Raw genomic sequence first — 144,179 nt, forward strand, 5'->3', positions numbered from 1 at the left:
CAGGTTGGGTTGGGCCTTGAGCTACCTGGTCTAGTGAAAGGTGTCCCTGCCCTTGGCAGGGGGTTGGAACCAGATCATCTTTAAGGTCCCTTCCAACCCAAACTCTTCTATGATTAGCTATGGAAATAGAGGGGGGGTTTTTCTATCTTAGTGGTTGGTCCCATGTGCTCTTCTTCATATTAACTTTTAGGCAACATTTTCATTTATCAATACAGCTTCATTTAGAAACCCACATAAGATAATGATTAAAATCCCATTTGCTATGTGTTTATGAGCTTAGTGATTGTGAGAAATGTTATATTATCCATATAACATTTTTCATTAGCTGCATGATACTACAGGTCTTGTTTTGCATCAATCGTATCAAGCCAAAATCTATGATTTATGATCAGTAAATTTCTTGACTGTAGTGGGATTTTTGCTCAGTTTAAGACCTTCAGAATTTGGTCTATAGTTTTCTCTGTACTAAGAGAACTTGATCATGTTTTCATGAAATAAATCTAGTATTCTTTTCTATTGGTTTCTCCCTTCCAGGATCTCATTTCCTCTAAGACATCTGGCATGTAAAATTGGCTGACAGGAATGTTGCCTGGTGCATGAGCCTTGGAATGTTAGCACTCTGAAGCTCAGTGCCATATCATGAGTGTGTTTTTCATAATGTTGGGAAGGATAAGTTTCCAGTTTATTCTTGTGCACAGACTCAGGATTTTTCTTTTAACAGTGCCTTCACCAGTTGTTATATGTAGGAGCTAAACCTGTAGCTGGTAAGGTACAGAAAGCCACTATGTGTTCGGGTAACCAGTCTCAAAACAAGACATCAAAGCTGAAAGTCTTGATTTCCTCTCTGAATTGAATGCCATGAATACATTCACAATGATTGTAGCTGTTTTTCCCCAACTTGTGTTTTCACTTATCTGTTACAAGTTTGATGGACTGTAAAAATATTTGCTTTACAGAATAGTCATGCTCTATGTCTTTCTAGTAAAACAAACAAAACCAAACACCAGTCAACCTGAAATCATTCTTTGGTTCCACTAATATGAGAGGTTTCAACTGATCATACTTTATTTTGGATGAGGCTCTTAGGCAGGCTTATAGCTGAACTATTTTTAGTTTTTTAATATAAGGGATGTATAATTGAAATATTCCGAGCTGCTGTCATCTACTGCACATAACATATGAGTGGTATTACTCCATTAGTCAGAATTGCAGCACATTTGAACTGTCATACACTCAGCTATACTGAAGTCAGGGAGCTGCAGCTTCTCAGAACCTTCTTAAGGTTCTGTGTCTGTCGTATTAAATCATCAGGTGAGTGCCAAATTCACTGAAGCTCGCTGAATATAGTGAGGCTAAAATTGCTGCAAGAAGTTAGAGAAGTAAAGCTAAGGAGCAAACAGGGGTAGTGTGAGGTAGAAGAGGAATAAAAAGGCAGGGCTGAAAGCAAGCAAGCAAGCAAAAAAGAATTTGTTAAAATCAAGGGGCAGAGAAACCAGTGTGTGCTGCTGAAGCTTCCTTAGAGATAGCCTGGTCAGTCATCCCAGGCAAACGTTCCCTGTGCTTCAGTTGCTCAGGCTGTTTCCTCCTTGGTGCTACTGCTCCTCTTTCTTGCTCAGAGCAGGCTGAGGCTTTCTCATTTGTAGGTTTCCTCTCGGTATGTTTGATTTTTCCTTTCCTGTCTGGTTTCCCCTAATTCTGTGTTATGCAAAAATTTTCACTTTTGGATGCTTTGTATCTGTGGAATTCCAAGGGGAGAAATCAATTTTTTTTTTTCCTAATCAACAAAAAATATAACAGTGAAATACCCTACTAACTGTAAATATCTTCACACTGACACTCTAATAAGTGTGTATAAACTCCTAGGATTTCCATTGTTATGGAGGTAGGGAACTCGCCTTGATTTTTGTGTTACTGAAAGATAGAAAGTCACCAAAACCATGCATTTTCAAGAATTTTTTTTATTTTAGAGAGCCAAACATTTTTCATGCCTTGCATAGCCCTGAGTCTCTGCTGAGAATTTCCTCCAGAGACAGAACCTAAAATAATACAGCCATAGAAAGGATACTGTATGAATCTGAAATCTCTGCCTGCTTCAAATTTCAGCTATTGGTTTTGCACAAAGGAAATATTTTCTTGTTTTTCAGATGTAAAATAAAACTTTCTGTGTCACATACATGTAGAGTTAATATTTTTTAAAAATTTGTAGGCAGATTATTTCTAATTTCCGGTAAATTACATAGCTTCTCATAACGCTGTGTTCATAAAGGAATTTAAAATTTATACTAAAAGCAGGTTTAAACATCTTCCTTGAAGAATTAAAAAAAAAGTGCAGAATCTGAATTTTGAACTCAAGTTTATGCATATCTGTAATATTCTGCTAAGTGTTTAATAGTGCTTCTGTGCTGTATAGATTCATTGATATCACTTGCCTGTCAGACAATGCAGTTAATGGAAGGCATCTTTTTATGTGTTTCATTTACTCTGACCTCTCTTTCCAAGACTGAAAGAACCCAAGCTTTTCATGTTTTCTTGTATGTCATGTTTCCCAGATCAGTGGTCAGTTTTGCATCCCTTTGGTACTTTCCATTTGATGCAATTTATGGACTTTGATGCAAAAACTGAGTACAGCATTCCAGTGGAAGCCTCAATGCTTCTGAAATTCCATCTTCTATTCTTCCTTCCCTAGTTTTGAATATGCATTTTACTCTGAATTGGCTCCACTGGAAATGAAATAAATAGTTAAGTAAATTTAGTTTGCTAAAGATGAAGAATTCTTCTCCTTGTTTAATGGAATTTATGTGCAAAACATGAGAGCCATTTTCATTTTTTTCTTCCCTGTGGTGTTTTTGTATTAGGATGAGTGAAATTTATTACATGGGGGTTGTAATTTTGAATCTATAGCATGATGTTACACGAGCGATAAGTTGCTATATGGGAAGCCTTGTCACGATTTCTCAGTCCTGGATTTTGGTCTAATAGGCAATGCATTAATATTTAAAATACCTCATCATATCCATGGCAGAATAAGTTTATGATACTTTCAGAGGACATTTTTTTTCTACTGTTTTAAGAGCAAGGCCTGAAAATGAAAATTTTCAGGAGTTACAAGTAGTTGTGGAGGATGAGTGCAAATGCACAGTGGAGAAAGATAGAAATTTCTTGGAAATTCCTCTCTTACTTTTTTTCCTATTGTGAATCAAGCAGATGCTAAGCTAAAGTTGGAAGCTAAAGTTAGTGGAAATCAGAAATCACTTGCTCAGTGCTTCATGATGTCTAAAATGCTACAGAGATAGATGTGTATTTGTTTATATAGATAACCAAATTAATCGTTTTACCCCAAAGCTGTAACTGTGTCAGCTGACATTCTTTTTTCAAGTTTCTGCCCTGGATGAAGTCCTCTGCATGCTCTAGAACAATGAAATGAGAAGTTTGAGACAAATGTCTCCACCTCAAAATGCTGCTTTGCCAACATGTAAACTGCACACTTGATCTTCTATAGCAAAATATTTTTTTAAAGGACAAGTTTAAATTCTTGAAATAATATGTAGTGTATTTTCCAAATATAAGTTTGAGACAGCCATCTGAAAATTTGGACTATAACTTCTTAGTTATAAATTTGATCTTCAGATCTTGAATTTAAGGTGAGATGAATGGCCTTAAAATGAAAGAGGGTGGATTTAGATTAGATTTTAGGAAGAAGTACTGTACTGTGAGGGTGGTGAGGCACAAGCACAGGTTGCCCAAAGAAGCTGTGGATGCCCCATCCTTGAAAGCGTTCAAGGCCAGGCTGGGTGGGGCTTTGAGCAACCTGGTCTAATGGAAGGTGTCCCTGCCCATGGCAGGGGGGTTGGGACCAGATGGTTTCTAAGGTCCTTCCAACCCAAGCCATTTCATGATTCTGTGAATGTTTCTCTTCAATCTATAATGATATGCTTCCATGCTCTTTCTGCTTTCTTCTTGACCCAGTATGTAAACAGAGATGTCATTACTAAGCCTTTAAAATAAGCAAAATCTTGGTCCTCTTCTGAGAAGAGAGCATGACAAATAATTATGTGAATTTAGTGTATTGACTTTTCCATATTCAAAACCTGCCCAAATCTCATTTGATTAAGCATAAAAACCCTCTGTGAATTCCATTAGGAATATTCATGTATATTCACATTTTCATTGTCTCCATTTGGTTTTGATAAGTCATTTTTAAATTGCATGTTAGTCTTTCCTCTTATATGAATAAAGTTTTATTCTCCAGAGACCGAAGGAATTGTATTCACAATAGGATTTTATTTAAGCATTCTCTTTTTCAATTGAACTTGAAAACTTTAATCAGCTGGTAAATTAGAGTGTACTTGTTACAGCTTGCTTGTCTGAAGATCTTGCTTCCCTTATACAAGATTCTTATAATCTTACTGACCAGATGGTCAGAAGAGGGATCTCTGTTAGCAATTTAATAAGTATTGGTTTATTTTCTTGAATGGTCTCAGGTTTTTTGTCTCTTTTGAAGATTTTGCCATTTTGACAGCATAGTCTCTGTTGTGCAGCCCTACTGACAAAGAAAGAGTTGAGAAATATGTAGCCATTGCTGATTTCTCTTAATTCAGTATTACCTGATTACTTTCATGATTTAAGTTCCTGTTTTGATCCTATCTCGACATAGATTTCTCAAATGACTATTAGAGAGAGACAAAATCCCCTTACCATTTCTTTGTAGCTGAATTTCTATCTATGTTTTTTGAGGAGACCAATGAGACTGTTTTGACAGAAGAATAATAAAAAGAAACCTGTTATGGATAGCTATATAGTTCAGATTTCAATTGAAACTGGTGCATGGTAAGTGTTTACAATGGTTGTAGAAAACTGGATGTGTTTTTGTTTACAGGCCTGTTCAGAAGGACTTGGTGATACCCGAGGATGGTACTGTGTGGTGTTTTCAGTGAGATTTCTAGGCTTATGTCAGGATAGCAGCTTACTGTCACCTTCTGAATTTGCAGTCTGGTAGATTCCAGTGGCTGAGACTTTCATACTTTTAGGATGTTATAGGTGAGATAAATGTATTCCATATATGTATATACGCACACGCGTCTGAGATGCTTATCTAACACTATGTTCAAATGGATACAATAGCTTTATTTTTCTTTGAAGTTACTCTGAAAAGCCTGGGCTGACTTTATGTAAGTGTTTTAGTACACAGATAATTTCTTCAGCAAACAAAGGCAGCAATCTTAAAGACACAAGCAACAAATTATAAAGATAGATAATCTCCTTGTAACTGGACAGACATTGTAAAAATGTCAAAGGCCTTTACAGCACTTCCTCCTGGTTTCAGTACCTTTCTCATCAGGTCTATCCTACACTTGGTGCTCTATTTCCCAAATTGGGAATAGTAGAATGGCTGCAGCAAAATATTTGTTTTTAACAGTGAATATAAAACCAGTCTTGGAATTCTTGAGTGCTGCTCTTGGTTTTGTTATTAATTATCTGGTTTTTAGCAAATTAGCTAGAATTTGGTCTTTCCCTTTTGTCTGATGCAAAATGAAGATAATTTTGCTTCATTTTCTTTTGAAAAAACACTGTGATAAGTTCCAGAAGTAGAAAGAATTATTCCTCCATGATCTCATAATGTAATTATCTGTACTAGTTACTGTCAACTTTTTTTTTATGTTCAAATTATATGGCATATCACCTTGATAATGTGTTCAGGCTTAAGTAATCTGAGGTGCCATATGACACATTTTTAAACTGAGCATCTTAGAAGGGCTTTTATCATAGAGTATTTTGTATTTACTGTTATGTTTTAGCTTTTACATTTTTACCATTTGGCCTTTCAGTTTCCTGAAGCTTTTTAGGTTAAAATTTTTCAGGTTTATTCTCTTCCTGAGCAGCATCTGTAATGGTATGAACATTCTGAAATTGGGCAAATAATAGACATTTCTGCATAAGGGGGCAAACTGGATAGGAAAGAATCCTCTGTATTATTATAAATTATCGAGGATTCTTTTCAGCCAAATATTGAACAAAATTTTTTAGAATGGAGGAGACATTCCAAATAAAAATTGCATTTGTTTGTTCCAATGTTTGCACTGATAGATTGATAACCCTTTTCAAATCATATATTGCACATTAAGTCAGCTTTTTGTGCAGCTGGAGAATCTCTCATCTGCACAAGCATGTGCTGCATACATCTAATGATTCTTGGTCTTTCTGGTGCTTGGAGAGTTTAAGAAACTAATGTAACAAGTCAGGAAAAAATCACAAGATACTGGAAAAGCACTGTGGTGTCATGGGTTAAATTCTGATTTTTTTAATCAAGGTCCCAGGGACAATTTACCTGTATCTGACACTATTGTGCTGAGTGATATTGGGGAGTTATTCCATCCAATCCATAACAAAATGAAAACTGTATGATTCATTTCTCACATATGGGAATGTAAGAGGCATAATGAAGGAGGTTTTATTAAATATTATTTGGAAATTTTCAGCTTTAAGTAAATAAATTACTGTGTTTATTTGTTGCTGGGAAGCTTGAAGAAATAGTAAGCATTGCAAAGAGAAAGACAAAGTTTCTTGCTCATGGCCTAGATTTAATCTCACACGGAAGGCATATAGTGTAGAAAATGTTTTCTGAGAGATTCTCTGGATGTATAATTATTAGAACATGAGGGATGGGATGTTTAGCGCTGATATTTTTTTGTACGAAGAAACTTGTTCACGCAGAATGCAACAGTTGAAAAAGAAGCAGAGAGTAAAAAAGAAAGTGCTTCCAGTACTGATGAATGCTAAAGATAATGCCAGCAAGGATAGTTTCAGAACAAGATACGTAATAAATGGCGTTTTCTGAAGCAATATTTGTCAAGGTACTGGAAAATTACTTGCAGATGAAAATTCAAACACACGTTTACAGAGTGTTCTTTTCATGCAGTCTACAGCTTCCTCACGAGGGGAAGAGGAGGAGCAGACGCTGTTCTCTTCTCTCTGGTGACAGGGCCCAAGGGAACTCCATGAAATTGTGCCAGGGGAGGCTTAGGCTGGATATCAGGAAAAGGTTTATCACCCAGAGGGTGGTAGGGCACTGGAACAGGCTCCCCAGGGGAGTGGTCATCAGAGTTCAAAAAGCTTTTGGACAATGCTGTCAGACTCGTGATGTGATTCTTGGTGTTTTCCTGTGCCGGGTCAGGAGCTGAACTTTGATGACCCTTCCAATTCAGAATATTATATGGTTCTATATTGTATTAGCTTCATGTGATTATAGAGACACTTTCTAGGAAGCTGACTTCAACAAATGGTGGGGGCAGCTCCCCAATCAACCACGTTACCTGAAATGTAAAAATCCACTTGCATAAGTTAAACAGAGGCTGTAAGGAAATTAAAAATCTGTGTGTTTCTAGGAGTCAGTGAATAACCTTACTCTTTGAGAATCCTCTTTCGAAAATGAAAGAGAATATGTGGATTTGGGTTTGGTTTTTTTTCTTGTTTTTGCATTGGACAAGGGAATAGAAGAAAGAAAAGGAACAGAGAAAAGTTAAGAGAGCATAAATGGAAAGTAGCCAAGGAAAATCTAGTTAAAGGATTTGTACTCGGGCAGGGAAAAAACTTTGAGCTATATGAAATATAGGAAGCCTGAAGTTTATAATTTGTAATTTATCTGAAAGGCATATAGTAATTTAAAATCCTTAAATGAAATACAGTTTAAATGTACCACATATTGAATATTGTTGAAGAATGGCTGTGAAGGAAGAAAAAAGAGAGAAATTAAAAAAGAATAAAACTCATTGCAAAGCCTTCTGTTGAAGTAGCACAACAAATACACAAAAATTACAATAATACATCTATACTAATAGACTTTTATTACAGGGAAAAATACTTCTGGAGTAAGAATTTTAGCAATTCTATCAATATCACTTTTATTATTGGGAAAGATTCTTAAAAGGAACCTACTTATGGTATATATTTATGTACCGATTAAAATACATTACTGAGTCTTGGCCAAAGACTTGGATGACATTTTTATCCTGGTAATTCTGTTACTGCACTGGAGCTTAGAATAAGTAAGTTTAAAGAACCAGTCTGTTTCCTTTTAGGAAGGAAATAGAAATGCAGAAAGACTAAAAGAGAAATCATTCAAACCAGAGATTTTCTTTATTTAGTACCCAGGAGAATTCCAGTCTATCTCAAAATAGAATGGTTAGAAAGAGGGTTGACTTTATCCTCAAAATTAAAGAAGTATTCAGAGCCAGACTTGCTGGCCACTGGCATTCTACAGGGTACAAAAATACAAGCTGTGAACTGATATAAATGAAAACCCTAGGTGTCAGTGGTTACTGCTGAGGGCAGTAGAAGTGTCCACATTTGAACGTGAGATCAAAGTTTGTAGGATGATGGTGAAATTACTTGACTCACGGGAGGCCCTGGATAGGGTTAGCATGCTGCAAGTTCAGCCATTAAATTATCTTGATTTTGAGATTAGAAACAGTATGGATGGCAAAATAGGTAGAGCAAAAAGGGATATTAAATATAGGAAGACATGTTTGAATATTAACTGGTACAGTGGTTCTGGTTGGCATAGCAGAGAATATGTAATATTGGAATGAAGATTAAAAGATGGATAAAAAAAGATAAATGCTGTTTAAACAAAAGAAGAACAGTGGGAAATGTGTTTGATAGATTTATTTGCAGAAAAGGCTACTTTAAGTGTTTTGTCTGAAGTCAATTGCTCATTTATTGATTACTAAAACAACAACAGAATGTGCTTAAAACAGTACAGGATTGTTTTCAGCATGTTAAATTACCAAGAAATTTACTGACTGATTTGTCTCTAGGAGTTATGTGTACAAAAAAATATTTGAAGCTGGGAAGTACCAACAATGATAACAATATCCAGATGAAGATCTGCAGGAAAGGCAATGATATAAAGCATTATTTGAAAAGGAAGGATTTGAAGAATGTGAAATGAAGAAAATCTCCCCCTTGCACAATATGTGAATACCAATTCTGCAGGCAGGTAGTTTTAATAAAAACCATTTGAATTCAAGCACAGGTAAGAGACTGATTCTCTGTAATTTGAATTAGAATAAAAATGATGCATGCGACTGAAACTTAAATAATTTGAAAGAATTAAGGAAAATTATATCTGGAATACTAAAGCCTAGACAAAAACTGAAAAAAAATTGGCAGCTTCTCTGTGGTCTGTTAATGGTAGAAATAACTGGTTTTCCCTGCTCCATCTGCTTTTGAACCCAAAATATCTTCAAGTGATTACAGTTGTGTTATGTGCCATGAGATGCTGAGGGCATGCTTAATGCTGTAGCACTGGGCACCCCAAAAATTCTGGCATTGTGGCTTTGCATCCTTCTCCCCCAAATTTTAAGCTAATTGTGGTATGTGTAGAATTAATGGGAAATGTGGTTTCATTCCATGTTCAGCCTGATGGCTTTCAAATCTTTATCTCCTAGCATGCCCAAATCAGTAGACTTATCAGCTTTTTTTTGTCGCAAGGACTGGAAAGATATTTGCCATTTTCCTTATTGCATCGGGTCACCATGTAACAGGAATAGGTGGTATATGGAACAGAAGGAAAAGGCAAACAAAAAGAAGGAAAACATTACTTAGTGGAGAGAGCACATACTGAGAAGCAAGTCCTGGAGAACTTGGAGTCTGGTACAGAGACAGTGCATTTTAATTGAAATGGTTGTTTTATTAAAGATTAAGTCCAAGCACGCCCCAACCAAACAAAACCAGCCCAGTGGTAATCTGAAAATCCTGCTTTAATCTTTGTTTTATCTCAGTTTGACTAACACTTCTCTTCCTGGTCTGTTCAATTTCTTCTCAGCCTTTTGGTTGTCAAAATACAGAGATGACAAATGACTTCTTTGCAGAAAGCCGGCAGAAAATCTGTGTAGGGCTGGTGCATCACGCAACATGTGCGAACCGTGGAGAATGTTAATGGCTCTGTCACCCTCTCAGTTGGGAAAACACTTGTCAGAGGTAACTCCTTTTCACAGAGATGAATCACTGGCTTAAAACCACCACTAATCGACTTCATATTTTTACTTATTGTATCTCTTGTATACACTTCTTAGATAAAGTTGTAAGAGCCAAAATTTAGGCAATAATGTGAGAATAAAGGGTATTTTTAGCCAAGTGTAAAGCAGTATGAAAACATAGGACAAAACCACACATAGCTTAATGAAGTTGTACATGTATAAAAAAATTAGTTTAATTCTTTATATTCAGTGTAAACTTTGCACTAATAAAATAAAGTCTTCCATGACGTTATTAACTGCTGGTGTTGATAGTCCTAATTTTTACTAAGCTTGCACAAGTCCTGCTGGTCTTCATGTAGCAGTGGATTTCTAGACTGATTTTTCTCTTTAGTTGTGATCCAAAAACTGTTTCAAGTTAGGGCAGTAAATAAGATGATTTTCAAGTAAGTCAATATCCAGCTTTGGTTAATATGCAGCAACTCTTAGATCAAAATTCCTATAACTTAAATTCTCTGCATCTGACGAAGTACACAATTGAAGAAAGAGGCTGAACACAGAAGTTTTATATTTTCTGAACCGCTAGTAATTTCTTATACGTTCCCTCAATCCCTGTGGATTGAGGGAATGTATATTTATGAATGTATGAATAAGAAAAATCTTATTTTGCTTGAGTTAGCATAGCTTACCATCCAGTCATATTTAATAACAGGTTGTTGATGTAAGATTAAAAACTTGTGGTAATGCAATATGTATTATTAACAACCTTAAAAAACTGTGATTAAGATTACAAATTAATGAATTTTTAAACTTTTCCTTGTCTACATTGCCAAACTCACAATTTGTGATCTCTATTAATTGCACCTCCTCATGAGAATGTAAGAATGAAAATTTGTTGAATATTGTTGAGTGATTATTTTTAAACCAAAGTCTCCCTAAATTGCTCAAGTATTACAATAAGACAGTGTGGGTTTAAGCATTATTGCCTGTAAATATTTAAATATAGAGAATTTTGTATGAAGAATACTAATTCAGGGATTGTGCACTTAGAGATTGTGCATTTAGAATCTATAATGTCTACTATGGCAGTAAGATAAAAACACAAGAAGTCAGAGTAAAGATAATATGGGGTAACCAATCCAGGAGATTGTTTCGCTCTTTAAAATCAGTATCTAGGGAAAAATACTAGAACAAGGCAGCATGTAGTGAAGCTCCTACCCTCCATTGATTCACAATTCAGGGTCTTCCTGGGCCAGAGGCATTTTTTAGTCTGTTTTTGCAGTGGTAAGGCTGTCCTCAGGCCTTCCAGGACCGAAGTACACTGGCAGAGAGGAACATTTCCCACAACTAAAGCAGATGGAATTATGAAGCACTTCAGCCAAATGGAGATACACAAGCATTTGGGACAACGTGAGATACAGAGGAGGGAGGTAAGGGAGCTGCACAGTGCTGTCGTGAGGCTGTTCTCTATCATATTAGAAAGATTAAGGAAAGTGTGTGAGTTTAGTGACTGGAAAAGGCAAATACTGCACCCACCCAAGAGGGCCATGATCTGTGGAGGTGCAAGTTGGCCTGGAAAATTATAGAAAAATATCTTCCTGAAAGCTGTTTTGAAGCACATGAAGGACAAGTTGACAACTGGGAACAGTCTGCATAGATTTACCCTCATCATGCCTGATCAGTCTGATTGCCTTAATATCACCAATAAACTTTGTGTCCACCCCTTCTCCTGCTCATTTAGGGAGAGGCTGAACAGTGGGGGTGCTGGAACAGACTGCAGCAAGATTTCACATATGGTGCCACTCCACCTATTTACTGGCCATTCTTGCTGATGTCTCTCTTATGCTTTTCAATCAGCAGTGTGCAGGTATGAAGAACTTGCCTCTTTTCATGACAGTTTAGTGTTTTAAAGAACTTTGGATGAGGGTCCTAATCTACAAACATTTAGAAAATACAAGATCACCCTGATCTTCCTTGACTAAGTTCTTGTTCTTTTTTTTTTCCAAAGAACTCCCAATAGATTTCTGAGGCTTAACTTCACAACAACCATCTTCCTTTTCCTGCAGGAACCATATTTATCATGTAGTATTTATTCACCTACCCACAGATTCTGTTCTTGAGAACAGAAGGATAGAGAGACAAGGCACAGTATTTTGTACTTCCTTAAATGTCCCTTGGATATTTTTTAAATAGTCTATATCCACTGGCTACCACTTAGTTCTGTTGAGGCAAGGAACTTTTGAGAGACCTCTGTATGCCAGAGTTCAGTCATGTTCCTCTGTGCGTGAACACAGTTAGTTCCTGGTAATTCACTTCTATCCATTTTATCCATAGGTTCCCTAATTTCATCTGCTGACACTTCCTTTCATCAAGGCTCTTGAGCCACTTTCCATGCCAGTTCTATTTTAGGATGAATGAAGCCTGCTCATCCTGCTAAGGTATGTCCTGATTTTGGTGTATTCTGAGAAAATTGAAATGTGCATGCCAGGGAAGAAAAAGGAAGAATGCAAATTGCTGCAAAATCTGCATGGATGATGAATTTTCAACGCATTTTTTATTAACCATAATCCTTTATTAGACCTCACAGAGGTGTAAACTATACATACAAATACATTAGAAAGATACCCTCTTAACAGTAATGCTTCACATTTTGGACCTGATACCAAGAGGGTTGCAAACATTTCAGTACATTCTACAAACCAAAGGGTGCATTAGCCTTTATGTATACAGAGTGACAAAGCCCTTTACTGAAATCAAAGTAGATAAAAGTGAAAATCAGTCAACTACCTCTTCCAACCTTTACCTACCATAAATGCATATAAAAGCCTTTAAAAGCATGAATACACTATTATTTATGGAGCAAAGTTTACTGTTCTAGACAGCTCATAGAGAGAGGGGAAGAGAATGGTCAAGATGGCATTACATGAACTGCAAACTAGCAAAACTTCTTGAATTTTTTTTATATTTGTACATATCAAGAGCTCCGTTTTTTTGATTTATTGGTTGTTACTAGAAAAGCTTGTAAGTGCTAAATGGGGAGAATAGCGCAACAAAGACATTGTTGAGGTATTTGGGGGATTCTGCAACACAATGATGTTACATACACAGTATGAAATATTATTTGTCATCAAGTAGTGACACTGTATTATGAGTAAGCACAAGAAAATAAAAAAGAAAGAATAAATCCAGTTAGAACTCTAATAGATATTTAAATGGTTTCTAGTAAATGAGCACTTAACACTTGTCACTGTTTGATTATAATGACTTGAAATGTTAATAGTAGGATTATTCAGTAGTGAAATCAGAAATTCATGTATCCACATTCATGCTTTGCATCATGGGAACCCCAGTTTTAGTCAAGATACCAACTGAGGTCCAACACTGAAGAAAGGGAGGACAGTTACTCCTTATGGAAAGGCTGTCCTGAAAACCAAGAGCTATAAATCTCTTCATTGAGCATTCTGGGTGGCTTTGCAGTAATTTGGAAGAAAAGAAAGCTTATACACAATTTGATTATCAGCAGCAGGTGGTGCTGCTTCTTCTACTTTCATTTTGTTTCCTGAAATCCTTAGTCTTGATAAACATGTTTAATATTCAACCCAAAGACTCCAAGGATTAAGAAACTGTGAAACAGAATCATTGCATTCTGATAAAAGCAACGTGAGGTGTCAGACTACAGGTGAAACTGTTCAGAGCAATATGAAGTACCAGTGTGCTTTCAGTGGAGTGTTTTATGACTCATGTCTGATGAGACTTAGTTTAACCAGGCAACTATTATTGTTATACACTTTTGACAATTATTTTTTCACCTTGCACAGGATTTCTATAGAATTCGGTTGGACTAGTTCCTTAGAAATGGTAATAAATGAAAAGGTATGATTTATATACTGTATCATGCACTGTCACTTGCATGTACTTTATTATATTCAAACTTGTCTCTAGGTGGAAATAATGAAGAGAACCATAATTCTTTTGCAGTATTTGTATCAATTTCATTTGAAATTCTAATGTAAAAAAATAGGATAGAATTCATCACTGTGCACAAAATAAGGACATTTTACCTCTTTATTGATAACACTTTAGTCTGTTGGTTTTGGATCCTTTGTCTCTTTGATCATTGTTAAAGTGAGGGTTTTTTCACACCGTAAGTCAGGTTAATGCCAGTATACCAGGAAGAGTGGAACATTCATTTGATTTTTAAATTTATGAAGTTAAATACTACAAAATATGAGTTTCATTTAATCAGTTGTATATATAGTTATCTGGCTAAACCTTTTTCTGTAAAATGAGTACATGAAGCACGATCCTATTTGTCATGATAGAGTCCTTTCTGTTCTGCAGGTATTTTGTTGCTGCTTTAGAGGAATGGAATTATACTAATGAATGGAAAATACAATAAAATGCAATGCCTTTGATTTAGTTAAAGAATGGTGGGAAAAGTTAATCTTTCAACGGTATTTGTTTTGTTTCTTAAGAACCTCAATAAAGTTTGAATATGTAGATATTTTAGGTGGGTGTATGTTAAATACTTGTGGGAAAGAATGTTTAGCAGCAAAAGTATCACATTGGTGCTTTTTATGACTTTTGTGAGCCAAGCTGGCAAAATAAAAAGTTACTGAAGAACACAAAAAGTCAAGAATTACTATAAATAATTTGGGATATAGGAATTTGCTAAGCCTTTTCCACTTCTGATGTAGTTAAGGGTGCTGTAGAGAGGGATAAATGATTCTTACAAAAAACATAAATGAAAAATTAATAGTTGAGGTGATAACAGAGGTTTTCATTCTGCTCTGTTTATATTACCCAATATTCTTACTTTGAAGAGATGCTTACACCTAAAAATATCACACTTAATAGAAATTTTATGGAGAAAAATGAAATAAAAGATAAAATTTTAATAAAGGTTTTCATAATATGGACCTCAGAGTTAGTATTTTTTTATCTGTATCTAAACAGACAGATATATTTGCCTGATGACAATGAAGAGGTGTCGTATGGTTTAAATATCTGGTCTTTAGGTAGGAAAAACAAAGACAGGATCTAAACTGTGACATCCATGTTACACAATGTTCTTCTAAAATTAGATTCCAGTTGGATTACTGAATATAACCCATAAAACTTGAAGAGAAAAAAGCAAGCATTTCAAATTTTACTTGACAGCAAAAAGAAAAGCATAATATACACGTGCACACACACATGCACATAGACATGCACACACTGTAACACTGCCTATATATACACATATATACATACATGTGTCTATATATGTGTATATATACACACATACACCCTTTCTGCAAACTAGTATAAGATTTCCTAATGTAAGCATCAGGGAGATCCTGCTCATTTTGGTCTCTGCTACAATGATATCTCTATGCTGTGTGACATGTAATCAAATTTCAAACATTCCCATAACACCTTTGGTGTAAAAAAAAAAGATTTCTATATATCAGATACTGTGTGTTTGGGCATTTATAGTCCAGTAGAATATTCCAATGCTGTCAGAAGCAAACTGTCTAGTGTAGGAGTAGAATGGGTAAAAACTTTGTGTTCAAATCTTTTTTTCCTTCTTTCAAGACAAATTTAATCTAGTTGCTTTACTGAATGCTGCTTCCACACATGAATTGGATAATTAGTAATCTCATTAAGAAAAATTCTTTATTTTATGTGGATTGTACCCAAGAGAAAAAAATCACTCAAAAGCCTCATCTCCTCATCCTTACCCCTCACCCCTGGAATCAAAACAAAGTGAATCAAAGCAAAACAACCCTCCCAAACAAATAGACAAACAACAAAATTATGTTGCAATAGTGTTTTAACTAGATTTTCTGGGCGGAGGAATAAATGTTGGTTTTTGATTAGAAGTTGGGTGTTTGGAAGACTTATTTCCACTGACCAGTATCCTAAAAAGAGGGACCAGTATAAGCAGACCCCCCAAATAAATTATTACTATTCCTTTTCAGACTAAAAATAAAACGTTTTAAATATATTGATTCATCAGAACAACATAAGTATTCTATCTGGCCTATAGGTTCCAAGAATCTCTTTTTGGGCTTAACTTAGCATAATTTCAAAACAAAAAAAATGAAATGTGAAATTTTGCACATAAGGATGTTCATAGTGACCACATAAAGTAATAATAATAAAAAAAAATTCACAGACTGTTAGCCATATATTTCAACTTTTTCTCACAATTTGAAACTGGTGAGAATTGAAAAACCATCAATTTCCTGTAAGGAATATTTTTTGCCATTCCTTGTTAAATTGCATCTTTTGCGAATTTTAAGAACATTAAGTTTTGGATTATGTGCCATGAGTGAGAAAGTAATTGGGTAAAACTATAAAAATGGGTGCTCAGTGAAAATCTCAATCATATCATGCCACTTACCAAGACAAACTCTACACTGATTTCAGGCTAGAGTGTGGTTTAAAAATCTCTGTTATGATACAGGACTCACATATCTGAAAGGCTTTCAGTCATATCCATTGTTCCCTGACTTCTAACAATTTTCTTCATCTGAATTTCTGGCTTGGAGTAAAGGTTCAGAATTTCATTTAAAGTCTATGTTTTGTGGCATTTTGACTCTTATTCCTGCCCCGTCTGCATTGATATAAGATTACTTTGCTGTTTTCCGAGTGACAAAAAGTTGAAAAGTTATGGCTAGTTTTACTTCTATTTTAATAACCATACCTATGTAATTGTCATTTTCATACATTAAAAAAATATTTATGCTTTCTTTAATATTTTAGTCAAGTACTTTCTTAAACAAAACAATAGCACCACTTTGGCATTGCTGGCCAAATCAATAACAGGTAAAGCAAATATGCAAACACACTTTTCCGATCTTGTCATATCACATCTTGCTTGTTGAATGGAGAGCCAAGAAGACACAGTGCTTGGCCTAAAGTCTTCATTAATCAGCTTTAATCATTGATACTGAGAGAACAAGGAGCTCATGGGGCAGCTGAGTGTGGCTCCTGGATGTGTATGGAATTCACTTCTGTAAAGAGAGCCTACCACTAATTCACCCTTTAATCTTACCAAATGAATCGACACTGTAATCTGCCCTGGGGAAAAAGGAGGCCTATTTTAATCTATCTACCAGGACTGGATGCCATATCCCAGGGTTTGATTTTTCTTGTCTCTCTTGGCTGAATGGTGCAAATGAGCTCATACAAGTCTGTCACAGAAATGGAAGTGTGGGTTTCTGACCACATTTTGAGCAGAATAAAGAATTTATTGATTTTCCATTAAAACTCTTAATGACTAATTATGTTTACTATGGAGATGAGACTTAAATTTTGCTACCTTGATGACAGAGAGGTACTAACTTCAGTGGGTTTAGATCTGCAGTGCTTTTTGGATTGACTGAAAATGAAGCTTAATTAACTTTTTTACTTATGCATTTCAGTGACATTCTGTGTAATAATTGGAATTTTAAGTCTATTCTAGAAAGCAAAAATCTACGATCTTTGTCATGTGACTTACACAATAGGGAAGGATGGGAAATGGGTTTTTCTTTACCATTTAACTGATTGATGAGAATCAATGGCATCCAGTGGGAGCCCTGTTCCTAAATATCTGGAGTGCTTTTAAAAATCCAGCTGAACCTTTCAATTTCTCTAATTAGAAGTTTTTCAAAACTGACTGCTTTGTGCTTTTGGGAGGGAGATGCTTTGGCTCACGCTTCAACTTCTTTAAGTAGAGGATTTATTGAGATTATTAAGCTAATGCAGCCCTTTATCTTTCACACTAACTGGTTTATCATGTGCTCCTTGCCATATTACTGGAGATTTCTTATGCCTCTGTGGGGCTGGAGCTACTTTCCATTTTTTGACACTATTTATTCTCTAGTAAAGCAAAGTGTTGCCTTTGAAGTTCACAGCTATTCATTATTTTAGTTGCTTTCAAGAATTGTTTTAATTTGTTTAGACAGTTGTCAAATTGTGATAAATATTGCTGTCTCTGAGTGACATTTTCTCATTATGGTTTCTCAACAGGAGAAATATGGTGGCATGAATGTGAGTGTGTGAATCCCAAGACCAAAAATTTGAATTAATTTACAGGAATGAATGCAAAATGATGTATAGTTATTCAGTTAAGTTAACAGTGCATCAGTAAAAAAGTTATCTACAAAGAAACTTGCTGCCACAGATATTTGCAAATTGCTTTTTACACTCACACCGTTCTTCCCTCTTCCCCTTAGAACTTCAGAAGGGATAGGGGACAGAAAGGGTCATGGGGCATGAAATGGAAATATATATCATGTCTGTGACATCAAAATAATGGCTTATTCTTAGATTGCATTGCAGCCATTCTTAGAATTCTTACAGCTATTAAAGTAAAAGTCCTTCCCTCTCCATCCCCCCTGCCAATAAAAGGCCTGTAGGAGCTGTGACAGATATCAGAACTGCTAACTCCGTTTATTGATTTGGTGGTAAATAATTTAGGTTAGTTTCCACATGTGTTTCTCTTTACTTTCTTCCTTTTTCAACATAACTATCTCAGTCAGTGAGAGCTGTGACATATTCTTTTTATTCATTTACTGTTCTACTTTTACATTGCTATGGCAGCTTATCGTGCATAGACATCCATCTCACAGAAAGCAGAGGGTTTAAAGAGTTGCATAGGAATACATTGCACTTGTTAAAAATACAAACCGCAAATTTTCTATGGGAATAAGAAAGGAACTACAATAATTTGTTAGACTTTTATGACCTTTCCTTCTTGTTTCACAAGGGACTATTGGGGAGCTGTACATAGGCAGTCTGGAGAGAACTTTCTCTTGTGTTTAAGCCAATAGTTACCGACTCCCTTGGTTGCAGTAGAAAGTAAGGCAGATTTGAGCTGCCCTTAAAAGGAGATACTTTCTTTATATATCTAATCTACCACCTCCCTAACTGCTCCCTTCATACACTATTCTCCAGTCCCCCTTTGGAGCTGACCAAGCTGTGCTTCATGCCTTGCCTGAGCTTACCCCATGCAGAATAGTGAGGGCAAAAATGTGAATGGGATGACGTTGGAGTTCTTGGACGGGGTGGAACAGTGCATTCTCCTTTGCCTTCCCTTCTCTCACAGACAAGTTTAATGCTCACCTTGGGACACTGCTGGCTGCTTATCCCCCTTTGCTGCATGGCCAACATACACTGAGCTGATTTACAAAAATTCAGCAGAGGACACAGTGTCATTCAAGGTAGAGCCAGTGCAGGGCCTGTCAAAGTTGTGTAGCAGAGGTTATCTGGGATTCTCTGTCTCCCACAAGAACACATGAATGGCAGCTGTAAGTAAGGGAATAAGGAAGTTAATCTCTCCTCAAGGACTTATTCTACACTAGTAATTTGGTGATTAGGTTAGCTTTTCTGATGCAACAGCCCAACTAACAGTCAGGTAAGCTACATCTGATTGTGGGAAGAATTGAAATGGAGGGGAATTGAGCACCCCTTTATGACTGAAGAGAATGCTGATATTTCGGGAGGATTTAGGTCCTGGTGGACTACCCTTTGAAGCCACTTGAGGGCTGTTTTTCAGATTGTCTTCACTGGCCCTAGTTATCTATGAGTTTGTGTACCACATAATCAGATGTCTAAACACCACCCTTCAAACATCTAAAAGGAAGCAAGTATGTGAATTTTCTTAGCTCACTGTAAAGATGGTAAAGTTATTTTTATGTTGAAATCTGAAGCCATTTTAGTTGATTTAAGCTGAATATTTTTGAAAGTATTTTGTTATTTAATCTTTGGCTTGGTCTTTCCATATTTGCTTTTACCTATTACTGTTTGGCCAGACCCTTTCATGTAACAAACTATAAAATAGCACCGTTGTACTATAAAACAGATTTTTACATACTGTTTGATATATGTGTATTACTGATATGCTAAATTTTACATATGGCATTATATGGAGGAAGAAAGAAGTTACCTATACTGTTGCAAAATAATTACCTGGAAGAATCATTACTGGTTCGAGAGCCTATGTATGCTTTAACTGCTTTTAAAAATCTTTTGTCTCACAAATTGCAAAAAAAATATGCATGTTTGCAAGAGAAGGAAGAATAAAACTGTCTTAAAACAAATGCATCTATAACCCATATTTTGTCGAAATGCCACAGATGGAATTAATGGATATTTAAAACTGTATATGTTACCTTACTGCTGCTGTTACTGGGAATGTCAAACTGTGCAAATATGAAGGGGTAGACAAACAATGTTTTCAGACACTGTAAAACAAACAGCCTGTTGCTTGTAAAGAAGTGCAAATAAAAAAACCACCACTTAGACAAGGCTGATGAATGACTCCAGCAGCCAGTGTTCATAGGTTAATTTAGTGCAATTGGATCCATCAAAGGCCCATAAATTTGTAGGCTTTTGAGGGGCACAGGACTTTAAGAGTTTTTGCGCAGGACATTTAAAATAGGTTAACAAACAGCATATATCAACCACAGATTTTTTTATCTCTGGGCTGCTTAAAATGTTCTGTTCTCTAAAGACTTAATATTGGAATGTTTAGTTGTGTTGTTCACTGGGAGAATGCCCATTGGTTGAATTTGCATCAAGCTTTTTAAAACAAAGGTTTTTTTTAAGTCTTCCAATGTTTAACAAATAATTTATTTACAGCAAAGTATCCTGCAGATGGCACATTCATTCTTCATTCTTGTGGATGGCATGTTCTTACATTCTGTAGTTTCTGTTTCCTGTGTTCCCTCTACTTGTATTCTTCAAATGCACTTCCTGAAAGTTTAGAAAGAAAAATTTATTACAGATAGGTTTAAATACTTTATATGCTCACAAAACTTATAATAGTGGGAAAACAGTTGTCCAGAGTGCTGGAACTGTTAGACAATTGTATTTTAATCAGTAATTCTGTTATCTACAGAGAAGTTAACTATGCAGAACTTCTGTATCCAAAGTTCACTGTTCTCCTAGATGTAAACACTTCAACTGTTGTCGTTCTTGATCTTGCCAGAGGAGATATCTGCACACTGGAACCTAGATGGGCTTAAGGATATGGTAGGTACCAAAGATTTCCTTTCTTTCCCAAAGACATTTACAAAAGCAGGATGTATAGGGGCCAGGGAACTTTAGAGTTGTAACTGCAGGATTTGTGGAATCTCTTGGGCTTTGGTACCAGGTGTTTTCAAAATTGCTCTGCTAACTATGTATTGCATAAATGGCATATTGGATGTGTTGGATTTTGTTGGATAAGGCCTTGAGGAGGAAAAAAATTGTGGGTTCTCTGTAGGAGCTGCAGCCATATAATTTGTTTTCTCAAAGCAGACAATGTGATATGCTAAGCAAATCAAGAGAACTTTGGAATGAATAATGCCCTCAGTTCCCTGTCATTCCATGCACAGGCCAGTCTTCAGCAGCAGTGATGGGGGTGGTATATACATTTCAATTTGATTTCCTTGTTTATCGCACTAGTAAATATTAGCCAGGCCCAAGACTTTGCATATTCTGTATCAGACTAAAGGCAGAATTGTGTTTATAATCCTCCATATTTATAATCCTTATTGGAAGTCAAATTCTTAGTTAAGTGAAATTATACGGGGTTTTTTCAAGAAAAGCCAAAAATAATAAAAAAGAAAATCTCTGTGACAGATGAAGCCATGTGTATACAGCTCTACCACTGCACTAGTTGTTATTTAAGCCCTAAAATTTAAAAGTAGTAACATTTTCTTGCTTCTAATGTAGAGAAATAAAATGGAAGCTAGTTTGATGCATTAGTTTTCTGGGGGTTTTTAGTGATTTCCCATAGAAAATACTATTCTGTATAAAACCTTTCCATTTCCCTTCAGTATCTATTAAATATAAAATAAATCAGAAACTTTCAAAGGATCACAAAACTATAGCTCACATAGAGCTTATTAATTTTCACTGGATCTGAACTGGCTTCTGAGGGATATGAGTGGAGTTACTGTTCTAAGTATATACAACAAAAATTAGGCAGTACTCGTAATTGTTAAATTAATTATACCACCACCAAGTATAAAACACTGAGCCAAACTAGGATTTATCATCATTGATGAGCCAAAGTTGTCAACAGCAAAATAGTCATAATGAAGAAAAGTTTTTGTTAGGAATCTGCCATTATAGACTAGATTAATCATCTAGTCACTATTCCTGTGAACAGTTCAGAAGGATACTGGCTTCTCCTCATTCAGTTTTGCTAATATTGCTGTAGTATAGCATCAATCAAATACAGAATCAGAAATGTCAACAGAATTCTGCTTATCCTTAAATTAAAATATGTGTTTTGCTTTTCACCGCCTGTTTCTCTTCCAGCTTTTCCAAAACTACTTCTGCTGTCTTTACTTCTTCCTAAGTTATACGTTGGTTTTCACCCTGAAGAGCTCATCCTGGGTAAACCCCATAAACTGTCACTGATTTTCATTAAAATCATCATTGCAGCATTTCACAGGAGTCTGCCAACACTAAGGATCCTGCCTTATTCTACAGATGGTCATATTGGTTACAGTGAGCTAAGAAAACAGGAATTTCTTTACTCATCTGCCCAGTTTTTTCTTTCTACACAGCAACAAAACAAAATATTCTCTTCAGTGCTGACCCTAGGTGCTCTTCCTTGAAGAGAGTTTACCAGCATATAGGAAAAGCTATATGCTACATTTCATCTGCCAAAAGTCATATATTCTTAAGGACTACAAACTCTTGATCCATAAAATGGACAGTGAGAGCCTTATAATGAAACAACAGACATTTTGCATTGCAGTGACTTTCAAAGTATATTTAGATTGAAAATTAACTGTGTGTTTCCCAAATGAAAATATAAATTCTCTCCACTACTGCTGTTGGCTGACTTTAAAAGGGATTTACCACCCAAATAAAGCAGATACTAAGATGCAGGATGGTTTGGCTTACAGCTTTTAATACTGCCATGAAGGTGGAAAAAGAGCTGTCATGCTACAGACTAGCTTTGAAATTGAGAGAAGATGGCAGGTTGCTTTTAGAACACTTCCTTCTCCAGAATCAGCATTTTGATGAATAACTACCAGTAAGTGTACTGGTAGTAGCATGCATTCCAGAAAATGCTTTGACCCCCATAACACATTTTTTTCAAGTATGCATTGCTGAGACCACTGGGAGAAAAAACCCTAAAACCAAAAACCAGGTGTGAGTGCCTGAATTAGGTCCTCAGACCTGCATTTGTACTTGTATAGAAAAGTTTGCTTTATTTCTTAAGTCTTTGAGAAGAAGGTAACTAGAAATAAAATTGCTCTGAGCTGATATTCAGACCCAGACAAAGATGATCATAATTTTAAGATGAGAGATGCAAAATGTGAGCTATATATAAGTCAGCTCAAGAAGAGGGAAGCAGACTTGTAGCCCATCACCTTCAGCATGGATCTATGGAGATAAGGCATCATTAACAATAGGATAACAACTGCCTTGGTGATGGTAATGGTCATTTGGCTGAGCTGGAAAGGCATTGGGAAGCATGCAGCAGCATTCTCATCCTGTTAGGGCAGACATTCAAACCTCGTATTGGCATTACAAGTTCCCTTAATTTACTGGTAATAAATGGAAATTCTAATGTTTGTAGTAACAGGCATGATACCTTTGCTATGAACTCTCTGGGGTCTCTTTGAAAGCTTTCTAGTTCTGTGGGCAGTGTGATCACTAACATAAAAACAGGGCTGCAAAGTAAGCAGTGGGAGAAAATTCTCTGAAAAGGCCAAGTCCTTCTATCTGTTACACCTAAAAGTTTATTCATTGGCTTGGTAATGTGGCAGGGCTTCAAGAGAAATTAAGAGTGGTGCCATAGTGCATATTTTGGCCTGTAAATGTATCTGTGAGTTGATACTGAGCCAATTACAAAAGTCTTAGAAAAATTAATGAGAAATAATGCAATACTTTTTCTGTTTTCTTAATGGCATTTTCTTAAACTAAAAATACTAATATCTTTTCCCTTTCTCTCTTAGTCCCACTCAGTGTTATTTGAATTTTGAAGATTAGAAAAATCTGGAAAGTATTTTTGAGAGAATCCACTTCCTAATCATACTTTGTTAGTATATATATTTATGCATATTTTTCACATATGAGGCCTAAAGAAGAATAAGGACTGAAAATCTGAGGAAGAGCAAAATTATAGCTAGATATGCACCTCTTTTGCCATTTTGCTCGGGTTGCAAGGGGATGGCACTATGTTCATGAGCAAATTTAGATTGGATGGCAGGAAAACTTTTTTCACAGAAAACATTGCCAAGCACTGAAACAGGCTGCCTAAGGAAGTTGTGGAGTCATTACCCCTGGAGTTATGTAAAATATATGTAGATGTGGCAGTTATGGACAGGGTTTACTAGTGGACTTGGCAGCGCTGAGTTAATGGCTGAACTCAATATTCTTAGAGTTCTTTTCCAGCCTAAATGGTTGTATGATTCTTTTTTTACTGGATTTTAAAATCAGCCTTACCAGCCTTCACATTCAGTAGTAATTTTCAAGGTACCTTGAAAACCGATAAGAATTTCGACGTTATTTCTGTGACACTGCTTCATTTGAAAAGGTCACAGTCTTCTCTCATGTGTACAGTTGTGGAAATTGCTCAGTTGTTTCCTTTGGTAGGGCAGTGTTTTTCAAAGGTGCTACTCAGTAGTTTTCCAAATTGCTGTTTAAGTTTAGTTCACTTCAGGGTAATTGACTAAACTTTTAGCATTTTTCAGAAGAGGAAGAAACAAATCAAAGAAAAGCTAGATGGTACCGTGACAATGAAGACAAGACTTTAACTCCCCTTTTTGCTCTTGTTTTGCACTTTAAAACTCTAAATATAGTCTAAAACTAGGAGAAACTATTGCTTTGCTTTCCAGCAGAAATACTGAAACCGTAAAGAAGAGAAGATCCCTACTCCATTGGACTAAGATCTACCAAATTGTGCCTAGCAGGAACAATCTGCCCAAGGAACTGAGGAAATAGACCACTTAAGCACTAGAAACTCTCTAAAAAGAAACAAAACCCCAAATACTGGATTTGTAATTTAAAATTTAAAAAGATTACAGGGAGATGCTAAACAAAGGCTCTATCAGATGTATGAAATGAATAAGGAGCTGATTCTCTATGAAATCTGAGAGGAACTGTACAACATCTTATATATTGTACCTATATATCCTACCTTAGAGCCAAATAAGAAAATTTTGAAGAGGTCATATATATATTCATTTTCTATGAGTAAGATATAGGTCTCATATATAACATATGATATTGAGAGAGAAACAAATTGTTTAACTGAAAATTTATTTAAATTAAGCATATCTATTTTTTTAGTTAAAATCAGGGGCATATCAACAGTATGAACTAGCAAAATACATTTATCTTGGGAGAGTCTGTCCAAAAAAGTTTGAACGTAGTTGCCTTCCTTAATGGTGGCATGTACAACTGACTGCAAAAAGGAAAGAGAAAAGAAATTAAATGAGAATATGTACCAGTTTTTCCTAATGAATTCACCTTCTGTTCCCTCCACAGTATTTTCCTTTTATCTATCATATATCTGAATAATAATTTCTCCTACCCCTTCTCTCTTTTTGTTTCCTTATTCTAATTTTCTCCATCTGCAGATAAAAAAGAAAATTTGTTTGTATTTCCCATCAGATTTGTTATTTTATTGCCAAGCTCCTATCGAGAAGAATTTATGGTTTCTTTTGTTCAACATGCTCCTTTTTGCATACAGTTTCTTTGAAGGTGTTTTTTTCTTTCATAATAATTTGTCTCTAATTCCATTTTCTCAAAATTCCATCCTTTATTTGTGATGCACATTGGTTCCTTCAGTTTTACAATATTTTATATCTTCCCAACCTCTTGATCTAAGTCCTTCTCTTTTTTTTTTTTTTTTTCCCCTAGTGCTCTTCATTGTCCCTTTACTGCCCCTTTCACCTCCTGATTCTTCCCCTTTTTAATTTCTGGGATGATTTCTTCAGCAGCCAGGCTCTCTCAATTACTCAATTACATACTCCATCTATTTTATCTTTTTACCAGTACCCCTCCTGAGTGCTACCTCCCCTGATGCTGCAGAAAGATACAAGGTCTTTCCTGTCTGTAAAAAACAGTGCTCTCCTGCCTATGTTTAGAACTGGGAAAAGGATGGCTGCCTAAAGATGACATCATTCCTTAGTCCTCCAAGGAAAGTGATGTGGAGATCCATCAAAGACCTGGCAGGTATCTTGTCTCCTTTACATGAATGTTTTATCCATTGCCTTAGCAACAAGCATGGGAAGGAGCACACAGATTCCTGGCCAAGCTCTTTTCTTGTTTTCCAGCAAGCCTTAGGTTTATGTGTGCCCAGATAGGAATAAACCTAAGGTTTAACAAGAGTTTCTTGCTTACAGTTGAGCTCTACCTGAAGAAGTCTTCACTTGCTGCCCTGTGTGCCCTTTGAGCTAAAGGGCCGAGGCGACTCTTCCCAGGAAGGATCATGCAGACACTGATTTTTGGAAAACTCTTGAGGAAGAGGGGAAAGGATTCCATTCTATGGATTGACTTACGGTAAAGAATGGATGCTGGAATGATTACAATAGTTCTTTTCATAAAGTTGATATTAAGGATTTTAATATACGGCACTGGTTTCCTGACTTCCTATGAAATCTTAGGTTCCATGTCTTGTAAGCAAAAATTTTCAGATAACTGCAGGAGTGGTGCCAATATGTGTAGGACAGACAAGGTCAACAGCAATAAAATAAATCACAGGAGACTTACAGCAGAAGACAGATAATATGTAAAACAGATGTTCAGACCTCAAACAAGAGGGACAGTTGGACATGAGCTTAATTGTAGCCTAGTCCAAGATGGGTTTTCTGAACTATAGGCTCTGTTGATACATATATATACAGTATATCTGGTATCAGAGGAGCAAAAATCTGGATACTCAGAACTCTGCAACTATGTAAATAATACCAATCAACATTGGAAGTGCTTGGAGAACATACATATTAAACTTCAAATAGTAAAAATGGAGTATGCAATGATTGCAGCGACTATCCATTTAATTTAGTTTTGATAAATAAAAAAAAAGGCAAACATAATGAAGGAAAAGAAGTTTTGTTCATTTAAGTGTAAAATGAATAGCAGAATGGCTGATTTCCCTCTTGAGCACTCACTCTACCTCTCCCTAAAAGTGGAGGATGAGTGAAGAGATTCTGGATAAATGAGTTGTTAATCATTCAGTGTTTAGTTTCTCTTTTGAAAGAAGTCTTAGGTGATACTTATGATTGGATGATGCGGGTACTTGTCACTTACTACCCTGTGGAAGGATAAAACCTCGTAACTACTAGCTTAGCAATTCCATGTTTTATTCAGTGTTCTAAGAAATGAAACGGAACACACCACTTCCTACTTATTTTCCACCTTGGAAACTAATTTCCAAAGTTCCACTAGATCTAGTAGGCAGAAAACATCAATAGTTTTCTATGTTGCCAGCCTTGATAGAATTTTCCTCCCCTAAAATACGTTGGGGTTTTTTGGTTGGGTTTTGTTTTTGTTGGTTTGGTTTGGTTGTTTGTTGGCCGCTGTGAATTTTTCCCAGCCTGGCCTACCTTTTGTGCTTTTGGCATGTCGGTGTGGCGCTGAGCACGTACGGACCGTGCGGATTTAGGTGGCTTTATTGGAGCACAATACATCTCCAGCCTCCTCAGGTCACAACTCTGGAAGCAGCATTCATCCACTATTCCCTTGTGGTGTAGGCGTCTGCTGCTGGATCCATACCCTGTGGGCTTACCTATTCAAAACACAAAGGGAAAGGTTTTATGTTAGAAAGAAAATGCAAAGATCTCAGGTCATATTATGAAGCTGTATTATGTTAACCAAATCACCACTGACCGTTGCAGAGCCTGCCTGTGTGTATCTATTCTAAGACCCTGTTCTCAGATACACCTTTGAAAGATATTCCTGGAAATGGACAGCTTTGATCTCTGCCTCTGGGTGGTTGCTATTTAAGCATTTGAGCAAATCTATGCCTTCTTAGAAAAGTATTATTAAAGTATTTTCTTGAACTGCCTGAGCCTCGAAAATGGAGAGGGAGGAAGCTGAAATCTGACATTCAGAAACCTTACAAAGGAAGTTTGTCATTTAGCTTTTGTATGAAAACTGATTGTTGAGGCACCTGAGGTAGCTGGTGTGTAAAGACCATAGATCATGACTGTGCTGTAGATAAGTATTTCCTAAGAAAAAAGGCTACACCGAGGTACTGTGTGAAGTCAGAGTGTGCTCCAAAGGGGAAATAAATACTGTGTACCACTGCACAGGCTGTAAGGTCTGCAAGCTCAAAAGTGCGAAGCAGGAATCAAAATAACAAAGTAACCAATGAAATATGAAGGTTGATGGAAGAGATAAAAGCAGAAGATTTTTATATTCTATAGATTTGCAGAAGATAAGAAATGGGACTGACACAGCATGGCTTTCCTGTGCTTTGCATTTGCACCAGCCATCTGTGGCTACTACTTAATTGGCAAATATTTTGCATTTTTCACTCAGCTCCAGTAGAGGCCAACATTTTCATTCATACAACTCTTACACACTTACATTTTTGTCTTTTTCCCCCGTGGTTTATGATTTCCTTAGTAACTGCTGAATTCTCTGCTATCATACGCAGAGATTAAAGGCCCATTATTTCCTGGGATTTTTTGTACACAACCCAGTCAGATGTGCAGTTGCCCTGTTATGACTAACGAGAAATGAAGGAACGGTAAATTCACAAAAAATAAGTAGTTGCTTACTTAATATATCTACTTTAAAATTCTGGTAGAATTTGATTTCAGACAGTAAAATTCTGAAAAGATTAAGTGTTTTGTTTTGACAATTTCAGCATTAAATGTTTCCATTTACAGAATGATCCACATTGGTTAAGAACTGAAAAATACGGAAAAAAAAGACAAGTGTGCCAAGAGCCAAAAAATGAAGTAACTCAATTCAGTCATCTCTACCAATTTCTTTTCTTGCATTTTTTTTTTCTCCTTCTCAGTTATATCACTGAGACCAAAAATCTGTTATTCACAGAGTTTGGCAGGAGTGTATGTTTTAAGAATTACTCAAGTTAGATAAAGGATAAGGATATCAAAAAAAGAGGAATATTCAGTTTCTCTTTGGAAAATTAATGCCCCCAATGCTTATACAGCAAAGTCTAGATTGATATCCATATGTTTTTCCTGCAGTGGTCAATTTGAAAAGACAGCATTATATTTTACTGTTCCCTGTGATTAAAATATCTATCCACTGATGAAGAGCCCTTGAGGCCTTAGAACATCAGTAAATGAAAAGACCTCTAGTGGTACAGTACATCTCACATTTTAGCCAGCAATTCAGCCAGCTAAGAACTAACTCTCCCTATGCTTTGTAAACCCAGAAAGCAGGTTTTTAAAATGTCATCTTTTTTTTTTTTTCCCCCCAGGGACTATAAATTAAACAAAAAGAAAAACATGCTTACTTAGTATATTGCAATCCACTGGAGGCCTCTACATTGTGCACTGCCTGCTAAGTTATTTGTTTCATAAGACTAAACAGAACAGCAAGCCAGGAGTAGATTACAGTAATATTTTGGTTTGTCTCTGTGTGTTGTTTTATGTGTATCACTGAAAAGTATTCTAAATACTAAGATGTGCAGTTGGCTTGGTTTTTTTTTCTCCCAGACTATTTTCTCTCACTGAGTTATAATCTGAAATACAAGCTTTTCCCTGGAGATTTTTCCTAAAATCTGTTAATCTGGTTGTTTTAGCCTAAACTTTTAAAATTTAGCCCCCATGATAAAGTGTGGAGTGTCATTACTTTGCAGTATACCCACAGCTGTGCCACATTTTGTCTCGCTCCCATTTAAAGCACAGAAAGGCAAATTGTGTTCCTGGATATGCAGGTGTAACCCTTCCTAAAAGATGCATCCAAACTATAGGTACAAGAATTGATGAGTTAAGCTTCCCTTTCTTTTACCAATCTGTCAATTTTTCATAAGCAAGCATACCCTAAAAGCTTCTGTTCGAGTTATTTTACCCTACAGTGTCCAAATTTAACCATTTATAAAGTTGATAAAATACCTTTACTAACCTATGTCTGCTGCCTGCTTTATTTAGTCATCAGTAGCAACATTCTTCCTCACTATCATGGGCATAAATAGTTAATACAAATCCTGAATCCTGGAATCTTTCTGGTGAAAATCTCAGAGTACTCCAAAATCATTTTTAGTGTAACCAGACAAAAGACATCTATGTTTTATTTTTCTTTCTGACAAAATAATAATTTTATGAAGGATTACATAATGTCTAAAAGCTCTTCAAAAGGCCTGTATGGTACATGTAATAAGATGGGAATGGAATCTCTATCACATCAGTAATGGTATCAGCTATGAAGTGTGACATTAATTTATTTGTAGGCCTAAATATTCGTGCATTACATGGCATAGTAAATGCTCATCCTTTATATAAAGATAACATTAGTATTGAGAAGTCAGAATTTTTTTTTCAAGAAATGTTTTCCCAAGGCTTTTGAAAGAGCTAAGCAATCAAGTATACTTAAGATTTGTGTGATGTAGAAAATGATATTGCCTAAAGTGCTGTACAACAGAGAGAGCAAATTAACAGAAAAAAATATTCCTTTTCAGTAATCATGATCCACAATCGTGATTGAGAAGTATCTGATGACTAAAGTAATTTTAAAGCAATGGATTTTAAGTTGCTTCTGACCTCTGAAGTGCTGCAGTGTACAAATATGCTATCACAGAGAAAGATGAGATAAAGAATTACAAGGAGATAGCACCACTTCTACAGATGTTAATCACTATTTGGCCCATCTGTTCTGGCAGGACTGCAGGATCAGATGGTCCCAGTTCATCAAGTTACCAAAGTATGCACTTAGCTCTAGGCAAATGTTCAAGCTCCTCTGTGGTGTGTTGGACTAAATTGCATATTAAACAGTGAGCACATGCCTGAGTGCTCTCCTACATAGGAACTGATATAACTAAGCACTTAAGTTAATTTCTGGACAAAAATCCATATTGGTAAATAAATGGCTGCTGGTTCTGCATTTTTAATATAACTTCTCCTTCTTAATTTAAAAAAAAATATTATTGCCTTCAGTATGGACTACACCTTCTGTGTCACTATACTGGGAACACAGATAGTTCTTTCTCATCTTTCTGACATAATTTGTGTGCTGCCTTCCTGCTGTTATCAGAAGTTCCTTTTATTTACTCAACCATCAAAGTGCTGCCTGTGGACATACAACAGTCCTAGGTGTTCCTTTTTGCTGATATACACTGATTTCCTTGGAGGTTTCTTTCCTCTTTTGTCAGTTGCTAGCTCAAAAGAATTTCATATCATGTAGGTCAAAGTTTATTTAATAGAATATTTGGCTCTTATTTAATCTACTTTATCAAATCTGAGCATGTTTCTTTCGGTGTGCGACAAGCAGCTACAAAGTCTAGTCACACTGTTCTGAAGTGCTCTGAAAGCAGGCCAAGGTATAGGATTCCAATAGTTAAACAGCTGGCTTCTGCACTAACAGCACTTCCCTTTAAATGATGCAAAGTCAGTGGAGTAATGCAGCAGGACTTGTTTACACTTACTTTCTCTGTTCCTCCTCATCTCTCCAAAATACCCTACTGCTGCTGCCACTGCTTCTGCTCTACCAGTGGTTTCAATGTGAGAAGCACTGGGTGTAGGTGGACTACAGAAGTTTCAAATGTCAAGTTATCTAGGCATTCTGGGTAGAATCATAATCTACTGTTGTAGTAGTAAAATTAGAAATAACATGAGAACTAGCCCAGGATAAATGCAAAGCTTGTCTACTCTAAGACTCTAGGAAAGAACTGGGGTTATGTGTCCTGGAAATTTTATGTGACTATTTGTATTTGCTCTTGTGTCTCTTTTAACCAAGCAGTAGAACTTGAGAGTGCCATGTAGACTGTAATTCAGAAATACATCATAAATCTGAAAAACAGCGGATTTAATCCTAATCTAGCATTAGAGTCAATCTTCAGGTGCAACTGCAGCTTTTAAAGTATGGTGGAAGGCCATTGACCTATTAGAGTGCTATAGTCTTGTAGTGAGAAACCCCAAATGTTTCCATCAAAACATCGGGGTAAGGTACAATTTGGAAGCATTGATAGCAGCTTACAGTATTGGGATGTATTGGGGCATCCTGTAAGGCAGCAGGTCAGTCAGACAGGATTTTCCTGTGGCCTGAACAACAGGCTGAGAGTTTGTGGTGCTGCACCACAACACAGTACTTGAACAAGCACGTCCTGTGTGCTAGATCCAGACTGGGAACTGCTGGTTGGAGAGGTTTTGAGTTGCATGTGCTGTCTGCCTTATGGTGGCACAGAAGGCTAAGGGTGCTGAGTTTGAGATTCATCTTGCTCATCCCTGGTCTCTGAAAATTAGGGATCTGGTTTAAGATAGTGAAGTCAACAGGTAGGTGTGTATGGAGAGTGAATTATTCCTGTATTGAATGCTTCGCTTAAAATTAAATTTATTCTTGTCCTCTGAAAGAAATGGTCTTTCATCAACTACAGATAAAGCTAATTGATCTGGTCTTAGCATATATGCAGAGCCTCTTCTAGGAGATGGAACTCAAGGAAAATGAATTAAATTAAAAATTATTTGTCCTAAATCACAGAATTTATGCAACTGGTGGAGTAAAAGCTAATCTCTTTCATTTCCAATTTAACAATTAAATATAATGATAAATTGTTCTAAAGAACAGTCCAGCCAGTGTATTGTTTAATTTTGTATCTCTGTGCCTCTTTGACTACATTCTGTATGTTAGTCTAGTATTTCTGTCTATATTTGCATCATAAATGCCTGTATATGCAAAATAAGAGACTGTTGATATCACTTTTCATCTCCTTGTAATCTTGAACAAATGGATTAGTGTTATATTGGTAATACTTCTTGAGGGTGCTCTGGAATTTCTCATCTGTATTTGAAAAATTATGAGTCAATGTTCAATCAGCAGGAAATGCCTGGGTTTTGATATTTCTATGAAGTGTTAAAACAAACAAACAAGCAAATAAACAAACAAGCAAATAACAAATCTTGGGGGTTGTTGTAAAGTCCCTTACCAGAAATACCTCAAGGTTTAAATGTGCAAAGCAGGCAATCTGATTTTCATGTAAATAAGTTGCATGCATTTGAAGTGACAATATTTAATGTTTAGTTTCCATTTTCCTTCAATGTTTTGTTAATGCAAGAAAAATTATTATGCTTAGACTGATTTTTGTTTGTATTCATCAAAATGAGCATATATTAGCATTTATAAATGCTCAATGAATGGATGCCCTAGCTCTGAAATCTAATTTAATATGCATGAGAGTAGATGATAAGCTTTATCAGTATGCCCAAGTAAAATCTTTATGAAAGCATATGCATTTGTTAATATTGTGATATTGCACTACAGCTACTGCTTTGTGGAATACTAGATTGTATTAACTACTGAGTCCAAAGAAAGAAGATGTTTGCTCTTTGCTCTGAAATCCTAGGCAAGTAAGACTGGGAAAACATGGACACTCAGTATTGATCTAGAAGAGGAATCTGTCATAACTTCAGAGTGTTTTGCCTGAATAAGTGAGATTTATAAATTTCACCTTTTGAAAAAAATTATAACTCCTTGATGTTTCAAATGCAGAGTAAAATAACTATTTCACTTCTCTAGTCAGTGAGACAAGTGTAGCTTTATTCCAGATGTGTTAATTTGTAATTTGTATGTCTATGTTTACTTAGTCTGTCACATAGTTAAATAATTTTTTTTTCTTCTAGAAATATCCCTTCAGAAACTTTTTTTTTTCCTTCATTGTGTATAGAATTGGGACGAAATTCTTCTCTTCTCCTAAACTTATTTCCAAAGTACAGCACTTGTAACAATTTCCTCTCACATACAGGAGTGCTGTTCTCTGTCCTTGTTATGGAATAGCTGCTTTGGAGGCCATCTAATGTGCTAAGAATACGATAGAGCCATTATGCTTCACACAGTGATTCCCAAGTCATTTGCAATGTGTGAGGAGAAGGAGGTGTAGTTTTGAGTGTTGTACTGGGATATGAAGCAGGAATTTCAGAGTTTAGATACTTTTGAGGGGGAAAAAAAATGGAAAAAGAATGGGAAACAATATAATGTCTTATTTTACACCAATTCAGTGCTCTGGAGGCTGAAAACCTTGCCGACCTAGCACAATTTACAAGCCTGCGTTAGATTCCAGGGCTGGAAAGTGCCAGATGCTGCCAAAAATATATATACTTTGGCAAGGGAAATGCTTTGCTGAAGAGAAATTCACTATTGCAAGAATAACCAGGTTGATCAGGGTTTAGGACAAGATAATTAGAAGCCAGTAGGTCATTGTTACATTTGAATATTGCCCCTTGTAGTGCATTGAGGAGGGCAATGATAACACAGATATACAACCATAATGAAAATACATTCTCTCCCCTTCCTGCATATGCTCTCACAGGAAATAATTACTGCTTAACCTTGCGTGTGGTGGAAGTAGGAACAGTCTGATAGAAACTTTCATATCCTTCTTATCCCAAGCCAGTGTAAAACTGCATTTTATTTGGATTACCAAATTGATAACAATGAAACCCTATAACTGGGTGAAATTGTAACATCGCTGAAGTCACTGGTAAATCTTTTAGTGCAGTCAGGATTGTCTTGATGAATCAGATGCCAGAAGTTACTTATATATAACCTGATCCAAGGTCTACTAAAATCAATGGAAAGATTTCTACTGTCCTTAGTAGGCTTTTCAACATGCTGGTATTGAACACTTGCTTTTTCTTCCAACCTTGCTGTTCAATAAGTAAATACTGTCTTGGTGGCATCTAAAGAGATTGCAGGGAATGGGTGTGATGAGATTCCTTGAAGGAGGTGAGAAGAAGAGGATACTGATGTACAGTGTGAAGCAGAATGACTGATATGTGATTAGTGCCACTGACCACATAACAAGTAGTGCATTGCTTTGTACTTTGTAATCAGAATTTTTAGCTTTAGAAAAGTTACTCTTAGCTGTTCTCTGAGACATGAAAGCAAATAGCAAATGACAAGCATGGTGCTCTTGCATTTTGGCATCATCATCTGATTAGAGGCAGAAGGTGGGAATGGCTGTTCCAAGGCTCATCTAATACCTTTTCCATTGTCCAGGAGTGCATACATTACGATTTTAATTTTTATTTATACAGAATATATATATCCTCTTTACAGGAGAATAAATAGGTGGGCACAGGCCAATGTCACCTAACAGAGAAGTAGACTATTTTCATTCCCTTATTAGAAACAAGTGCTGGTTTGGCAGCAGCTGAACATGGGCCAGCAGTGGGCCTAGGTGGCCAAGAAGGCCAATGGCATCCTGGCTTGTATCAGAAGTAGTGTGGCCAGCAGGACCAGGGCAGTGATGGTCCCTCTGTTCTTGGTTCTAGTGAGGTCATCACACTTTGAGTGCTGTGTTCAGTTCAGGGCTGCTCACTACAAGAAAGACATTGAGGGGCTAGAGTGTGTCCAGAGAAGGGCAACGGAGCTGATGAAGGGTCTGGAGGAGCTGAGGGAGCTGGGAATATTTAGCCTGGAGAACAGGAGGCTCAGAGGAGACCTTGTGACTCTCTACAACCACCTGAAATGAGGTTGTGGTGAGATAAGGGTTGGTTGGTTTTTACTTCTTCCAAGTGGTTGGAAAAGGGGAAACAGCCTCAAGTGCCAAGGGAGGTTCAGGCTGAACAGCAGGAAAAATTTCTTCACTAAAAGGGTGGTTAAGCATTGGAACAGGCTGGTCAGGGGAGCAGTGGAGTCACCACCCCTGGAAGTGTTCAAAAAACATGTAGGCACTTTGTGATATGGTTTAGTGGGCAAGGTGGTATTCAGTCAAAGGCTGAACTCGATGATCTTGGAGGTCTTTTTCAACCTTAATGATTCTATAAGTGTGGCAATTAAAGAACGAGTAGGAGGGGGAAAGAAGGTAAGGCCAGTAAGAGCCTGGCTCACTCCTCACTGACACCATTAACTTTAGTGGATTTGCTCTATTGTGCTCTAAGCTCTGTCTAGTAAGATCTCACATCATTGCCAAGGGCTCTGCCAGGGAAAAGCATCCAACCACGTACATTGATGCAGCTATAGGGCATCAGGAACAAACAATATTCAGTTTTGTACCTATGAAGTCTTGAATCTTCTTTAGGCTTCCAGTTATTGAACTTTTCTGTACAAGTCAGAATGACATTAGTTACTTCAAAAGTTACTTAAGCATGGTAAGATGACTTAATGCTTTTGGTGACAGTCCAGCATGTAGTTTTCTTACAGCCAACACTTTGAATGTGAATCATTTCCCAGAAAAAATATTTTTTATTGTCTGCTACTTTTGCCATATTGGGATGCTTTTACTTGTGGAAGTAGATTGCAAGATTGACTTGCAAGATTCCTGATTATAAAGTACAAATTAACCACTACATTCAGAACAGAAATTAAGGCAGAAAGATTAAGAGACAGATTCTTTTTTCTTCTCTGATGCTAAACAGTACTGTATCCTAAATTACAAGAGGTCTCTGCAGAGAAAGATAAGAACTTAATTTAAGTAATATTTATGGAATCGAACTATCAATTATTTGCACAGGAGAAGGCTGTGTCAGCTCCGGGTACTGAACCTACATCAACATAAGCACCAGGCCAATGCTTTAACTATATACCTGTCTTTCTTTAACCTTACTTTGGAGTCAGTAGGGCATGCAAAAATATAATCTTGAAATGAAGCATTCATTTGAGGTCATGATGCTCCTGGTTAAATTTGTCAAAGGAGATAAAAGAAAAGTGAAACTTTCCAGAGGAGTGCATCGTCATTAGGGAGTGAGGATGAGGTCATTGGGATGAGAAAGGGACAGTGCATTGTGGCTGGAAACAAAACCAGAACTAAACCTAGCTAAAATATAGTGGTGTTTGATTCATCTTTCGCTCACAATGATTTTCTACCAGTTGTAGCTCCATCCTTTAGCGATTTAATTTTGCAGTAGGAGCTAGGAGAATCAGTTCTAGTGCCAGGAACATAAAGAAGTCAGTGCTGAATAACAAATGAATCTACACTTGCTCTCCTTGTCCTTCCAGCTCACCTTGTTATTGCTGAAGAAATGCAGGGGGATTGTAAGGGAACACTGTTATAGTGCAGGGAGAAATTAGTTCCACTATAACACTTTAAATACCAAAACTAGAGTTTCTGTAGGATGCTTGAAAGTGGAAGTGCTTGTGGGAAGTAAAGCTGTTTTATGAAACAAGGAGGACACAGTCCATCTTTTATGGGGCTGACAATGCCCTCTGCAGTCACGGTGTTTAAAAGGGAATGTAGTTTCTGAAAAGATTTTTTTTTTCAGTTCTCACTTGCTAAGTTTCAGTGGCCTTTTCAGGGAAGTTGAAAGATTTTTAAAGTTCATGTCTGTTAAAAGAGAAGTTTTTCTAAGTAACCAGAATTATTCCTTTCTTTTATTATTTATTTTCCAACTTGTTTAAGTTTGATTAATTATCAAAACCTTTGCATCAGTTAAAGATGTTTTTCAATGGCTTCTCCTATTTTGCAATCCTGCTATCCTTTTATTTCACTACGCTTCTTCTCTGGGTTATATGGGAATACTATAAACTTTAAAAAGGCTGTGGCAATGTTGAGGTTGACCTGGCCTTTATATTTTAGGTACTCACTGACTTTTTTTGAGCCACCACACCCACAATTATATAAGCAAGTGAATCCAGTTCAGCAGAAAAGCAGTAGGATGAGTAAGTATTCTTACAATGGTGTAGAGTTTTTATTTTTCTTATAGGTGCCATAATGTGTAAGCTTAATGATGACTCTGTAAAACCTAGCTGTTAGATGCACTTTGTCTGCAAAATCATTCTTTCCAGTGCTGGGCCAGTGTTTTTCACATCATGTCATCCACTTCATCAGTCTGAGCCTACCCCTGCTCAGGATCTATGGTGGTTATAAAAAAAAAAAAAAAGAGAAAGGAGTATTGTGGAAAAAATACTTGTCTTAGGCATCACTGGCCAGTGGAGGGCTTACATGGTATCAGAACAAATGCGAAAATAGAACCAAGTAATTCCTATGAAATGCATTTCTAAAGAATCTCTTTTATTCCCTTGTTGGTTATTAAAGATCACAGCCTTTTTGAATTCTCAGGTCTTCAACACCTATAATTCATTTTTTATTCCTTTGCATGCTAATAAATCTCAAAGCCTGGAGGACTTTGAATAAATCTTTTGATCATCTGAAAGCCTAGATTCTGAGTTTTGTGTTGGACATAGGCATCAGTATGAATATCTTTGTTGTGAGTCTTTAGATACTTAGTTCTGTAGTTACAAGTTAGCTGTATTTGAAATTTAGAATCCAGTATTCAAATTAAGGGTCAAGGTGTACAAAGGAAAATTACATTCAGGCATACCCTGTTGGTACCCAGAATTTGACTTAATAAGATCATAAATATTTTTAAATAACTATCCTTAAGTAGTTAATTGTAGTTAATCCTACAATTGGATCTAGTACTGTTGTACATAAACTGAATCAAATAGGATGGAAAACAACACTTCCACACAACAAAACCACCTAAGCACCAAAATCCTTGTAATTTTTCATCTTCACTTCTTCTGATTTGATACAGCTAAAGGAGTGGGCGAATGTCCAGGTAGGGCTAAATAATTTTCAGATATTTTAGATGTGCAGCTGAAGAGTTTTTCGTTTAATAACATATCCAAATTAACTTTATCGTTATCCACTCAAATGTCATTGAGAAAATTTAAAAAAGAATACTTGCAACTGCCTGCACTATTAGTATTTATACAGTTTTAGTGTGGATGTAGATGCCAACAGTACAATATTTCTTTCTCTTAGGTCTTTTGTAGCAAAACCTTCTAGAGTTCTTCCCATTGGGAGTGATTTTTTGGATAAAATACGACCATTGCTCTCACTGAAACTTTGGGCAAAATGTATCCCAAATTAAATTGAATTTTTTGTGGTTTGGGAAAGTTGGATTAATTTTTTCCCTTGTTTTTTCTTTTAAATTCCTCTAAACTCCTCATTGCTTGCCAGAAAAGGAGGTGCCAGAATAACCCAAGGAGGCTGTGCAGCCTCTCCAGAAGTGAGAAGTTCAGTAAGTTTAGTGAGAGTGGCTGTTCACTCATTTTCCCCATTAGTGAAATTTAGAAAAGTTTCATGTCTGCATCCAGGATAAAATCCTAAATGAAAGTACAATGAAGTCACTTTCACAACTCTTCTTGTCTAAAACAGGTCTGAGTTTTCACTTCTTTTTTTCTAAATGACTACCTAAACTGCATCTCTTGTGATTTGGCTTAATTATTTGCAATTTCTCATCATCTGTTAGTTGCTTATGCCTCTCATGTGTTCCTTCTTGACTTCTTCCGATACCACTTCATAACTTTTCTAATGAATTTCCTAAACTCATTCCAGCATTCTAGGTGTTCTTTGTTTATCCCTCTAGCAGTTAGACAGCAGGGCATCAAATACATTGCTACCAATTTAAACTTCATAGTTGTTTTGACTTTCCATTCAGCATCATAAAACTGCTATGCAATCAACTGTGATCACTCTAAAGACAAAACCCACGAAAAATAAACTATTGCGTATGGTTTTCTCTATGCAACTTCAGAACAGTGTTGCTTTAAACCAGATAAATTTAATGTATGTCTCATTTAGAATTGGTGACAATAAAATAAACAACATCCTTGCTATTTTGTTTTCTAATCTTAGTGATACAAAGCATAAACTAAAAGGTTTTTATGCAGAAATAGTTGTGTGTTATGGACCTGTGTGGGATTGAATATGTTTCTTGATTTGTCTGTCTCCCTCTACTTGCATGGCTGGGATCTTTTGCCATACTACCACTTGCAAGCAGATCTGAGCACTGGAATTTCCTGGGTATGGTTTTATTATAGTGCAAACTGGCTGTGTCTCTGGAAGATTGGAATGATTCTGTGATAACTGATAAATTTTATCCTAGTGTACATAAGGTTTAAAAAAAGGCTTTCTGTCCTTTAAACGGTTTGTATCAATTGTTCTTAAGGTCATGGTCTATTGAAAAATTTAAACAAAATATTCATCTGACAAGGGCTGCAGTTTATTTCTACCTTATTCTCAGGGTTTTGGATCTTTTTTTCAATTAAGACTGTCTTTATGGTCAGTCATACATTAGCCCTGAAATCACATTATGACATACATATTTGTTTGTTTGTTTGAGCTCAGGGTTGAGACCCAGGGGCTTTGTAGTTGTTGAATCTCCTGGGCAGTGTACGCTGTTGAAATGCCTGGAAACTGACAGGGACATTCTTTGCAGTCATTGTTTTCCTGTGTTATTTGTGTGCAAATTATGGGCTGTATGTCCATTTCTTATTCACACTAGAGGGCTCCTTCACACTTGCTTAGCAATGTGGCAGCACCTACAAGTTAGAACAGTGGAAACATGCTGCAGTGCAAGGCTTTGCCTGCATTTCAGGACATAATAGGGTCCTGCGTCCTCCCTTCACAGAAATTGCTTCTGCATATTGTAGCACTGTCACCTCATGAGCAGTGTCAGAATGGCCTGTGATAATTTTCTCTCCTTCTTACCACATTATGTGGGAAGAACAGAAACACTACAGGACTATTTCTGAACAAAGAGAAGATTTTCTCCCTGTTCACCTTAAATGTACTCATGAGAATAATAAATGTCATAATCAAGCCAGCTGATAAACTGGAAATCTTACCTTGAATGTTTCCTAAAATTAGGTAAGATTGTTGAAGATTATTGAAAATCATGTGGACTTGTCTTTCTGCCTTTGTGGCAGAAGTGGCTGAGATGATCTAATTTCAGTAGTGAGGACCAGTGTTTTTACAAGTTGAAGAAAATGCTTATGCTAACTGAATGTTGCAGTAGTCTTTCCTGCCAGTACTTGTGTCTTGGACTACAGTAGCTCAGATAATGGAAAAGAACTAGAAAATTAGAAGAAAGATTAACTGTTGGAACAAGGCACCCCCATGTGATAACTACTCTTGACCTTTTTTTTAGACTAGAATTTCAGATAATTTTGGCTTGTAAATACAGCTCTGAAATTTGAAAACTAAGTTGGTAGAGAAGATGTGTAAATCAGGAAGCAAAACACTTCTCAAATATCTGTGTTGTTATCTGTTATGTTCTCTTTTTCACAATATTAATACTTTTCTTAATTGTCTATACAGAAATTTCTTAGTATTAATCAGATTGGGCTTTCTTAATGTCTAATTTAAATGAAGTATTATGGCAGAAAACCCTGAAATTTACTGACAAAGTAGCTGTGTGCTATAGTTCAGTAACCTTTTAATTTTCTAAAATAACTGAATTCTCTTCAGTGTGAGAGGCTGCGTAGTAAACAGCATCCACTCAAGTAACAATATTGGAAACTGTTCCCAAAACAACTGAGTTATGTTGATATTTTAAAACATTGCTACTGTTTTCCACAGCTTCGGCACTTAAGCTCTACCCTGCTCTTTGTCAGCTTCATGCTTGGGAAATGTCACTGGAGTGACAGCTGGTGGAGTGAAGGCAAAGAGCGGAGAAGAAGGACTGAAAAAGGCAAAGAGTGGAGACAAAGCACTGAAAAAAATGCTTGGAACACATTCCTGTGTTGTAGGGAGAAAGGACGCCAGAAATAAAGAAACCAGTGCATGGCTTTTAATATGCACAACGTGTTCCATCCTATGTAAAAGCCTGTTCAGGGCTGGTTGCATTTAAACGTCCATGCACGATGGGCAGCGTATTTGTCAGGACTCCTTGCCACTCTTCAATAATGCAGCAACAAGGAAGATTATCTTTCTCCTACTCCAGGATGACGTCACTGCACTGATAAGAAGGACTTAGAAAAGGTTTATGTTCTTAGCACTAGATTTAAAGAATATAATGCTCCTTTTAATATAGTAATTTCTAGCTCTCCTAATTTTCAGTGTTGATCTTGCAAGATCATTAGGAAATTCAGAAATCATTTCTCTGGTTTGAGAGGAAAAGAGTGGGGTGATCTAAGGATAAATAAGCTTTCTGCTGTAGAGTTCCTCTACCACTGTATCACATCTGGAAAGTATCCACAAGGTCTTTTCAAAGTGATATGCTGTAAAATTGCTAAAAATGCAGTCTTTAAAAATTCAAAATATTGTTAAGTTTTTAGTGTTGAAGTAGGTAGTAGTTATTGAGTACTTGATTTTTTTCCTAATAGAGCAGACATTTTAAATTTATTATTTCACATTTTAAACTTTCACATTAGACACCATACTGGATCAAGAGAAAGTATCGGTGACAGGACACTTGTTCTTTCCTTATCAGAAGAAAACAGATATTATTGTACCATATCCTGCATCTTGCTCAGATTCATTTTGACTCATTTCCTCAGAGAAATTGCTGAAAACTCTCTAGAGTTCTTCATGGACAATTCATTCATTATTGTCTCATTGCCCTGGCACAATCATATTAAGTTGTATTTAGTGGATGTAGAAGAAGAAAGAAGAAGAGTAGCTCTTCTGGATGGGCTATGTGGCATCTGCTATAGCTCAAACTGGAATCAGTGGGGGGCAGCCCAATTCCTAAAGAACAATTCATCCTGACTTATTGCACAAAGTGCATATAAGTGTTTGAGATTTAAATACTTCTGCAAAACCAAACTAAATATCCTGCAACACTATCATCAATTGATACACAACAGAACACAAAGTTTTGGTAATCATACATATAAACTCTGATTATTTGGCATGGTAGTATTGTCACTAATTGTTGGAGCAGGTAATGACACCTAATCTTCATATTGCCTGACATTTCCTAATATTAATCTTTGTCTTAACACCGTTATAACTTAACCAAACATTGATTGTCTGGGTTTCAGGTTTTATGGATTGTGTGTATTCTATAGGTTCTGGAGGTGTTTTGTTCTCTTCTTGTAGAGGAGTTGCAAAGAAAAAGGTGCAACTAAAACCATTGAGTCATTTCTGACAGTAAGATTGGAAGCTATATGGTTTTGCCCCTGTTAAAATGTACCCCTCTTCCCTGAAGTGTTAGCCTGTTTTACTGAATAACCTTTGTGCTTCCATCACGTGAAGGTGGAATTCGGGGAAGAGGCAAAAAGGAATCATGGTTTGGGTTGGAAGGGACCTTAAAGATCATCTTGTTCCAACCCTGCTGGAGATTATTTCGGTTCAGATACTTTTCTTGTTATACTCCCCTCATGATAATTTCAAAGAGTTGTCATCTAGCAACTTTCCTGCTGTTTAGAGTGGCTGCTGTCATTTGTTACTGCTGCCATAGGTGAACCTGCTGTCTGATATTGACATTTCCCCATCTGAACATTGACATGAGGTTTCTCTTAAAAACATTTTTTCTTGGAATTTACTGATATTGAAGTTAAACAAGGTGTGGCTGCTTTGTGGTCAGGTGGGTTGGAGTGGGTGTTTCTGGAGAGATGCTTCAGAGTCTGCACTAACCAGGACTGCAAAATCGATATTTATGTACCTGTCCACTGACATGTAATGGCTACTATGCAGGGCAGTCACTGCCCAACCCAGATCTGATTAAGAAAAATGTGACAAGGTTGCATGTGCTGAGCGTTTGTGAGAGAACTGTCCTTGAAACCTGGTTCAAACATGATTCACCCTCAAAGGAGTCAAAGTCCTAGTTCAGGTAAGGTAGCTGCCAAACACAGAACTTTGTTAGCAACTTTTAAAGGCTCCTCTGTCTTAAATTATATTTTCTTCTGATTCATCGTTTTCACCTCTCTCTAGATGAGGTTTTTCTGCCTTTCTTGTAACACCTTTCTGTTACTGCTAATTCTCACCTTCTTCGCTCCTTGATGCAGTTCTGTTGTATAACGAATGCTTTTAAAAGAAGTATACTAGAGTATTGACTCCTTTAAATTCTTGATGGATATCTCAAAGCTCAGACTAAGACCTTTTTTTTCTATTGTTTTTGCATTAAGAATACTGGAAACTTTTGACCAGAGTTTCTATTAAATTTGAAAGAGTGAAACTTTTCTCAACTGACTTTTCCAAGTCAAAAGTACTTAACAATTCTGAAAAATAATGCCTTCACAGCTCATCAGCACAGTATTGACCCAGAACTGACAGATATCCTAACTACAGGGAAGTCACTGACTTTGGAAAATTAACCTCATGGGAATATTGATAGAAATGAGACTAGGAAAAGAGCATGCAAGGCAAGTGTGCTCTTCTCTGAGGTAGTTCTTTTGATTTATTGGCAGAATGTTGTGGAAAATAAAAGAAATTGCTTACTAGGCTCTACCACTTTATTGAGAGGATGCAAAGGAAGTGTGAAAAGTGGAATGTGTGGGGAATTAGAGTGAGAGCACAGTATTTTGTTGCTGGCAGATGTGTGCTAGGCTTCACCATTTTACTGGGGTGGTATAATTCAGTTGTTATGACACATCCAGGAAGAAAAACAGAAAACACGAGCTGGAGGCTTGGAGAAAATTAAATGATGATGACTCAGAACTTATACCCCAAAGTAAAATGAAGATTGAAACACTGCATCAATTTGTTTAGCAGAGAAATCTGATGCAAACATGAAAAAATGAGCTTCCTTAAAGTTATTCAGGCTTTGCACTGATCTTCAGATGAAGAGGGTAATATTAGAAAGGTAGTGTCAAGGTGAAAGGCAAGGATGATTACAGATAAACTGCAAATTGAGCTTATGTTTTTGCTGTAATTTTATTTTCAAAGTATTTTTTTTGTTCATTGTGCAGTCGGCCCTACATCTGCTTCTGCTGAAAACCAAGGAAAAGTGTTTCATTGCCTAAAAGTGTTATTGTTTGACTTGTTTGGCTGGGAGAATATGTCTCAAGTAACCTATGAACTCTGTGCCGTATTCCTGCAGTAAGCAGAGGGCCTGCTGGGGTGATCTACTTAACTTGCCATTAAGTTTTATGTAAACTGTTATAACATTGTTTAAAAACAGTTTGCAGGATTCTCTGCAGTAATATGGCATATATTAACTTCTAGACTGAAAGTAGTAGCCAATTTGTATCCCTTATGTAAACAGATCTATTTTTTTGTATTTACTGAACTGTCTTCCTAAGTTTGATAGACTATTACCTATAATTTATCAGCAGTACTGCAATGTGACATTTTGCTTAAAACTTTAACCCTTGCAGTATTTGGGTTATATGTGGATGAGCTTCTAAAAAGTAGTATTTTGTTGGATCTGAATTGCTATCTGAATCAGAGGATTTCAAAAGCAGTTTTAAAAGGTGAATAAACATCATTGCCTCATTTTCACACATGGTGAAAGTAAGACAAATACAGATAAAATTAGTTGGTTCAAGGTTATGTAAACCAGTTAGTCCCATAGCCAGAAATAGTCCTAGCCCTCCCACCTGCTTACTCTTTATCTGTTGTCTATCTAAAGAAACACTTTGTCTGTCCTCTGAAATACAGAAGATGGGAGGTGGTTTACACCAATTAGGCTTCTCATATTAGAAAGTCTAATTTCTGGACTCTTGGAAAGCACAGAAAGGGACTGCGCTAGTCCTAATTGCATACTGCTGGGCCCCTACATTTCAACATCTCATAATTTTTTTCATGGTTGCAAAATTTATAATTAAATGTTCTGTACGTATGAGAAATTGGCTAGCAACAATATCATCTTATGCAGCATATCAACCAAGTGACTGTGGGTTTGATACTGTAAGTAATCTGTGTCCAGAAGTCTTGTGCACTTTAGGTAACATTTATAATTGCCTGGTGCTGAGAGGCAAGATGATGGTCTTGTTACTTGTTACCAGAGAAATTCAGGTATTTTTACCTTTGCCAAAGAAGCTGTAATACTGTCTACCCTAGAGGATGATGTTGCATGGAGCATATCATCCCTTATCTTCTGAAAGCATAGCCTCAAAACTCACTGAACACAGGGCAGCCTAAGGGCCACAGTGAGCTTTTATTTCATATTTTTATGCATCGTAAAGACAGTGCTAGTGTTCTCCTTGATGGATTATCAGGAGGGCAAAGGCTACATTACACCACTGCTGCTGACTGTGGTCACAGAAAGGCACAATCAGACTGACATTAGCTCCTCTGGCTTACAGCTCCAACCTGCTGATATTCCAAAAGGACGGATAATAGGTAACACTACCTACTCCACACCACGTGTCACCTGAGGCAAAGGGTGCGTGTCATTCCCTTCACTAGTACCTGGCAATGCTGAGCTCTGTTTATCACCAGCCACTTGGCAACAAGAACTATTCTTGGTTAGGGCTTTGCTGGTGTCCTGCAGAGCAGATACTCTGGAATTTCTGCAGCTCACAAGAACGAGGCAATTTCTGTTGTTCCAGTGAAAGGAGGAATAGGCTAATGATTCTCTGGAAGGGCACGCAGGGTTGAAAAAAAGGAGAGGAGGATTACATTCCCAGTTTCTGTTACAAGTTATTCACCACTGCTTGTAGTTGTTGGGCTGAACCTATATTAAGTTCAGTTGGGTTGATAGCTGCATCATTTACTCAGCAATTCGGGTGTGCTATGGGTTTTTTTTATTGACTGCATATATTTTGGCACATTTTAGTCTGTTTGTAATGTAAAAGCCCAAGCAAGTGTATTGCTGTCCATTAAAATGATCACGATTAGCTCTCTTACTAGACTATAGCATTGTGAGTTAGATTGGTAATGAAACCTGTTCTTACTGTGTCTGTTGTCTGAATCCAAACTTCCAGTGTTAACACTGGCTTAACAAGCTTTACATTTTCTGTTTCCTTTATTAAAAAAAAAAAATACAAAGAGCTCATATTTCAAAATAAATCTCCTGAACTGTACTTTATTTAACAGCTGACACAGCTGAGATTTTAAGCAGCTGAATGCACATATAATGCATTTTAAGAAGTGACATTGCTATGGTTATGAGTTACACAACAATATGATGTCAGCCCTCTGATTGGTGCCATGGTATTTAGCAATGCCACTTGGACAGGAAAGTTCACACACAGAAGCCTGTCCAACAGTTCTAAGAATTTTATATCTTTTGAAGTATTCAATATATTTCTTTATGTGTTGAAGCACTGGCCTTCCAAAACCCTTGTTTTCATTTTCCAGCAATCTCAGTGAACTTGGGGTCATTGGATTGTTTGCTTTCTCACTGGCTGCACTGAAATCAAGCAGCCATCAGCTAAATTACTATAGCTTGAATGTATCTAAAAAGAATTCAAAGCAGTCCTTTAAAACAGCATTGTGACTGTGCTTTTAACTTAGCATGAAGATATAATATAAACTTAAGAGGTGGAGGCAGTTCAAAGGAAAGGTGGATTTTTAGTATTGGCTCAAAATAAGAAATGCTGGGACTTTCAGATTTCAGCTGCATGCTTCAGTTTTCTGTGATTGTAGTTGTTTCAGCAAGAAAACAATCTACTTTTGATACAAATTTAGTTTTAGTTTTCCAAGCCATCTCTCCATCTCCTGAGACTATAGGGAAACACCAAAATGAAAACTTTTGCAAGATATTATCAATCTATACTGGCATTTTTTCAATGATAACTTATCAATTCCTTTGGAAAAAAAAAAGACAAATTGAGGCCAGTTAAGACAGTCTTGACCAAAAAAATCATATTTATCTGTTTAGGTTACTCAGAACCACCAGTTTTCCAAGTGTTGTGTACAACATAGTGATGCAGAATGGAAAAAGGAGGAAGGAAACCAGGTGACGTACAAAGTGGCTTTTTATTGCAAACAAGGTTTGGTGTGTGAAAAACACTGAATTTTTATGGTGACTGTTGAGAAATGCACTGGTGGTCTCTGCTAAACACTCACATCATAAAATCACTTGAATGCATTTTCATCCAGTTAGTAGTTTCAACTGACTACCCATGTGGATAAGCCTAATTCATGTCACTACAGAGGACAGGAAATTGCTGAAGGTTTAGAAGGCAGGTCTGAGGTGGCACTGTGCCAGGAGGGCCAGTGGTATCCTGGAGTACCTTGGGAAGAGTGTGGCCAGCAGGTGAGGGAGCAGATCCTCCCCCTCTACTCAGCCCTGGGGAGGCACATCTGAAGTGCTGTGTCCAGTTCTGGGCCCCTCAGCACAAGAGAGACAAGGAGCTGCTGGAGAGGGTGCAGTGGAAGGTGACAAAGATGATGCAGGGTCTGGAGCGCCTCTCTTATGAGAGACTGCGGGAGCTGGGTCTGTTTAGTCTAGAGACGACTGAGAGGGGATCTCATTAATGCTTATAAATACCTCAGAGGTGGGTGCCAAGAGAATGGTGCCAGGCTCCTTTTGGTGGTACCCGGTGACAGGATGAGATGCAAAGGCCATGAACTGAAACACCAGAAGTTTCACCTCAACATGAGGAAGAACTTTTTTCCATTGAGGGTGTGAGAGCACTGGAGCAGGTCGTGGAATCTCCCTCTTTGGAGATGTTCCAAACCCACCTGGACTCGTTCCTGTGTCACCTGCTCTAGGTGACCTTGACTTGGCAGGGGGCTTGGACTACATGATTTCCAGAGGTCCCTTCCAACCCTAACAATTCTGTGGTTCTGTGAACTCTGAGAAGTGTTAATGCAACTACAGTACTTGATGAACCTTTAGTGAACAGATTTAGGGGTTTTCTGTACCACCTTTCGTGGGGTCCTTCATTAGCTGAAAAGGAAATTAATTATTTTATGTTCTCTCTTAATGGTTTCTAACATGTTCATCTAAAATTAGATCTCTTGACCAAGACATTTCAATAATTTAAAACTTTAATTGTTTTTGCACTGAATTTGATTTATCACCAGCCACTTGGCAGCAAACATTGTTCTCGGTCAGAGCTTTGCTGCTGTCCTGCCCAGGAGGTGCTCTGGAATTTCTGCAGCTCACATGAATGAGGCAATTTCTGTCACTCCCATGAAAGTAGAAAGAAGCTAATGATCCCTTGGAAAGGTGTTTAGATTTGAATAAAAACAGAGGAGGATTAAATTGCTTTTGTTTCCAGCTCTTTTGGCAAAAGTGCTTTGTTAGTTCAGGTAGAGAGGGTATATGCTGAAGCTGCTTTTGAGGAAGGGGGACACTTGCAGCTGCATGCTTTGGAGATGGTTTTGTCTTTATCCTTCATTGTTCCCTGTATAAAGGGAAGGTACTACATCACTGTATCACTAGGTTAAATTCATTGACATTTGTATTCTATTTTGAACGTGCGAAGTTCTAGCAGAAATATAAAAATTATTTTGGGAAGTAAAAGTTCTTGCCACCTCCAGTTGGATATGCAATCACTAGGGCAAAAAAACTCACAAATGTGCAGAGGAATAGATGATTTCCTGGGATATTGTAGCGTATAATGTATTTGTCTGAAGGCTGCAATTGAATACTTCTATGACGAGCACTTTAGAGGAGTTTATGAAGAAAATATTAATTCTTATTGTCTGCAGTGTTTGGATCTTGGAAGTCAATAAGGCATGAGACCACCCATTACATAATGAAGACACTGGTTTTTCTCCTTCTCCTAGGAAGTGTGTATTCTGCGTAACTATGGATACAGTTTAGTCATTTAGTGATGGACTGTGTATCACAGCATAAAATTCATTGGCCTGTGACCAAAATTAAGGCTAGTATTCCCTGATTTTAAGGAATTCCTAAAGACACATCTTCAGTCACTGGTTCTTTCATTAAACTCTTCTGTTTGCATTGCAGCATGCTTAAAAGTGGGTTTAATTTACATATTCCTGTATTAGTCACTGTTACACAAATAATACTTTCTAATAAAACATATTCCTTATATTACAATGTATTTTGAATGATTGCAGTAAATGTAGGTGCTGTCAGATCGTCTCATTGCGGGGGAGACAAGGTCTAAGTCACAAGTATGTGAAACTCCTAAATAAGACATCCTAAAGAAGTTTATGAGAATTTAAATTAAACTTTCCTGGTTAGAAGACAAAGAAAATGATAAGATATGCATTGTCTCCAACTTTCTACAGTGATTATAATTTTTCTTATGTTTGATTTTCGTCCAGTATTGTTTGTGGTGCATGTTTAGACTTTGGCGTCTTGCAAGTGAGGTTAGTAGAAAGGTAGCATTTACTGTACTTATTAACCACTGTCTGTTCCAGAATGCCTCTTAGAATATTTATTCAAATTCAGCCATCATTATTTTTAGCTCGCTTGGGAAATTATTAGCTTTCATCTGATGCCTCACATACTTATGCTAGAAATAAGAAGATTTCATACTAAGCGTATTAGTGTGTTTAATGTCAGAGAGGAAGCCAAGTCATTATGCCAATTCTTATTTTGAAGAGCTTTTAATAGTGATAGCTTTTTGACAAGTAGTCAATAAGGTCCATAAGCAAAATTTAGACAAGTAGCTAAGGACCCTGACTTGTATTTCCAAAGATGCTGAGGCAACTAAAAACACAGGCATATGCCTAGAAGGATTAGAAAAACAAAACAAAACAACCTGCTTAGGATCACCTATCATTGATTTTAGCAGAAATTAGATACATGACTGCTTTTGAAAAATCTCTCGAGTGTCCATCTACCTCTTTAATGCCTAAAAACCATTGAAAATCTGACTCATATGCCTTTAGGAGCTTCAAAGGTCCCACTAGGTATTCATGAGACTCATGCTGATTTTTGAGAATAGAGTAACACTTTTCATAAGTTAGTTTTCAATCTTTTAGATGTAGCCATCTACTTGCCACAAAATCAAGAATAATTTAGATACTTTAGCAAACAGCTGAAGTATGAACTTCAACAAATTAGAGAGAGGAGCAACCCCCAACTGCGCGAAGTTTAGCAAGGGTAAGTGCTGGACTCTGTACCTGGGGTGGGGCAGCCCTGGTCATGTGTACAGACTGGGGAACAACGGGCTGGAGAGCAGAAAGGGCCCTGGGGGTCCCAGTCAATGGCAAGTTGAACATGAGCCAGCAGTGCCCTGGCAGCCAGGAGGGCCAGGCGTGTCCTGCGGGGCATCAGGCACAGCCTCGCCAGCTGGGCAAGGGAGGGGATTGTCCCCTCTGCTCTGCACTGGGGCGGCCTCACCTCCAGTGCTGGGGGCAGTTTTGGGTGCCACCATATAAAACAGATATTAAGCTGTTAGAGAGTGTCCACAGGAGGCCAGGGGGATGGTGAAGGACCTTGAGGGGAAGCTGTGTGAGGAGCAGCTGAGAGCTCTTGGTTTGTTTAGCATGGAGGAGGGGAGACTGAGAGGAGACCTCATACCAGCCTACAACTTGTGAGGGGAAGAGGAGGAGCAGACCCTCATCTCTGTGGTGACAGGACTTGAGGAAACAACATGAAGCTGAGTAAGGGGAGGTTTAAGTTGGATATTAGGGAAAGGTTCTTCACCCAGTGCGTGACTGGGCACTGGAACCCTCTCCCCAGAGAAGTGGTCACAGCACCAAGCCTGACAGAGTTCAAGAAGTATTTGGACAATGCTCTCAGGCACATGGTGTAATTCTTGGAGTGTCCTCTGCAGCATCAGGAGTTGGATTCCATAATCCTAGTGGGTTTGTTCCAGCTCGGCATGGTCTATGATTCTATGAAGAACTTTAAAATTACACTCCAAACCTTTCAGGTTGGTTTGAATATTGTTAAAAATGAGGAGTTTTTTGATGTGCTTATACCCTTTTCAAATCAGGAACAAATAGTATCTATTGATTGCTCAAAAGAGCCTTTATTTGCTGTATTTATACACAGAAAGAAAAATATCAGAAGTTCAGCTGGTAGTTCTTAGGAAAAACAGGTGACTAGTAAGAAAGCAATGGGAATCCAGTCAAGGGAAAATATTTGTGGTGTAATGATACTTATGGCCAAAAGACCTAGGAAAATCAATGATCGATGTTTTCTTTAGTGACCATAGCACAGAGAACTCATGAAATAGAATTCCTCAGACTAGCTCCCGCTATCCTCAATGAACTGAGCTAAAGCCATTTGAAGTTAACAGATAACCCTGAGTGAGTATCCGTGAACTCATAATTATGGATTATGAAGAAACTCTTGGACAGGGCCAGCCTGGATTATTAACATTACTGTTTTCTCCTTCTCTGGCATCAGCTTTGTCCCTTCTTTATTATACTACATATCAGATTTTCCTTAACATTTTCTCTTTGCCACATGAAAATGTAGAGATACACCTTAAAAATATTACATCCTAAAATAAAAAATAAACAAGGCACTTCCACCTGTTTCTTAATTCAAATATAATAATTTTGCATTCAAAATCTGTTGCAGGTTATTTGATCCTTCATGGGGCAGGGAAAGCCTTATTTATTAAAAAAGTTTTGTTCTTTTTTCACAGATCTGAATTTCATCTGTTTCATATCAGAGTATTAATTTCTATTTGAAAAGAGCAGCAGAGAGTAAGAGTATCACCACTTATGAATTCTGCTCATTTTATTAGTCTTCATGTTAGTGATAACAGGAAATAGTTGTATTTTATTGCATCAAGTCCTACTGCTTTCAAAAACTAAAAGAAAATGAGTAGGAAAGAAAGATTAAGGTAGTTGACTTAATGCCAGTAGAGCTGCAGTTGTAGAATTTCATTCTGTTTTTTGCAAAAATAAAGACACGGGTGAAATTCTGCAAAATATCTTCCTTTTTTTTTTTTTTTTTTTAAAGAACAGATTTTCTTGACCGTTCCACTTTTTAAATGTTTGTATCTTGGAATAGCTATATTAAATCTACTGTATGTAATTCCTGAAATAGTGGTGGAACTCCTTAAGTGTATGAAAATAATTTTCGTGTCTCATATGAGATCCTTTATGTCTTTTAAATGCAGAAGCAAATATACAACTGTGAAGTGAGAGCCTCTTTTCTACCCCATTTTCCTCAAGCCAAATCAACTGGGAATAGTACAGTGCACAAGACTAAGAGCACCTTGAAGTAAGCTAAATTATATAAATATTTATTCATAGAAAATATAAATAATTCTTTCTTGGTTTTAGTGGTGGTTTTTACTCTGCTTCAAAACAATATAGTTACTGAAAAAGGATTATCAATGTCTGAACTACCTAAAGGACAGTTCCTATTGCCATAGATGGTTTGGAAATTTTAACTGCTGTGATTACTGTTCCCTGCGAAGGGATCACTTTAGAGAAGATCATGAAATACAAATGTCTTTGAAGTGGTTCTGTGCTTTTCTATATGCCTTGGATGAAGAGGGGTACTGAAGTGAGGAAGGTACAGATGCTTTGTGGTGTTGTTTCAACTCACTGAATGGTTTGCAGCCTCAGGTGGGATTCTTTCTTAACTCAGATTACTGCTTTTATAGGTGAGCTCATTAGGTCAGCAGTAGCTATTTTTTAAATCTTTCAATTCATAGAATAGTTTGGGTTGAAGGAGACCTTTAAAGACCACCTAATCCAACTCCCTTCAATGAGCAAGAACATCTTCAACTAGATCAGATTCCAACCTGACTTGGAATGTTTTATTGCCTGAGTATCTCAAAACTGTGCTTGAGTGTCATTCTGTGTCCTTTCTCCATGATGATGCCATTATAGAAGGCACAGCACTCCAACAGCGAAAATCCTTCTTTAATGACATCTGATATTTAGCTGTCACTATAGGTTATAAGTATTATTATTGTCTCAATTTCTTAGAAAACTGCTGGGAGATGAATATTCATAGAAATAGAAATGATCTTGTGTGAACAGCAGTGTAAAAAACTGCTTCATTACTTATGCACCTTATTTCGCAGGAATAAAATATGGAGTTTCACTTGTTATGACATGTAAGCGTATATTCTATCTATTATATCAAGAAAGAAAAGATAGATAAGCTTTTCCCTTGTACTTTTACTGTGTCAAACTGCAGTGCTTTCTCCAACAAGATTCACACTTAGACTAAAGCCTGGGAGTTTTTAAGAGCCAAAGGAGAAGCTCGAACTGGTGTTACCTGCATAAGGTACTTTCTGGGTCTTTGCTTAACTGTATCATACCATAGCAGCTAAAATAAGTTTGGATTTACTTTGATCTAAAATGTGATCTGTATGAGTGCATCCTTACCTCTACATGGAAGTTCATAGTGTGGTTTTAAACAGATTAATTCCACCAAAATTTAGGCTTTTAATGGAGGGTCCTTACTCAACTGACTTAACAAGCATAAGGATACAATTGCCACAGCTTCCCTGCTTAATTTAATGGAGAAGGAAAAGTATGTCCTAGGGAAAATTTATAAATTAATGAGAGCTCTGAAAGTTTTTTAGTATTCTCACTGACTGCAGGATGAGTTTGAGTAGACTCCTAACTCAGAATCCTCATTTAAGTGCCCAAAAGTAGATGGACTGAATCTGAACCAGAATCTCCTTAGTTCAGGTCACACTCTCTTCAGTGTTTATCATTCAGCAAATTCATTCTGTATGTGGATAAATGAAAATGATGTATGTCTAGAAAGGTCTGAATTTAAAAGTCTTTTGTCTGAAAAGACATGAAAGGAACAATACAGTCAATAACATAAAATACAAATGAGAGCCTCTTGAGTACATCTATCCTTCCTCTATATGAATTGTGGAGGTATAATAACATCAACTGTTCTTTCTATACCTCTATCCTCTCTTGAAAAAAAAAACAAAAAACCACAACCAAAAAAATATCATAAGTAACGCTTTCGTATTACTGAATTGCAAAATATAAGTAGGATTGTAATGCAAATTGTTTCAACTAGTGCCTCTGTTTTCATTCAGCACCCATTAATTTAGAGTAAAATGCCAAAACAATTAGAAAAAAACACAGAAGTGTTCTAAAAGCAAATATATATGGGATTTTTGCATTTAATCTTAGCTATATATTTCAGAAATAAACATGGCTTTTATTCAGGACATGTATTTGCCAATAATACATTTGATTAAACTAGGAAAATTAGACATACTATCAGTAGCTTGGTCCCAAATTACACAAGAAGAAATTAGATACATTTTCAGTAGCTTGCTCTCAAATTTCTACAGTCTATGAGTCACCAGATTCTTCCTGCCAAACTAAATATGTCTGTGAAAGGCTGGAAACTTTAATGGAAAGAAACATAAAACTTGGAATATGTAGGAAAAAATAAGTTTTTTTCATGGAAGACCTGTTGACTAGTAATTCAGGAATTTAGGGGATGTAGAAACAAATTGTTACAACAATATTATTATTTGTTCACAGAAGTTTCAAGGTAAGAAACGTATTCAAGTTAAACCTGCTATGTTAACCTAAAATAGATAGACTCATTAGCTTTCATGTAATCTGAAGTAATCAATGAAGACTTACAATAAGAAGCTGTAAGACTTTCATGATAAGAGTAGAAGCTCATATCCAGTAATTTTGATGGGGCTGAGTTAAAAGAAACCTTCAGGATAGTTAATGCAAGTCTGAAAAAAGTATCCCTCTTGTAAATTGGACTTATTATACATGGTCTGGAACAGCCATCAAACATAATTAGGAACGTACTAATTTTTTCAGATCCACAAGCAGAATGACATCTTCCCTACGATATTCCCCACACCACTTAGCCTTTTTATACCTTTGCATAAACCATACAGTTTAAAACTTTCTTTAGAATACAGACTTGTGAAATACAGAGTTTCTGTGCATAATTTAAGATTTTATCCATTGCCTTAGAAGGATATGGCTGTTAATGAACCTTCTTTTGAAGTCAAACCAATTTTCAGTAGTATTTGTTTTACTTAGAATCTGCTGTTTATAGGATTTGGGGGTATTAAGTGTTTACTTTTTTGGAGATAGAAATAGTATTCCTAGAATATTTATTTTCAGAAAGAAAACACTTCACTGAGCTGGTTTGAATCAGAATGGTCTGAGCCAGCCCCTTCCTTTTTCTGCATACTCAGCCTTGTGCAAATTTCTACCCAACACACAAAGAAACAAACAATATAAACAAATAGCTCTGTTTAAAGAACGTCGTATAATTTCAGGTTTGTGTGAGTCATAATTTCCCAAAGGAAGTGCTTTAATAGGACACTCTTTCCCTACTTCCATACTTTTATGGGCACATAAGGAAGCAGAAGGGCCTGCTGTCTGGATGCATCCTCTTACTCTAGAAGAGTTATACTACATAAATGGAAGACTGGGATCACAGCTGAATTTCAAAATAAGATGGGAAATATTTAAATATACTCTCAGGGGGAAAAAAAGGGCCCTAGAAAGTGTCTTTGATAAAAGGAAGCTATTCCAGTTTTCGCTAGTGAAGGATTTAACATGAGGTAAACAAATGCATTCTGCTCTGCCTTGTAAGACTAACGACACTGAAAACATAAAATATCTCTGCATATGGGATTCAATCAGAAAACAGAGCAAGTATATCATACTTGAGTTGGAGTTTGTAGGAATTTAAGTAACTTTCCACAAGCTGGAGTCATCTACTGGTATGCCCCTCCAAAGACTCTGGATGTGTTAAAATTCTTGTTTGCAGAACCTCATTTATTGAGGCAAACATGAAATATGCCTGTCATTTCTTAAAAGTTAGACCCAGTACTTGGGCTTTATCTTTCATAATGGTTTTGCACTAAATGCACCACATAGAAACTATGAATTAATGGCTTTTCTTCCTCTTGACGTTGAAGTTCCTGTGGTTATTACCAGAGATAAATTTAGCATAAATTCTTCAATAAGTATACATTTGTGGTATTTCTTTTGTCTTGCTTTCTAGACAGAGAAATTACTTAACTGTTGGTTATCCCTTGCATTTGTTGTCATATTTTTGAACAATTAAGCTTGTGTCACAGGGAAATACTGACATTAGGGTATGGTTTAATAAACAAGTCCAGATCCATCCTTTTTTAACAATGCTCTGAGATGAAAATGGCTTTAAGTCTTTATTTTATTTTCAGTGATGTGAAAGGGTTTGAAACATGCATAAGTGCTGGAGTGCTGAATAAGCCCTAGAGAAACAGCTCTATGAACTTCTGCCTTTGAATGAGCACTCTGTACGGAATGCCCTTCATGCACAGGTAGTAAATACAAAAGGTTTTCATTAGCAGAGCGTGTGGTTCTGCAGACTGAATCATTCGCTTTGTGGCTCCTGCCGCTGTTGATCAAGAATCGCAAGCGCTTTATTGATACCAGAACAAACAAAGAGGTCCATATGCAAAGGTTTTGGCCAATTGCATAAAGCATGTGCCAGAGCTGAAGTCAGTGAAGGGTTTTTCTTGGTATTTAAGATTCAGTGGAAAAGTAAAAGGGGCAGCTATGCCAAGAATTAATGTTGATCTTGCCAAGCGCTTCTTTGAGTGACTTTATCCAACATGAGACTAAACAATGTATTAAATACACATATAGCAGTTAGGGAATCAAATGTCAAGTAACAGCTTTCTGTTATTTGAGACCAAATTTGAAGCTTGGTCTAGTGCATAAAAAAAAGTAAACATCATAAAAAGCATTAACATCTCTAATATCTACCAGCTAACAAGGACGTATATAAATTGAACTTCTGGAGAAAATGTACTTATTTGGTTTTGGTCGTAGGCACTTTTTTCAAAGACGTTTCTTGTAGAAATTTTGATCAATGATTTGTTTCCAGTCACTTCATTAAAATTATCATCACTACTGCAGTCTCTCTTAAGGAAAAGGTTGAACAATTATAAAATCCTTGGTGACCTGAGAAACTAGCTGGAGAGGAGACCTGTTTGCAGGGACTAAATTTAGTATATATCAGAGTCTAAATCCTCCTAGACTCACTCTGCAATCCATGGAGAAAGAAAAACCTCTCTCTTTCTGTTATTAAGAAGATTAGCCTCACTAAACTAAGGTTAGCCTTTATGAACACTCCTTACCCTTTCTTAATGTGGTAAAAATTGAGAAAATTCTTTCAAAGACTGGCTTATTTTCAGAGAACTTCCTCAATGTTTACTACCAGGGGCAACAAAGCACACATCTAACTTGTGTCAGCTGTTTGACTGGACAGTGATATCATTCCAGAAGTCAGAGCTGTTCTCTTTCTTACAGGGATACGTCAGTAGCTGTGCCTATAGTTTTGGTTCCCTGAGCACTGACCCTGCAGACCTGGCTAAAGCACATCTGAGCTCCTTTCCAGGTTAGCTTTCCTGTAAGAAGGAACCTAGGGACAGACAGAGGAATACACTCAAATCTTCCATAGATACAGTATTTGGACATGAATGGGGCACATAGCCAGACCAAGGAACTTAAAAACACTCTCAGATCTTGCTGTGTGAACACAGCCAAGATGACCAGCGTTTGTTTGCAAAGATTTGCAAGACTGTCAGTGACACCAGAGTCTGTGTGTGTCCGTGGCAGCTTTTCAGCATGCCTCTGCTGGGCTTCTAACATTAACATTCCTTTCAATCAGGGATGCAGAGAGGAGCTAATGACTCATAGCTCCTACAGGTATGGAGTACTTAAAGAACTGAGTGCCATGCCATCTCTTGTAATTATGCTGATAGGTTTGACAGGCCTAGAAACTTTAATAACATCTTAAAAGCAGACTTCCTGAAGTAAACAAGAAGCTCTTAACTAGGGGGAAATGGAAGAAGCAAAACGTAATTGCCTCTTGCTATGCTGCTTGTTTCCTCTTTTCTAAGGCAGCAATTCCTCCACATATACCTTAGTTCGACAAAGCAATGAGATCTCATGACAGCTCTCATTACCCAGAATTATGTTCAGGGGCTTATCCTGATTTTCTGATGATTATAAACTAATAGTCTTACATTGTGCACAGCTGGGGATTTTCCCAAGAACAACACATAATTTTGATTGTCTTAGTGGACAAAAAAATGTAGTAAAAATCTGCAGTAACTCTCCACAAAGCAGTTGACACAGGGAACATTAAGCTGGATATCAGAAAAGCCCATCTTTTATGGGATTCACTGCTTTACACATGGAAGCATGTGCTAGATCATTCTCCATTCTCTGAAAAATATCAGAGGAACTCCAGTGTCTCAGGTACCTAAATTCAGCTCTTTCTTTTTTATGCATGTGATGGTTCAGAAGATTCACATGAGACTAAAGCAGTGTTTATATCAGGAAAAAAGTTGGAGTTTTAATTCATGAAGTTGATTGCCATGATTTCAAATAAGTATTGCCATCTAACTTTGGCTTTAGAAATTAGAAGACTGAAAATGTCTAAGGAAATAAGAAATCTGTTTCTTTATTGACACTCATGTATTGTTATCCAGACTGCTATGTATTTATTGTAAAAGGAAAAGGCATCTTTTCAAAGGAGAAGAAACTAGATAAAAAAGAATACAGCATTTTCTCCTTAGAACAAGCTACCTGATCTTTCCTTTCTCATGGTAGTAGTAGTCCTCAGAAAACAGCATGAGCAAGAATGAATGATTTTCCAGCAAAGTAAAAATTTATGAAAAATGATCTTTTTTTTTTTACTAATCTACAAAATAAATTCCTGTGATAAGACTAGACTATTTCAAGGAAAATTTCCCCCCTCTTTGGCTATCACTTCTGTAAGTTTTCTGTAATTTCCCCTTTCAGTTTTTCCAATGTTCTCTGCTCTCAGCATTGTTTGGTAATAAGTGTACCATGGTAGACCTCTCTAGACATTAAAGCTCGAGTGAATGTTGAAGCCATCCCACTTTGTTTTGAGAGTGAAGAAATATTAAGAAAAGCTGTGTTTAAGTGTAGGCGCTTGTGTAGCTGTGGCCAGGTTCTCTGTCACCTTCTCCTAATAAAACCTAGCACACATGAGGGGTAGAAGTTCTCCTAGAGGGTGTCCCTACAAAAAAGGTCACAACAATCTGCTTTTCTCCGGTAAATCACGGGAGACAAAAAGCTGTCTGAGGAGTAGCCAGTGCTGGTTGGAGTTAAATGTGACCAAGGAGAAACATAGATGCTCAGTTTGGGGATTTGTGCTGTGTTTTCCCCTAAAAAACTTAGAAAAATGCTGCTTTTCAGTCTATCTTAAGACAAAAGAGAGTGGTAGAAACCACATTTGACTTCCTCTTGAAGTCAATACTTTGTGTGTGGTAATAAGCAGCTGGGGCATCTCCTCAGAAGCTGTAAAGAGTTTCCTTTTATAGCTAGAAAGCTGGGCAGAGTAGACTATATAAAGGAGATTTTTGTCTTCCAGTCCTAGCCATAGATATAGCCTTGTGGTTAGGAAGCACAGAGTTTCAACAGAAAGTAACACAATTATTTCTATCTTCACTTCCACCCACAACTCCCAAGGAATAGTCAGAAGCTTTGACCTTGACTCTGAACCAGGAATTCCACCTCAGCCAAAAGGTATTCTTTATATTTGGAGTCCCTAGTGAAATACAGAATGATGGAAGAAAAAAAAAAAAAAATTCACAGCTATTTCCTGTGCAAGTTAAAGGCAAACACTACCATTGATTATACTTTATTTAAAGGAACCATAGTATGAGAATAGAAGGCTTAAAATACTACTTTTATTGACATACTCTTTACAACAAAAGAAAAATTTCACTGGGTTTTTTACCTCTGCAAATGATGTGGCATTCTTAAAAAGTCCCAAGAAATCGAGCAACATTTTTAACTTCTAATAGTATGCTACATTCTGTACTACGTTTGATATGGGGATCTCAATTTGTTTTCCCAGTGTTACTGGGCTTACTTTTCCCTGATTTTGTGTTTTAGATTGAACTCGAGCAAATAAGAGGGAGAAGGTTAAAACGGATTAAATTTCTTCCTCATAAATAAGAGGTAGTCAGGTAGAGTACAGGCATTACTTAGCATCCAAGGGGCCACAGACATATCAGCTTCATAAAATTCCTATTGAATGATGCAACTGTAGTCTATTGATTACAACTGTGCAAGACTTCCCTAAAACAGGGTGGTCATTCATGAATAAAACCTTTTCCATATAAAACAAGGTCGACATTTATGGTGTCGTTACATTATTTCAAGTGAAAACTCAGAATGTCAGAAAACAACAAAGACTAGAGAGAAAGTCTAAAACTGACAGCAGATAAAAGTCAAGATTGCAAAGGTAAAATGTAATGATCTCCTTTGAAATGTTGGAAGCCCATCCTGGTATTTTAAATTAAGGATGACCTATCTTAGGGTAGAGATTTAAAACAGATTGTGTAACCTTAGAATAACTGAGATTGAAACCAAAGAGAGTTATTGCTAATGATTAGCATTTCACATGACCTCTTACCTTGAGGATCACAAAGTACACATCACAGTAGGTCTGACTGCTCGGCAGTAACCGCTACTCTCGTGGAAAGCAAGCACGAGAGGTCTCTGAACTAGCAGCAAACATTTTGCTGGGAGAGAAACACCTGAGATACATACACAGTAAAAAAAAATTGCTCTGCTGTTCTAAGGATGTATTGTCTCATCTTTCTCTGGTGCAGAAACAGGAGGGGGAGATGATAGTCTTTCAATTCACTCCAGCAATAAAATATTTGTAGGAAACTCAATAGCCCCTAACTCCACTGCTAATAAATGCAACAGACTTTGGTGTACAAATGAACACCTGATGAGCTGGTAGAAAAATGTAAATACCTGTACGAGAGATTCCAGTAGTTTTAGTATTGTGTTTAGCACCAGAATACTAAGCTAAACAGCACCCTGGAGTAAGTGCTTATCAACAATAGCTGAGGTGTTTAATACAGAAAAGAAGGGTTCTTCTCTGAATAGTGGATTACTTTACATATATGAAACTAAGGTTTCAAAAGTGAACTTTAACAGAACGTGCCAAGAAGATAGTGAAAACCTCTACAATTTATACACTGAGGAAATTAGGATTTTCTGTAATTTAGAAGTGCAAGAATCTGAATTTCTGTTTTTATTGCAAGCAAAGAGAAAATATTGAAAGCAATGACTTCATGAATAGAAATAAATAGGAATAGGGTGGGTATGATCAGAAAACCAAAAATGCTAGCTTAGAAGAGAAGACTCTTCAGCCACAAAGGAATATTGAGAATATCAGAGAAACACATATTGTTAGTAAAAGTAAATGCTAGCTTCAGAGGCTATGAGAGCACAAATTCTATCATGTTTTGAAAAATTATAATAATGAATGTATTCAGAATGAATATATTCCTAGCTAAAAGTTTCATTAACTTTGTTGTTTAAATAGCAAATAGCTGGAAATCAGAAATAGATTTCTATTACTTAAAAGCTGAGTATTTCTTGATCCCCACTATTGCAGAGTTAATTTTATCTGCTGCCTGTACTGGTGTTAGTCTTTATTATCTCACCATGCATGAATTTTCCTCCACCTGTATTTAACTGATGAAGCATGTGGATACTTGGATATGGTAACTTTCTGCTTGCTGCTTTCCAGCTCTTCTTTTTTTTCAAACCAGATGTTGAAGCTTAGTGTGTTTTTAATATGATACAGTGTGTACTTAAAGTGTTTACTAGTAGTCTGACATAACAGGTACATGTAGTTCTGCCTCATGAATGGCTTGGGTTTAGTGTGTGCTTTCATTAATTTAATTTCAGTGACAGGTCAGTGGAAAGCAGTAATAAAGCAGGTGGAATAGCAGCAGCTGGAAAGTGGTGAAAAACAATAACAAGCCTGAGAACGAAAATTTTTCAGAAACTCAGAGAGGTTGAACACAGGCACAACTTTATTCTTTACTGAGGCTTCATGGCGACTGAAGGCTTGAGCATCTTCCAGGTACAGGATACCAGTCCTAGTTGGCAGCCTCGATGATTATAGCTAAGCTCCTTTAGAGCAGTTGCAGACTCCAATGGATTACATGAAAGCTTTTAGCAGTTAAATGAAAGAAAGGGATGACTTACTGAAGTAAAAGCCTCTGTCTCCACACACGAACTGAAGAGCATCAACCAGCTCAGCACCACAGAGTGTTTCCGGGCCAGCAGCAACAGAACTGGTTAAGGTAAGCAAACACAGGCCAAGGTAGAAGAAATGGATGTAGGACACAGTGTGCATCTTCACCTGCCAAGGAAGCAAAAGCAGTGTCAGAATTTCCCCAAGGAGTCTTAAAGAAAATGGCTCCTGAACCCTTGTGAATGAAAATGAATATGTACTGTGATTTCTTGGACAAATAACATGGTATCAGGAAATGTCTCACCATGATTTTGCAACTGCCTACACATTCTAGTCCATGCATTTTGCAAACTGATAATTTATTCTGGTGAATAGTCACAATCACATCTAGTTAGGGAACCCTGTAGTAACTATGGCTTGTATTTGCTTTTGCAAAAGGGGGATGTGGAAGAGTGGAATAGACAGACAAAGGGAAACCTGGAATAATAGGAATAAGGAACACAACCTTGAATTGGTTTTTCTCAGACCAGATAAGCTAAGAGGGAATATGCCAGGTGCCTGCAAATGTACTGTGGGAAATGGGAGTGGCATATGATGGAGAAGAGCTATTTAAACTAAAGCCAACATTGTCACAAGAATAAACAGCTCTAAACTTGCTGGGAGGAAATTTGGTCCAATAGGAAAAGAGCTCATAATTAGTACTCCACAATTCTCCAACTGCTTTAAAAAGGAAAATACCAGGACAACCCAAAAATGTTGCAAGGTTCAATTCGCCAAAGTTACAAAAGTTGATGTGGGATCTTCTGTAGCAGCTGTAGCAGAGGATCACATTCAGTGACTCTTACAGTCCCCTGTTACTAGCAGACAAACATTTGGAAACATTTGAGAAATCAACAGTAGCATGAGTGGGACCATTAAAGATTTGAAGTTTTACTTGTTGCAAGAAGCTATACTTCACTGATCTTCATTATACGCTCTTAGGCAGCTGTGGCCATACACAGAGGTGATAATTCTTCTCTCATTTACATTTGGTTACAAACTATCTTTTTCTTGTACTTATGATTGAAGAAAGGCCAGTTCTCAATGGGTGTAAAATTGCACCAATCCATTTATCCACTTCTTTTCTATCACTTTACATCCACCTACTTTCTTACCCAACATGCAAAGAAGATACCTTTTTCTTTTAATACTAGGAAAAGCTATGTATGTACAGTAGCAGGACACTGAGTGATGTGCTTAATGCATATTCTGAACTTATTTAGATCACTTGCCAAAAAGGATAGTTTTGTAAGGTGTAAATCTGCAGTTACTTTCATTCCATTCTCTTTCAAGGTTAACATTAGCATTGCAGTCAGATAAGAAGTTACAAATCTGTCTTCCACATACAGTTAGACTTGGCTTAAAACTGCTGTGTGTTAGCAGTCTAGTGCAAAGTAATTGGAGTAAAATAATTAATCTTCCCTAAAGTTTATTTCAGGGTTTCAGGGACCATTTAATCTTTAATATTTCTTCACTGAACTTTTGAAAAAAGATGAAATTATTTATTTTCTGATCAATTGGGATCTGATCCAGTGGGGTATTGAGCCTTTTTTAGTCAATAATTTTTAAGAATTCTTATTTTCTTGGCAAGAGATCTTAGTGCCTTGCTGGATGAGCCCCTTATTTCCACTGTGAAAATAATGAATAATTTTAAGTCCCATGATATATCATCAAGAAAGAAAGAATAATTATTTTCCCATTCACAAGTGTCTTTAACCAACTTTGCCATGCAAAACCCAACAAGATTGAACGCGTGGACATGACTTTAATGGCAGATGGAAAAAGATCAGATTATGAATGAATGACGATAACATGAGGAACTACTTCCTGTAATGATTCCCTATCTTAACAACAGTTTCTTTTTTCCTTTGCCATATTTTTGAATTTATAAGATAAATGTGATGCACCTGCAGTTTAAGATGGTTCCCAGTTCTGAGGAGGTAAAGCAGAAAGCTGTTTAGCACACTGCCTCAGAAAGCTGAAAGACATTACAAATACAAGAACATTATGTATTTAACAATTTGTTCTCGTATAACATTTGGTCCAGAAATAAACATAAATTTTAGACATTTAACAATTTTTTATTTTTCAAGACTTCTCAGCTGGCTTGCATTTTCAGATAAATATCAGCACTGAACTACGACAAAACAGATTATCTACTGTTTTTCCTTTAGTGGAAGCCAAAAAAGGCTACACAGTATAAACCACAGAGAATTTCTAACTTTATCTCCAAATTTAACAACAGACAAGAACTTTCAAACAAGTAAAAACTTTGCAGAAAAGAAAACAGGCTCACATGGTTCTAGGGTTCAATCAATTACTTGATAAATTAAGTACTGTTTCATAAAAGTAAATTCCAAAACATAGTTTAAAACTTTAACTTTACTTCATCATTTTAATTAAACACAACATTAATTGATTCAATATGCTTGTGATAAAATCAAAGTACCCCATTATATCTGAGGGGAATATTCTTAAGAAAATACAGAGTTGTAATCCAATATTGCTTCAGGTTCTGTACAATCAAACAGAGTACTTACATTATCCCCAATTTGACTGGAAAGTTGAGAGCTTAAAAGAAAACGCATTGGCATGTGGGTGGGGTTTATCGAAGCATCTAATTACATTAGGAAATTGAATACAGGTTCAAGATGAGCCTGGTTAAGCACTTCTTTTAGTTGCATAGAATGACTGACCATATTTTCACAGCTGGAATTTCCTCTTTTTTTAGTAAACTAGCCAGCTTTTGCTACATTCCTCTTTTAGTAGTCCAGAAGAGTAGCACCACAAAAGAATGTTATATATGAACACACTGCATCTCATTTACTTCTTAATTCTTCTATGTAAGTCCCCTTCATTTAACAAACTATCACTTGACACAAGTTGTGCATAAGAATTCTTCAGATGCTTGGTCATTTTTGTAACATGTAAGAACATCTGCAATAATTATAAGTATCTTGAAGGGGGCAACATTTTTTTGGAGAGTATATGCTACAGCAAGAAATCAAGAGCTGTATATTCAAAATTACATTTTATTCCAGAGGGGTTGGGCCTGGTTATCAAGCCATAGTAGAAATGTGTAATTATTATGAAATATCAGTATTCACTAGTAATTATTATATAAATAAAGCATATATACTCTAGAGCGGATCAAGGTTTAAATACTGTTAACTTTGAGTAAAGAATCTGGGCTACATGCTAACCTAAATCAATATGTTCCATTGATTCCAAGGAAGCTTGGCAGGATGCACAGCTGAGGAACTAGCACATTACTTTTATGTCTCTTAGTGCCTTGCTCAATACTTTAAAAAAACAAACCTTCATCTTTCAAGTATATTGGAAAGGATGCCCATTTATACATTAAGGGAATGATTTCATCCCTTGCAATTACAGACCTGTAATTAGGTCATTAAGGAATGAGATAAGTGTGTTTTAAGTGTAAGACCCTCTAAAAAAAATAATTAGGCCCTAAACAATTAAAATACGATAATTCTTTCAATGACATAAATGTCCTTGCAAAATATTAAAGAAAAGAAGTTCTTGAAGGATATAAATTTGCAGATAATGGAAAGTTGGACTGGAGCCAATTGACAGAAACAGAGGTCAATGCACCTACTGAAGTCAAATTTACCTTAAGACAGTTTATATTACTGTGCAGAAATTATAGGGTCATAACATCAAACTTCACATTCAAACTTTCCTGAAACAGCCCTCCCTAGAAGGGAAAACTTGGAGATGAACATGTAAGGGAATTTCCATTTTCTTTATGTACAATTGCTTAAGCTGTACAAATATGCAAGGTCAGCAAGAGTCGCAGCTGGTTTCTAATGTAGAAAACAAACTGAACTTCTCATTTACTTTTAATTTATGAAAGCAAAAACCAAGTAAATGCTACGATGCTGCCAGAAAATTGCTGCAGTGACAACATCCCTTAAAAGTTTCCTTGAGAAAGCATGAACATTTTCTCTATAATTGTGTATAATAAAACTGCAGAAACTTAACATGTGAATATTACCTTTTTTCCTATAAAACCCTGCACCTGCAGAAAATAGCTAAAAGTTCTTGTTTTCAGAAGCATTCATTAACAATATAGACAATGATGTAATTGGACCTTTTAATAATGACATAACTGAAATATTACAAAGTTCTCTGAATAGAAGTGAAATTTAAGACATGTATTTGCAATAGTTTACCCTTACAGTTATCTATGTAATTGCAATATTACATACAGCCATTTTCCAGATCACATAAAAGTGCATGTTCAGCAATTTATAAATAATTCTCAGTTTTAAAATAATGTTATTAAAAAGTGCACAATACTCTTCAAGCCAGAAGCAGACAATACACAGCAAAATAAAACTAAAAAATTATTTGAAATAGTAATAAAGGTTTACCTTCAAGAAATCACACAAGCAGCACTTAACTAATTGTGTTGAAAGACTGTTGATTTTTTCCATTGCTTCTTAAAAGTGCAAAGTCTGGAAATGAATTTGTTAGCAGTAATGATGAGAAAAAAGAAATCCAGAGAGATGTGAGATGTTGAGAGCAATGTCACATTTCAATATTGAGGACTTTATTCCATTGCGCAGGCTCTATCTGCTCTGATTTTAGCAGTGACAGTGAGATTTAGCAAACAGAAGAGGGATTTAGAGAAAATCCTCACATTTATCTACATTACACAGACACTGTAGACAGGAAACAGCTGGGGGAGCATTTGCCTCTCTCTCTCTCCCTCTTCTGGCAAAGTTACCGAGTAAGGACTTTTTTGGGCATGGTGACAAATAACATCATACCTTTGCATTTTAAAACTAGAGCACAGAAGCATATTTTTTTCCCTTTAAAAGAATGTGAATTAGTGACTGCGGGGTTAGCAGACAAAAAGAGCTTGTGCTGCCATGAAAAATAAGAAAATGTATTCTGGTTAACTTTCAGGTAGCTATGTGTGCATTTGTATTTATGTGTGTGCGTCTGCATTTCCAATATATAAAAACTTACATATGGGCAATATTTGTACATGTGCATACCTTTGTACATGCAGATTTTATTTATGCATAGAAACATAGGTATTTTATTTATATAGTACAGAAAGGCAGGCAGGCAGTTATCTACTTTTCTCTTAATGTGTCTTTACATTATTAAACTTGGCACGCCTATATGCTGAGTAACAATTAAAACCTCCAACTCTCTGTGCGATTAACCCTAAAATAGCAGTTTGTAATTTGCTAAAAACCCCAGAATTGTTGAGAACTGCTTGTAAATAGGGCAAAATAGCTTTGTGATCTTTCAACAACCACACAGGAGAAATCATGTAATTTCCTAGAACTTACAGTACTATGAATACAGTAACACCAGTAGCCCAGTTTGGGGGAGCTTCCATGACGTTTATCTTAAATCTGCTGCTGTAATTATAAAGTGATTACCCCCTCTCCTCCACCCCCCCCCCCCTTTTTTTAGTAGTAATCTTAAAATTTCTCTTGATAGCAATTTAAATGACACTGGGAAAGAGAGAATTCAACTTATTAGTTCTGCAATACCTAACTTCTGCCTTTTTATTTTTCCTCAATTATGAGTATATTATAAATAACACCAGCTGGCCAGCAACATGCTCTCACGGGTTATGATGTCATTCAAATCCCTCAACTGTGTTAGTGGCTTGCAATGTGCTCCAAGCCAGCTGTTTTTCTATTTATAATGTATGCTTGCATTTCAATACTTAGCTATTGAGAATAAAGTTGTAATATTGTTTTATAGATACAGTTTATACTTGTTACCCTTTGGGTTTGGAAGATGGCATTCAAAAGTGGAGGACTAAACAAGACTGCAGCTCCAGAGACCAAACACATATCACAAACAGTGCATGATTTCCATAAAAGCTGTTTGAGAACATTGCATTTTGTCCCTGTCCGCTTCCACTAAGTGAGAGTTGCATGCTGAGGTGCTAGCTGTACTTTATTATTGAAAATAACAATTGAGATCATGTTGGCCCAGATCTGTTCTCAGTTTTCAGATCCACCTTGAACTATAGGGTGCTTGCCAGGCAGAAAGGACACATTTAGTTATTTGCATCCTCTATGAATGGCTAATACTCTGCTTTGTGCAATTTTAAACAGTGTATGGTTAGCTAAGCTGATTAGTCTTTGGAAGGGATTTCTTCTAATGTAACACAACGGCAGAAGCACAGGGGGCTTTGAGGTAAGTTTGCTTAGTACAGGTAATACTAATATTTCAAGTATTCTAATACACATTTGTACTGCAGGTGCTGTATTTTAATATTCTGGTCTGGTTTATTCTTCCCTCTGCATTTCAGAGGTCACAGAATGGTGGCACCATTCTGCGCATGGCTTGATGAAGCCTGCTGCCACTCGTAGCACATGCATCACTTATTCCACTAGCCTTAGAGAAGAATGTGGGAAGACAAATTAGCAAAGCTCTGATAATCTTTATCTTTTTTTTTTTTTTTGCTTTTACAGTACTCCAGATGGGTGCACATACTTCTGCCTTTTTCTTCCTAAATAAGAGAAGGAATACACTCATTCATAACAGCCCTGCTGCCTGAGCATCAAACGCTCTTCTCACTCCTCACTGCTTGCTTTCTCCTCGGTTTCACCAGGCCTCTCTTGGTCATGAGGGCAGCACTGAGCAAAAGATTCCACTTTGGGCTGTCAGGTTAATCAGAGAATCATAGGGTCTCTAAACAACTGGTAATTCTGGTTCTTTCCACAAAGCCACTCTCAACGCCTTTCCTCAATGCACCTGACCAGCCTCAGGTTCTGTTGCACTTCATTTCTCTCTTCTGGTTCTTGTTTTAAAGTGGTGTTGTGAAAAGGCAGGAAAACAAGAGATTCAAGAAAGGTTTCCATTAGTGATTTTTAGGCTTATTGCAGTGCTTATCTTTACTAAGAAGTTATTCCGTTTTTTTTTAACAGAAAATTAAAAATCACTCTGATCATCCTCCGATCGTCAGATCCCTCACCTGGGGATCACTACTTTCCTGAATATAGCTTCTACGCTGGTGGCAATATTCTAGTCAGTATAGCAGTCAGTTAACTACTGGAGATTGGTTCATTTCTCCCCTGTTAAATATAACAACTTTTTAAACTACTGAAAATAAAGTACTGTATGACTGCACACTTATGCAGTTGCATACATTCCCTTGAATAAAATACACCTGTAAACTCCAGAGTTTATGGTATTCTTCAAAGTACTGAAAAAGTTGTCCAGGTCAGAAAAAGTTATCTAACTGGTATGTGTATAGCTATTATATATTAAAAAGCAATAGCATATATATCCTTCTTTGGCTTCTTAAGTATAACCTTCAGTACTATAGTAGCCACAAAGATAAATGAAATGTGTGAGAGATGCAATCAGGTATTTAGGAATTTATGTGTCCTGATCCTCATCTTTTTTACTTTAATTCTCCCATGATTTCACTAACATGCTCTAATGCTATAGAGCTCACGTATCAGTTTTTCCAGGGATAACTCTGTTTTATAGATGATAAAAAATATACAAATAAGCAATTATCCTAATTAATATATTGTCCCTACTTAAATCCTTTCTTAAAAGGTAGGAACATTGCCACAATGCCTGAAAAAGCCTGAACCAGCTTGCTTTTGTCTTACATTCCTCTGTGTTAGATCACTCTTACCTATATGCAATTATTTGTAGCTGTTTAGATTTTTTACCCTGAGATTACAGGTTTTCTGATAGACAACGAAGATAGAACCACTGTAATAGATATCACCAAGAGGGTGATAGGGCAGACAGCAAGGTTTAGGAGAGGATGGAAGAAGACAATAAACACAGTAGCTGGCAAACAGCTGTTCTTCATTATATAAAATAGCAGAGACAAGTTTGTCTTTGGAGGAAAAGATGAAGGGGAGTATTTTATTAATATGGAATTCTGTGTTGAAGTTAGTGATTAGTCAAGTATATGGTGGAGAATTCTTTTCATCAAGTTAAAAGTTGGGAAGTCAAGAAAAAGAATTTTGCTAATTGATTTGCGCTAAAGAACGTTTTTAAAAAAAACCCCTCAAATACCTTTTGTAATGGTGACCTAAGAAGCATCATCACTAGATGAAATGAAAATAAAAAATTTGATGGGAAGCATGAGGGCATGAAATCTGAGCTGTCATTACACTGTCAGTATTGAAGAGACACCATGGAGAGAGCAGTGCCATGAAAAACAGTTTTTCATTTGGGCAAAACAGGGAGAGTGCAAGCTTCATGATTAAGTTTTAGAGAGGATCACATAAACTGAAATCCTTTGTATTTGCTGATCAAGAAAAGAATGAGTGTTTCAAAGCAGGTTGGATGTGTGAGAAACTCAGTCCACAATTATGACTTATAGGTGGCAGTGGTAGAAAAATCAATGTTAGTAACAGCTCAAAAGTAATCCATGGACTTGTAAACTGAAGGTGTATGGTGAGAATGCTGTGATGAAAAAAATAAAATTATTTCATCACTTTAATGTGTAGCATAAATTAAAGTAGCTACTGTTTTGAATATCTTTACATTAACATGGGGTTTTCTCTGGTTTTAGAAACAAATGTGCTGAGATACAAAATGTGTGATAATACAAAGCCAGATATTGATCTTATGTTCCTACACAAGTGAAATATGCATCAACTATTGGATATAATTGTTCACAATTTGAACAATTCATTTTTTTTAAATTATAATATATTAAGGAAATTACGCATTAATTGACATGAGATGAGCTATAGCTATGACTAAAACAAAAATACAACATATGAAAAGTAATATAAACAAAACTGAAAAGTTCAAACAAAATGTGTTTCAACATTTTTGAAAGCATTTTTTTAGGGTTTTTTTTTTTGATTTCTGCTTTGTGGGAAATTTTGAAATAGTTTGCTCTGATTCAGAATAATCAAAATACCAGCATTTTCCATTAAACTGGAAATTCCCAGTTTTAGCTGTTTGTAGTCTTGCTCTCACTTTCCCAATATTAAGCCCTGAATAGGTCATCTTTGCTCAAAAAAGTTGCTTACTTTCTTATTCCTAAAAGCAGCACAAAGTCAGAGTTAGTAAAGAAAGAAATTTAGGAGCTATGACTGCATAAACTCTATCCTTGCATGCATAGAAAGAAAGTAAAATAAGTGGGAATTGGGATGGGCAACTGCTAACATACATGTGTATGAAGGGTGATTTCCTTGAGTCATTTAAGTGCCTCTATCATAGGAAGAAAAATGCATGACCTTAGATATTCCCTTAATTTCCTAGACTGTTTCTTCCACATTTGTGTGAAATGTAGAGCCATATTAATTTTTTTCCTGAGTCATCATTAGCGTCAAGGCAAAATCTGTGCTCACAGATTTTTACAAAAAAGGGTCTAGCACATACGTTTAATGGTATTTTGCTTTTTCTGTAAGTTAGACACTGGAATGCCAATGCCCATGTGTGACTTTTTTTTTTATATATTTTTTTTATTTGCTGACTTAGGAAAAACCATAACGAGAACTGAATACTGTAAATTTTATGACAAGCAGGTTGTGTATGTCCGTACAAAGCAAACAATGCAAGTACATGATAAAAATACCTATCTCTTTTATCTTGGCCTGAAGAGTATTTGCATAAGTTAGAGGCTTCAGAAACTACTCCTTATTGTACTTATAAGCAAACTCTCTTTGGAGATGAAATAAGATGTCTCTAAAAAAACCAGAACATCTGCTTCATCCATTTTTAGTTTATTTAATTTACAATTACTCTGGTTCTTACTGTATGTCTTTGGACAATTTCTTCTGGGTTCATTTCTCTTCACTCTCAGGATTTACTACTCAGAAGGGGCTTATCCCATTAAATTTATACAGTGTTCTGTGGACTGAAGCCAATATGTTCTGCACCTTCAGATGCTAACCTCCCTCACTGACATTTTTCTGTATTATTTCTTCAAATAGAAGTTACAGATAAATCAATCCCCTCTAGTTTGGCTCATTGATACAATGATACTCTGGTTTATTTTGAACAAGACATTAAAAGCTAATGGAAAAAAAATTAACCTAAAGCCATAAACAACCTCATCTCATTATGATTCTTAGATTTTGGTCAACTATGCTTTCATTAAGAAACTGCTGAATAATTTAAGTACTAAAAAGAACCCACAGAATGCGAAAGTTGTTCCAAAAAAAAAGCTATATTGACTCTAATTCGTGAGTTCTTCTCTGATTACAGACTTGACTGTGTCATTTTAAGCTCAGACTTCAATCTATACTGTAGCAGTAGGATATAGGAACCATCTCCTCAAGTGTCGCTTTGAACAGAATTGTCTGATCAAATGACCAATTCTGATTTCCTTTCCCTATTTTTGTCTTAAAATATGAAGTATGTTGAACTATAGGAGAATTTTCTTAACTTATGTATGGATTTTGTGGTTCTGAGCAATATCTGCTTAGTAAGCTTGATGTATTTTACACCCTTTATTTTTATCTGCTTTGCTTTGATAATGTTATTTTGCCATTGGATGTGGTTTTAGGTTTTTCTGGAAGGTGGTGGCAGCTTAGGCCATTGAGACTGATTTTGGAAACCTGTGGTTCTGGGTTTCAGGGCATCCTGTATGTGAATGAATTAAAACAAACAAAAATGCACCTTTGGTCTCTAACAGATCTTAAATATGGTTTCATTGAACTTGACTCTTATTATAGTTTCTACCTTTGAATTTCTTGAGCCACTTGAGTAATTTCTCCAATCAGTTCCATGTTTTCCTGTCTGTGAGGAAGGAATAATAGTTACTTTAGGTACTTTGAGACTCATAGAGAGAAAGCAGAGCAAGCCATATTATGTATTTTTTGGAAAATGTTATCATGGCTGAAAGAACACCTCTGTATATTTATAGGAAGTGACAAGCTAGTATGTTAGCCCTGCACATATTATGTCTCTGTCATCTTCCAAATGTGTTAAGCACAGCTGGAAGAATTCCCAAACAGATGCTTCCTTTTACTTGTTTTCTTATTTTTTTTCTATTGCACCATTCACAAGTGTTCTTGTCAAAGACCTACTTCACAAAACTTTTTCTGGAATGATTGTTGCACGATACAAGTACAATCAGGTACGATAAAAGTTTATGCTTCGTTACTTTGCTGCTTAAAAAAAGCAAGGCTGTTATTTAAACTTGGGTAAGTGAGGAGTAACATCTCTAAAAACAGTCAGATGTAACTGGAAAGGGAACTGCATCCCATGAAGTGGCAGACACCAATGCCTAGCTGATGTATTAGTTGAGATGTAAGGGAACAATTTAATAACTTAGTCCTTAGTCTAAATAGGGACACATGACTGGTTAATAGAATAAGGTCCTGATTCTGCAGACTCATTAGCATGACATTTTTTCCAGTCTTTGAACCTGCCTATGAATTGAGCCATGCCCCTGTCCAGAAAAAAAGCCCCTTTCTGGCAAGGAGGTTACTGGCTGGGGTGGTTTTCAGTGGTAATGAGCACCTGCAGTGCTGACTGGACTTCTTTTGGTGCTAATAGGTGGTAACTACCCCTTAAGATTGGCAAGCTCATTTTGAATCCTATGTATGCTTTCTGTGATCGTTCAACCTCTTTTCCTTCAGTGCTATGTGAAATTTTAAATTAAAAAAAATCCAACCAAAACAACAAAGTAAGAAATAATTAATATGAAAGGTTTTGTTATATGAAAAAGAAAGAAGTAAGAAAGTAAGAAAACATGTTTTAACTTCTTTAAAGAGGGGCAAGTATCATGGGCTAGAAGTTTTAATGATGAAGAGAAATCTTTAGCTATTTTGTTTTATTGTTTGGAATTTTAGCAAGAGATTGAGAAGGAGAACATATTTACTTCATGTTCTCTGTTATCTGTTTAAACAGGACTTTCCTGTTTCTATGTCTACTTTACAGCTATCATTTTCAGTTTCCTAAATCTTTATTTTTCTTGCTTTTTTTTGTTATATAGGATATTTCCTACATCAAAGAGTATTACTGCTTCTTTAAAAGAATGTTTCTATTTTAAAGCTTTCTTTTTTATGGGCAACAGGATCAGCATTATTGTAAAGAACAAAATACTGGGGCAGTTTTGAGCTCATCATACATCATCAATATTTCAAAACACTCTAAGATTTGAAAAGCATAGCAGGTTGTGTAGCAAATTTTACCACTGGAGCAAAAATCTTTGCTTAGTATTTGATTTTAAAGGTTTCTCATTCTTTGTAACTTTCTATTTCCATTCTTTTTCCTTTTGACACAAAAGAAAGAGTACATACTAGCACAGTATCTACCTATATTTTGCAATGCTGGATTTATTTGGGATTTTTTTTTTGATACTTTTCTGTCTTTTGGTGAATGATTCATATTTTAGCATAACTTTTTTCATGTGCCTATAGTCATTGTAGTGGACATGTATGGGACGAGGTCATTCAGAAACACAAGTCTGAGCCAGATCACGTTTCCACTAATAAGGCAGAGCAGAATTCAGCGTTGGTGTGGTTTTGTGCTGGTTGCAGAAGGAGGCATGGAATTTCATTTTTCATAACGTTATAGGGGTGAAAGCAATTGTTATATGAGCTGGCATAAAGACTGCAGGTACAGAATTAACCTGTCAAAACTCCAGCAAATTTCAACAGGCACACTGAGTTTTGTTTGAAGCTTTGTGTCATGTACACCTGGAATATTTTTATCTAATATCAGAAGCCCTAAAATTCAGTACTAATAATTGAACCGTGGACTCTAGCAATATTGGAACATATTGGCTTAGAATCAGTTGGTGTTTTAAAATTCTAAAATTATCTTTGATTCTCTTTATAGAAGATTACAGTAATCCGATAAGTGCATTAACTTCCTTTATTCTAATATTTACTGATAATTTTTATCATTTTCTTCTGCTCTTATTCTAGAAACATTTTTTTACATGGAATAAAAAAATATGCCAAGTGCTTTTCTGTCTACTTTTTGTTGTGATAGATATATATGATTCTGTTCATATTGAAATACATGTAAACTTATTGTTCAGTTCATTACTGGAAAAACATTTGTCTATTTTGCCAGTATTTCTTCCATCATAAGAATCCAAAATACTGCTACTGCATAAAAATAGCATCTCTTTAAATTAAATAATGGGATTTTATGGTAAAAAATCAAGCACAGGATATGAAAAGAATAAGATACAGTTGCACCTAAACCCTTTCATCAGCCCCCACTGTGCATTCGGTTTCTTTCCTGAATGAAAATTGAGTATTTTTTGGGAAATACTCTATGGCTATGTAACTACAGATTAATAAAAGGATGGACTCAGGGCTACCTGAGTGAGCACATATTTGGCATCTCCAAGACCACTTTCCAGGCTTGCAAAACACCCATCTGAATAGCAATTATATCCTTTCTTGGGCTGTGACCATGGAACTCACTCTTTTTCTTCATACTTTACTCCTCTTGCCACAAAAGTGGTATCTCATGTCTATTTAGTAAAATTGTTATTGCTTCTCTGTGGATGCACACGGCATGTCGTACCCAAAGACTGGAAAACCATCCTGTATTGTTGTGTTCAGTGCCATGCTTACCAGCAATGTTTTTTGGGGCTGTGCCTACACTTCACTGGGGAGACAACCCAGGCACCACCTTTCTTTGGAAATCACAGCTGAGAAGGTCTCACAGTGTACTCAGGTCTTGACTCGAGGCTCAAGATGCGCATCTCAGCTGGGGAACTCAGAAGTCCATCTCAGTTTCGCTGTCCATATATAGTCACAGGAGCCTCACTGGCTAAAGATTGCCTGGGAAACAGCCTCCTATAATTTTTATGTGTCTCAGTCTTCCTGGAGGCAACCATTTCATGACCTTGCACATCAAAAAATCTGATGTGATCCAGAGGCATTGTGTACTAATTACTTGTATTTGCTAACTACTACTGGGTTTTCTTGGCTGTCAGGTGAGCTGAGAAGTCTAGAGCAATCTTCATTCCAAACACATGAAATGCTTTCATAGCTCAGCAAGCACATGGCCTTTGGCCATCTCACTACTCTATATGACAAATTAACCAGGGTGTTCTCATTGTATAGCTGGGAAGCTCTGTCAAAGGGATTTGTCTGCTAAAAAAAAATGGCTTAACCAACACTTTTATTCTCCCTAAAGGTGTGAAGACATACACTGATGCCAAAAGCAGGTGTTAATGACAGGTACTAGGTCCCCATTATCCTTGTAGTTGCAGATGGTTGTTTTTTAGTTTCCTTCCTGTCTTGCACTGGTACATCATCCTGTGCATAGTGAAAAAGGGCCTGTTGTGTTCCACTTGGGCTTTATACAGGGAGATATTTTTACCATTCTGACATAATCAAATCAAACGAAGTCTGTATTTGATTTTTTTGATCATGTGTGCCTCTTTTTAAGAGACATTGTTTGAATAACAGGTGAAACAGAATGGTTTGACAAAAAGAAAAAAATTTTCTCTTCCATCCAAAGTGGTTGCTGGCTTCCTTACTACCTACAGAACTGTTAACATGTTTACATGTCAACTTAAATACTGTTCAGTGTTACATGGCTAGTGAAATCTGTCCTCAAAACAACTGCTTGGACTGGTAAGTAATCTTAATATTAATGAAAATATTTTCGGAATCATGTCTTACAATACAGTATTTTAAATATGCATTATGTGTACATGTCTGGCTTGAGTTGATTGTGTGTTATAAGAACCAGCTGAAGTTCATGATGTAACCATGTTAACACTTTTTAATAGCTTTTTGAGAACACAACACAATTGTGTTAATGATAATCAGTTAAAGATTCTATTTGTTCCAGATGTTACTTTTCCAGGCAAAAAAAAAGAAAAAAAAATTTTCTTCCATATCCCTGCTTAATATCAAGTAGTCAGAAAAGTCCTAATGTGAACTTAATCTCTTTCTTTAGATAACATACTACTGAGCCATAGCTTGAATTGGATATGTGGATACAATTGTGAAAGAAACATAGATGCCTAGAAAAGCTTTTTTTTTTTTCTGGCATGGTTCTTTAGTTCCCAGTGGCCTAAAGTCCCACACCACAAAATCACTATAATTGGCATGGCTGGCAACTACTTCTCTCATTGTCAAACAGATCTTTTACAGTAAATTTGTAGGAACTCTGAAATTGAGCTAATACCAGAAGTATCAAAAGAGAAAAAAGAAAGCAAACCACACACAGATTCAAGTATACCATTTAATGACTGAATTTTGATAAACTGTACTATTAAGTGACCTATATTAACAAAAAAAGAAGCATTTACTTACTAGTTGCTTACATTTCGAAGGGTCATCCAAGACAAACTTGGCATTTAAAGCCTCATCGATAAGAAGGGTACATTTTACTAGACTTATAATGAATGGACATTTCCAGACTTGTTACTAATGTTAAATAAAGATTGATCTTAAAGAATATATCTTCAGGAAAGAAAAGACTCTGGAACTTTAGAGGTAGGGAAACATTATGCATGTAAATCTGTGCTGCAGTTGTAGCTGGAAAATATCCTCAGTCATTACAGTGGACTGGAAGAAATACCTTTTCTAGGACTTTTCATTCCTGCATAAAATAGGAATAGGTATGATGGCCCAGAAACTCTCCTGCACTAGGACAAAGAAAGGAAGGAAGTTAATTGTGGGTTCTAGATTCCTACACTTATGCACTTCTCTGCATTGCTCCAGAGGATCTCCCCTGTAAAGATATCTCTGGCAGAGAACATATACAAGACCACATGAGATGACCACATGAGATGACCACATGACTTCCAGCCGTGTCATTCACGTTCACAGGATGTCCTTGGCATACAGTCACCTCTTGTAAGGATACTTTCTCCTTTCTTTGTTCTATGCCATGAACACTCTGTGACCCATCACTCTGCTTTTCATAAATGAACCTTCTCACTGCTGCCCTTCAGCATTGCTGTTGGCCTTTCTGTGACTGTGTGTTACTGCTCGTGACTAACAATGTTGAAGAAGAGTGAGGAAGGAAGCAGGAGGCTCCAAGGAAAGAGCTGACCCTGCTGCCCAGAAGGAAAGCAGGATTATTCTGCCCTGGCACTAGCCATTCTGGGCATGCTTTGTCAGTATCCCTACCCAATGAGGTGACTAAAAGGAATTTAGCTATCCAGGTGCCACGTATCTGCTGAGATTTCCTCTAATTTAGTCAAAGCACAAAGGCACTGCCTATGAAGCAGGTGGACTGGCAGTGTGGAGAGTGCTATAGTGATCACTCAGGACTCTAAAGCTCTTCAAAATGCCTATGGGGAGAGCATGGATTGTCACTGTTTATATGAATACAGTGAAGACCTTGACCTTGGTGGATGCTGCTCTTGCAAGGTAAGGGAAATATACCATCTGTATCAACATATATTGGGCATTAGGCCAAAATAATAGTCTCTTTGCAAACAGCAAAACCATTTCTTTTGGTCAAGTGCAAAAGTCACTTCTGTTTCGCAGTTTCACTTCTGTTTTACAGTTTAAGATGATTTTTATTACCTTACGTGGGGAAAAGAGTTGTAAAATGTAGTAAAATCTGAAAGACAGGCCTTTTTTTCTCAATTGTTAAACACAAACACTCTTCCCCAAAAGGCACAAAATTATTTTTGCCAATACAGACAGAATCTATATAAAAAGGCTACCCATATTAATCACAGTCAGAATAAGCACTGACTTTTTTTAGAAGCACTATAATATGTTTATGCCCTTGATGGGCTGCCTTATTTTGATGTTTTTATAGTGTTAGAAAATTTTTCAGTTCAGGGAAAACCAGAAAATTTAAGTACCAGTCATGCAGTGATGAAGTGGTTTTTTTCCAAATTATTTAAGAAAAAAGCATCCCCTAACAGCCATATGTTTGTGAAAGAACAATGGGCAAAGAGTGAGTGCCACTAACCTTCTCTGTCATGCAGACTGTTGAATTCTCCACTGAGTGTTCATTAAAAAATGTCTGTTATCACATTTTCTGCATGTGACTGTGAACAGAATGTTCTGTGGCCATGTAGACAGGAGAGATGTTCCACTGTGCCCTCATGACTGTAGCCCTGCGTATCTGCTTCACTGAATTTGCCCTCTCAGGGAATGATGTACTCCACTTCCTCTTGCTTGTCCCAGATATCATGGTCACACCTTGTCCCCAAAGGAAAAAAATGCTTGCCAATGAGTTTGGTCTGTTCAGCAGGGTTTTGGAAAGGACATGCCTTACATAGAGCTACAGGGGTTAAGAAGTCTGATACAAGATTGGGGCAGGATGGGCTGTGCTGTGTTAGGCGTGATGTTTTGGAATACTGGGGTGGGCTGGCAGGAATCCGGATCATCTAAGCTGTGTAAGGAATTCAGAGCATGCTGGAGGAGAGCTCTCTTAAGGTTTATTTCTTGACATTAAAACTGCAATGCTCTCAGTTTCGCATAAAGGAGATGTGAAGTGCTAGACAATGTGGGCAGTCAGAGAATCTGGTCTTGAGTGTGTTGCTGAAACTGTAACAAGGCAAACTGTAACTGCAGCACAGCAGTTGACTTGACTTGTTCTGGCCATAGCCCTGGCATGGATGTTTTAACATGTGCCAAGCTGATTATAGTCTGCAGGAGACTATGTGCCAGCTGAGAATTGCTGGAAGGCAGGCCAACATCAAAACAGTTAGAGGGTAAACTGCTTGTTGACTTTGTGAGTGACTTCTGGGAAGAGGGGCAGCCTCTGGCAGCCTCTGAAATTGCTGAGAATGGAAGGAAGTAGTGTCCTCTCAGAAATGCAGCTTAGGGTGGTTATGAGAAAAAATAACCCTTGTGCTTCTTTGAGACAAGAGTTGTGGGAAAGATAAAGTGAGTACATGGGCTTAGTGTGGGGGAAGGGAATGAAGAAACTTGCTGGGTTTGTTAGGAAATTGGTTAGTTTTGCCTTGTTTGCTCCAGCTCAGTCTGGAGGATTGGGACCCTCTATCAGCTGGTGAAATCAGGAGAGTTTGGTCCTTGTTTGCCACAAAAGCCAAAAAGAGAATGTCTATAAGTACAACCTTTTAATAAAAATGGGCACACATCATGCAGATACCATTGCACTTTACTCTTTCTGCTGGTAGTAGATTGACCAACACCCCTCAGTTTACCCTTGCCAGTTTTCTTAATAGGGACTGAAATTCCTAAGTCATAGCTGTATTTCTTGGCTTTGATCTGTGCTTAAAATCATTGCAGATGGAGCCGGAGTGGATAGGTAAACTTGTGGCACTTAAAGCCAGGCACTTATTAATGATAAATTGTATTTAGTTCATTAAATCAATCTCTCTGAGCATTTTTTTCTTCTGCCCTCAATTCCCTGTATCACTACAACCAAAGGGAGTTGTAGTGTCTGCATGTTTTTAAAATAAACAGAAAAATCCTTGATGGTGCTGGACTAGATGTTCCTGATAACATGTTGCCAACAGAAAAGTTCTCATCCTTGAAGAAAGTTTTTCAAGTGGTCATGACACTCTCAATCGCGTAAGCCTCTCTTCAGAACAGACATTCGGTGCCCTCAAATGACTCTTCAGACTTGGCTCAGAAACAGGCTGACACAAAAGGGGCTAATTAACACACACATTTTCATGTGGAGGAATCTGGTTTCCAAACAGATTTTTACCAGTAATATAGCTGACAAGCTGAATCTGCTAGGACTGTTTCTTCCGTCCAATTTGAATGAAAATGGGAACAAGGGATAGGAGAAAGAGACATTTCATTCCACTGACAGTACAGACACGACGAATTCCTTTGAGCCCAACTTCTGTCATGTTATATTTCTTCTTAAATGGAGCAATGCACAAAATATAAGAGGCAACAAATTAAAATACAGATAAATGTTGTATGTGCCATGTACATATCTACAGAAAATGTGGGTATGAACATTTCAGGAGCATGTATGCATTTATGGAGAAGAAAGAGAACAGGGCTAAAAAAGTGGTTCTACGTTATAGCACTGACACATTATAAACTCCATTTTTCACTTCTGCTATAGACTTCAGATCCTGTAAGTCTCTTATAATGGTTGCAGCAGTACAGCCCTCCTCTGCACAAAATATTTTAAGACTGTCTGTGTGTCTGTCCAGACAATTGTAAACAGGACTTTGAGGCAAAACAGTGCAATTAGTAGAACCCAAAATTCAAACACTTCCTCTGCTCTCTCACACGCCCCCAGCACCAGTTAGGAGAACTCATCTTTAATGCGCAGGGCCTTGGGCTCTCCTACTTACTGTCATATTCTCTCTGTTCTACCTAGATTGTTTCTGAACCAATTATTATTTTTACTGTCTCCTTTATGGGAAATTATACATATACCTCTCTCCCACCACACCAACAACTACCAAGTGTTGATAGCTAATTGCTCCAGACTAATCCACTGCCTGCACCCCTGTATCTGGCAGGGTATTGTAGTGGCTTCTAGTAAAGGGCTCTGGAGATAAGAACAGATTTTCACATGTTTTGGTGAAACTCACAGGGAGTCCATTGTAACACTGTGCCCTTTGGATTAAGATTAAAGAAATTACTTTTTGTCAGTTTATCAAAGGAAAATTAAAGTTCCTTAGACATCAGTTACATTGAATCTGAGCCTATAATCATACTGACAAGAAAAGATAGAGAATTTGAGCTAAAGAATGTGTTCATAGCCTTAATGTTGGATGGTTGGTATTTAACTCTGTGTAAACTACTGGTTTTTACCAGGAAGAGTTTTAACTCACCAGAGTTATGTACTTCTGTATCATCTCAGTTTAAAGTATTCTACGCCATATCACTCTATACATTTATTCCATGTGGTAGACTGGATCACTCCAAAGACTATTAGATAAAATTCTGGAAATGCTTCATTCACAAACCTGTTTGGCTTGCATCCAGCAAAACAAGGAACTCGAGCAGAAGTTTAGGGGGAAAAAAAGTTGTGGTTCTCAATGACACTGCCTGGGCAGTCTTTATTCCACGTGAAACTCTATTTGCAGTACTACCACATATTAATATACTGAAAGCTGTTATAAATGGGTGCTGGACCAACTCCCAGAAAAACCTTTAGGAAATGCTTAATGAAAAAAAGTGTTGAACTTGAGGCTTATCTTTGAAAAAGTAAGAAAATGCTAAGTGGAAATCATATGTAAACAGAAGGTGATCTGGTTAATACATGAACTACTATGCAGTTATTTCAGATTACAGGCTTTTCTACATCTGACCAATAGAAAAATGTACAAACAAGTTGTAATTCCAGAAAGAAAGCCTCCTGGACAAACAGCTGGGGGTAATTACGAGACCGTGACCAAGCCATCAACAGTGTAGGTGTTACTTTCAGTTCAGAGCCAAAGGGAAAAGGAGGCAGTTAAAAAGTGCCCTGGGGAGGAGTAGGATGGAGCTGTAAATACAATAACAAAGAGGGGCCACCTTAAAAAATAGTAGTAGCAGTACAGAGCATACAAGGAATAAAAAATATACATGTTAAAAAGAAAAACAGAGTTTTAGAAGCAGAAAAGTGCAGAAATAGCTTAGGAGTTGTCCAAAGAAAAGCTAAATTAGATGTTACATGCCTCCCCCCCACCCCCCAAAACCTAAATAAAATATGTATCTAATTTTTCTTCAACTCTTCCTAGAGTGGGTTTGGGACACTTTTTTTATCTGTTGTCCTATAGTTTTCTTTTTTCTCCTTCTGTATATTTTGCAGTGCACCACAAGTTTTGTGATTCCCCTGTGTTACGTGCTACTCTTCACTTTTATTAATGTGCACTTTCTTGGATTGTCTGCCTCCTTTAGCATTAATTCTCCTTTCCACTGCTATTTACTAACTCTACCATATTGAGGATTTGGGACAATGAAATTTAGGTGGAATGAGGCATACAAGAGACTTTTCTTAAGAAAGCTTTGCTTCTAATTAAACAATTTTTTTTTTTTTGCTGTGAGGGATGTCCAGTCATTGAATGCCATGGGTGGTAACTTCTGCCATATAGCATGAATACATATTCACTGGAAGTCTAACATTGTTGACAGGTACAGTCATCTACTTGACATTTATCCTGGCCTTTACTCAACAGAACAGTGTTAAATTCAGTACTGCTAGATAGTTGAGAGAACTGGAATTGTCAGTTCTGCAGTGATGTAAGATGCGGAAAGAGATTTATCAGCGTTGATCCAGAAAGAGTAATTTTTCTTTCTGAACCCTTAAAAATGTAAGCAAGACTGACCAGTTCCAGGCCCTGGAGGAACTATGAGATGAAACTCAGTGTCTCATTCAGAGCCAAGGAAAATAATTATGAGAGAAGGTCAATATGCATTCATACAAAAAATGGGTAATGAGAATCAAAGAGGCTAAGTCCTGTCACTAAGTCTCATCTGAAACACCTGGTGCAAGCAGATCTGTAGCTCCCTAGTTTTGTTACAACTTGATTAAAGTACAGCTGAATTTTGGTTGATTTTGAATGATAGATTTTCTGCTATGTGTTCTACCTTCAAACTAGTCATTTTTTTTTTCCATTTCATAAATTGCCTGTTCAGATTTTGTGACTTGCTTCTTGCCTTTGGACCTACTGGTTAATGCTCTGAAATTCTGGTTTATAATTTGATTGACACTAGGAGACATCAGGTACACTGTGTGTAGGTTTTGAGCATTTTTTAGCCTAAGTTCTTGAAGAAGCGCCGAACAAACACCAGAAAATCTTTTGACAAAAAAATCTTGAAGGCTGTTAAAAGAAAATATTGAGCTACAGAGAACAAAAAAATAAAAATATGCAACTTTAGCTTGTTATGTTGGTGTGGACTGAGCATGTATTCCACTGTTTGGGAGGTGTCAAGTTGAGCATGCTGTCTTAACCACAGCCCTTTATAGTGGCTGAGGTCTAAACTTGACCCAAGTGCATGTTTAGCCAGATGTCACTTGCGATTACAGGAATTTGGACTGACTTTCAGCTAAACCACAAACCTGGATGAATGAGTGTTGTTCCAGATGCATTATCTCATAATCCTAAAGAAAATAACATCTCAGATGAAAGGACTATAGAACTTTCCTTTGTATGAGCTTTGAAAGCTAAGGCTAATCCTGAGATCATTGAAAAGGTTTAACCTACCACTCTATGAAATTTTAGCCAAACAGAACTTAAGAGCTTTAATACTTTTAGAATCCCCTCAAATTAGTAAAAGAATATTCAAAATTAATTGAACTGGAAACAGAGATCTTGAAACTTATGACAATTTCTCACTTTAAAACATCTTAATACATTTTTAAGTGTTAGCTTACATTGTGTTAGTAACATCTCGATCAAGTATGGAATATGCTTAATTGTAGGGAACCCTTTACATATACTGTTATCCAGAAAGATCCCAGGGATAGTATAATCCAATAACCATAGAATCTTTTAGGTTGGAAAAGATTTTTAAGATCGAGTCCAACCATTAACCCACTATCAAGTCAAAATTTATTGACATAAAGACCTGTTGTATTGAATATCTGGAGAAAAAGGAACTGGAAGAAAGACAGTGAATGTTTTCGGGAGTTCCAATCAATAAATAGCTGCTGTACATTTCTAATGATATATATGTGTCTATATATATGATTAATATTGTCACTCTCAATCTTACTCTTCTGTGCTTCAGGAGACACTCCAGGTTTCTAGTCTAGCTCCTGACTTTTAGCTTAAGACCTTATATGAAATCTTCTCCCTCACAAAATATTCCAGGAGACACAAAAATAGGCAGGGCTTTCAGAGAGACATGTAAGACCTATATGTTCAGTGCACAGCTGAAGGTCAGCTATAGTTAATACTATGCTATTAACCTGGATTTCAAGTCAGGTTATGGTGTGTTACCATGCTGTCTTCTATTAGCTGAACTATTGCAAATCTAAGTGGGTCTTCTTAGCCTGTAGCATGAGCACAAATGAGTCTCAGTTTTAGTTGTTTTCGTTGCAGACTGATCTAAGTCACAGTAATTTCCCGTTGTTTCTGGCAGAGTGAACTGGCAAACAAAGATCATGTGTTGTACAATAATTTGTCAAGCAACTTAATGGTGTGTCTGAGTCTTTATTGAGAGCTATCTGAGATATTGTAAAAGAAGTATGCCTGGTAAAACTTACAGAGCAAGCTGATTTATATGCAGATGCAATAATTAACAAAAGCAGGCCCATTTTCTTAATGGTGGGGCAATTTATTGGATTGCTGGAATAAGAGAATTAAAACAGGGAGAATAACATGTATCTCCCTAAAAGACTATGAGTATCATTGGTTGATTTCTTTGGTGTGACCAGAGTGGTTACTAGTTTTTGAACTCCAGTTGCAGAAGCAGCCAGAAAATGAATGGATATAGAAGTATGTGAAACAGTGGCATGGGCTATACATACACAAATTGGAAATCAGTTATGCTGAAAATGTTACTGTTAATCTCTTCGAAAAAATATTTGGGTTTGCTCACAGTACATATACCTTTGAGATGTATGTATTAAGCTAATGATGAAGGATTAGGTACTAAATTAGGTGGCTAATTCATACATGCTTGTGTCAGAAAAAAGATATTCTCTTAGCTGGAATTTGGCACCTTGTTAGAGATAATTTAGAGTGTATGAGTGTATCTTTTTGATGCCAAACAGAAATCTCCAGTAATGGCCAGCACTGTCATAATGAGCATCACAGATTTGAGTAACTATTCCTTCCAAATATACCTTTCGTAAGAGAAGTGAGAATCTGCTAACATGATATTCAATTATTTCCCTTCCTTTTTAAAATTTAACTTTTAGTGGCCAAGTAGGTCTCTTCTCATTGACTGTTTACATAACTTATTCTTTCCCACCATGGACAATTTAGGATAAATAACAACTATTCACTGAAATAAACTTCATTCCACTTTTGTTTCATGATTTGTTTTAACTCAGGTGATGCTCTTATCATCTTGGGAAGAATAGGAAGAAGCAGCAATTACTGGATTTGCTAAGAAGAGCTAGTGCAAAAATCACCTGAAGTAGATTTAAATTCTGTACCTGTGCAACATAAATCAGAAAACAAAGCTGACAGACAATTCAAGGGTTTTTTCCCACATATACATATAAATTAGCTACAAGATTGCTTTGATGCTGTTTTCTAAATGTGGTGAAACACTGCTGAGGAAATAATCATTTAAGAGTGCTGAGGCAGTCATCCAATGTCATTGCAAGGCTGCTCTAAAAAAAATCTTTGAAAAGTCATGGCAGTTGGGCAAAATTCTCAAGGACTGACAGACAGCAAAGACACTCCTGTTTTCAAGAAGCATGAAAAAAAAAAAAGGAGCTGATATTGTTTATTTTGACTTTTACAAGGCTTTCAACACTCTCCTATAACATCTGCATAGGCAAACTGATGAAGTTTGGATGACATAGTGAGGTGGATTGAAGACTGGCTGAACTGCTGGGATCAAAGGCAAGCAGCATGAAGTTGCACTGGAGAGTAGTCATGATTTGTGGGCTCCAAGACTGGGATTGTGGAGCTGATTACTGTTTAGCATCTTTGCGTATGATCTAGATACAGGGGTGGAGTGCACACACAGCAAGTGTGTGGATGATGCAAAATTAGAATGATTAGCACACTAAATGGTTGTGCTGCCTTTTAGAGAGACCTTGACAGGCTGGAGACATGAGTCAACAGAAATCTCATGATTTCTAACAAAGGGAAATGTAAAGTCCTGTACCTGTGAAGCTTCATGGTTTAGAAATGGTATTCTCCAACTTAATTCTTCCCACTGAAACCACTCCAAGATACGTACGTCTTGTTTGCTCCTGGGAGTGGGCTGGAGAGGAGAATTCTAGGCACAAAAGGTGAAGATCATGGGTTGAGGTAAGAACAATTTACTGTAAGCAGCAATGGCATTAGTAAACAAAGAGTAACAGCAACAATGTTAATGGCAGAGGGGAGAAGAAAAGAAAATGTTATTGCTCACTGCGACATCACCATAGACAATTCCAGATGGCTCCTGCTGCCATGCTCCCCCCACCGCTCCCTCTGGCTCTAACACGCCTACCCCCATAGCTCCCTCTGTCATGCTTTGACATGTCCTTTTTGTCACTGCAAAAATTCAACCCTGTCCTGGCCAGAACCAGAACAAAGGAATAACCCCCTTTGCCAACACAGGCTGGAGACCAACCAGCTGGAAATCAGCTTTCCAGAAAAGGCTTTTGTACCCTGAGGATTCTGGTGGACAAGTGGACCATGGGCTAAGATTGTGACCTTGTGGCAAAGAAAGCCTGCCAAGATCTGGGCTGTATTAGCCAAATAATTGCCAGAGGATGGAGGGACGTCACCCTTTCCCTTTTTGCACTCCATTCCTGGACTACCCTATATTCAAAAAGGATATTGTTGTACTGGAGTGATGCCATTAAAGGGCATGAAGATGATTTAGGGACTGGAGCATCTGACATGTGGATGAGAGACAGAGATCTAGACTTGTTAAACCTAGAGAAGTTTTAGAGGGATCTTGTCAAAGTGGAAAGAGGGAGAAGGAGCAAGAAAGAAGTTGGATTCTTCTCACTGATATCCTATTAAAAGATAGGAAGCAATGGAAACAAACTGAAACACAATATATTTAGATAAAACATAAGAGAAAGGTTTTCAGAGTGAGTGTGTTCAAAGGCTGGAAGAAGTTGCCTACAGAGATTGCAGAGTCTCTGTTCTCAGAGACATTCAAACCCCACATGGACATAGTACCTAACGAGGAGCTTTAGTTGACCCTACTCAAACCAAAAAAGGGGGGGGGTGCATAAGGGGAGAACAGCTGATATTTTTAGGGGACTGATAAACCATCATTTAAGATGGAATCATTGGGACTGGAATGACTTTCAAGAACTACACTTTCCATGCACTGTTTACAAACTGTGAAATCTAGAATGTTGGCATAAAAACTGTCAAGACTTACATGACTGAAACAGTCAGAAAATCTATCTGATTAGGCAAAATGTTGTTTTGTGAACCACAGTGCACAAGAATTTAACCTCGAACTTTTTCCTGAGGTTGTGACAAATTGGTTGTGTACACAGGTAGCAGAGAAGTATGGTCAGGGCAGTTCTTTGGAAGAAGCCCATTTAGTTTCCACTTCTAGCCCGTGAGAAAGTTTTGACAGTTGTCTTGTTTACAGGAAACAATATGCAGGACATGCAAAGCAAAAGTCTGAAACTGTTGACCATTCTTCAGTTTTCATGAGACTACATTCCTACAGAAAAAGTAGATCACGTATATTGACTTATTAATAAGTTGGAGAATATTTTGTCTCTTAATAAATAAGACTTCTGCTAAAGTAACAACTCCCATTCTCTGTGAAATACTTACAGTGTATCTCAGAAATTAAGAAGAGCTGCATTTCTAGTTCTCAGTATTAACTTATTTGGGATAACATATTTTTTTCTTGTATGGAGACGAATAGCTGGGTAAAGCATACTATTATTACTAATTTGGCTCAAGTCACAATTATGATGTTCAAAACTAGACAGTACTTCTACAAATATCTTGCTTTCTTTTGCTGTCTGAAGTTTTATATATTTTAACTTTCATCAGTAAATGTGTCACTCATCCAGAAGCTTTATCCAAAAGTCATAGTTGGCACACACTCCATTACACCAAATAATACTAAATAATGAAGAAGAATGGAGACTGATTATTAATGCAAAATGGCTTGAATAAGCAAATGAATAGAATGACAAAAATAGATTAAATAATTGAGTCTCAGAAAGGATGTTAAAATGTATGTCTTACATAAATCAAAAATGAAGTGTGTACGACACAGAATGAGTCACCCTGTGAATAAGAGGAAGATGAATTCAAATGTTATTTGCCAGTAGTAATAGATGGTACCACTCTGGTTCTGCCAATCTGCTAAATAATAAAGATGGACCTAATACAGGAAGTCAGTAGGAGTTTTGCTTGGCTACGGACTGTAGCATAGAGCACTAGGAAAATAATGAATTTAAATACTAAATATCTGTTGTGTTGGCCTACATTCTAATCCGGTCTCTAGTGAGTTAACTAGCTAAATGTTTATTAGCATCACTGAGAACAAGGAAGGACCCCTCTCCTCTGGTACCAATTAATTTATTTGTTACATGAAAAGTAAAATTTAAAGTAATCTGCAAATAGTCTATAAAATGTTAATTTTGATCAAAATAGTAAAATCTTTACCAGACTTTTTTTGTAATGTCCATCAGTGAAGGACAAGGTAGAAATGCTGTTCATTTTAGAGTCAGTAGAAATCTAAATTTTTATCATATGTCAGAGTAGACATGAAAGAAATGGCAAACCTATAAGACAAGAAATTTTAAGAATTAGCATTCAGATAATATCACATTAATCAAATCTGAATTATATAAATAGATACTACTACATTACTAGCATTGAACATTTCATTATTGGATTAGAAAATGAAAGTTTAATACCAAATGGCATTTCCATATGAATTTTTGACTATGCATAAAATACCACAAATGAAGTTTGAAAGTTGCTATTGTTTTTAGCCATGTCCAGATTGGATCAGTTTTTGAAAGTCTCCTTCTTTGCTCTACATATTAGGCTGAAAAAAACCAGGACAATGACTTCAATTTTATTGCTCTTACTAATCTGAGATCTCAAGTTTTAGTTTGTCACTGCTAAAGGGAAAATAAAAGAAGAAATAGTGGCGTCGTTTTAGTGCACTAAGAGTAGAAAAAAAAGTAGAGAAGTAGAAAGAGGCTAGAGAGACAGAGGGGAAATAAACTTGGCAAAAAAAAGTCTTGAAGTGCAGGAAGGTCAGAACAGGAGAGAAAGCTTGGAGGAGACAGATGTGCTTGGGAACAAAAAGGGTAAATGCAATTTCTGGAGTAGAGCGAAGCCTTGGACTCATTAAAGCAGAGCAAAACAATCAAGAAGGAGACTTTGGGGAGCAAAGAGAGCAATCACACCTTGGAAGGAAAAAGAGAAAGAAACTGGGAAGTGGGCCTGAAAGAGGAGAGCAGGGGAGAATTGAGAAATGAGGTTTTGGGAGAAGAGATAGGGCTTTGTTAGGATGGAGTTAAGCAAAAAATATTGCTAAAGGCTCCAGCTCTCTGAAATGTCAGCCAAGGTGGCTGTCTGTAAATCTCCGGGTTTATTTATTTGTATTGCCACAATATATAAAGGAATTTATTTAGTTAGTGAAATGCATTTTTTTTGCATTCTGCAGAGCCTATTCTCCCTTTAGTGTACATGCTAATGGGAGATTGTTGCATATATCGATGGGAGAACAGATGTCTCTGAGTAGTTTTCCATTGGCAATTTTTTCTTGCTATTTAGAATTTTTAAGAATATGTGAACTTTTGGAAAAGTTTGCATAGAATGTGCCTAATTCATGCAGGCTAGAAACTCAGAAATTTGTACTTAATTGTGAAATACAGAGGGCTGACAAACGGCTAGATGATATAACCCTGAATCACTTAATCACTAACATGGTTAGGTTGTCAATGTTGTTATTCCACCAGAAAGTGCTCCCCTGCATGAAAAGCAGTTGTACACTGTATTCCAAAGACTATCTTGGACAGTGAATTAAGCAGTCTGGGTGATTAATGGATTTGGTGAATGCTGGAATGGATTAATCAGTCCTTGATTATGGTGTTCCAAGAAGTAAAGAAGTTATGAAAAAAAGACATGAGTTCTGTTAATGGTATAGTTCTTCCATTTAAGTATATGAAGTTTCATAGAATTTGTCCAATTATACAATCAGATGTGACACATTAGGAAAAGAGTCTGCTTCCTTTGCTCATAACAATTAGTATGTCACTTTTCAGGTGGGATACCTGAAGGCAGCAGAAGGCCTTGAAAAGTAACATACTGTTCTTCACATAAAGAGTAGGTAAGGAGTTTAAAAGCTTCTTTCAATATTTTGCTTTTTTTTTTTCCACTATATATCAGCACAATGCTTTGAAAAGTTTCCTTCCTTGTTTAATCTGATTGTTGTCTTTACAACACTGAGCGGCAAACTGAGTTAAACCAAAGCAACCTAAACCCCATTGAATTTGCAGTGTCTCATCTACTAATGCCCACATTTTGTCACAGGTTTCATAATTAGTTAAGTATATAAGAATGTGTTTGTACCTGTTGGCAAACCTATAGCTGATCTGTGAAGACAAAAATAAGGAATACAAAATGTTTTCACAACAACTACCAAAAATACTACTTTTCTTCTACTATGATGCGACATTTGTTTTATTTTGGACTAGGATATTAAGAAACAAATATTAAACACTTCTTGTACTTAGAAAACACACCTTGTCTGGGATCCTGATGATTTAAATCTGTTCAGTTTAGTAAAAACATACATAAATATGTATACATAAAGTTCTTTTCCTTGTTGAGTGTTACAGTGACACACGCATGCATAAATTAGTCTGAAAAAAAGAAGTCGGATGGGTTGCACAAATTCTTTTAGGTCGTTGTGATGTGGGTAGAGAGGACAAACCATTCCCAAAAACTAGAAGGATATGGGTTCTCTGCCATGTCACTGAGGGGAGGAAAGGACAGACTTAGATATATTAGATGCAGGAATTGTCGGGTTCCATGTGTTGAACCAGCTGCCATGAACAGAGTGGTTTCTGGCATCTGGTCTGAATCATCTGCTGGTGGCTGGTACATGGACCCATAATCATCATATCAGAAAGAGGGAAACTGTCTGGATTCCATTTGAATGCTGACTGTTACAAAGGGTCTTTGTTTTTAGCAGGGATTGCAACCCAGGATGAATAGAATTCTGAACTATTCATTTAAATCTTGGCTGCAGGAAAGATTATTTTCCTTATTTTGACTAGTCTAGAAAAGGCTGATACAATCCTTGGTTTGAGTTTTGTCATTTTGGGGTACCCATCTCAAAACCAGGCTGAGCAGCTTTTGTCATGATATGAGTGACTGATGCACAAAAGAGGCTGGTATCCCAAGACTTGCCTTTCAACTGACCTCTGTGAGACTGCATCCACAGCCTCCCATAGGGATCTGAGTGACTACTAGACCCCCAACAGGTCAGAGAATTCTGCCAACTTGCATCAAGTTTACATTAAAACAAGAAAGGAAAAATAAATTTTCAAACCTTTCAAATGGAGAAACATTTTGTGAATTAAGATTTATTACTTGGTTTCATAATCTGTTACTTGACAGCAGCTGGCTATACAAAGTGTGGAGTCTATTGGATTAGTTTATATAACAGATGGTTCTGTTTTCAAATTTATTCCAAATGTTCAGATGCTTTAGTAAATTAATATTTCCCATCTGATAATAGCTCATGGATTCAGCTTTAATCTTCGGTCTTTCAAAAAAAAAAAAAAAAAAAAGAATTAAAAAAGACCACTGGGAATCATTGACACTCAATTTGAAAATGATAGCCTGGGGAGTGACAGGACTGGGGCAAAATGCATAAGAAATGGCAGCAAGAGTACTGTACTGAGGTTTAAACTAAAATCACAGTGTATTCAGTGTCAGAGTGTATTTCTCAAAATATTTTTATTGGAAGATTTCAAGACCTGTTTCATGTCTTAGACAGTTGTGTGTGTTTTTTGCACTATCCGTAAGTTCCACTTATATAAAAATCAGTCTTGAAAGAGCATAAATAAAGCAATACCAGGACAATAAATTCCTTTAGCTTTATGAAAGTTCTGTAAAGTTAGTGAGATTATCATTGTAGTGCAACACCCTATTGCGGTATAAGAATTATAATGAATGGCTCATCCCTTATATTTTTTGATCCATTGGAAGAAAAAGAAAAAAGAAATCCAAGACAGCTTCTAAACACCTGCAGGCAGTACAGTGTTGTCTGTTTCTTACTCAGTAGACATATGGAGATGTTCTATGTCTGCATGTCAACCCTATATCAACTTTCAACAATTTTCTTTCTTTGTCTAAACTGACATCTAAAAAAAAACTTACTAAAGGATGTGAGGAAAATAGGAACTGCAAACAGTGAAGCTGCTGTTTCAACATAAATTTGCTCTCTGTATATAGACGTGATGTGATACCTGTTTATATTACATAGCACTTTTAATGAGGTAGCCCACTTTTCTACAGAATTCCAGCCTCATTAATGACTATGACAAATGGTGCTCATTGTAGATTGGTCTTTATTTGGCAGTTCTTCATAGTCTCATTTTTCAATATATTACCATATAAATTATTTATCATGTGCCATCTAAACCATGTCCTCAATATAGAAATTTTACTGTGTACAGAAATATTTCTACTGAGCCCTTGCATTAGTGCCAATGGATTAGTTCAAAAAGAATATGTGACTGCAGACAGGATTTCAGAACCCTAGAGTTATGTGCCCAAGCTCCACGTGTGATGTAAAGGGAGAGCAAAGACATTTCACAGGGCTATGTGGATTAACTCTCAGGTTGAATAGACTGCTGTCCAGGGATGACACATAGAGGATGTCTGAGAAGGAAAAATGCTCTTAAAGTCTTTCCACTGTGAAAACTTAAGTCTTGCACTTCGGACAAAAATCTATCCCTCATCCTTGGTGAAGTATTTAAGTTCCTGCTTTCAATAAAGAGCAGGAAGCATTATTATTTCAGAATTTGACTAGAGGAGGAGGCAGCAAAGGATTTGAGGGTACTCTTACTGTGATATTGGTTGTGCAACAGTTTACTGGTTAAGCATTCTCTTGACATTTTAGAAATCCAAGTTTCATTATTTTCTGTCTCACTCTGATAGAGGAATAAAAAGTGTGCTCAACAGCCATTGCACTGTGCACTAAAGCAAGTTCCACTCAATAAGGCAAGAAGGAAGACCAGGTGTACCAATATTTCTTAGTTTAATGGCTAGAGCATGCACTTGAGAATGAAGGAAGAAAGGAGTGAGCATCTGCTACCCAAAATAGGGAATATCTATTTTGCTGCTTTTTCCTAATATGGAGTCCTTAAAAAAATATGAAAACCTACAATGGAGTGCAGGGCTTTCGGATCCAGTCCTGCTGTTGCCTGGAGCCTAAAGCTTGTCCAGAAAGTTTATGAACATCATCCTTTCATGTTGTGGCAGAGTTTCAAAAGCAACCAGTGTTCTACCCTCCCTTCCTTGCATTCCCCAAAGCCTATTGTGTGGAAGCTTTGAGTATGACTCACCTCAGAAGAAAGGGGAAATTGAGACTGCACCTCCTACATCCCCAAGAATTGCCCTATTGACTAGACTGTTGCCTAACAGGAGGCACCACCTTCTTGGTCAGTTAGGTTTTAACAGAAATCAGTGGGAGTAAGCTTCTTAATAGATATAGATGGGAGTTTTTAGAGCCAAATCAGGCCAAGGAAAGCATATTAGATTGAAATAGGCCCTATTTACAGTGACATACCTCTCAGAGAATGAGAAGTAGAATTTTAGGCACATGTTAAAATGTGAGGTTATTGAGACTCTTACAGAGATGAGGTAATTCCAAGACTGGGTTGAAACAGACATAGGTGTTAGAGGAGCTCAGAATGTTTTTATCTTAGTGATAGTCCTGTCCAGTAGGGACTATTTTTATCACAGAACTATGACAGACTATAGATAAAACAGTGAAAGAGCATAAAGTGGCCAGGCTGACAGTTTAGCTGACATTATAAGAACAGTGTAAGTGAAGAGTAGAGCTCATCCTGAGGCCTCTTTGGTCTCAGTGATCTCAGTTACAGGAGTAAGAGCTCAGTGCACTTGCTGCACAACAAACTAGGAGCAACCATGTTGTCCACTTCAGAAAATTTCAGATCCTTTGACTTCCCCAGCAGGACTAAGAGCTACAATAGGAGCTGAGACAGAATCAATTTACCCTAGGGAAGCTTTAACTACTCTAGCCTTGACATCCTTCTGCCTCCTGCATGTTTCAGTCTCAGTGTTAGGTTTTATGGCAAAACTCAGGTAGCTCTCCTCATTCAACAGACAGCCTTGAGTACCATGCACTGAATAAGGCCTGGCTTCATTTAGAAGAACTACATCGCCATGGACTCTGATTGTATCTATGTATGCGTGAGGGAGGCACATCACAGCTTCCTAAAGCAGTTTGCAGTGCAGTAACACAGGAACAAAAATCAGACCGAAGGAACACGGACCATTCAATCCCGCGATGTATGGCAGATCCTCATGTGGGTCATCAGTGGGTCTGGGCTCCTGATTTGTAACATGGCTGTTTAGCACTTGAGCTGACAAAGTAATTTGTAGTAGCAGAAGACTTTTATCTTCCACTAGGGGGGAATGGATACACATACTTTGCTGGTGAGTTAACAAATCTTTGCTAGCCCATGAACAAATTATGAGACTTGGGGGTAGTAGGTTAACTGGTCTTAAGGCAAGGATTAAGAAAGTCATAGTCTGAAAATAGAAACACACCCCAAGAATGATGCCTTGTCTCCTTTTATCTGTCTGTGTTTCTGTGAGCTTTTGGAAATGCTTAGGTCAAACTTTTTTTCTTTGACTGAGAGGGGGGAAAAAAATGAAAAAGTAGGACTTTAAGGAGAACACCATGTATTGCAAGATGCACAGTAAAAGTGTATGGATAGCTGAAAAAGATAATTTTTTGGTGACTGAAAGCTGAGTTGTCAGTTCAAAAACCCTCAGCTTCCTGCGCACCATAGACAGCAGTTCCTGTGCTACTCACAGTGGCTCAAAGCTCTCTCAGTTCATTCACCACAGTCAATAGCACCTGACCTGACAAACCATCCCAGCTGTTTCTACATCCAGTTACTGAGAAGCAAAGGTGACATGACCTGACATTTAGTCAGAGATCTTTCCAAAATCCAAAATAGTGACGTTAAGATCCCAGTTCTTGGATCTTTGGTTTCTGAAGTTGGGAGAGCTTTTGAGTTTGGGTCTCAGTCAGGCCCTCACTCCTGTGATGTGCCAAGGGCCCCTGGCTTCCCAACAGCCTTATATATGGATGCTCTTCTGACTGTGTCAGCTTGGGCCTCAGTAGTAATTGAGCTCTCAGCTTTTAATTTCCCTATGCCTGTTCATTCTTCTATTAATGCCAGTTGTCCACCCTTTCCCACCCTCGTGGGAATGAATTTTCATTCACTGTGGGCCTCTCCAGTTCCCACTGTAGTCAACGAGTGCTTTGCCATTGACTTCCATGAGAACAAGATCTGGCCTTTCCTATTTTTTTTCTCTCTTCTCCACCCACAGCTGTTGTCCATCTATTCTTATGCGGTTTCTCTAGGCTTTTTGTTTTGTAATTCTGTGTCCAATATTATAAACTTCATAATTTTTTTCTAATATTTCTCTGGCCTCTTTATGTGCTGTAATCTGAACCCTTTGCTCTAAACCTCCCTAACTTTTCACACACCCATTCCCTTGTCCCACTTTCATTTTGTTTCTTTTCCAGCTTTTGGCTTTCCTATTTTAACCTCTCTGACTGACACAGGAAACAGAAAAATAAACGAAAGTACTAAGACTTTCACACAGTAGCTGAATGAGGTGGTGGTTTGAATTCATCAAAGGGTATTCGTTTTTCAAATTTTAATAGTCTGGGTAGGAATCTTGTTCATTATTAATCTGTGTTAGAATTGTAATGAAACACTGTGGTGGTGGTAATTAAATTTCAAGACAGATGCTTCATAAATAAAGAAGCATTTCATAAATATCAAATTATGCCACTATCTTAACATGTGCAGGTTCTCTGTCATCACAGAAATGTGATAATTATCTCTGGATATTCATTACAATTTAAGAATGGATAAAGAATAGAAAATGTAGGCATGAAGGAGGGAAATACCTGTAGCATTGAGGCTGTACCTTAGCTCTTTTGTATGTGAGTTTTAGAGGGGTTTGCATTTTTAATTCAGTGCTCATTTCAGCAGGGAAAATTAGTATGTAGTTAAGTAGTACCTGTCTTCAACAGTACATTTAACTGTATGTTTCACTAACTGCTGAATAGCACTTTTCCTTGCAACGGGCTCTCCCTTTGAACACTACTCTGCTCCCACTGGTGCTTTCATAGATATGGTCAACTTGAAAACTTATTTTGTTGGGTTTTAAAATCTCTTGAAGTGAGACTGACAGGCCTGTAGTTTCCAAGGTCTGCCTTCTTGGCCTTCTTGAAAACTGGGACAACATTTGCCAACTTCCAGTGAGCTGGGACCTCTTTGGATTCCCAAGACCTCTCAAAAACCATTGAGAGAGGTTTTACAATTACTAAAGTGTTGCAGTGAGGTCCATTTTGTGAACTGGAGAGAAGTTTCAGTTACGCATCACCCGCACACAAGATTCCTCTAGCATATTTGCATATAAATATAGCAGTAGATTCATCCTTGTATCGTATCCATGTTAATATTTTGTGTGTGCAGAGGTGTGCTTCATTGTATAATTCCAAATCATGTGGCAAAATCCAGTCAACACCTTTGTGGATTTAAATGCAAATCAAGTAGTTCTGGCATTTAATTTTTATTAATCACAAAGTACTCTAAACTTTCTCAGAGCCTGATCTTTTCATCCTAAGCTTGTTTGATCTTCATCCAAGTAACCAGCATGATTCAGTATTCTCCCAGGATATAATATTATAGTTTGCAAAGTGATTGTTAAATGCATTAATAATTTCAATGGGATCATTAATAACATCTCTTGTCAGCGACCTAGCTCGGATAATAACTTTCTTGTGACTTGCATAAAGTAAATTTTTTTTCTGGGGGGAAGGGTATTCTTTTTCAGAGGTTTCGAGATGTCTTTCAGTTGTTTTCCAGTGGCTGAAATAGCTTTTAACTGTGGTATGTCTTGAGGTTTATGCACTCATTTCTAAGAAAATGTGATAATTGGTTAACCAATCATTCCTCTGTAGTTGTCCTGATTGCTTAACCTAACAAATCCACAAATATTTTCTGTAAATAACGGTAATTATATGTATTTTTCATAATAATGTCTTATTAATACAAAAGAATTTAAGGTAGCAAATGTCTATTGACAGAAGTCATGTTAATGTACTAAAATAGTATGGGAAAGACTTATCTTGCGGACTGAAAATTAATTTGGCAGAATTTCAGTTTATAAGACCAATGTATCATCATTGCTAATATTTTCATATCAAGATAGTCACAGGGCTGCAAAGGGTAGCTCTCTGGCTGTTGGCATATTGTTGAGAACCCTAAAATGCAATGTAACTTGGAGAGAGACAGTGATCATCTTTGCCTCCCTGTTTACCCCTGTCAGACTGATAGATTGCTGTCTGGCAACATTCATCTTGCAGATCACCATATCCTCCTTGAATGACAACAATCTATCCCTGTGCATCTCTACATTCCCTATATTGCTGTCCCCTCTCTACTGTGTGTGGAATAAAGCAAGTCCAACTACTTGCTGGCCACAGTTCAAGCAAGAATCACTCTTCCTTCTTTATCTACCTTGCTATGATGTGTAACAATGGAGTCAAGGGCCAAGGTGTCATCCTTTATCAAAGGAAATAAGTTCATACAAAAAAATTCAGTTGTGGAAACAATATATCCTGCTAAAACAATGAGAGGGAAATCCCTGCCAAATGTTGACATAACTCACTAGCAACCAGTTCTGTAAGAAGTTGCCTCTGTGCATTGTCTAATGTGAGCAAGCCAGATTTCACTGTCTTAGGAAAATGAAAAAGTCTAAGGTATGTCTGCTTGTAACTGTCCTTCACTGAAACATATTCTGGTTACTCTTCTCTGCTTCTATTTGATACATCAGTGTTGTACAGCTGAAGAACAAGATTTATTATGTATTATCAGCAGCAGTCACATCTTTGTGTTTTTTGCACATGCATTGAAATGGCAGGATGGGGTCCATACCTGTAGACTACAATGGTTACTATGGTTTGTGTTCTTTGCATAGTGAATGAAGTATATTTACAGGTGCAAGACAATTAATTTACTGTCCCATCCCTGGCAGTGTTCAAGGCCAGGCTGGATGGAGCTGTGAGCAACCTGGTCTAGTGAAAATTGTCCCTGCCCACGGCAGGAGTTTGGAACTAGATCATTTATCTTGTTGGTTGGGCTTCCAACCCAAACCATTCTATAGTTCCATGATTCTATAATTCTATGTATTCTTTCTAAGCCTAGAAATTTTAAATAACATTTTTCAGAAGCATATTGTTATAACTGTACTTTTGGAAGTACAATTTTATCTTGGCTCTCCTGTTCTTCAGTCCATTCCCTAGGTCAAATTAGAGTCACCCGTAAGAATCTTCATCTAAAGTCAGCAACCAGTAGGTGCAACTGAGTGGGTTGTCCCAGCTGGGAAATGCAGGCATTCCCACAATGACTGTGTCATTGTGTGCACTGGCATAAGCATCACTCTTGGAACTTTGCCTTGTTGTGCTTACCCTCTTCCCTTACCTTTCGCAGAAAAAAAAAGTTCACCATTTAGTGGCTGCTTTACTTTTCTGCATCATTTCACCGAAGCAGTGCCTAAAACAAAATGGGGGTACACAATTAGCTGGAGACAGTATTTTCCAGCAAACCCCAGCTCAGACAATCATTAGTAGAGTGGAAAGAAGGATATTCAATCTGGCCTTGTTTTACACGGTCCCTATAGGCGTTATTTATTATCAAGGTACTAAACAAGATGCTAATCAAGCATTGTAGCTTCTTTTCTGTGAAGTTTTGTATCCTGTAGCTTTAATTCTTCTTTGCATGCAGGAAAACTGGGTAAGTATTTATCTCTTCTATTCAGGTGAGAGGCTGAAACTTATGTTGTTAGTATTACAGAATCATAGAAATTAAAGATGGAAAAATTTTATTAGATCATCTACAGTAGTAGTTCATCATCTTGCCAATACAAGCATTTTACTATAGAACAATGACTCCTTGCCCAAAGCCGCAGAGAGAATCAGTGTCAGAGCCAGGATTAAAACTTAAGGAGTTTTTGGCTCCCTGTCCTCTCCTCAGACAGCGAGAGCATACTGGAGAAAAGCTAGATTGTCCAAACATTAACAAAAACCAGCAGGGATGATTTGATTAATTCAGATTGGTTGCTAAAAAGCCTGTAGTGTTTTTGATTAGCTCTTGGGCCCTCATCAGGCTTAGAGGGGTGTGTGTGGTAAATTTCCTTTTACCAGTATGTTACCGACAAGATCCTGAAGTGATATGTATTCTTGAGAAACCTGCAATTAAAACACTTCTTCAAGCAAATCCCTATGAATATATGGATCAGCATCTTTATGTTAAATAGGTCAGACTTAATCCTATAAGCTCTTAAAGACAGGGGCTATGTTTTCAATGTGTCCATACAGTGCCTTATTGGACACTCTGAAAAGTATTGTGATATGTATAAATAATAATATATATTTATTTACTGGACAGGAGAGCTAAAGTTAGAAGTTGTTTCTGAGGGGTAGCTTCACTTGTTCATAAGAAACTGCACCATGAAAATTCTATATGCTTAATGTGCCGGGCTAAACAAAATACCAGTTGTTCTGCATCCCATACATGTTTGCAAGGATGAGTAGTACATGGGAGGTACTTAATATTGTTATTATTACTGCATAGAACTCAGTGTATATATTTTTATAGATGCTCATGTAGCATCTACAGAAAGAACACTCAAAAAGTCAATATTTGCTGCACAGCTTGGTTTTCACTTCCACACCAGAATTTTCTCACACATGTTTCTACAATAGAAGTACTATTATTGGTACTGGAAAAAGTGCCTACTATTACAGATTTCAGATGTATCTCATTAAAAGGTCTTGTTTTCAGTAGCTAAACTTTAACTATGTAAGGAAACTTTTCATTTATATGTATCCACCTCAGATAGGATTTTTTTGAGAAAATTTCTAAGAAAGTGAGAAGAAAAAATGCAACTATTTTAGTGAGATCTGAATCCCTGTGTTTAGTAACAGGAATATAAAATTTGTCAAAAGGGGATCTTTATCTTAGATGTCTGCTTTCTTTCTGTTTCGAACAAAGTTTTCAGCATATTCTGAGATGTTCTGGAAGCAATTTTTCTTCTCTCAACTTTTCCCACTTAAAAATGAAGTTTTCCACTGGTCTGATTCTGTTTGCTCTTGAACACCAAGGTTTTTGCCTCTTCAGCGCTCTTTTGGTCCTTTCCCCATTGTCAGATGACTTCTCAGACACTAAAAAGTGACACTCAGTGTTGAGTTTTACGTTGCATTTTAGCAGGAATCTGAGAATGAGTGGTTACATGCTGTGGCAATGCAGAAGATAATGAGAATTAACTCTGCGTGCAGCTAAGGTTGTGCTTTCACAATCACTTGAAGATGATCTAAGTAGATGCTTCTGCCAAAAGTGGTGACCTCACCTATCCCCAGACAATGGTGGCATATTCCTGCTTCTTGACTTTGAGAGAACTAATCCAGATGAGGACTACTAATTTTCAGCTGAATTAGTTTCCTAACACTATCCATGAAGATGGTAGCACAGAAGTAGGGGTAAGATTGCTTACCTCTGGCAGGGACAGGAAACGCTAGCTCATACAGGCAGCAGCTGGAATTGTCTTTATTTAGTACTAGCAGTCATCCTCCTCACCTATCTGTTGATGGTATACAATCTTTAAATTCAGGCAGCACTCTGGCAGTATAGAGATTAGTTAATGAGTCATGGTTGGTAAATGTCAACAACTTTTGAATATGCTACTGGAGATACTTATCTGCTACTTAAAAATTATTAGGGATATATGTAGGGATTTTGTTTTATGCCTGTACTTCCTTTACTGTGTTACAGACCACCTGAGTTGCACATTTAATTTGGCTGTGGAGGATGGAATTCATTTTACTTTAAATGTCTGTAATGTAAAATTTGAAACTGACCTGACCACCTAGGCTCCCTTTAATCATCAATGAAATGTTATTGGGACCTCTTTCAGTAATCTGTCATTAGGATTAATCATGCTCTAGAAATGCTTACCTTGCTCTTTTGAGTAAATAAAAAAAATTAATTCTCTGCAGATGAGTAGTCACATGACAACATATACATGGTTACATGAAATGAAGCCAATCAAAAAGCCTAACCTGGTAAACCCAAGGACTGGTTAGGCAAGGAGAACGAAAAGATAAGGCTTCCTTATGGGAGTATCCATGCTAGCATTTGTGCCCATCATCTGAGTCTTACCAGTGCAACACTGCTGTCCCCTTCAGATCTTCTGGCTTACTTGTAGGTGTAGTGTCCAGGTTGAGGGTAATTAGATATAAAGAATAAATTCTTCACTAGGAGTGTATTGGAACACTGCAACACATTGCTTAGAGGAGCTGTGGGTGCCCCATCCCTGGAAGCGTTCAAGGTCAAGTTGGAGTGATCTAGTGGAAGGTGTCCCTGCCCATGACAGAAGTTTGGAACTAGATCATCTTTAAGATCCCTTCCAACCCAAAGAATTCTGTGATTCTGTGAGATTTGGCCGGAGCAACTGGAATTGTTTGGCAAATTCATGATGCAGCTGGGAATAAATGGGGCTGAACGCAGAACAACCAGTAAGAACAATCAACTACCAACTCACTTCTTCTAAACCGTAGTAGTCTGTGCCGTACAGCAGAGTGTATCAGCCCCATTCATGACTTGTGCGTATCAGAATAGTGCAATGTGATGGGTGTTGCCATTTCTCTACTTCTTTGTTTTAAAAATATAGGTATTGATTCAAAGTCAAGCACTGGACAGTGAGAATTACCACTAAGTTCATCCCTAAAGGATCATCATCTATGCTACATTTTCTGTGAAAGATCTCAGATGGGAATTTACACTGTTCCTGTTCAAGGTTAGCATATTTCCCTGAATTTCAAGGATGATCTTAAAAAAAATAAAACTTTAGGATTAAATCTTGCTTGCAAAATATAACTCATTTTCTAAAACCTTTGTAAATATTTTTGTTTGTTTTTAAACTAAATCTGATGAATGCCACTGTGTACAGTAGTATTTTGTTTGGTGTTATGAATCAGAGATCTAGCTACACAATGAAAATTAGACAGATTTTAAGTATTTGTCAAATTGAGGCCAAAGCAAGTAAAGTTAACATACCATTCAATTAAATTATATTTTAAATATAAACAGTAGATACATGTTAATTTAAATTGAGTAATATGTAAGAAATAAACAGCTCACTTTCCAGCTGGGCATTTACAGCCTTTGGCAGGTAACTAACAGTAGCTTCAGAGCAATTTAAGTAGTCAGGTTAAGTGCTATGCATGGGAGCATGAGGTGTGAGAAGAGCTTCAGCATGTGAGAACGGGGGATCATCCCAATGAAAAGCACATATGTGCATTTCATATCCTGTGAATTCTCTGGCTCCAGTTGGAGATCATGCCATTGTTTCTAAATAGCTCTGATATTCCCCCCTGTGTCAGTGCAAAGCATTGTTAAAGTTTAATACTACTTCTGTGCTGTTCAGTTTTTTAGTTTTCTTGGCACACTCAGCTGAGGAAGAGGAATGCTCAGGGCTAAAAATGAATAACTTAATTACTGGGCAAAATTCTGAGTCCCTCAACTGAGCAGAACTCCCACTAATTTGAGAAGAACTTTTGTTCAATTGACTGCATAACTTAAATCATTGTCCCATGTTAACCTCTGGTATCTTAGTTAGTCTCATTGCAAGATGCACAGGGAAAACATCTTAATCCCGAGGAGCTGAGTCTAAAAATGTATCACTAAAAACCCTCTTCTAAAACAGTTGTTATGTTCTAGATTCACTTTGATTTAATATACTCAGCTGCTGGTGATGCAGGGTACCTCTTCCACACTAGCCAAAGCTTTGGTTTTGAGTTATACTGCTGCATCCTGGGAGAGCAAGAGTAAAATTTTGGACTGTTTTTCAGTAAAAAAAAAATCTATTTGGAAATTACTTGCTTGTTCTTGCAAGATGATTGCTTTTACTAATGCAGCTAACTGCCTCAAATTCACTGTAATTTCAGATGAGCAAGCCACTGGGAAACTTTGTTGTGTTGCACTCAAGGATGGTTGCATTTCACAGATGGATAAAACAGGGGGTCCTCCCTCCTGTTCTGTTTATGACAGTCAGCAATATGTTCTGTAATATTTCTGGAAGAAAGAAATAGTGCTGCAAGAAATGTGGCTTAAAAGACTGTTTTTAAAGGCTTCTAGTCTGGCTGCATGCATGGTTGCTTTGTTCTCAAAGCAAAAGCACCTTATGTGAGAACTATTACTAACATTTTTATTGCTTAAGGAATTTGCTATGAAAAGAATGTAAAGGAGAAAACTAGCCAGCTCCTTGACAGTTGTCAGCTTTTGTGACAGTAAGGGTAAGACTTTCAGAAGTCCTCAAATTTACTTTACACCATGCATTTTCAGAAGCAAAAATAGCATTACATTTGATGGAATTTAGATCAGAATGAAAAAAAAAATCATTTGAAATTGCAGAGAAATAGAAAACTTCAGCTTGTATTGTCATCTGTTGGTCTCACATTCTGACATTTATGGGAATATTTCCATTCTGTTTTTCATGTCTTGTGACCGATGTTATCACATTCTTATTCTAAATCTTGTCTTAATAACCTTAGTCTTAAGGCCCTTTTGATTGATTTAGGAAAAACAGTTTAAGCCATTTGTTTTTCATTCAATGACTTAAAGTGGTGAATGATTTCACCATAACACTTCTAAGTTATTTGTTATTATCTTGATAATCCAAAACATGCACCTTATTTTTGTTCTCAATTTGTCAAGTTTCAACTTCCAGTTATTGGTTCTTGATATTTATCTTCTTTAATTAAAAAAAACCCAACAAAACTACTACCAAAAGTATTCTTATTTAATCACTAATAAGCTATTATCAGGTCATCTAGTTATCCTTGGACAAATTGACTAGACTGAGCTGTTCTGTTCTGTCATTCTATGACTAATTTTCCACACTATGATTCATTCTTACTTTGCTTTCCTGAGCCCTGCACAATTTTTTAACATCTTTGTTTTAAGTCTGGACATCAAGAACTACACACACTATCCTAGTAGTGGCCTCACTGGTGAGAATCACATGTGAAAATCACTACAAAATGCATTATTCAACTCCTATTGCCACAGGGGCCAGATAGTACCTAGCTACCACGATAGATATAAAAGCTGTAATAACATTCCATCCCAACCTTTTCTTTGGTTTTGGTTCCTGTGGTTCTATGCACTCACCATGCCCATTTAGCTTTGAGTTTTGGTTGTTCCAAAACTGTAAAGTGAAACTCATCTCAGCCCACAGTTCTTCCCTTTCTGCCCCCTGAATTTTGTGCTGAAACTATGCAAAAATGTGCATTTTTGTTATTTTTATTTAAACAGCAAAAATAGTTTGGCTCAACTGTGCAGAAAACTGGGTCATGGCTTGTTTAAAATATTTGCAGCCCTTTCAAGGAACATTGGTTATACTTAGGGCTTGTAAAGAACTCTGAATTTAACGGTTTTAGGTGGCAGGTGAGAACATTGTCCTGAGTTAAATGACTTTGATTTTAATGTTTCAGAACATGCTGTTGTGAGATAACTCCTGTTCATTTTCTTACAGTGAGCTAGTGATTGAAGTTAAAATATTTTTGTGTTCAGAAGCCAAGCGTCACATTGAATTTAAATTAAGTTTACTGAATATGAAACTCTCTCCATAAGGAATTAAACTCAGGTCTGTTTTCCAATAACACCTGTGCTCATGATTTCATGAAAACAGTGCCTTGTACAAACTGGGCTCAGCATGGTTAGGCTGAGGGCTCACAGAAAAGTCACATTAGTTTAACAAGGCATCATGCACCAGCAGAGCAACAGTTACAGCATGGAGGATGTCCTCAGCTCAAAGCAAATATAAGGTCATCCAACAAGAATGTTCAGGCACATGGTTGAATTACAGAAGCTTTTTTAAGTCTTGGTAGCTGAATCTATGTGTCCTCTCAGACAGTCGGTCATAAATTAATAAAACCTAGCTTAAGTCTCAAGGAAAAAGTAGGAGAAAGGTTATATTGCCTTGCACACGAAGGAGAGTAGCTAACAAGACAAACATAAAATGTCATAGAATTTCCATTAGTTATATGGTAACATGGTTGTCTATATGATGTAATGTATAACAGTAATGCAGATTGCTTTAAAAAAGTGTATCTCTTGTGGTATGTGTTTAATATTATGAAACTGCTGGTAAATGGACTCCAACTCATGGATTTTAACAAGAACTACAAGACTTTTTGGCAAAATAGGCTGGATTTCCAGCAAATATGGAGCAAACTTTTCTTTGGAGGGGAACTGTGTAAGGTCTGCCTATTTCAGCTTTTTTTTTCTTTTGATCTGATACAAACCTATAGGCTTAAATGAAAAAAACCCCTATTCTTTAGCAACTGTTCAGTCTAGCTCTGAAAGCTGAATTAATCTGGATTTATGGGAAGAGTAGGTTCCATACTTTATCTCTGAATGTGAATGGGAGAATGATAACAACTTTGTACTTACATCATTTTCACTCTGAGCATGGGTGAGAGAACACCAGCTAAAATGAAGTTGTCAGTTCATTTATGTTATTTTTGTAAATAGATGGCAGCATGTTTATAAGAATTCAGTCTGTTCAAGGAGTGAGGAAATCAAACCTTAGGCATGTGCTTTGAGATGATAGTAATTACCACAATTTCAGATTAGCACTGAGAGATTTAAAAACGTGTATTTCATTTATTAAATCTTTATGCTATGTCTTGAAATTAAGATACAAAGTAAAATGCAAGAAGTATGGAGCTATTAGGCATGACTGCTGCACAAAAGACACAGAATCACAGGTTGCTGTATTTCTCACATGAGGAAACATGGAATTAAAACTCAGCAAGTTTTGAAAATCGTTGCAAATTCTAGACCCATTCCAGCTCTTTGAAATGCCTGGGAAACCTTAAGGTAACTCATGGTTTGAATTTTAGGAAAGCATGAATCAATACCTGAATAAACTTTGGGGACCAGACACCACATGATTCTGCTGTGATGAAGTCACTGATGTGCATCTCTGCAATGCAGTGGAGGGGTTGAAGGGATTTACAGTGCCAGAGTATCTACTGGACCCAAACCAGTTGTTATTGACTTCCTTAAAAATAATGTAGAACATGAAAAAAAAGTCCTGTGTAAATTTTTTTGGTTACATTATTAAGAGTGTGGGAAAATTACAAGTCACCTGAGTTAACAGTACTTAGGAAAACCCTTGTGTAGGTGCCCTTAAGTCAGCAAAAAGGCACATTTTTTCATGTAACTGCACCTCAGAATAAAATACATCTCAAAGACAAAGTAATGAAGTATGGCATATTTGCAGGGATGCAGGAATTACTCACAATATTTACTAGGATGATTTAAAGGTTGGCCAAAATCCCATTGATGAAAACCCTGAATATTTTTAAACTTGTGATAGCAAACATGCAAAATCTTTGCGTGTTCCAGAAAGCAGTCACTCTTCACTTTAGCGAGCATAAGACACAGATAAAGCTAAATAAAACATGTATTTCTCTGTTTCTCTTTCTTTACACCTTCAACTCAAACTGATACAAGTCATATTTTTCTCGGGTATCAGACAAAAGTCTCCTTCAGGTCACTTTCGTAGCTAATTTTCTACTTCAAGTTGCTTCTTGAGCTCGTCTCTTAACCTATTGTTATTTCTTAAGTTTCCTTTTGTTGAATCTCATCACTTTGATCAGATGAACACATATTTTCCACTAGAGATTCATAGCTAATTATCAAACTACCTTGCTTCATTGGTGTTTTTGCTTCTTTCTTCAGCATATTCAGATACCAGGCACTGTGATCACTCAGTCCAGAGCTGTGTATGTGACACAGGTTTGTCCACTACTCATATAAATCCCAGCAGACATCTCCAAAAGAAATCACCAGTCTGAAGTCCAGGAACATGGATCACAAAGTTAATCAGGTAAAGGGATGTATATTATAAACATTTAATGAAGAGGTTTATTTGCCATATAATCTTCCCCTCCATGAGAAGGCTTTGTCAGCTCTAGCATAACAAGCAAACCCTACCCAGCACACATAAATACCACATTCAGAGCCATCCCTTGTAAACCAATACCATCATGCTTCAGGTAACTTTCTTCATATCTGCTATAATACCTAAACAAAATGGGGTGAGTTGAGGACAGAGTTGCAGCCCTAACTCTAAATTTCCTGGCTTTTGTGGGCTTAAGTCATACCCTTAATGTTATTTGAAAGTATTTTTTTTGTGGTTTAATATATACTATAACTTTTTCTTTTGTGACAACTGGATTTATACTGGCTTCATCCCTAATACCACTGGAAACTGGAAGCAGGTCATAGTGTGAGCCTGTCTTCCAAATATTTTAAACAGAAAGTCACCATTCGGCACTCATCACTCTTGTTCTCCAATAAAAGTTCAGTGTTCCATTTTCATTAGAATGATACCTCTTATGTCAATACCACATCCAACTTGTAGACTCTTTGTCCTCCTGAATGCTAAAGGTGAACAAATGAACAAAAATCTCTTTGTACTTTTCAGCTTTCTATTTTATTCATATTTATTCATATGAAAAGACCCCCTGACTTAGTGAAAAAAATAGGTGTTTTTTCACTAGAAATTATTTTCCTGTATTTTAATTTGATTTTCCTTGGTTGATTCTGTAGTTACTCTATTCTATGGTAAAACATTTTAATGCTACAGACTGCATTCACATTGACAAAAATCTGCGTATCTCACCAATAAGTACTGTTTAATGTCTTCATATTAAAGCCATAGTCCTTGCTTGTCTGAGCAACGTTACATCACATTAAAAAATGAGTTCATGTGAAGTTGTTGATCTCAAGTCCTGCCTCCTAATGACTTCTCAGGACACAGTACTGAAGTGTATTGCTGGAGGTCAAATCACTACCATCAGGATGCTCTTCCTCCCACATATGTACACAAGCATTAATTAAGCTAAAATCCTTGTCACACCAATTCTGTGTAGCACTGCCTGCCTGCAGAATGCTGTCATTTTTTTTTACCGCTGAATGAGCTGTATCATTCTCATTCACACACTGTTCATTCATACAGCCTCGGAGAGAAGCTGGATAAGAGAAAGTATTCCAGAGACAGAGAGGTCAGAAAAAACCTTGAACAGCTGATCTGCTCCCTGTCTGATCAAAAAGACTTTGCTGAGGTCTTTTGTAATTCAAAAGCTTTTGTTGTATATCCAGAAAGTCAGTAGACACTGGCTTATTTTTGGACAGATAACTGTTGTTTGCAATTTGCTTGGTTCCTTATATTTTCATAAAGGTGTAATTCAGTATTTCACAGGTTCTAAAATTGATTCTCTCACACTGGTTTGATTTTCAGGGCTTATCTCTGTTTTGCCAGGAGAATACTGTTAGAATTGTTTTCAACTTTATGTAAAAATTGATAGGATGTAATTTTCAATGGTGGGCATTGTGATGAGTATATAATTTGGGGATGTGTTAGAATGTCTCTTTTAAGGCTACCTGCAATTATTTTTTAATTTTATAAATTGAATAATTAAGAAAGAATCATCACTGTCATATAAATGGAAGGCTAGATTTTCTCTCACTTCAAGAAGCTGAGAAGCTGAAACAGTGTTAGCCATGGAAAATGGTCAAAATTAAATTTTAGAAGACATTACCTCTGTGGCAGCCACTGTCTAAAAGGTGTTTCTCAGAAGACTGTATAAGGTCTATATTTGCAGGAGAAATCCCTTTTACACAGATCTGTAATACTCTTCAATAATATCTAATTTCATTAAAGAGCACTTAAGAAAGCTCAATTTTTGCAGCTGTCTTAAGCATTTCCTCCATTAAACTAAACCTGTATAAACTCGCTTCCTTTGTTGTCTGATGTAGCTTTCACTTTGAAGAACATCTGTAATAAGGAGGAGAAACGATACCTTTTTACTTCAGAAAGTCAATTGTGAAATTTTGGTATTTGGTAGATTAAGTGTTAATTTTTCTGTCACCTTATTGGCCCCCAGTTTTTCTCACCTGTTCTGAGGTCCACACACTTACCCCTTGTATCACTTGTACTTTTCTGACAATGCAAAGAAGTTGAGCTGTTTTGGTTTTTTTGCATGGAGGCATTTCAAATACATTTGGAGATTGTCACGGTGAGCCGCATGATCTATTTCTTCCGCCTTCCTCTCTTTTTGGTGGCTAGCAGAAGTGTGCACAGGGCTCTTGAAATCCCAGACTGAAAAACTATTTTCCTAGTAAGCGGTGTAAGCACCGTTAAACTTAAGTTTTTCATCTGTATTGTTTTGCAGAAAGAGCGAAAGTTCACAAGACTGAATTTGTCAAAAATATGGTAATGTTTTGGTAAAGGGGACACCTGCCCAGATTTTCAAGTTAAAAAATCTCACCAAAATGACAGTGGTGATATTGTGGCAGGTGTATAGTTGTAAGGTCATTGTCTTGCTGCAGGTGGCAGATCATCTCTTGTTCATCTTGTTTCCATTCTTTTGGGCTGGTCTCTAAGTAGCAAAAGGAGCTTGTTTGCTCCCTCAAAATACAGTACAGAACAGAGGAATGTGTGTGTCTATGTATGGACACACATAAGTGCACGAAACCACAGAGGTTAGTTCTAATTTACTTTAAAATGCGTAAGTGTATTTGGGAGATGGAAACTAAGAAAATTCATAATATGAATGTAGTCCAGGAACCTTGTAAGAATTGAGAATAGAAAGCAGTTTTCCAATCTTTCATGTATGGAAATACCAGATGAGTCAATGGGTGTTCTTTGAGCTAGGAGCTTCCAGGGCTGCTTTCTCTATGCCAGCAGCATTGCCTTATAACTTGTTTTTAAAGGCCACCCAGTATCCACAGCCACCTCTGATTTAACTGGAGTTTTGGGTGCTCAGTGCCCCTGAAACTGGGCTTATGGCTGCCACAGTGCTTCTGGAAACCAGTCACAGAAAAACAGTTTAGGGAAATTAACATCTGGCATTCGGATTAATGTAAGACTTGCTAAAGGTGACAATTCCTGGTAAAAAATTGCACTGGAGATTTTAAAACCAACAAAAAACCCCCCATGAATCAAAATGAAAAAAACAAGAAAGGAAAGAAAACCTGACTTACTCATCGTGTAATAACACTGGGCTTTTAAAATGCTTTTGACCGCAAACAGTTTGGAGCAACCAACTGCAATCTATTAAATTTCAGCTCACAGGGATTTTACTTTTTCCTCAACCATTTCTTGTACATTATATAAGTATTTTTAGGAAATTCACAGTTCTTATTGAATTTAAAAGAAATATCTAGCTTTATGAGGAGAAAACAATTAATATCTATAGCTTCTAAGGTAGACTTTGGAAACTAAGGAGATTTTTCACAATTGATTGATGGATGTATTCTATATTATATTATTTTTCTTTTTCCTTCTGGGACTTATTTCATTTTAACTTTAGGGTAAAATCCAGCCTGATTTATGCAAGTGTCATTATGTAGAATGCTGGAATTTTTATTACGTTTCTTTCTTTGGGATGAATAAAATAAGCAGAAGTTGCCTTAGAGAGTGTGTCTATATAGAGAATGATTTTTTTCAATATCTACCTTATATGGGAGAGATTTTTACATATAATAATTCATGAAAGATGAATGTATAAGTAACAGAGGCAATATTTAAATGCTGTATAGGTACTTATAACTGGAGTAATTCTTTATCCACATAGACCTTTCAGGAGTTTCAATGAGAACTGAAAGCTCTTCATCTCAGTGGTCATGGAAATAATTATTTTTGCAAATTAATAAAAAAAATAGGCCATGTTGTTTGGGTAATCTGGTTTGGAAGCCAAGAAGCAATGAAATCTAATGACTAAATCCTTCTTTCACAGATTTTCAGAGGCAGTCCATTATCAGCTATTCTACTTTTGTAGGGTTTATTAAATATTTTATGGAGAAGTCTCATTTCACATTTTTTCGGGCTCTGTTAGGATGGTGGTTCTTGTATCTAAGAATAGACGTGCTTAATGGCTAGAAGTGTTCTATAATGCTTCTTGGAAGCTGTTTAAAGACAATTAGTGGTTGCTTTGGAGCTGTGATATTTTTAAGTCTTTTTAGAGAATTCACCTAATATCCTTCCTTTCCCCCACCATGTTTTTGTTTGGTTTTTTTGGGTTTTTTTTCTGGCTATGCCAGAAATAAACAGCTGAATGATTTGTTATATGAAATTTGTGAACTAATTTTTATCAAAGTTGCCATCAAAACAATTTTGAGTGGTGTCAGAAGAGATGGGGATGTGGGGGTGAAGACTGGGCCTTTCCTTATATGGAGGAAATAGAGGCTTTCAGGTAACAAGTCTGAGGTGACAGGATCAGAGAGAGAGAAAGGAGCTGCAATAGTCCAGTCCATGGGTGAAGGGGCAGTAGGAACACGAGGCAGATTTAGCTTGGGAGCTACTTCTGATTCTGGTACCTGATTTAGAACAAAACCATTTTCAGCTTGGTCCTTGTAACTAACTGATGGAATAATTAAAAGAAAATGCAAGTTGTGGGGGTGACAAAAAAATTACTTGGGAGCATCTCTGCCTACCTATTTTGCCAGGAGAATACCATTGGATTTGGTTTCCATTTCATGCAAAAATTGATAGGATATAATTTGTGATGATGGGCATTACATTGAGTATATAATTTGGGGATGTGTTAGAATCTCTCTCTTTTAAGGCTATCTGCAATTATTGTTTTATAAATTGGATAATTAAGCAATAATCATCACTGTCACATAAATGGAGAGTTAGATTTTCTCTCACTTCAAGAAGCTGAGAAGCTGAAACAGTGTTAGCTTCATGGAGAATGGTCAAAAGTTATCTGTTCTATGCCTTCCACTTGAAAACAAAAGAAATATATTCTGAGTTTAAGAAATAAATAAGTAACTCAGTGCTTGTACAAAGCTCTCTTGATTTCAGGGGAGATGCGCCGTGTAACAGAGTGAATGAATCTGAAGCCTTCAGACTTCCCATTTGCTTTTCTGGGGATAAATTCAGGCAGAGGTAAGTATGTCTGATACAGAGTCTATGTCATGAATTAATACCCTACACAGCATTCCAAATTAATATTTTTCTGGGAAAAAACTTCAGTGTATACTATAATAAATCATCAATACTACTGTAATTTAGTATACTGATGAGGTAATTTTAGTAAAATTCTTCTACTTATGAAGCTATTCTAGAGTTATGCTTTGTCTTGTAGTTCATGGAGCTTTATTTACTGAAGAATGAAGCCAAAAACATGCTTTGCAGTTATTTGAAAACATGACTTTTGAAGAGCATCATACTAATTCTGTAAAGTTTAGCAAATATTTCTGAGATTTCCAGGAACTATCTTCCTACGTAAAAAAGGTGGTAAAGGAACATTGTCTACTGGTACTAAGGTTACTGGGGAAAGTTCATGGACTCAGGGAGGTTTTCGGGGTGATTAACCTCAGGTGCTAAGGTTGATCCATAGTATTTTTTCTCTGAGAAATAACTCATACTGATCTGATTAGATTAAAGAGGGTGCAGCAGATCATGTTCTTACAACTGTCTGTACCAACACTTGTGGATGAAATATTGTATATTCCAATATAGAACAAGGTTCTGTATTAAACAAAGATACAGGTGGAAAGGTCTGAATTTAAAAAGCCTCTCCGATACTTCTTTTTGGGTTCCTCATGTAGAAGATGATTACCCGCCTGATAAACCAGATCTGCATAGAAGATCTTCATTGCTTCATGAATTGTTGTCTCTGAAGCTTTTATTGTTCTGTGTAGATGATAACTAACACACTTACAGGTGCTTGCATTACTAGTCCTGATGTTGTCCCAGTGAGGAGATGGGTAAAAGTTCCTCCATGAAGTCAGTCTTGCAGAGATCAGCTCAAAGAGCCACTGGCTCAATCTCCCCCTGGATGGAGGGAAAATAAATGTTTCATTGTCAAAATATTGTATCATTTCAAGGTTTTAAAACTTAACTAGGACCACTGAAAGAGACACAATGGATTAGAGGTGCAATAACCACAGAAACCGTACCAGACACCCTCTGGGACACACCAATCTGTGAGAATTTTGTGAAGAGGGAAGATAAAAGAAAGGTTAGACAGGTCTTCAGTGTGCTGAATGTCTCTCACATTTTTTTATAGAATAATACAACTGAACTGTGCTTAACTCAATTTAAAATTTTACTTTGTGGTTGACCTTTTCCAGCTTAATGATACAGTTTCAGTGGTAGGACGCAGGAGACATGCCAGTTACAGTGATTAAATTAAAAAAAGAAACCCATTAAGAGAAACCTTGTATATTGTTGCCTAGCAGAGAACCAAAACATTGTTTTCTTGAAAGCCACATGAATTTATTTTCCGGGTGTTAAAAAGGGCATTGGACATCAATAGAAAAGAACTGGAGGAGAGAGCTGGTTTGTAGTAGTTGTTCTTTGGATGATAATTATTATCATATCTCCAAATTATTTTTACATGAAAATAAACATTGAGTTTGAAAAAAATAGTGCCAGATTTAATAATTTTAAGGTCACACTCCAAGTAGATCTTTTAAAATGTGCTTCACTTTACTGACTTTAATTACTGTCTCTCTCTACCTATTTCCAGATGTTACCTCAAATCTGATATGTATGAATGAAGACTTAATCTTTTCCCTATTAATCCCTTTTGCCTTCTTTCTAATCAGTATGAATAATGCTAATCTGTTTACTCAGCCCCAGAATCCAGGCATAACCTTTGGGTTGGGCTTTATTCCAGATCTTCACATCCAGGCTCTGCATGTGTCTTTGCCATCTGAGACCCTGTTCTGGGCTGGGATAAATCTGTCTCTGAACATGTCAGTTTATATACCCTAACTATATATAGACAGCAAAAGCAAGTAGTTTAAGTTAGATAAATTTTTAGCAGGCCACTGTTGGATAAAGCGAATCCCTAGATGAGATGATGTGGGCCTGGATGAAGGATTTAGCAACATGTAAGAATAGAAAAGGTGGAATATGAAAGATGATCTGGAGAAGGAACTTGAAGGCATAGCACCATTTTGAGACGTCTAGGCACAAAGGTTGTTTTTATTCTGTCTGGAATTAATAAGAGCTGCTTCTTTCTTCTTTTTTTTTTTTTTTTTTTTTTTTTTAATTCCGAAGAAAGGCAAATCCCTGACTTTTGTTCTCTTCAAAACAAGAATTAAGATACATGTGTTGGAAGAACATTACTGAAGTCACCCAAAGTGTAAGTATTCAAAAACCAATGAGCTTTGAAGATGGCATTGAAAAGCACAGTGTTTACACCAGGCAAGAAATAGGAGCAGTAAATGAAACCTCAGCCAAAGGATTCTGTGAACTTTTGCTAGTAGAGGCAATGGGCTGATTGGGACAGTTTATATTCTCTTCAGTCCCTGAAGACTTGAAGCTGTGAGAGTAGGCTACCACCTGGGAAGATTATGCTGGCTTCATGGCCTAGAATGCAGGCTGATTTTCCTATGATTTGGAGAATTGCTTTTGAATCAATTAAATATGTTAAGCACCTGGGCAATTCCTTCCTTTTCTTGACACTTGAAGTGAATGATCTGTCAATGCAAATGCTTAATTTTCTAAGAAGTCATCTGGCGTATAAACTGCACGGATTTTTGCTTGTTTCATGTCTATGACATACAAAGTCTAAATCTGTGTTTGATAAATGGAGGGGGAGAAAGGCCTCTAATTTACTCCTGTTTTGTATATTAAATATTCTCTTATATTCCTGAGCGAAAAAAGCAGGGCTTTTAATAATAAGTTTTTCCTTGTTTGTTTCTTTATTTGGGTCGGTTGCTTTTTTTTTTGTAATTTATAAAAATGAAAGCTTATTTTTAAGCAGGAAGTAATCAATTTAATTATTCTGTCGTTTCTTCGAAACTTGATGCCAAGATCAGCTATGGTTTCCTGAAGACCTTCAGGTAGTTTCCTTCTTTTATTTTTATTTAAATTTTGGGGGATTTGTCTGTCTTCTCAAAAAATAAACAAAAACAATAAAGATGGTAAGCATCCTAGCATTAGTGGTGCACTTACCAAACTGAAAATATGGTTGCCATGTCCCTTAGGGAGGCACTGCTGAAATGCCCCTGTACAAGGAATATATCTAGTTTGCCTTCATACTGCTGATATATTTAGTGTATATACATCTTTCTTGTGGCTGGGTGTTGTGATTCCTTCTCAAATACAACTATTTCTGCTCTAAAATTACCCCATCAATACAAGCAGAGGTGGTTCTACCTCTGATTTCCATTTCTTCAACATCAGGGCTATGCATATGAGGTGTTGGTTTGCAGTTGGGGGTTATTTTCTTGGTTTGCTTATGTGGACTCCAACTACAACTAAAATGGATTTTTATTCATTTAAAGAGGGCTATGAATGTTCTTAAGATAGATATTTAGATTACCTGAATGAGTACCATTTCTGCAGGCAGACAAGACACATATTTAGTCCATGTTTCCAGGTTTTTTCTACTTCTCTGGCAATTTGAAATACAAAGTCTCATCTGCCCCTTTCATCACACTGGGATAAAAAGCCCAACGCTACATTAAATCTATTTTTTTTTTCCTTTTCAAATGACTATTCAAACAAGCTGTGTTGTTCAGGTATCCAAAATCTCTATGTGGTATTCACTGCTAAGGATAACCCAATTTCAGGGAGCCTAATAATAGATTTCATGGGCATTACTTAAGTAAAATTGCCACCTAAGTGAAAGGGGAAAGCATCACACGAAAACCAAACAAAACTGTCCTGTTAAAAGATGTCTTAAGCCCAAATGAAGTAAGAATATAATTGAGTCTAGTTAAAAATTGAGGTGAAAAACTGGAAGAAATTTGCAGGAAACTTTTCCATTTTGTTTTACAGAAAATGAATGGATATGTTCCCATTCCTGTGGAAAATTTTGGAGGTACCTCACATAATTTATAATTGATTTTCCACTAAACTGTTGAAGAATCATTTTTGCTTCAGTTGCTAAAGTGCAGCACCAGCAAAAAACCTGCAGAATATCTTGGCAAATTCTTCAGAAATTACCTCTACCTCAAAAACCTGAAACTATGATTTTTTTGGTTTGTTTTTAGGGTCTCTTGGGTTTGGGGTTTTTTTTGTATTTGAAAAAGAAAATACCATAAACGTGTGGAATAACATTAGTTCCATAATTCAGTAGTCATAATACTGTAGTACATTTTAGCAGAACATTTCAAATGACATTTTAAGGTAAATCATACACTTTATAGATTTGAAATTTAATAATGCCTTTTTAGAGCTCTTGGATCTAATCTGTGACTTAAAAGCCGTACACAAGCAAGTGTCAAACCTGCACTTGGTTTGCTGTTTCCTAGATTTCCAAGAGTCGGGATATTAGAACTTTTTAAATAATCATCTCATGAGTTTTATTACTGTATAATGAGTCTCTCAGCTTTGAGTTGCTGCTGAATTGTCTGTAGCAACAAAAATGCTTTATTACCTGGAGAACAACTTAAAGAAATCAGAAGTTTCGTTTAGCGTGTGAGAACTTTGCCCACAACTTGAGGGCAGTACAAAGAGTCATTAGAGTCAACGTGAATTGACAAGTTCACTAGAAATCAAGGAGAAATTTGTCCTTTAGCCTGAAATACAATTTTATCTGCACTGTTTTGGTGTCTCATGTTTGATATAGATGGGAGTGAGATGTCCTTTTTTACTGCTCATTATTGTAGTCATGCTGTGGAGGATGAAGTCTTCAGCTTTTGTCAGGGAGATTAACATTTTGCCCTTAGGTTCCATAAAAACCACCTGGAATCATTCCCTATTGTTGTGGTTAAACCCCAGCCAGCCACCAAGCCCCATGCAGTCCCTCTCTCACTCCCTCACCAGTGGGATCAGGGAGAGAATTGGAAGGGTAAAAGCTGGAAAACTCCTGGGTTGAGATAAAGACAGTTTACCAGGGAAAGCAAAAGCTGTGCACACAAGCAAAGCAAAACAAGGAATTAAGTCATCTCATCTCATGGGCAGGCAGGTGTTGAGCCATGTCCAGGAGAGCAGGGACCCATCACATCCAATGATGTGGATCTATCTTGGGAAGACAAACTCCATCACCCCAAACATCCCCACTTCCTCCTTCTTCCCTCTACTTTATATAGAGAGCATGATATCACATGGTCTGGAACATCCCTGTGGTCAGTTTGGATCAACTGTTCCATCTGTGTCTCCTCCCAACCACCCAGGCACCCCTGACTTCCTCACCATCCTGGCAGTACAAAAAGCAGAAAAGGCCTTGGCTCTGTGTAAGCCCTGCTCAGCAATACCAAAAATGTCTCTGTATTATCAAACCAGTGTTCAGAACAAATCCAAAATACAGCCCCATACCAACCCCTGTTGAGAAAAACAACTCTACCCCAGGCAAAACCAGCACACCAATGCACTACACTGATTTTTCAATCCTGTCTCTGTAGCATCTTTTGCAAAATTACTTACACAGCAGATTGTAGAGACAGCTAAATGAACAGGTTGCAATCGTTCTCTCAAGAAACAGACATTAAGCTACCTTTTATCTCCTAAAGCCCTTGAGAATATGTTGTAGTTTAGCTGTGGTATTAGTGCTGGTCGTATCACTGATATGAGAAAGAGTGTGTATGATTAGTTTCACTGCCAGTACTCTTATCTATTTCACATTTCACTCAGCACTGGTGAGATTTGCAGAGACTCTTTGAAAAAGATTTCTGCCAGTATTTTCTGTTGCTACAGAGCCATTATATAGCTTGAAAAGTACTGCTTAAGACATAGGTTCATCCCTTTGTTTCCATTTTCCTAACACTTAATATTAGATCGTGCATATTATGTTGCTAAAACCTAGTTTTACTCAAGCTCATTTTCAAAATGCCCATTTTTATCTGTGTCTGGATACACGGCCAAGACTGGATATTATCATGGTTTTTTGACTTGAAAACCTTCAAATGAATGCTAGAATATTAACTGAAAATTCTGAACTGAAATAATAGCTACCTGACAATACCATTACCACATGAGGTTCAAGCCAGCGTTGACTACTTTCTACATGTGTTTTATGCCTATGAATTATAGCCAGGTTCTGCACTTCAAAGAGAGTATTTCTAGTTTAGATATATTTTATATTTAATAAGTTGATTCCTGTCTTCAAATTAATTATTTAGTGACTGATATTGGAAATAAAAATTTTTAAAAATCCTACTTGATCTTTGACATAGAATTTAGGGTTTTTTTCCCCTTGCACTATATATCTGTTATTCTTTTTTTTTTGTTAATGACTGATCATTTCTTAAGCTCTAAACACTTGTATATATAATGCAAATCAACTGAGTTTCACTTTATTTAAGGTAATACCTGTCTTTAAGACACTAAAGGGAAAGTATGAAATCAGACTTCAGATTAGCAATCTATTATTGTAGGTATCAAAATAATTGTCATGCACTCACTGGAATCTCAATTAATGACTCAAGGCTTCTATGCTCAGGTATGTTTGCTATGGTGGGCTTTGGCTGTGAAGCTTCTCATGCTGGTATTGATGAGTGTGACATGGCTTTATTTCCTGAAATGCCATTAGAAGCTTATTTGATTTATGGGACTTATTTGTGATTATTTAGGATGCTAATTCTCATTCTGAGCTGACAGGTTAGATGGGTACCCTAAAAAGGAGTACTTTTCATTTATTAATTGTTTAATTTGGTAATAATAGAATGCCACTTCATAAATAAATTGATCTCTAAGCTCACAAAGACAAAACTGTCAAGGAAATTAGTGGCAAAAGAACTCTCCCTCTTTCCCCTTCTATTTAATATAGGAATTATATCCGTTTTCAAGCTAACATATCCCAAGGGAAAATTGCTGTGTAACTTCTCTCTCTAGAAGAAAGCTCTTCAGTCAGTTAAAAAATAAAGGCCAAAGATTTACTCTGTATCTCCTGAAGGTTACTTCAATGCATAGAAAAATAAGAAGGCACAACTACCTTTCTATAAGTTGAGTATTAGCCTTATTTTCACAATTTTATGAGTTCTTTTTAGTTCCTGTTAATTTAGACTTGTTCAAGTGGGGTGATTCAGATGCGAATTCCTCTGTGTAATTTTTTCTGGGCTTTGTTTTTTTTTTAAAAGAAAAACTTTTCAACATAATCAATTATGTGCTGGAAGACACCTTTCACTCAGACAAATACACGTTTGGAGTAGGAGAATGCAATTACATGTAGGACTTGAGAGCGTATGGTGAGATCCTTGGCTATTTTAAACATGTCTCTGAACAGATTCAAATGGATGAAAATAATCCTGGATGTAAAAGTGGTAATATAAACTAATCCACCTTTTTTTTTTTTTATTATTATGAAGTCATTCGTTAAGTACAAAAGAAATTGTAAATACTCCAGACTAAGTTATCTTCCCTTCTTATCTCTCATATTTTCATCTGCTGCGATGTCTTTGAGGAATAAAAATTCATTCTAATGCAAATTTATTTTTCTTTCTTTCCATTCTGATTTCACCTAGCCTTTCACCTCTATTACTCTTTTCCATCACACAATCTGAAAACACTATCTATGCTTTTGGAGCCAGTGATTCTCTTCGACCCAAATTTGTACCCAAGGTGCTACAAACAATAAGATGCAATAAATATCAAGTATTATAATATTCAATTCTGCTCTGTGATTGGAAATGTGGAAGGAAAATGATTAGTGTTTTGTACATCATGAAAGAAATTGTTGTGGCTTAGTTGTGTGCTGCAGAAATTTATACAGACAGCTGAAGCTCTTTTGACATATTAGTGGCATCGTATGCAAGAAAATTCTGACATTTTCCATTATAAGGTGCTTTTTTTAAAAATTGCTTTCAACTTTGCTAGAATTAAACTGTTGAAGTCAAAATTTCCTTGTCTGACCGGAGCTGGTTTTGTTCATTTAAGTTTCAGTTTCACAGAACATAAGTTTTACACATGATATTACACTTGTTACCATGACAATGATGATCATGAGTATAGACTTTGGAGCAGGGACCTGTACGTGAGAGAAGAATGTTTTGAGTTTTAAGGATGGATCACTTACTTGCCCTTGAAAATTTGTTCAGTTTTGGCTAACTTATAATTGTTTGAATAGTCTTAATTTATACATCCTCAGTAGAGTTTTGTTAACAAATTTTTGCACACATTTAATGAATATTCCCTATGCTTTAGGCATGATTAGTCTGCTCAGAGAGCCAATGGGCAATTTACACTGTTTGAAACATCTTCAATCTCACTGAGGAAATATCTGTTTTCATTGTTTTCAGGACACTGCATGAGGAACATCCACACCATGCAAAATTTTAGTGTTTTCCATGCTGGCTTGGGATGACCAGCTGTATCTGCATTGCACAGAGCAAGTGCAGTTATTTTTGCCTCTACACAGTGGTGACCCTCACTTGCTTCTGATCCTGGCTTAACTAGCTGATTTAGGTATCTGTACTTTCCTCCCTCACCTGCTGTAATTACATCCACTGCCTACCTGTACTCTCCATAATCTCGCTCTTGCTCCCAAAATGTCATGGAGAAGGTAGAGGGGAGGAAGGGTGTACAAGAAAGAGAGTGGAGGCTAAGGCTGATCCGTCCTGACAAATGGAGCTTTAAGCAATTCCCTTTAGCAAATCAGACTTTTTACCGAGGTGTGTAGAGACAGTACAAGGGGCAGTGGTTTTAAAGTGATAGATTTAACTTGGACATAAGGAATTTTTTACAATTACAGTAATGAGACACTGGAACAGGTTGCCCAGAAGAGTTGCGTGTGGCCCATCGTTGGAAGCATTGAAGGTCAGGTTGAAGGAGGCTTCGAGCAAATTGATAGTGAAAGATGTCCCTAGGGGGAATGAACTAGGTGATTTTTAAAGGTCATTTCCAACTCTCACTTTCTCAGCTTCTTCTCCTGCCATTTATTGCATTAGTTCAGGTTGTAAACGGCTGTGTTGCGATTCTAAAAGTTGTGATTCAGATGAGGACCAATAACTTTGGGTCAGACTTCTAGTTTACAAGATAAATTTCAGGAAATTACACTAAAAATACTGCACGGGTGTTGTAGTTGAAAAGTCAAATACTTCAAAACTGTGCCAAAATTAAAGATACTTGTTCTTTTTCCAGCAGAGCTGTGTGAATACATTACAATGGTACTTTTAACTGTGTTTTTGAATGCTAAATACTTTTTCTTTGCTCCACTGATGAGGCAAAGCTGTTAATGAATGGTAAGACAAATGCTGGATATTTTGACTGCTGGACAAGATGGATAAAAAGTGTCAGAAAGCAGCAAGTGAGGAAACAAGAGAGGAGGGGAGGGACATTGTTTGCTCTTCATTTCATTAGCAGATGGCAAGGGTTAAAGGGGTGTGAGGGAAGGGAAGCTGGATAAAGCTAATATTGGTTTTGCATGACTTTGTCTAAGACAACTGCAACGACCCATCTGATTATTCCATGTGGGTCAGAAAGGTACCCTCAAAAAGGAAGCCTTTTACCCCTACTGAAACAAGAGCTTCTCTCCTTCTGTTCCTTCTCTTTTTTGCTACTTTAGTGAAATGATTAATCCATCCTGTGTTTATGCTTTTGGCTGAAGCACCTATTCCTAGAGCAGCTACGCCCTTCCAGCCTAATGATGGGCCATTAACACCCCATGGCTTGCATACCCTGCCTTGAAGGTCCTCACAGCTGGACCTCCTCAGTCCCAACAACTACCTCCATCCTCCCACTCACAATGCATTCAGGAGCCAAGCTCTCTGCATGCCTATTCCCCTGCAAAGTCAGAAAGGAACCACTATTCAACAACCCATGGACCAGGCATGTAGCTTTAAGCAACAGCCAAAAATCTGAGTGGGAGGAACACCTGCAGCTGAACAGGAATGTGTCAGCAAAAGTGTTCAAACTACAAATTTTTAATCCCTGGGAGGGCAAACATGACCCATAAGTTGCCAGAAGATGAAGAGGGAGGGAGATTTGGAGGGAGGTGTGAGTGAATACGAAATAGAAAAGGGATCAGTGTAGTTAATATGCCCACCACTCAGAAATTCCTTAGTAAGGTAGCTTGGCCCACTAAGGACTAAAACCCTCAAAATGCCAGTGTAGCAGTTCTTACACGTCAGGATTGTTGAGAAGACTAGAAAGGCCGCAGTCGATGCCCTGCTGAGTAAATCCTGCTGACATGCTTTGCTTCCCTGGGCCAATTTGGAAGCATAAGGGGTGTTTCTGAGTACTGAGGATAGGGTGAGACCCCACCTGGAGTACTGTGCACTGTTCAGGTCTTCCCAACAAAAGAAGGACATGGAACTGTTGGAGCAATTCCAGAGGAGGGCCATGAAGTTGATAAGAGGACTGGAACATTTTCCCTTCTAAGACAGGCTGAGAAAATTGGGGCTGTTCAGACTGGAGAAGAGAAAGTTGCATGGAGACCCCACAGCAATATTCCAGTATCTTAAGTTGGACTATGGGAAGTCATAGAGGGACTCTTTATCAGGAACTGTAGTGATTGGACAAGAAGTAATGGGTACAAACTGAAAGAGGGGAAATTTAAGTTAGATATTTGGAAGAAATTCTTTAGTATGAGGATGGTTAGCCACTGGAACAGGTTGCCCAGGGAGACTGTGGATTCCCCAACCCTGGCAGTATTCAAGGCCAGGTTGGATGGGTCATTGACAACCTGGTTTAGTGAGAGATGTCCCTGCCCATGGCAGCAGGGCTCAGGGCTAGATGATCTTTAAAGTCCATTCCAACCCCTTAACATTCTGTGATTTGATCCCATATCAGGATTCAGCTGACCTTTCTTCTCTGGTGTCTCCTGCAGCTGGCCAACACATCGTAGCCAAGGGAGCAGGATTTTGGAGGAGGACCAAAAGTGTTATAGAGGCTACTGTTTACACAATTTCTCCAGCCCTTCCTGCTCTCAAGGAATCACCAATTCTCTCAGACCCAGTAGCTGTTGTACAGTCAGCCATGACAATTCTACTGGGGAATCCTGCTGCTGGAGGAATGTTTGGACCTCTCCCAGTGGAGGCTGACAGGTATTATGTCTTCAGAGACTTAGGGAACATCTTGAAGGTTCATCTGAGAAGCTTCCCCTTGACACTGGGGAAAAAGAATTTGAAAATGTGATGGGAGAACAGAGAGGATAATAAAAAGAGTCTGAGTACAGGAAAAAAAATATCAAGGTCAGGTAAAAATGAAGGGATGCTGCAGCAGCCAAAAGGTTGGATAGATGAAGAAGTCCAGTTGCACAGCCTTGGGAGCTAGTGTACAGTAGCCACACAGAGGCGTGGACAAATTTTGTCATTTTATATTATATGAGAATTGATTCAGGGTTTTAGATATCAACAGTACCAGGGCATTGTGTTATTGTATGTGTGGTTGATACAACCTGGAAGACTTTGCAATAAGGCAGTCACCTCATCAGCAGTTGTTCTGCACTGGAACGTTGGCTTCACAATCTGAACTGATACCTGGTAAGCAAGGATAAGGGGTATTGTCATGGGTTAGCTAGCATAGGCCCTGAAGTGATGATCTTGCAAAGGGGTGCTTACAGCTTCTTCTGTGATCTGACAGGACCTATCAGCTGGCCAGTTTGAATATGGACAATTCTTTGAGCCACCTAAAGTTGTGACTGCCTCTGTGATCCACACTTAAGAATAGGAAACTCCGAGGCAGAGCCTCTCTGTCTCGTTCCCGGTGCTGGGACAGGTGGCTGCGGGCCCCGTGCGGGGGCCAGCGGGCCCAACCCAGGCCCTGCTCGGGCCGGGCCACGGCCATCCTGGAGCCGATGGGCCCTGTTCCACCCGTGGAACCCCCTCCACAGCCCTGCTGGGAGCGGCTCGGCTCCTCCCCCCCTCCACTGCAATAAGCCACATTCCAGCTGCAAGGCTGAGGTGAGATTAACCCTTTTAGTGCTGTGAAGAGCTGAAAACCTGAGGGAAGAGAAAGAGGAGATGCTTAAAGCTGAAATTTTGTTGTGAAGCTATGATATATCAGAGTATCCCGTTGTAATTTCAAGAAGATACGGGGAGTGGAGTGTTCAACTCATGCTTGTTAGCAAAAGCACCTGCACTGAGATAGGCAGATGCTGATGCAGCTGTAATTTCATGAGAAGTTAAACAGGGAGAGATGGAAACGATGAGGACTTTTGCTCCAAATGTGAAAGGAGAAAACCTCAGTTCCTAGAGATGCTCCCAAAGATTTCTTAGAGATGAAATGCTCCCAGAGATGGGTGAAGAGAACTTTTGTTTCTGAACGGCTCAACCTTAAAATTGTACCCCAAAAAACTTCAAGAGTGGACCCTCGAAAGCAGTTGTGGGAAAGCTGCAAGTTGGGGGAAGGGACTCACATGTGAGCAGAGAGACTCCTCTTCCTAAATGGACTGAACAATATTTGGAAGTGGGCGGCTGTCTCGTTGTGATACTGTGTTCATAGCATGGGCAAGAGAGACTCCTCTTCCTAAATGGACTGAACAAGATTATGGAAGTGGTAAACAGACTGAACATCTCAAGGGTTGTCTTTTTACATTGTCACTTGGAGAAGGGAGGAAGGTGGGGGAGTAGAAGAGTTTTGAAGGTGTGGTATGATTTTTTTTTTGCTTTCTTTTAGGTCTGTTAATAAACTTCTTTATATTCTTTCAAGTTTGGTGCCTGCTTTGCGTTCCTCCTAATTCTTATCTCACAGAAGATAAACAGCAATGAGTATCTTGGACCAAACCACTACACTAAATTGGTGTTTCTGCCCAGTTACAAACCCAACCCGCTACAGGTATTTGCTTTAAATGCCACAACAGAACTCTGATTTAGATGCATACAGATTATGTCTGTCCACTAGGCCTGTTGGTTGATCTGTTTTACTACCAGTTTATATCTGATTTTCCAGGAGGATGTTGCTTAGATTATTGAAACTTTGCTAAGAGGCAAGGGTGGAAAGAAACAGAACACCTTATTGGATTGGTTAATGAAAAAAATCTGTGCTTATATTATGTAATTATTGGAGTTGGCACTTTGTTCTGGGTGTCAGTTTATTGTTTCAAATTCAAGCTAGCTGTCTTTGACTACTATATAATACTAAGATGTGATTTCAGACATTTATTTTAATGAAGCTGTTTTCATCAGCACCTTTGTAAGGGTTATATGTCTATTTTGCTTATCATTGTAACACTTAATGAGATTCTTTCTGGTAATTTTATTTTTCATTTGATTTTATTTCCTTAGGTCATGTTATTAATTCTTTAAGTGTCACTATTCAGGTATCTGCAGTTCGCACTTTGCATCTGAGATAACCTTTAAAATAGTCAGTATTTGCCTTAGTAAATTTCCCTTTTTTAGTTCAGAACAATGAAGACTAACTACAAGATTCTCTCAATGACAATGCTGATGGTTTTCCAATCTTTTTAATTTTTCTATTTAATTACTCCTGGTTGTTTGCCAGAAAATCATACTAATGATTTAGAGGTTTCCTCAGATAGCTGAAGACTCTTGAATCTAAGATATCTGAGTTTGTAAATGTTTAGTTGTCACAGAGACTACCTCATATTCTCCTTGGATATGCATGGCTAACTATTTGATCTATCAGTAATACATTCAGAAGTAGCTACACATCTTGATTCCTTCCAAATTCCACTGAAAAATCTACTGGACATTTCTGCTTTTCCTTCATCCCACTGCACTATCCCACTGTCTGAATCTAGCTATTGACTTATAATTAATTCACCGAGTTTATTGCTTCTGGAATACTTTTAAATGCCTTATTATTTAAAATTTGATGATTTATGAAAACTCATTCATTCATTTGAGTTACCTCATTACCCGTTTGCTTCTATTTGTATTTTATAGTAATCTCATTGATTTTTTAATTCCCTCTCCACGTATACATGCTATACGTTTGTGTATGTATATAGGTGTAAATACAAAATTTATGTGATTGCTTTCACCAAGAAGATCTTCTTCAGTCAAGTATACTTTTTTGAATCTGAGGGATCTTGGCTTCTTGGGCTCCAGCAAGATGCTCCTGAAAAATTCCCAGTTGTTTTAGCACTTCTTCATTTAAATGTATTTTCTCAACTCTAATCTCAACTGTTCCTCTCAGTTTCAAAAACCTGCAGGTTTTAAAAGATCCAACAAGAGATATTTCAGGTTGGTGACATATCCTGTTTGCATTAAATAAATCAAGCCTCATTTCATTGGGCAATTTTTCAATTTTTCAATTTTTGTAAAAGCCATTAACTGTTCCTTATTTATCATAATGAGGTCCATTATGGTGAGTAATTGATAATGGACATTACTGGGTTACTTGATATCCCATGTAGGATTTCTGTGCTAAGAAAAAATCCATTGCTTCTAGAAATTTCTGTAGTTGTATTACTGATTGTGTAGACTGAGAAAATGATCTGTAGGATGAAAGTCACTTTGGGTAACAGAATTTTCCTTTCTGCTCTTACAACCAGAGTTTTTGAGGGGAAGCTCCTATAATTTTGTGAAATGTGGTAGTCTGTTGAAGAGACTTTCTAGTTTGATTTTGTTTGTTTGGCTAATTAGTACTTTAATCACAAATGCTGTGGAGCCCACTCAGTCATCTATGACCTTCTAATCATATAGCAGGATATTGGATGCAAAATATCACCACCACCTGATCTGATTTTCCACTGTAGCTTTTATGGAACACATTAGACATGAAATACAATCCTCCAAAACCCACTGGACTTACCCCATCAGGTTTCTCTATTATTAATCACATAATTTCTTTTTTCCTACATGACCATTTCCAACTACCCTTATTGACTCTCCAAGCTCCACACGATAGTACTCATGTTACCTCTCAGCATACTTACTTGCTTTTTGTTTTGTCATAAAAAATGATGCTTTTATTTGGCCTATGTGCTTGGATATGTATGTCTTGTTCTGTCATCATGATTCTCTCCTTTCATGTAGTTTGAGTAGATTAAGTCTTCCTGACTACTTCATCTGTCAACCAGAAGACTGGTACATATTTGGCTGAAATTAAAGCCATAATACCATGTGATCTTTTCTTTCTGTAGAAATTACCTTGCTGTTTTATTGAACCAAAACCTTCTCTTACTTCACCTACCACCCCTACTATTGAACTCCATCATTTTCTGCCTGCTTTTTAATTTTGCTTGTAAAAAAAGAGTTTAAGGTTTTTAAAGTATCAGCTGGGGTAGCTTCTTTCTCCTTTTCTCAGCTGGCTGATTGATTAATGTTTTTAGTGGCTGAAAATCAGCTGAAATAAATAAATAATCCTGGCTTCAAACCTTTTTAGTTGCCCTTAGTGTTTCCTGTTGTCTGTTGTGTATTGTGGAATACATCTTAGGCACATGCCCAAGATATTGCTGGGGCACTTTTGTGTACTCTGGTTTGAGCCGAACATCAGCTCTCTGCATTTTCCTCTGCTAAATTAATAGATCGTTTTTACCTGCTGTTCTTTCTGATGCCTCACACACTATCAGGTGAGATTTGATACTTTCAGCTGGGAGTAGTAGACTTTAGAGACTCTCAAAATGTAGAGTGAAAACAGATTAATATTTGTAGTTTCTCACTTGACATTGGGAAACTGGAAGTCTCCTGTCATACCAACTGAGCTGATCCACTGGGGAATCCCACATATGGACAGTATATGAACTTCAGTATCATGGATTTCTTCCCCATTTTGGTTATCAGAGTGAACCTCATGTAGAGATGAAATCATTTCTATTCACAAGGAAGGATATAGATAATACTAGATTTGGTGTTGGTCACAGAAAATGATGACTATTCATCTTTGTTGCTATAGCAAAACTACATGTATACAGCAAAACTTATAAACACTGTTCTGCAAATTCTGATGGAAACTCTGCTGCTAACTCCTCTATTTATATTTCACAGTGTCTGTATTAGCTAGCTTTTATTCATTGTTCAAGTCAATCCCATCCTGTGTCAAGAATTGTCAGCAAAGTTCAAACACCCAATGAAGAGCACACGCCTCAGGTGGTGTGTGTGAAAATCAGTGATACGTTCCTGTAATTGTTCGTGAAACTTCCAGACCAGGAGGCTTTTACTCAGCCATATATTCCACTCTTTCCTCTCATGATGATATACTGCTTGAACTCCACCTTTGGTCTCTCCCTGTTTGTCACCCTGGCTGCTCTAGGGCTTGGTTCTACTCCTTGTTGTAGAAGCATTTTGAAACCATTACGCCTTTGTTTTCTGAGAAGCAAGATTTATAGGGAAGGTAATATCCTTTATTAGACTGTTCGGTTCATTTGGAAAAAATGGGCATTCTTGTGGGGTCAGAGTCCCTTCATTACACTTGTTTTCTGCCTGCTTGGTTTTTCCATGTCTGAAAGCACTGCTTCGAGAAAGCAGGCCCGCTCCTTTTGTTCTTTTTGGTTGCTACATTTTCTTCCAGAGTAATAGAGAGAACACATGTACTTGTGCGATTTTGTGGAGACTTGTGTTCTTTTGTGGAGACTTGTGTGCTTGTTTTTCCAAAATCCAAAATAAAAATAATAAAACCAATTTTAGGCCAAACATCTGTATTTTGGCCCTGGTGTATGGAAACCTCACTGCCTCCAGGTTTTTGGAAAAAGTCCTGGACTGATATGATCAACTTCTCTTTTTTTTAGAGGAAAAATAAAAATCTGCTTTATCAGTTACATAAGAGGCAGAGAAAAATCCTATGGATAATAGCAAGATATATGTATTGATTTAAAAATGGCAAATAGAAACATTCCAAATATTTGCAAATTATTTCTTCTGCTGCTTACACCCCAACTAATGGAAAAGCAATCTGTATTGAGTAAGAGACTGTAGGTTTTGAATATTTTTAAGGTCTAATGCAGTCCTGAATTCCAGATGCATGGAACTCCTCAGATATCTAGCAGAGTTTGCGTAAGTTTTAACCGATTTAAATACCAATATATTTTTGCTTGACAGCATGGCCTATACATAGTGGGCAAAGAGGCCTTACACTCTTCTAGTAATTCCATTCTATGCTTTTCTCACTCTGTTTACTTCTCCCTGAAATGACCGTGACCTTCTGCCAGATTTTCTTGAAGGTTATGCTAATCTTTATTGGCAAGAGAAACAGTAGCTGGAGCAAAAAAAGTGAAAGAGAGTGCCACATGAGAATGAACAGCATGCAGAGCGTGAGAAGTTTCTGCAATAACTGGAACTGGAGTAGCCTTGTCAGCATGCAGTCCCCGGAGCAGTAAGTGGGGATGTACACACTGGAATGTTCAAGAATGAAATCTCAGTTAATATTCAGGTAATCAAAAAGGCATTTGGGATAAATCCTTTGCTAAGGGAGGTGGATGCCCCTCAGGTACTTTCCATGAAGTTTTGTATGTCTCACACAGCCCGTCATTTGGCCCCAAAACTCATTTCTCTCATGTTTAAATCCAAATGAATTTGTTTATCTCCCTGAGAGTTCTGTGTACAGCCTTTCACACATAAGTGATGAATGTGTTTATGTGCAGGGTCAAACAAACTTTCCACAGTATTTTCTGACCTGATATCAAATAAACACATCTTAAAACATGGTCAAAATTAAGCTGCCTTGTGTTAGATTTGTGCAGATAAGTATATTTAACGAGATAGAAGTATTCTTATGGAGTGGAGTGAAAGGGTTAATGCCACTCTCTTTTAGGAGATGGAATTGCTGCTGCTTCCTACAAGATCCCAAGCATTGCAGTTTAAGCCACTTCAGGCTCTTGAGCGTTGCAACATCTGTAGCATGGTTCAGGGCCAAAATGCAAACAGTTATGTCACATCGACTTTACAAGATGGAACGTGGTTTAACCAAGTTGAGGGGCAAGCATGCTGTAAGGAGGCCCCACAGTATGTTTGTTTTTGTAGAACAGATGAACCCTAAATTAGTACCAGATGTCAGTACTAGGTCTGTTGTATGGGGAACACAGCAGGGAACAAGCAATTATGGTGGAGCCACTGTGAGGCCATATTTAAGGTTGCATTCTGTTTTACACTGACAGGGAGAACTCAGTCTTTTTTATTATATTAAAACACCATCTTGCTCCTTCCAGTGTTGGTCCATGTGTGTATCTACTGGGGGGATGACGAAGTGCCTTCTGCTGTCAAACCAAAGTACTATCTGCCTTTGGAGTGCCTAAACAGCACTATTTCTATTTGTGCTCTGCACAGAGATTGCGAAGAGTGGTGCGAGCCTCTTCTTTCTTGGTTTGCTTCAACTGCGTTTGGCTTCAGATGTAGCTCTGCTCTCATCACAGGCTGCAATGTTTTTGGCCTTGTGATCATTTTTCTGTCATTTTGCTTGTTAGTTTGTTCATTTGGTTACTTAGCAATTTTCTTTGTTTTCCTAGACTTTTTTTGTTGCCAAGAAATTTCCTCTTGGCAAACAGGGAAAAGAGGAGATTTTCAGTTTGAGTTAAGCCATGTGGCTTCCAATAGCCTTTTAGTTCCCTGCCTCAGAACAGTTTAGTCCCCTATCCCACATGACTTTTTTTGTGACAAGGTCTTCTTGCTCGCACTTCCCATCACATGTGTTGAGGGCATGTGTTAGGAAGAATCCTTATTGTCGGGACGATAATTGTTTCAGAAAGAATTCTTTATTCTGGAGATTCTGCTATCTCCAGGTCTTTCACTTGCTCAGATAAAAGAAAAGATCTTCAGTACCATCTCTTGAACTTAATTGGAAATCTATGAGGGTTTCTTCAGACACCAGCAGGGCAATTCAGAGGGCAAGGACTCCGTGTTTGGAAGACCTTTTTTTCTCATTAATGTCTGAGTAGTTTTCCTTTGGTGCAATAGAGTGCATGGGGAGTTCAAGGAAGATAATTTAATCCAAAGTCTTCAAATAAATGTCTCTTGTTTCTTCCTTGCTTTTTAACTTTCATGACTTAGTGGTCCCACAGGCTACATCTGTAGAATTATACTGTAAAAGGCCATGATTTAGAACTTGGCTACCATTCTCTTATAATCCACAGTGTCTAGCTGATAGCACACACTTTTGCACAGTTTGCATGACAACTAACATCCTCCAAAGTAGCACTCAGTTACAGCTGAGGTTATAGTAAGGGCCAGGGGGTGTTTGTAGAAAACAATATGGATAAAACCACTTGGTTTGGGGTAGCTATAGTGCATGGCTATGAGGGCACAAGTTGGCTCTCAAGAGCATGTCATTCCTTCTAAAGGACAGAAAATGGACCCTGGGATGTTTCATTTGCTTGTGCAGCTGTAGCTGTATTGGTCCTGAAGAGGTTCAGATTAATGTTTGTAAGAATAACTCAGTGCTGAGCTCCTGTTGATGCCATGAAGATTTTTGCCTTTTCTTTTGTACCCCTGTTATACCTTTTTACAGCTTCTGTATTCCTAGTGCTTTTTGCCTACATTCTTGGACTTGTTTGTCAAGCTGAGAGACTAAACATTTTAGAAGCTTCGTAGCTAGGGATCAGTGTGCCCCAGACCCCAAGGTCCTCTCCAGAGCACATTCTGTAAACCAAGATAGAGCCATCCAGGGGAAGGTTCCTTGGGGAGGGGGGGCTCACTTGAGCCTCTCATTGGGGAATCTTTGACAGATATGCTAATTAGTAAAACCTATAATGTTATACCCAATGTTGGGGGGAGGGGGGGGGAGAGACACAGAGACAGAGAGATAGACTCAGCGGGGTGCATCTCAATGCATATGACCTGGACATGTACGCCTAAGGATCCTTAAAATAAATACCAAGGTAAAATCCCTTTTCCCCTTCTAACCGTGTATGACTCTTGATTTTAAGACCAAGAAAAGGCATCACTGTGATGACACAAAATCATCAGGAACAGCAGGAAGCCTTTGGTATTCACCTACTGGAGTAAAAATTGTATCTTCTGAGAACTGTTGATCCAACTGTATAGACCCTTTTCGTCACTCCAGGACAGCACAGGAACCTGTTGCCATTCAGAGAAAGGTCTCTACACAGTTCTGCCCACTGGAAATTATTCTTCTAGTAACACATACTCCTTTTACAGGAACAGAAAACCTTTTTCTTTTGATAGAAACTAATTTCATTCTTCTCTTCTCCTCTCTTCTCCTCTCTTCTCCTCTCTTCTCCTCTCTTCTCTTCTCTTCTCTTCTCTTCTCTTCTCTTCTCTTCTCTTCTCTTCTCTTCTCACTTTTAGGCTGTTGTCCCTACACACTGCATGTCTTCATTAGCACTGGGACCTCCCTTACTACCATTTTGCCGCCTGTTTTATGATTTCTCCTTGAACACACTCCCTAAATGAGAAACAAGTCTTATGGTGTTCACAACTACATAATTAAACCTGACTCCTCAGGCCCCCAGAACTGATAAAAGGTGCTTTTTTCATTTGAGATTCTCAGAAGAAACAAACTCATCACCCCCTCTCCCCTGGGGTCAGAATCTACTCTTACATGTGCCTACAAATTTTACTAGCCTAATCTTTTCCACAATCAGGCAAACTTAGTGCTACCTGTCAGGGACATAGGTTGTGAACAGAGCCTTGCAACCTGTTACCCATCTTTTTCAGCCCAAATGAAGCTGGAGTTAAAGTTTATTTAAAGATAAGTGCCACCTAATGAATTACAGTGCCCTGAATCTACTATCTTCATCTCCTCTAGATGAGTCTGCAGTCTCTCCTGACACTTAGGAGATAATTTAAAGTGGTTCCAAAAGATAACAAAGTGGCCCAGGCTTTTGTGACCATAGTAGAGGAATGAAAGGTTTTATTGTCTTTTATACTCAGTCTGATTTTTACAGTCAAACAGTCTACAGTCTGTGAAAATTTACACCTCTTTAATCCATTAATAAAACCTTAGTGGGATGAAAAGGTTCAAAAAATGGAGTGATGATAGTCTGAGTGAATTTACTCAAAATTTTCTTTAGTATGCTACTGCATACTTCAGAACTGCATAATTTTCAGTCCCCTCTGCCTTAACATTTTGAAAAGTAAAAGATATGTATGGAATGAAAGTTTGATAGATTTGCTGGAGTTAGAGCATATTTTTTCTCTCTGTTAATCAACCAAGTTTTATTTCTTCAGTGGCAATTTTATGTATGTTACAGTAAGTTAATGGTAAAACCATTCTGCTCAACTTCTGTCCTCTGACTCAATTTCAAGAGACAAAAACCCCAGTAATATATTACTTTAGTTGATATGCCCCATGTCTTTAGGGTTAAAACCTAGATTTTGCCTGGTTGGAGAAAAAAAGTAGTTAAAGGAGTTCTTAAGTTATGCAAAAAAGACTTTGGTTCTTGAACATTACAATACATTTCATGTTTAGGTGAGACAATTCTAAATATACGCCAGCAGACAAATCACTTGCCCTGTTTGTGGGGACAAAGCTTTGATGAATTTTGAGGAAGGCAGCCCTGAACAAGCAAAATTTGCCATGCTATCAGGGAGACGGTGCTGCCTGTGGAACAAAGTTGTGTGCCACTGGGAGCTTTACCTTTCCCAGTTTCTTTACTCTGCTTTGTGTTAAATGTAGTACACAAGTAACAGGTAACACCCTTACAATGTGGTTTTGTGGCACATCAGTCTGAGGGGGCTATGGAAGAACATGCTGCCTCAGAAGGGGAGAAGGTTCACTTTCAACATAAGAGATGCCAGTTTGAAGAGCATTCTGTAGATTTTCAGCAAATGAGGCATCTCACCCATGACTACTCTGAAAATAAGACATCTCTATCAAGATTTGAAGGATCTAGTTCTGGATCCACATTTTTCTAAGAGTTCTTTTAGCATACAAAGGTGGAGAAATGTTTGCTTCCTCCTGCAGGTAATCATGCCTAGCATGCTAGAGCCCAGCCTGCACTAGAGGTATTGTGCAGGGAGCTTGCCAAATGCAGACTTCACAGAATACTGGTCATTAGGCTAATGGAAGGCTTTTTCAGAGTGAGAGAAAAACACACATAGCACTAATGCTTGTGAAATATATTGTCTGACTCGCCCTGAGCAAATGCTTCCCAGCCAAGGGATTGAAGAATGGGATTTCTGATACTTCTACTAATTAAATGAGGGGTAGGGTGTTCAAAATATGGATGTCTTGGATGATACTCCGGTTAATAACCATGCAGATGAATGAGATCAGGGAATAGGGGTGATGCAGCCTTGCATGATGTTCTCTGTTTGAAACTCATGGCACAATTACAATACATTGTAAGGAAAAAGTTAGTCCTGGAGCTGTTAGAGGTTTAAAGCTCACATAACACCTAACAGTTCACCTAACTTTTGACTTGTCTCTGAGTGAGAAAAGAGGAAACTCCCAAAATAGGTTGCTGTCAGTGTCTCAGATGTTTTTTGCTTTGGTTACTGTAATCTTCTCCTGTCTGGCCCCATGGTTCCTCTGCTGTCTCCCTCACATCTGTCCTAAATGTCTCTGCTAAAGTCATACTAGTTTCCTCCCACACATTAGCACTCCACTGATTTCCTGTCACTTGCCATGTCAACTTCAAGCTGCTCATCTTTACCTACAACACCCTTATTGTGTGCTCCTATATATTTAGTTTCATTTCCTCTGACTCCCACTCCCACATCTCTGATCTGGAAATGACCTCAGTTCACAGGATTTGTGGTCCACAAAAGAAAAGACAGAAGTGAAACTGTTTTTAATCAACACTGGTTGATTAAAATCATCTTGATTTTAATCAATTGGTTTCTGTAGCAAGTTGTACCCCCTCAATAGAATTATATCAACCTAACATAATTTTAGGTCAATATAATTAAACAAGGGCAGATTTCTTTTGGGGTATTCCTCTTACTATCGTATAAGCCTGTGATACATGCATTAGCTTGCATTGGCATGCAGAAGCTAAATTGATAAAACCATTTTGAGCACCAATATGAGTGTTGACAAGAAAACAATTTTCTTCCATTTTACACTTCTGAGATTTGAAAAGAATAAATAAATATCTATTCTTCCAACTGAAACAAACCTCAGAGCATTTCTAGAAATGAGAAAGGCCTGCACCAGTAACATAACAGTGGGGCATGAAAAGAAGATTGATTCCTTGTGAATGAAACAGAAGAAAGTTATCCTTGGTGTTTCCTGCTTTCTCACACTTTGCCTACTTACTAAGGTCTTTATTGGTCTGTAATCTGGAGGGAAGCTGTGCCTTCCTTTCCGTCATGCTACCAGCTCCTCTTCCTAATTTCCCAGCATGTCTTTTCTATTTTTTTGGTCTCTTTGCTTATTGCCTTTTGTAGCCATGGTATAGAGGTGATGGGCATCTAGAGCAGCACTAGGAGTAGACTGATATACATAAGAACTTTGCATGGTGCACTTTACCAGCAGTAACTGTGTACAATTTTGACCGTGGATATCTCCAATGTAGCAGTCAAATTATCCAATACCCCATCTGTGCATACCTCTGTGGATAGGTACATCTGATCCTTGCTATGTCCTAGTATGTCCTTTGCTATGTCTTCTTCTGCCCACTTCTGATGTGGGCAAAAGTTACCTAGTTAGTAGTTGCATTTACTTAATTCAACTTAACAACTAACTTCTAAAATAACTCAAACTTCCTCATTTCCTTGTCACTTTCCCACAGTGAAATCTGATTATGTGGGTGATAGGGAGACTGGCCTTTTTCTCCTTCTATGCTGAAAGAGAAAGCTACAGATATCTGTACATGTACACAAGGAGTACTTCAACTTCTAGTAGCTCCTAGCTCAATTTTATGTACCTAGTCATTCACCTAAACCTTTGTATGGAGGTTTTATGCTTAACACTTGTTGATTCTTTCTTTTTCCCATTGTCAAGAAGATACGTGTTTGGGAAGGCTCTACTTGTTTAGAGAACCTAGCATTAAACACTGGCTCAGTCAATTTGACACTGTTTTCCTTATAAATCTCCTGAAAAATATGTCAGTGCTCAGGGGAAATATCCTGAGTGTTGCCATGCTACAGAAGTCTGTGCAGGACAGCTCTAAGGGTTGAGTTCTCTTGAAATAAAACAGAAGAACAGAGAAGCCAAGAACATAGTGCACACTGCACATGTGTGTGCATGTTTGTGTGATGGTTAGGGTAGTTTTTTTCTGAATTTGTTTGCTTTGAGGCTGGAGGTGAAAACAAGTGGACCTCTCTTTTACTGAGGTCACAATAGGTCAAGTACTCCCACTGTGTAAAAGCGGTTTGGCATCCTGGTTCTCCTCACCTGAGCTAGCAGTGACTGTTTATCAAGCACATTTATCAGCAGAGATAAAGCAAGCTGAGGCAGAAGGGGTGGGGGTTACACGAGAGGCCAAGGGCAGGGAGCTTTTCGTGCAGCCTCTCAAACACTTTGATTGTAGTTTGGGATTTTTCAAAGCTGCACATGTTGAGTAATATCTGCCAATAAACACAGCTCAGTGGGTGAGAAATCTGTCTGCCTCTTGCTGAGGATTAGAAGAGAAAAGACACCAAATGAGCAGTTTCTTCACATGTGGGTCATGCCCCTCACTGGGGTACTTGCCCCTGACCTAATCCTGTTCTACTTTGTCTCCCTCACTCCCTCCTGTCTTCCTTTCCCCTTCTACTCCTCTACTGCTGCACTACTGGTGGTCTGGTGCATGCTGCACAGATGTTTTCCCCATGCTATTATAAGATTATTTTTCAAGTGGCTTCTTGGAACAGATGTTCCAGTGTATGCACTCTCCTTGTCTTGGCTGAAAGTGCTCTTTGCAAAGAGCAGATTGCATTGCTGCTCTCCTTTTGATCTAAAGAGCGAGCGCGAGAAAAAATCCCCACACAAATGATGCTGGGTTTTGTTTTGGGCTGCTTGGCAATGGTGCACCTGGGTGTGTGTCTCCTGCTTCTTTTCTCCCCGTCACTAATGCTGCTTGCAGATGGTTTTCTCTGTGTCTTTCTTCCTCAGCCCATTTTTTTTCCCTTTGTGATCCAATACTTTACTCCCACTGCCTTTAAATTTTCTTTCATCTAACACACTGGTATTCGTGCTTCCAAAATCATTCTCTACCATTGCCAGCACCTCATCTTTTCCTTCCCTTGGCAACTCTTGGACCATTAGGATGGATTAGTCCCATGAGTTTGGGTACAGGACCTGTCCCCCTTTTGGTCTTTTTGTTTTGAATTTATAGTCTTTGCTCAATTTCTCAATTGTCCCAGTGAATTCACCTGGACATTGTTGCTGCTGCTTTTTCATTTTATTTCTCCTATAGGATCAGGAACATTTTCAAGAATTAAATGTTCTTATGATATCAAAGGAACACCTTTTCCAAGTGCCACTTAACTTGGAGATGTAACAAAGGCATGACATAAGGAGGTTGTGAAATGTGTGCTATGTTTTAGGACCCTGTAGCTAGACCTAATCCACTGAATCTCATCTTCTGTGATAAAAAAAAAAATTAATTACAAAATCTTTATTTGCTCACATCCTGTCCTTTAAATAGACAGTATATCAACTTCAACTCTGTCTGTTGCCCTTAAAAATTCAACTTACATGAATTCAGTCTATAGGGATAAAAATAAATATTGCTAACCTTTTCTGAGCCAATGAGAGTGAATTTTGAGTGGGATAAACTTACTGTTTATCAGGTTCAGTTGATTTGGGATGATTTACATCAGCAGAGAATTTGCTTTGGATATGTCTTCAAAAAAACCTGCCCATTTTTATTCTTGTTTTAATATGGACAACACTGTATGCACCCATCACTTCTTTTTATGTTGTCTTCTTATGGAAAAGTTCTGCAGAATTTAATAGAGAATGATAACCTCACACAGGAATGTAAAGGACTCTCTAACAGGAATATTACTTTCTATTGCATTTCCAGTCTGTCCTACATTCCTCCAGAAATGTTAATATTCTTTGTTTCTTTATAGACATGCAGAGAAATTTCTCTAGAACTCACCTGGGCTAAAATTATAAAGTATCCCATCTTCCCAGGATATATTTTTAAACCACAATTGTAACCTAGTGAACCCTTCCCTTCTCTAGCTTCTCTCATTAGATTGTTCAACAATGTTGTACCTCAGTGTGTATTAGCAAAAAATGAATAAACACCCAAATTTACATACGTATATATATATTTATATACATACATATATGTAGTGCTTTGACAGCATTTCCCATCCATTAAACTACTCCTACCTGTGAGCTAAGCCTGTAAGAATAGCTGCAGTTTTGATGTGCTGCTCTCAAAGTAAGAGTACCTGTAAAACTGACTTATAGGTATAAGTTTACCTACAATCCAAATAATCCATTTCAGATAAATGATTCTATTTCCATTCACATTTGGGGCCAGACTACCACACATCCTTCTTCTCTGGAAACTCAGAAAACTGGCCTTTCAGTACTACTGCTGGAAGGTTACTCCTTCCTCTTGTGTTCTGCACTGAAGTATTAGAAAGCTGCCTTAGCCACCTCAGTATTGTTAGGATCTAAAAGGGTAGTGGAAGGGTAGAAGAAGAAAACTGACTGGTGTAGTGATGATTTTCAACAGGCTTGTGAAAGAAAGATCATATGACAGAAAGCATGTGATCTCAGGAAACTGGATTCTCATGCTACAGGAAATCCAGTCCTACTTCCTGACCTTTCTATGTGATTGGTATTGCAGGTGGCATTGCAAACATAGTAACTTTCAGCATGAAGCTGAAATTTGCAAAAAAAGCCCCAATCCTTTCAAACAAAAAAAATCATTGAAAATAGGCTGAAAAAACAGCCATATGTTGGCCATCCAGGTAATTTCCTCTGACCCAAGCGAGATGCAAGTAATTCAGAACAGATACTGTTTTGCCTTCTTGTTATGATTTTTGTTGCCAGAAATGCCATAGGGTTGCCAGCCTATTCCAGTGTTCAACTATTCCTGCTGCCCATAAAGTTTTCCAAGTGCTGAATGACATTTATGGTTGCTATGTACAGGCAGCTGCAGAAGGGTTTCTCCAAAAACTCACAGGTGACACTAGGAATATCTTGGCTGTTTCAGCTGGGCTTCTCCAAGCCTCTGATTTAGGTGTAACCTGTTATCATAAGTCCTATGGCAGCAGCCAGGGGTTGCTTTAGTTTGGTTTTGTTCGTTTAGATTAAATGACAAAAGTTAAATCTTAACATATATTTGCTTTCTTTTTTATATAAATAAGTATTTATATAAATTTAATTAATTTGTCAAAATAAAAACTTAGGAGGTTGGTTGGTTGGTTTTTTCAGTTGCTCTTTTGCCTTTTAGCAGACCTAAAAAATAAAACAAGTGGAATTATTATTTTCAAAATGTGGAAAAATTCAGTGTCACTTAACTAATCTCTAGGTGATAATGTTCTCTGTGAGGATGGTATTTTAGTTGCCCTTTCTGTCTATCCTTCTTCAAAAGAATATGGAGTAGTGTGAAAGAGGGATTAAACTGCACATTTCCAGAAGATCGTATCTCAGATGTCTCTGATGAAGATGTGCTTCCACATTAGATATCTTCCTTACTTCATGGTCCAAGGAAGAGTTGATCTTAAAGCACTCTTGATCTGTGCAGGGCAGAAAAATGTGAAGAACTTCAACTCCTCTTGCAATGGAAATTTGCAGAAGTAAACAGCCAAGAACAGCAGGGATTGAAAGCTGCACAGCCCCTGCAGAGTTTCTTAGAGATTTACTACAAATTTTAATTACGATTTAGACAAAATAAAAACCTAACCTGTAGTGATTGGCAGCTATCTGGATTTGAGTGAGTTGACAGCTGTCATGACTTTATTCATAGAACCATAGAATCGTTTCCATTGGAAGAGGACTAAAAGATCACCTGGGCTCCAGCCCCCTCTGCCATGGAGCAGCCTGGACCAGGTTGCACAAAATCCCGTCCAAACTGGCCTTGAGTCCCCTTGTCATTTTGATTTGGTTTTTAATAAATCGTCAGTTTTATAACATTCTCCTGTACATTTCACTTTCGGAGTCCTTTGGAGGACAAATTGCATTTCTCTGCCTCCAGATGTGACCACCCCCAAATTTCCTGTGCCAGGTATTGCTAACAGAGCTTGGGCAAAAGAAATCATGAGAAGGTGGCTTTCCAAGCGCATACCATGAACAGTAGGACAAAGAAGTGATAGCTCTTGGCTGTAAAAATGAAAAGTGTAGATCCTAAATTATTGAATCTAAACACTTCAAGAAAGATTTAACAAGGGTAAAATCCTATTTCTTCTATAATCCTACTATTTAATAATGTAGGAAACCAACAACAAGGTAATAAATTTCAGAAAATATTATTCACAATAGACTGCTGTCAGTAACTTGACTTAATTCTGCGTATTCATTAACAGTTATACTCGATCAGAGCACTTTGAAGTAAGATGGCAAGTCTTGTCCTATTTTATCTGAGGAGGTAGAAGGGACAGACTCATCATACCAAAGGTTAAAGGAAGTATTGCTATAACTTGGAGTTTTGAACTCCAGTCCCTAAAGTGCACTGAGTAGTCCCTCATGGAGGGCTTCCATTAACTTTTGATATCCAGGGCCTCTGCCTCCTGCCCCCTGTCATAGATACACCTAAAGATATATAGGCACCTTGAACCTCAACCCCACAATTTATAGGCTGTGGATGAGGTGGAGTTCCAAGGACTTCATCTTTCATGGTGACAGGTTTGTGCTCTTGGGCTGAGATCTCCGTGCTACATTTTTTCTGAATCATAATAAATACTTTTTTTTTTCTGACCAGCATTCTGATAACTATGATGTTCAGAACATGATGTTCCTGAAAGACAGAAGAGAGGATATTTGCTTTGTCCTTTTGCTCTCCAATTGCCTTTTTATTCTATGCGCACATTTTATAACACCTATACCTTGCGCTTTGAAACTTCCATAGGGTTACGGACTTAGCAGAGGCCTGGAAGATTAACTCGCACTAAGTCTTATTTAACATCACTATCTATCTTTTGTGATTTCCAGCTTCCTGAGCTGCCCTAAGCAACCTTTTCCTGGATTGCAGAATGGTTTGTTTCATCAGACTCTGCATTGCTTAGAAGTAGGGCTATTAATTTTGGCTTGTAATTGTAACTAAGTATCAAATAAATGCAAAAATGGTAAAAAACCCCATCCCAAACATTGTGATGATAAACTGAGACTAAGTGCCACTTTCTGGGAAGTTTTTCTGTTCCATCAGGGTCTGAACATTCCTTTTTCTTCACAGATAGTGCTGGACATTCATGTCCTCTCTTTCCCACATGCCTCTGGGTACCACAGTTTGTCACTCTCATCTCAGACATTTGTCCTATCCTTCTTCTTTTCCTCAGTCCAGCATAGCTCTGGATGTATCTGGATGTATCACTGCTGATGCTAGCCTTGCTGGAACAGTTTGTCCCTGGATATTTGAGGCTGCAGTCTAAAATTACCTTGCAGGAAGGATAGGGTTAAAAAGCATCATGGGGTTCACAGTAAAGTATTCTCTGGGCAAGGATAAGGCACATCTAATCTACAGGATGATCTTGCTTCACCAGTACCTTACAATTGTCCTACAGGACTAATTATAAATAGTTCAGTAATCATGAGCTGGGAAATGTTTTTAATGACAAACCTCACTTCCAGTGCTTCTGTGTCCCTTCTCCCTGGACAAACATGTGGCAATCTATTAATATTAAACCAAACGTTGCTTTTTTAACTGATAAATGGGAACCATGTTATTGGTTAACAGCTCTGTTTGGAAACAGTTTTAGAGGTGGTCATGTAACAAAATGGGAGGACACCCAAGTGGCAGCGCAGGGCATTAAAGCGGAGGTGGCAACAAATGCAGGCAGTCAGATAGGAAAGGCTGTCAGAACTTACAAACAGGAGAACAGGGCTGTTTGATTTGGAAATCAGGTTTTAAGCCATATTTTCTGATTGCACAATTGAATTTAACTCTTAGCTAACAAACAGACCTGGCATTTGAAGTTGCAAAGTCCAGGATGTTTTCCTCCTGGCTCATAAGAGTTATGAAGTAGGCATTTTTTGTTTGTTTGTTTTTGTCACTGCAGTGTAGTTGATTTCAGAGAAGGCTTAAATAACATTGCAGAAGTCTTCCTTTCCAAAAGACGGCCAAAACTTCCTTGGCTCACCTGCCAGTTCTGTTCTGACTCTTGTGCGTCACACAGCTGTCGGTTCACACCACACAGTTGGATGACTACTGAGTTTATGAGAATATTTGTGACCACTCTTAATTTAGATGAAAGCTATGACTTCAGCAGCCAATGGCAGGCAAACATTGGCTGCCTAAAAGATATGAGCACTTTCTTTTATAAAAATGCATTCTGGTTTCTGGCACTTCCTAGATGGCTGAGCTCAAGGGCTGGAGAATGTGAGGTTGGGACACTGTGATTCAGCTGTTTGCTGTATAGCATTCATTATTATCTTGTGTATTTTCCCACAAGGACAGTTATAAATAATTTTGTAGTGATCAGATGGGAAAAGTAAGCACAATCCTTACTCAGCACAACTGGAAAACAAGCAGTTCATCATCCCTCCCCCCCTTTCTCTCTCTGACATCCTTGTTTTTCCCTGACCACTTTTACTACTGGGGTAGTGGCCCCAGCCTGGGTGCTGGTGGTGCAGGGACTCCTCACCTGTGAGGGTGAACAGGAGGGCAAAGAACCATGAGGAATGCAAGGAACCTGACTCTGCCTCCACCTCCACATGCCAGCTAGATCAAATGGCTGTAGGTCTGATTCAGGGTCCTCTGAAGTCCATGCAAATATTTGTGTTGATTTCAGTGGCTTTGGATCAGCACCTGTGTACACAGATGAAAGTAAGGCTTTTTTTCCCATAAAAGGACAAAGTCATGTTTTCCTTTCATAGAGAGATGGGAAGCACCAATACTGCTTTCCCTGCTCTGGTCCTAGGATAGTCCCTCTTGGTGTTGCTGTGCATCCTGATTAGTCATTCTAGCTGATCCCTAGAAAGTCTTACTCGTGCACGCCTCCATTCTTCTTGTTCCAAGACAAAGGAATGATACATGACGTTTTCCACCTCATAGGT

At 37.4% G+C, this 144,179-nt stretch overlaps 1 protein-coding gene and 1 long non-coding RNA gene across 3 annotated transcripts; one reads left to right on the plus strand and one right to left on the minus strand.

Moving 5' to 3' along the window:
• Nucleotides 1-19,617: 19,617 nt before the first annotated feature.
• On the minus strand, nt 19,618-67,288 carry IGF1 (insulin like growth factor 1). The gene is made up of 4 exons (XM_042050776.1): nt 66,979-67,288; nt 62,557-62,713; nt 27,509-27,690; nt 19,618-20,702 (listed from the first exon to the last, which is right to left on the minus strand). Exons 1-4 carry the CDS (start codon nt 67,039-67,041, stop codon nt 20,643-20,645), a joined length of 462 nt encoding a protein of 153 aa, XP_041906710.1. The 5' UTR covers nt 67,042-67,288; the 3' UTR covers nt 19,618-20,642.
• A 35,743-nt stretch (nt 67,289-103,031) lies between these two features.
• Nucleotides 103,032-125,031, plus strand: LOC121675604. 2 transcript variants are annotated; one of them, XR_006020129.1, is made up of 5 exons: nt 103,032-103,151; nt 108,107-108,254; nt 113,226-113,324; nt 115,449-115,533; nt 124,105-125,031. It is a non-coding gene; the product is annotated as an uncharacterized LOC121675604 (long non-coding RNA). The 2 variants fall into 2 exon arrangements; XR_006020130.1 differs by having other exon boundaries at nt 113,241-113,324.
• Nucleotides 125,032-144,179: the final 19,148 nt, after the last annotated feature.

The sequence above is a fragment of the Corvus kubaryi genome, unplaced genomic scaffold (genome assembly GCF_017639235.1).
Source record: "Corvus kubaryi isolate FWS band 111438036 unplaced genomic scaffold, C.kubaryi_AGA036_p1.0 74, whole genome shotgun sequence".
NCBI lineage: Eukaryota > Metazoa > Chordata > Aves > Passeriformes > Corvidae > Corvus > Corvus kubaryi.

What these genes read in the sequence shown, in the direction of transcription:
- IGF1 (XM_042050776.1), bottom strand. Translation starts at nt 67,041, where the DNA reads ATGGAAAAAATCAACAGTCTTTCAACACAATTAGTTAAGTGCTGCTTG. An exon ending in GCTTGTGTGATTTCTTGAAG is followed by an intron (nt 62,714 to 66,978) that starts GTAAACCTTTAT and finishes CTTCCTTGGCAG; the next exon opens with GTGAAGATGCACACTGTGTC. An exon ending in AGACAGAGGCTTTTACTTCA is followed by an intron (nt 27,691 to 62,556) that starts GTAAGTCATCCC and finishes TGTTTTGAATAG; the next exon opens with GTAAGCCCACAGGGTATGGA.